The sequence below is a fragment of the Sander vitreus genome, chromosome 24, assembly GCF_031162955.1.
Source record: "Sander vitreus isolate 19-12246 chromosome 24, sanVit1, whole genome shotgun sequence".
Lineage (NCBI taxonomy): Eukaryota > Metazoa > Chordata > Actinopteri > Perciformes > Percidae > Sander > Sander vitreus.
This window is the reverse complement of record NC_135878.1, coordinates 6316332-6460510: the sequence shown is the minus strand read 5'-3', so window position 1 is coordinate 6460510 and position 144179 is coordinate 6316332. Positions and strand designations below refer to the sequence as shown.

The window sequence follows — 144179 nt, the reverse complement described above, 5'->3', positions numbered from 1 at the left end:
CAGCATTAAGAAAAAAAATGAAATAATAAACTAATATATAAATATATATATATATATATATATATATACATATATATATATATACACATATATATATATATACATATATACACATATATATATATATACATATATACACATATATATATATATATATATATATATATATATATATATATATATATATATATATATATATATATATATATATATATATATATATATATACATACACACACAAAAAGTGTACAAGTGCACAAGCAATAGGGATAACTGCACCCTGGAGAGGATGGTGAAACAAAACCCATTAAAAAATGTGGGGGAGATTCACAAAGAGTGGACTGCAGCTGGAGTCAGTGCTTCAAGAACCACCACGCACAGACGTATGCAAGACATGGGTTTCAGCTGTCGCATTCCTTCTGTCAAGCCACTCCTGAACAAGACACGGCGTCAGAAGCGTCTCGCCTGGGCTAAAGACAAAAAAGGACTGGACTGCTGCTGAGTGGTCCAAAGTTATGTTGTCTGATGAAAGTAAATTTTGCATTTCCTTTGGAAATCAAGGTCCCAGAGTCTGGAGGAAGAGAGGAGAGGCACAGAATCCACGTTGCTTGAAGTCCAGTGTAAAGTTTCCACAGTCAGTGATGGTTTGGGGTGCCATGTCATCTGCTGGTGTTGATCCACTGTGTTTTCTGAGGTCCAGGGTCAACGCAGCCGTCTACCAGGAAGTTTTAGAGCACTTCATGCTTCCTGCTGCTGACCAACTTTATGGAGATGCAGATTTCATTTTCCAACAGGACTTGGCACCTGCACACAGTGCCAAAGCTACCAGTACCTGGTTTAAGGACCATGGTATCCCTGTTCTTAATTGGCCAGCAAACTCGCCTGACCTTAACCCTATAGAAAATCTATGGGGTATTGTGAAGAGGAAGATGTGGTACGCCAGCCCCAACAATGCAGAAGAGCTGAAGGCCACTATCAGAGCAACCTGGGCTCTCATAACACCTGAGCAGTGCCACAGGCTGATCGACTCCATGCCACGCCGCATTGCTGCAGTAATTCAGGCCCCAATGAGCCCCAACTAAGTATTGAGTGCTGTACATGCTCATACTTTTCATGTTCATACTTTTCAGTTGGCCAACATTCCTAAAAATCCTTTTTTTTTTGTATTGGTCTTAAGAAATATTCTAATTTTCTGAAATACTGAATTTGGGGTTTTCATTAGTTGTCAGTTCTAATCATCAAAAGTAAAAGAAATAAACACTTGAAATATATCAGTCTGTGTGGAATGAATGTATACATTATACAAGTTTCGCTTTTTGAATGGAATTGCTGAAATCAACTTTTTCATGATATTCTAATTATATGACCAGCACCTGTGTATATATATATGGGCTGTCAGCATTAATGCTTGCAATTTATTTTATTTTTTTTAAAATCGTATTAATCGCATGCCGCCATTATAATTTATTTTCACTTTACTCGGCTTCGCGTCATGCCTAACGGGCTACTATTTTGACGTACTTCCTCGTAACACATCCTGCTGCTGCAGGAATAGCAACGTGGATTTTGATGCCACTGATATGCCTGCACTTCTCTCTGATGCTCTGAAACAGACGTTGTAGGCAACAGAAACATTGCTGCACGTGATGCTACACTATACTTGACAGCCGCTAACGTTAGCCTACCGCTAGCTAGTAGCTGGTTAAAAAAAACGGTGAAAATGCTGACAGCTAACGCTAAACGGTGTAAAGTTTGTCTGTATTTCACTGTAGAGGATTCCGACACCGGAATGTAACAGTCTGCAACTGCTATTGTTGGAAAAACACAGACGGTGCGTTCAATGAAACTGGTAATTTACAGCCTCGCAGTGCATTCAAAGTTGTTGTTAAATGCCCTTTTCCCATCTGGTGGTTGTTTGTCATTCAACAGCTATTTACTAGTGAAATAAGTTATTGTTATAGTGATTACATTATTATTAAACCTTTAATTTGGACGATATGGCTTTAGCAATAAACAAGCCATTCTTTAATGTCGCCAACTGTTTAGTACCCTTCTTTTTTTTTTTTTTTACTTTCTTAAAAAGTATCGGTTCAGGCACCGGTACGGTTTTAAAAGTACCGCTTTAGCACCAGTATCCAAACCAAACAATACGCAACCCTAATATTGACTCTAGATTCAAATGTGTGACTAGATTAAATATATAATAAACAAATACAAATCTTAAAATCAACTTCATAAAGTCATTTTCTTTGCATTCATTTGATTCCCAATCAAGACACACTGGTAAGAATTGCTTTCCATTGTTAATATGTACTTAAAAACAGTTCTGAAATGCAAAATAATATAATTTTATTCATGTGATAAAACATGCGATTAATCGCGATTAACTATAGAAATTCAACGATTAATCGCAATTAAGAAAATGTAATTGACAGCCCTAATATATAACCTATATAAAAATTATTGTGGCTTCTTATAATGCTCAACTAAGATTTGTAAATAACATAAATCCTCAAGGTAATCCTAAATTAGAGACTCATGCAGACACAATAAGTAAGGAACTGGTTGCATTTTTCTGGTCCAGAAGGTGACAGTTATGTAAATGCAGCATCCTAATCTGTCAGTAGCACTTCTCCAGGATTGATACTTTGACAGCATGACGGACTTGAGCCTTCTATTTTTGGAAGATAGCTTCAACTGTCAGACACACTGACTAAAGTGTCTTTCATCAGAAGAGAGATTATGTTTTAGGGCATATTCTTATTTAAGCATTTTTGTTCTTGTTAGACTAAAAGAATATACTTTCATCCATTGGTTTAGGGCTGCACCTAACAATTATTTCTATTAGCCGTTGATTGTTTAAAGTAATCAATTAAAGTGAAAAAGGATGGCTGAATTGTAAAAACGCCCATCACCTGTTCCCAGATACCAAGGTTACATCTTCAAATGGATTGTTTTGTCTGATCAACAGTTCAAAACCTATTCCATTCACAATGCTATAAAACTGGAAATCCTTACTTTCCTAGTTGTCAATCGATTAACTGCATTATTGTTTCAGCACTACATTGGTTATTGATATACACTTTGTGTTTAAGATTTAAATAAAGCAATTCACTAAATATATTTTGCATGTTTTCATTAGCATGTAACTTAAATAGAGGCATCATACAAGTACGGTTTCTGTATCAGCACGAGAGATCCTAAGTGTACAGTGTATGTACAGTACAATGTACAGTAGCATTACTTCCAGCAGTGCAGTAATTTTCAGCCAGTTTTATGTTGTTGTTTTTTCTCAAAAGTAAGATGACAGGTAATACAAATGGCCTCATTTCCAAGTGCACAACACCCCCTGCAAGTTTAACAATTAATGCAGTGCTTTTGACAAACTACCCTCTCAATGAACCTCTGGCAGAGGTGGGCTTTGCACAAAATGGCAATTGAATACCTTGTGTGCACTGTCAGAGGCAACTTGAAGAATCATTCTGCAAAATGGATATGATCATGTGGATATGATCTCGTATTAATCAATATCCTCAGTATGAAAGGATTCTACACTACACTGGATGAAAGACATTTACTCATCACTACTCTACATACTTACATACATATATGTTGAACTTAGCATTCACATGTGCTGCGACTGGCTAAATGTTCCCGGAGGCGGCAGGCATCTGACCCAATGATGGCCCTTATTCTCCCTAGCAGATGCAGAGAGTGCAATTACTGCTCACACAATTACTCCTCCTCACAGTGCACAGCAGGCCGCCGGGTTCAGATTCTGTCTAACATGTCTCTCAAAAAAAAATATCTCCAGAGCTCTGCTGAAATAAAAGGAATCCTCTTAGTGGGCATTTCAAGCCATCATATCGGAATATTTTCTGTATGAACTTTGAACGCAGAAGAGGAGACATGGAGATTATAATATATGATTGACAGCGGGGTATATGTAGCCAGGTTATGGATAATGCAGTATTATATAATATAAATAAGTATTTGCGGGATTTAGGGCATTTATGACATTTCTCAGGTGCAAAATGCTCTGGACGAATGAGGCTTTTCTCCTCCTATTATTAATCAAACCAACAACGCATCCAAAGAAGCCACTGGCACAGAATGTACTTTTTTGCCCCTGAACGACACTCTGCTGACCAATTTCCTATCACTTGCTCTGACTCACCCCATTTTGAAGAAGCAGCACAATGACTTTATTACCGCGGCACAGGCAGACAGGGACTCATAAAGCTGACGGGTGTGATAACTCGTCCCCTACCTTGTCATGACTTGGAGAGGAGGATGGAACAAAGGTGTGATGGAGAAGGGCATGAAGCCATCGCCCCGCAGTGTGCTCAATGGGTTTTCCCAGTGACACCCTGTCGCTCCAGATTTAAAGACTGAGGGTAAGGCCCAGACAGTGATGGGTGATGGAGTGCCGGAGATGCACGCAGAGCTGATGTACCTTGGTGTTTATGTCTCGCCGTGCACATCTCCGAAGAGCAGTTTGTTCTCTTGACTGAAGCACTTTTAAGGGCTGCGAGGGGTGAGAAGGGCATTGATGCCATCTGTCTTTCTTTTAAGCCTTTTTTTCTTCTAAAGATAGATCGATAAGGTGCATACCTTTTCAGCCTTGAAAGAAGTCCATTTATTTTTTATATTAATATTGAATCAGGTCATAATTTCATCATTATTTAATGTGTGCACCTGTCTACGCCTGCTGAGTTGGATAAACAGAACATACTCTCCACCTTCAGCTGGAAAAACCTTTACATATGTAAGGACTGTGCACAACAACAACTAGTACTAATGCAAAGTAAAATATTTAAAATGTTTTAAATTTAAAATTGACTGCAATATCACGGATTCCAGCAGCCAGACGTAGAAATGATTCTTACAACTACTTAATACACTGTTTCCCATACATAAATTAATAAAAGAAAATGTGGTGAGAACAAGCGCACCAAATGCAAATGCATACATCAGACCGAGTACAAACTGTTTTCTAGATCCGAGTTTGATATAGTGAAGCAGAAATAGGAAAATGAGGTGAGAGGGCGCATCTAATCTGCAGCCTTATTCTTTTAGGCTGGTTCAACTACTGACTGTGTGATTCTCTCTGATCTTTTCAGTCTACAAACCTCGAAAATGACCCACATACTGTAAGCTTTTTCAGATCTACCACTGCTATGGTTAAGAATAGGAAACGATCATAGTTATACAAGAAAGCAACGTTATTTGTTTGCAGGACACCGTGTGTGAATAATCTAAATGACAGCTGATTACGTTTCGATGCTTGATGCCGATTTAGATACAGCATCGCTGCTGATAGTTTACATCATTTACACACACATTGAATGAATGCAGGAATGTGTAATCACTGTGCAGAAAGATGGCTGTCTGACACGGTTGAAGGACCTCACCAATGTTATTCTATATAGTGCCACTTTTTCTTTGGCACTTTTTACTGACGGACTGGAGCAGCAGACAGCTGTTTGGTCCATTGAGGACATGTCTATGAACATATATGGCTGTGAAAGTGGTAATCAGGCCTGTGCATGTGCACACGTTAGTGAGTGAGATTTATAAAATCGTGCATTTGCAGTTTTAATAATCTGGTGACAAAAGCATCTATCCATACTGCTGCATTTCGATTCAGACTATTCATTTTGATCCTGACAATTATTTTTCCATCAAGATAAATACAAAACTCGTGCAATGTTTGTGCTTTTGGTAAAAGCTTTGACTTACTGGTCAGAGTATGTAGAACAGCTGAACAGTTCAAGAGGTCATCACTGGTGGGAGGCATCATCTCCATTTCACAGCTCTGGAAGTTTGCTCGGGGGTACAGTCGACCTCTACGTTGACACAAACTTATTGCTCTTGTAAATCACACTACACACACCACTCCTGCCCTTTTGCAATGAATATTTAAACAAGTATACATACATACATACATACCACGCTTCCTTACATTGTCTAGAATATTATTGCTTGCCTGGAGTTACACTTGAATTGCGCCTTTGTCAAAGGAAGTGCAACTTTGGACACTATCGTTTATATCTTCTCTATATGCAGACACATTCTTCACATTCTCATGGTATAGTAGATGAGAAAATATCCAAAAAGTAATACCTGCTTCATGCACTTGATGTTGTTTTCTATGTGAGGTTACTGGGTACACAGAAGTGACAGGGTGTATCCACACTAATGCATCTCTGCTCACAGACAGATGACACACCTCCAGACCTATCTGTTCATTTACCTCCACAATCAAGATTCACGGCTCTATTTTCCACTGCCCTGTTTGCCAGAGGTGCTCCGTTTTCTTCAGTGTTAAATGAATTAAATGGGCGGACTGCCAAAAAGCACTGCTCATTCCACATACCAGATATAGCAGCGTGTCTGTGTCTCGGGTATGTATAGACAATTTGGAGTGCGTTCACACGTTGCCTGCGGGCTGATTCAAACTGATGAATTGTGCTTTCAGAGCTCTGCACCGTAACCTCTATTTTTACAGGTCAAGCTGTGTTAACGTCATGATAATAAGAAAAGAAATATTAATTATTAAGTATTAATTATAATACCGGCTTTAAGTCATAACGACCAAAAGCATCACATTTAAATGCCTGCTCAGATTCCACACTTCCGCACAAAAGAAGTTGCTAAAGAATGTAACGGTGATGAGCACAGTTGCTCTTCTAAATGAGCTGCAATAAGCCTTGTGTCGGAGAAACAGCGAGCGGCAGAACCTCCGCTCTGCATGACTGGCTCTATCAATGGCAGCATACGGAGGTCTGGCGCTGGCCAGGTGGCTCTTACATCTGGCCCATTAGCTCTCAACCACTGCAATGACTCTCCACACCACTGAGAGCCTGTTGAAATAATATCATCAGGATCTGTAAGTGCTGAAGGCTGCCTTGCCCATTGCCTGCTCACAACAGTGAGTCACGCCCACACTCTGAATCTGACCTGTCTGCTCTGAGTCCAGGTCCATCCCTGAATGGAACATCTTGCAAAACAAAAGGGCTCTGCAGTTTAATGCGGTGTTACAGTATGGATTTGATCAAATTAGGAGTGCTGGATTTGATCAAATTAATGTAGCTCTGGACAGATTAGTCCACACAAAATGTATTTCATTTGGTGATTGATTTTCAAGTACGGAAATCAAAAAAAGCAATTCTAATAGGTCACCTTGGGTTCTGGGAAGTTTTGTTGACCTTTGATGGATTAAAATACTAGTCAATCAATCTAAAACAAAAAAAGCAGCAGCTGAGTTTTAATAATATATACGTTTGTGTCTTGGACTTCCGCTGACATAATCTAGACACACATCTGTCTCTTGTGAATTTTGTGTCCCTGTCAGGTAATGGTAGTTAAGGCGAACAAAGCAGGCAGGTCTTTGGCCTTTACTTTCCAGTCTCCAGTCCCCTGACGCTCAGGGACAAACTCCAACCTCCAAAAGCATGCCTCTTGCCCTGAGCACTGCACCAAGTGACACATTCTATCCATCAACTGCTGCACTGCAACATACGAAGCAAAAAAGTGCAGGGATGGCAAATTTTTCATGCATATGATATTCGGGGTACAGCACATCCACCTACGTTAAACCAGGAGAGGGTGGTGGACTTTGAAGATGGATTACCAGATCACGTCACGAGAAAAAAGGCTGCTATGAGCAAGCAGCAATTTCAGGAGATGGCACTCAGAGCAAGTAGAGTGTGTGGGGAGAGGAATACAGATGCTCATTTGGTACGAGCAGTTTATTTTCATGTCAACAGAAGAATACTTTGTGTTAGTGCTGTCAAAAATCCACTCTTTCTGATATAAATGATAATAAACATAGATGTCATGGCCTTAAATTTGAAAATATATAGCCACTGACAGTCATAGAAAAGTCATGATAACACACACACACACATTTTTGCTTTCTTCCATTTGGTTTTAGCAATCAATTTTCTTACAGCCAGGCTACATTTGGCATGTTAAAAATCTTCACTTCAGCGCTGTGTTTTATGAGTGCAATTCTATTGAGTGAAAAATGAAATGCATAATTCAGGGTTAAACAGGCTGCCCAATTCATTTTAAAAAAAGGGGGCACAAGCCAAAGAAAAAGAAAATGGCAAGCTGTGGGTTGTTGCTTAATTTATCATCATGATACAGCAGTGACGAAGAAGGTAGACTTGAAATGTTGCTCTATTTTTCTCCTGCTGGCAACTAGTCTGTAAAAAAAAAAAAAAACAACAACAAAAAAATACCCTGCTTTTTTGTTCTTAAATGACAAGAGTTTCCTGATGAAGTTGCTCCTAAATAAAGAAAGACCAGCATAATGAATGCCTTGGTCTTTCTCTTGCCAAAAATGGCATTACAGTGCTTCTAATGGTCTTCCTTGTCTGAATCACACTATATGTGGACGTGCTCCCAGCAAGAGTGAATTAAACCCCCAGAGATGAATTGTGGGAGGGAACTGGGGAGTACGAGGGTGGGTAATAAAGGCCCAGCAGATACATGACCCCCATTATCATAAGCTCTCTGAAATGAACAGCAATCCATCACAACCAAGGTTAGCAGCTCTCACTCAGCAATGCTTTTTCATCTCAAGGAAAGCACGTGGGAAAATGTACGAAGACGGCTGTAACAGCAGTATGATTACACAACTCTATAACTTCAACGGGAACGTCATGTCTTTCAAACTGCCTAAATTAACAACATAGATTAGTCATGGCTATATGCATTCCCAGTGTTAATTCTGGCCATGGGACAAAACTCACAATGTTTCCTAAAAACAAATTTCATGCTGTGGGAATAATGAAAAGAGTGCTTGCTTTCCTCAAATGAAAGGATTATGTATCAACTGTTGAAAAAGCTTCAGTTAAGGGGTTATTTTCTGACATGGGACTTATCCTTCTACTATTTACAATCCCACTATGGATGGTGCTATAAAAAATCCTCACAAGCTTGATGTTGCTCAAATTAGAGGTAGCACCCTTATCTAATACACACACAGACGGGCCCAAACGTTGAAGCCAGAAAGCAATGAACTAGTGATGTAATGATACACTCAACTCATGATTCGATAAGATTTACGATTTTAAGTTCACAATACACTTTTCTCACAATTTTTTTTCTAACAGAATGAAATGAACTGTGCAAAACAGCAGATGTGTCCTCTAATCAAAAGTGCAACTGAAATAGTATTTTATCTCAACAAAAAATAAATAAAAAATTAAAGACTAAAGGCAGGCTTGTTTATTGCTAAGGCCATATGGTTAAATTGAAATGATTTATTTAAAGTGTAATAACAATAACTTTTTTCACCAGTCATTTGCAGTTAAACGACAAAAAGAAGAAACATTAGAATTCTATTGTCATTTGGAAAATAGTCTGACCAAAACAACAAAGTCAATAAAGTCTTTTCTGGGCATCCAAAATAGGAGTTCTGGCAGCTCCGGTCACAAAGTCAAACCCACAACACAAACAATAAGCAAACAAACCTTGTAATTCATGCTGTGACTTGGGTAGCATCTCCCATTAATAGGCTGTCCATTTTTAAAAGATTTAAGTTAGCACCCCAGCAAAACAACAGGTGTCACCAACACCACATCAACCTGCAACTGACCTTTTCAACCACGTGGTGTTGTTATACGGTATTTTAAGTGTGCAAAAACACCAGTATGGTCCGTGGACATTGTAAGAACAAAGAAAACCGAGAAGAGAACAATGAATTAACTGTTGTCCAATTCCTGAGTATTGTTTAGCTCTTCAAACAAGGACTTAAGGCCAGGTTACACACAGTTTCTTAGTTTACTTTCATGCAGGACTTGAGCTGTGCAAAGGAAAGAAGAGTTTAAATGTGTGGGCACATTTTACATTGGATGATGTAGAAGATTTTAAATAACCTTGTCTGGCCTTGCTGTCGCTGTCTTTCCCTCTGGCACTTTGTCCTTAAAAATAATGCTTCTCAGTACTTTTCTATTGTGTGATAACTGTTATTTTTAAAAGAAATCCATGGATGGAGACTGGATATGTGCCCCACACTTCAGTGGCACTGGCTTATTAAAGTTAAACGTCAATACATCTTGTGGCTTAATTTGTTTAGGAGGAATTTGAGTTAGGTCACCGTGTCTTCGGTGTCCGTCTGAGAGAGAAGCCCAGCACTGAGAAACATCAACAGTGTTTTTATACTACCAAAGATGACATGACACTGGGCAAGCTGGCTAACCAGATGAGTAAAAGTAATTGGTGGAAGATTACGATGCATTCAGAAGCCGTCTCTGCCAGATCCCTGTGGTTTGTCATTTGAGTCAGAGAACTACTGCTAGCTCAGCAAGTCAAACCCCTGCAGCTCATTACAGCACACTAGGACACTTTAGTTTGTCCAGTGAGTCAGACTCCTGTAGCTCATCCTTTCAGGTTGGCCCATTGTTTAAAAGTGCCACCTCAAAATACACTTGAGCACTCCTGAGCTGCTACAGTAATGCAAAGAATTGAATAAGCCTTTGCTTTGGGTTCATATTCTGAGCCCTTTGGGAGATGGATCACTCCTACTCCATCTCCCACATACTGTGTCTATTTAATTAGGTTCTCTCTACATATACAGTCTTACTTTGATACAGCCCCATGGGAGCATCAAGCAAGTTTGGGACTCACCAAATGCATGTAGCTTCTGCCGGTCAAGTGCTGAAACAGCATAGCGAGAGAGTTCTGCTTCCTTGCCTGCAACATCATCATTTTTATTCCCTGTGATGGACAACAGTATAATTTCTTACGTCTTGTGACAATGTCTTTTTCTTCTAAAACTTTAACAAATATCAAAATCTCCAAAGTTATTTACCTTCCATACGGACACATTTGAAAGTCCCTCAACTGGAGTCCAATGTGGAAGGTCTCACTTGCTGTACACTGGACAGCTGAAGTGTCCTTGAGCTCTGTGGGAAAACATTTACCCAAATGTATAACCATCAACATACACATGCACATAATTTGATCTTACAGAGCCTTATGGTAACATCAAAATCTGGTAAAGGAGGACTGCACAGGGCGGGCTGGCTCTGTCCCAACGGACCGACGGCAGATGTTGGTTGCAGATTTTATTTTTGTTCTCCCCTTTCTCCAAGGCTGTGTGTGTGCAACTTGTAATGTGCTGGACAGTGTACTGTTTGTCTACAAAAACACCAAACTGCTATTTGTTACACTCAAGCTGCATTTATTAGAATATTTTATAGGAGGTTTTCCAAACAGAAATAATTTTGTGAATTGTGCATGGCTCAAGTTTGAGATTGAGAGCTGGCGGGCAATTCAACTCAATTTTATTTATATAGCCCAATGTCACAAATCACAAATTTGCCTCAAGGGGCTTTATAATCTGTACATAATATGAGGCCCTCTGTCCTTGCTTAAGATATGGAAAAACTCCCCAACACTTAAACAGGTAGGCTCGATATAGTGGTATTGTAGGGGCTGGACGTGTGCTGAAGAAAATCCTGCAGATGTGGCCAGCTGTGGTGCAGAGAGCAGCAGATGGTGTGGTATTTCAAATGTGGCACAAGTCTATTGCTACTTACTTTGTGAAAAATAATACATCTATTTCTCACATGAGCTCCAATTTCAACACATCCACGGAATTCATTAAAAATATGTTCTCTTTAAAAATAAGTTTTATTACCAAGTTCTACAGCTCGGTAAAGGTCAACCTATTTAAATTTAAATTTAAAACAGCCGTAAACACTGAAAAATCCTTTAAAAAACATTATTGCTTTTTACACTTTTCAAATCTCCCTAACCAGGCATTTTCCTTGAAAAAGAAACTAAGTAAGAAACCCGACATGCATTACTCAGAAGGTCAAGCACATTCTGTGATATAATACAATTCATCTGAGGTAAGAGAACACTTTAAATATTTATATTTAAGGTTAATGTTGCTATGGCAACACAATAATATGGCACACAGAAGTAGGAATTCCATGGCCACAAATATTACAAAGCAAATTCACCGATGTTCAGCCCAACAAGAAAGCAAATGGAAAGTGTGTCTTCTCTGACGCAGTATCAATACACCTGCCAGAACTGTATTTCGCTCTGTGTACTGTGGCCTACTGGTGGTGGGAGCTAGGTTAACAACCTATTTGGACACGCAACGTAACATGTGCGCACCAACAGCTAGCTAGCTAGCTGTAACAGTAAAATATAACTAACAAAATATATTATTGCTGCCATGTCACAATTAATTCTGAAAACACTCACCTGTTGCTGAGCTTTTGCTGAGCCGGTTTGTTTTGTATCTAGTTTTGCTTTTATGAAGCTCTTTGTAAGTTTCTTTGTAAGTGAAAGAAATTCACCAAACATACGTGTTTCGCCCATAGACTGTATATTATTAATATTAACAGTCTATGGTTTCGCCTGTACTAGCTATTCCGATACTTTGCAGGAGTCACCTTCTTCTGTCAACACTTTTCATGACAGTAGCAGCTCGCCAGTGGAAGCTGCACGTGCGTCGCCCCACCTGCAAAAAAGCTTGATTAAGAGTCAGCGAGTTTTGAAATTGGGAATGAGCAAATCAATTAGGTACTTACTTTTAATGGGTAATAAATAAGTTGTAACAAGTTATAAATAACAAAATATTAACTAAGGTCTACTATTAGGGTGAATACGAGGAAGAGTTTGAGCTTTTCCCTGTTTACATCGAGCCGTAGTATGGTAGCCTTTGTAGGACTAAATACATAACCGTTGCCAGCTCCACTGCTCCAGTCCAGCAGATGGCGACAAAGCGACAAAAATATAGCAAGATGTGTTTTTTTTTGTTTTGTTTTTTTTTTAATTGTTTTTTTATAATTGTTTATTTATACAGAATATAGAAATACAAACAAACAAGGCACGATCACAAATCCATCTAAAAAAACAGAGCTATTGCCTCGGGTCGAGCATATAACAGTCCCTGCAGAATTTCGCGATGTCGTGATCGCGCCAATTCACGCGAATTCAACCAATCACCGCGAATTTGGTGCGACTCGCAATTTTGACCAATCACCGCAACTTTTCCGCACATTTGACCAATAACCTGAAGTTTCTCGCAACTTCAACCAATCACAGCAGTCCCACGTGCACTCTGAGAGCCAATGACCAATCGGGAGTGAGAACGGGTTGGTAATTTCCTTCCAACACACACACGGTGTTTATTTTGAAAGAACTATACAAAAGAAATTGCAACTTTTTTGCAACTTTCACTGTCTCCCGCAACTTGATTGCAACAAACATACAAAAGACATCGCAACTTTTATCGCAATTTTTTACAAAAGCTCCCGCGAAATCAGGCATTTTGGGCCGCAACAATCTCAAAAAAAGGCCGCGAAATCCTGGAGGGACTGATATAAAACGAAACGTAGGAGCTTATACCTTACAAAACAACGTAAAGAATGATATAAAAGAAAATAAATAAAAAATAAATAAAGAAAGAGAAGGGGCTATTTACCGGATAAGTGGACAAAGATGGATGGATGGAAGGGGCTATCTCAAATTATATTAAGAGTTTCAAGTAACTAAATCAAATCAAGGGCTTTAACCAGTTTCAATGACTTGCACAAAAGATTGAACTCATTCTTCCAATGGTTCAGGGAGGGTTTGGTCTTAAAATATCTACATTCATGTATAAAATGTTTTCCTAAAAGCACCAAGTTGTTGAGAACAAAATCTACCTTCTTATCTTCAACAAAAACACCAAACGTTATATTCTTCACTGTCAGAGGTGATATCTCAATTTCCCTGGTTTGTAACCAGCTCTGCAGATCTCTCCAGAAGGATTGCACCGACTCACACAGAAAAAAAAAACATGTTTTTCACAAAAAACACAGTTATTAGTATCAAAATTGAATCTCAGTCTTAAAAATTCGTTTGTTGGGTAGATTTCATTTAAAATTTTAAAGTTGACCTCTTTTACCTTCGGGAGAAGAGGAAATGAGAGATAACTTTTCCTTATTTTCTTAACCTCTCCATCCCCAAATTCTTTCATCATATATTGTCTTTTAACTGGATTGGGATAATATTCCTTCAATAGAATATTTCTAATAACTTTGTTGGTACATTTATAGTCACAGAAATCAATTCCTTGGATGCAGAGCTGCCTCAGACCAGGAGAAACTTTGGAGTACCTGATGTCTTCTCTCACCATGGATTTCAGAGACATTGGTAATAACTTTCAACCATCTGTCATCTTGCATAACGCTTGACATTGCATTGAAGTTGATATTTCTCACAAACCTCCTCGTGCTGTAACAAAAGTCCATTACTGTCCATAAAATGAGCAATTGCCCAGATTCCCTTGGATTTCCATTCCTCCATGTACACAGATTTTCTGCTTATCAATATGTATCTATTATTCCAAACTGGAGTATTATGAGGTGTGACATTATGTTTGTAGATGAACTTCCAATAGAGAAGGACCTGCTGATGGAAATCAGAAAGTTTGACTGGAAATGAATTGCATTCAAAATCACACCGCAGTAGAAAGTCTATTCCACCCATTTTTGAAAATATTAAATTGGGGACAGTAAACCAAAAGGACTGCCTGTTATTTACAAAAGACTGTAACCATTTCAATTTCAAGACACCATTCATTATATCAAAATCAATCACATTTGCACCTCCATCTTCATAGTTTTTAACCATGTCAATTTTCTCTATGTACTGACATTTGTTTCTCCATATGTTTATGGCTTTGATCATGTTTGTAGAGATGGGTAAGGAGAAAGCCGGGTAGATAAGTCTGGATAAGCTGTCCATTTTGGATAATAAAACTCTCCCAAAAATTGTGACGTCTCTCTGCAGCCACCTATTTAGGATTAATTTACACTTTTCTATATTGTTCCATACATTCATATAACAAGATGGTATGGTAGGCCAAACTGTAGATTTCGTATTCTGAACATCTGACTTTACCGTTGGACACGCCCAGGCATGAGACGGGATGGCATGAGACGGGAGGTCTCCAGGCTGCAGCCATACACTCTTGGAAACTGTAGGCTGTTGCCACTTTTTATATGCATGCACTAATATGTATTTAAATATTGCTGCTATATTATATATAGCTATAAGCAGGCCGTTTTATAATGTTTATGAAAAAAGTAATGCATGTATGTAGGCCCTGACCCTACTTGTGAAATCTAAATGTAAAATGATGTTCTTTTCCCCAAGTCCAAGGTCTGTTTTTGCCTGCTTTTCTACTTCATGTTTCATTCAAGCAACAACAGTCTTCATTTTGGAGGCGAAGCTTAATGCACCAAGCCAGACAACATTATTGCTTGTGTGTTAGTGAAAGCCCTCAGTGCCTGTAGCCCCACCCAAATAAATAATCACCAGCCACTACTGCTGTCATTCATCTTCTATTTGGACCCTTGTGAAGCAAACTGTGCCAAACATGTTATATAATGTGCTGGAACCAAAGGGAGGGGCATACATACTTGATGTTAATGAAAATATAATTAATCCGATAGAACATGAGGGGTTATTCATTTGTAATGAATATGCAGAAGACAATTGGGATTTACATTTTTGCCTCGGCTGGATGATGCACCAGATTACCAAGGTTTGAGAGTATTCATGCATCAAACTTTCACTTAATGAAGACTTTTAATAATGTATGATTTTAATTAAGGTTAAAGTGTACTTTATTGTTCAGGAGCACTTTGATGTCATGCAATTTCCTGTGATCTCGTGTCAGATACCCCAAAAAAGCAGCTTGAAGCTTGTAAATCTCACTCCCAATAGAACGTATCCAATCAAGTTTGCTCTGTCTGTTTCTACATTGTTTTGCCAAAATAACAGAGCAGCAGGGTGTAGTGGTGATTAAGGAGACCGCCCTTCAACTGGAGGATGCTATGCTCAGGCCCCCATGTTGGCAAGCATCTGTCCGATTGTTGTGTCTCTGAGCAACACAGTGAACCCCCTGCCCGCTCAAGGGAGGTCTGTTCTCAATGCCACCTGGGGAGGACTTCCAGTGTCACAAACTTTGGAGAGATGAGAACCTACGAAGTGTAGATTATATGTGGTTCTGCACACACTTGGTACACACTATACATCAGGAAAATAAACTTTTGACTAGATTAAAATTATATGTATTCCACCCACAGCTCTCCCAAACAGTCGGGAAACAGGGTTGTAGCACATAAAAAGTGACATCAACAAAATTCTCTAGTACACAACATTTGGTGGCCTAATCAGCCCGAATTTAGGGTGACATTTTTGTGAGAATTGAACTCTACCTCCTTCTATACCCACACTGAGAATTTTCAAAGGGATAATCTAAGTAACACATTTTTCTAATTGAAAAATCCTGGATCGCTACAGCAACTGTATCAGCATAGTCATCATGCCAAACTGTCGACCTGAGACAGCTTTGCCTACATAATTAGAAGTGCTCTTCTAATGCTGAAATCATAAAAAAAGGATGAAAAATCAAGCTGATCTGACAGGAAAAAATAAGTAATGGTGGCTTGTTAATTCATAATCACCCTGAATTAATGATTGAGTGAGACTGAGAGGCACAGGGCATATGGAAAAGAGAGGGCTGCAGATGCTCCCCAGCGCCTGGGGGGCTTCTAGGAATGAGAGCAACTCAGTGCCTTGTCACACACAAACATGCCTGTATGCATGCCCATAAGCTTCAACACACACACACACACACACACACACACACACACACACACACACACACACACACACACACACACACACACACACACACACACATAAACTATCCCAATATAAAAACATGTCTGAGAAGGAAATTGTTTCAGTTTTTCTTCAGCATTCAAACCACATCAGACAATATTTTTTTAAATTTAGATTAGTGGTTTGGATGCTGATAGCCCAAGGGAACTTAAATAATGAAAAATAGATATTTATTTACTCATCCCTGGACAGTCAATTGCAGAAGGGAATGCTTGAAATAAGGTAATTTCCTTTCTTTTCCTTTCAATTAATTTAATCCATTCGATCCATCCGTATCAATTCAATAATCAAAATAAGAAAGTTTATCCTTGAATCCTGAAGTGCTTTCTACAAGAGCTACTGAGCCATTCACTCCATATCTCCAAACTCGATCAGAGCATGGTAAACAGGCGGCGGTTTTGTAGGCCGCAATTGAAATGAAAACTCTCTTCAGAGAATCCCCACCCCCTCCACCCCCCGACGCCTCAAGCGAAAGCAGAGGGTTTTCTTTTTCTTTGACCAAAAGGATTATCTGGACAAGCCACAAAGAAATTCCTGTGGATTCATTTCTTGGTCTAAGAATATTGCACATCCTATCTTCTGACATACAATACAGCCAAGGGAGGCTGGAATAAGTGTCCAGACTGTTGCACTGTTTGTTTGTTTGTTTGTGTTTGTTTGTGTGTGTGTGTGTGTGTGTGTGTGTGTGTGTGTGTGTGTGTGTGTGTGTGTGTGTGTGTGTGTGTGTGCGTGTGTGCGTGCGTGTGTGTGCGTGTGTGTGTGTGTGCTATCAATATCTACAGCTGGCAAAAAAAGGAGAAAACCCTTTATCCCATGACAATAATGCTGGGAATGGATGCCTTGCTGGTATTTTGTGAAACCTAACAAACTGCAAACATTCTTTTTTTTTTTTTTTATATTTATGCTCATAGAATCAGGTACGGATTGGGATTCAGGTATGACTGCTGGCTATTTTTTTGCTTAAAACTTGTTCTCCAGCATCAAAGCATGGACGTATCATTAGTGTATCGCAAAAAAAGTTAAAAATATCTAGTATACATAGCTACTGTCGTGAAAGAAGTGCTTGAGTGAAATTATAGTGCCTACAACAGATTACTAAAATTGTCAACTGATGTGTATTTTACAGACCTATGCTACTACTTAGCAACCTAGCAGCTAGGTTGCTAAGTGGTCTGGAGGTATTGTTCCCCTTCAAGTTTTCCTCACCAGTAGACAGTAATTGGGTGCATGTTAAAACACAAAGATCTCACCCAGTTGAGAAGAGACTAACTGATTCACTCCTCCTCTGATACAACATTAAATGTTTTAATATAAAGCGTGATCACAACCACTCATGTCTGATCCTACACCTCGGAATCAACTTCAGCCTACAGCTCTAATCTCTAGCTGTCCAACTGTGGTTTGTGGGAAGAACATTCTGCTTGAGGCAGCATGAACTGATGAGAGGGCACAGATTTTTGAATGAGGCAATCTTCCTGATTGAACTCGTGCTAAGCTTCGTTTAGCTACTATTGAGACAGAACAATAGAGACTCAACAGTGTGAATTCATGCTTAAACATAAAGTCTGAGCCCATAGGTATTGAGGGCTAATTCAGTTTTAGCAACACATGCTTTTGACCACTTAAACCTAAATTCATTTTGGCTTGACTAATGATAAACACTATCCTAGAGCCACAACAGTAGCAAAACGGATATGAGCATTTATTAGAGTCAACATGCGACTCAGCAAACAGCCTTATAACTGTACCCACAGTGTTATAGTGCATACAAAGAACCCCTGTCGGGAACTCATTCGGCACAGGAAGTAGGTCTGATTAGGAGTGGCTTCTTATATGTATTTGTGCCTAATGTCAAAACCCTGAATAAGGTAGCAGTGGGTAAGTGTTTCTCAGGATGCACCTTCACAACTGGTTGGTTGAACTCAGCAGTCAGCAACACAGAGGGGAACACGCTTAGACTTAGATGCTGTCTCAGCTGCAGGGCCCCATGATTGGTCATCTAGGTTTAGCTGTCAGGTGCTCTCCTGAATGTTTTTTAGGTTGCTATAGAAAGAGTCCAGTCCTTCATGAATTCCAGTGTATGCTCTTCTGCCTGTTAATTAGTCCTTATTCTTTTCACAGTGGTGGAATGTAACTAAGTACATTTACTCAATACTGTACTTAAGTACAACATTGAGGTACTCGTACTTTACTTGAGGATTTTCTTTTCATGCCACTTTCTACTTCTACTCCACTACATTTCAGATATACATTTTCCACTACATTACATTACAAATTTTTTTTGCACACAAAACACGTTTACTATAAATTAAACTACCCAACAATATATAGACCTACAAGTACAGCTGAAATGATTAGACCATTAAATACTTAGTTGATTGACAGAAAAGTTTGGATAATTTCAAGTTTCTAAAATGTGAGGATTTTTCTGCATTGCGTACTTTTACTTTTAATACTTTAAGTACATTTTCCTGACAATACTTACATACTTTCACTTAAGTAACATTTTCAATGCAGGACTTTTACTTGTAACAAGAATATTTTTTAAGTAAAGGATCTGCATACTTCTTCCACCACTGTCTATTCAAAGCTATGATATGCAATGATATATAAATTCCCTAATAATGACCCATTGCATTATAATGATCCCTAGTTTTTTTTTTTTTACTACAGATTTGGTTTTGTGATTTTCAATGTTTGTTTTCTGTCTGGATTTTACAGGACCTTTTCGATCTTCCATTATGTTGACTTGGAGTCATTATTCCAAGATGTTTACCCCCACTGTTAGCCTAGCAGTCACACCAGCCAGCTAGACATTTAACCTAAATTTGGTATTTTGGAAGATATTATAGGAATTACAAGTAGAGGATTGATGAAGATGTTTTTTCTTATTCAGTTGCTTGTGATTGCGTTTGATATGGTATGTCACCACTGTGGAGGCAGTTACTTGCCCTGAATATTAAGCAGTTACTTTCTTAAGTTGTACGTAAGTAACTCAGTGAAGTGAAAATGCATGAGAGGATCAACAACAATTACACACCCACAGGAAGAGTTTCCTGGTAGAGATGGTTTACAGCTGATAGCCAGCAGTCTGTTGGGCTATAAGTAGCTTGATAACATGATTAATTGATAAATCAAGCTTTTATCCTAACTGACTCTCTTATTTATGTGCTTTTACCTGGAACGAAGACGAGATTTGATGATGTACAAATGGAAGCACACGCATGTCCATCATGGTCAGCAAGTCATATTGAGAGTAGTAGAAAAATACATAAAGACAAGTACGAAAAGAAGGCAATAAAACATAGTAAAGCTAAAAAGCAGAGTCAGTACCTTCAGTTATGTCTCTCTTTAAGTCCACATTTGCTCTATGTGTTATTTTGTGTATTGTCCGCCATAAAATAATCAATACAATTTATATTGAATTTTACACGGTATACAAAAAATGCCTTTTCTTTATTACCATTGTTTAGTTCTATATGAAGTGACCCCAATACATGTTTGGTAAATACTGAGCAAAAAAGGTTATGACAAAAAAACTAACAAATATTGACTTGTAATTTGTGTGTAAGTAACAGCTTTGGGTATTTCTTTTATCATATTGTCTCTTTCATGCTTATCTTCAGGAAGGCAATAACACTTTAAGGTCCCTTTATCGCATGCAGCAACAATAGATGGCTCTATAATTCACTCTATATTACAAACAGACACTCACATACACACCATCTTTCAAAAGCCAACTTCATGCAGCTTGGACTTAGATGGAAAAGCCACTTAACCCAAAACAGGCTGTGGGAATAACAGATATGGCTCTGTCAATCTGGGAGCTATTTGCATTTGGATTCATTTAAAGATCCCTTTGTATTACTGAAGAGATATTATTACCTTTTCTTAAGGACACATTTTATACACAGTGCATATTGAGTGGGGGGCAACAGTGAGTCTCTGCTGAACACATACATATCACACACTGTCGCCTGCACTGCAGTAGGTGGACTTCACATCATGTTAAAATGTTAGGCAATAAAAACACATCATCCTAAAGCTTTAAAAGTATGAGGATCGCGAGAGTGTGCGTACGTGAATTATGTATTTGCATGACAGCAAAAGGTGAGGAAAACCTAGGTCGTGTTAAGCGTTTGAATAAAAACTTTTCAATCGTTTGTCTCCCCTCATCTAGAATGCCTGCCTCTGGCTTATACACTGGCCAAAGGTTAGCAAATGCAGGATGTGCATCCATGAGTGAATGGCCACAGTTTGTGACTGGCAGCCCATGGCAGCAGATCATCAGTCTGATGTAGTCTCTCAGATTTTAGCATTCTGGTCACATGTCTGCCAATCTTCACTTCACTCATACATAATAGTTAGAGTCATTAGTTTTACAGGACATTTCAGTCAATCATGCAATTTGCTTGTTTTTCATTTTTTACTACATCTGCTACATTGGTCTCCATTTCTGAAGGAGCAGATTGATGCCACTCATCCCAGTGTATTATTACAGAAGAGCATGTTGCCCCTTCCTCTGTAAAAAGGAGAAATATCAAAATGAACTTAAGTGTTCCATCGGAGAGGTAAACCCACAAGAGGTATGGGACCAAAGCCGCACCTCAGTGTTTGTTTGGCTTGTTCTCTCTCTGCTATCCCTGCTTGCCTCTGAACACAGATGGAGATTCATCTGTTGCCTGTCCCCTCTTGACTCGTTTTGCTTTTCTATCTACCCCTCCCCCCTCTCTCCCTCCCCCCCCTCTCTGAAGAGCCTGTCTGCCAGCAGACGCCCTGTACCTCACCGTGCGCTTATCAGACAGTTTATCCTTTTCCTGTGGGCGCCGTCCTCCATCTGTGGCTGTGAGGGTCCATTCCAAGCCGTGATTTAGACACCCAGCCTTGCCAGCACTGCTCTATCAACCCCCCCACTTTCCCCTCTCTCGTGAATTCTTTCACACGTGAGGTCCGTTCATTCTGCTGTTCCCTTATGCACACAAAGTTTAACACATGCACGAAAACAAACACAATAATTAAACCTTTCCAACACTCATACTGTAGGTAGTCACAATATCTACGTCAACAACATTCTGTACCAGACAGGGGAAGTGCATATACTGTATTGAATCCAAAGTGGACGAATAATAGGAAGGGACTAATAAATAGGCCTTCCTAGTGCTTAGGCTCTCCTCCTTAATAGCCGGGCTATACTAGTATCACTCAGCACTTGCAAACATCCTCAAGAGGTATCTTCGTTTAATATTTTACTCAGTAGAGATAGTAAATAACAAGCAAAGCACTTCCAGAGAACAAGAGCAAACAGAACATAGCGAGAGAGAGGAAGGAAGAGGCTGAAGAGAGGACAGCTGTCTCTAGGGTGTCAGCCACAATTGCTTTCTCATTTTTAACTTGTCAAGTCGGCTTTATCTGTTTTATCACCAATGGAACTCCAAACACACCAAAGGCTAAGGCAGCTCCACAAAGCAAATATGGCTATTTCAAATTTCGATGGGGCAGCAAAAGCGGATTGAAGAAAAATGCCCATCGTGCATCAGCTCTTTTTCCTGCTCCTAAAAAGAGAATACAAAACAGAAGATAAACAAAGGAAAAGTTCTCATCCAAGCTACATCGGTTTCTTGGAAACCATGCTAAATGTTGTTTGTTCAGCAAGGCATCAGGAAATAAAAGGTAGTGAAAAACATCCCGTTGCAAATGCACAACCAACTTCAGACAGAATTTAAAGTGTCTGCTCCCTGTGACAAACAAATAGAAATAAATAAATAAAGTAAAAATCGAGCCAAGGTTGAAGTGCATCTCCCATCCCAGCACAGCAGGTGAGTGAGAGATAAACATTTGTGCAAAGTCGGCCGGGTCTAGTCAAGCGGCTGCTACTCCTGGTTCATTTGCAGTTGCCAGCGATGTGTTAAATGGCCATCTGTGATGGGGTGAGAGCCCCTGTAATGACTTCCTGTCTGGGAAGGAAGACTGGCGTGCAGGGAGGGCTGAAACACACAATCCGTTTGAAAACACGAAAGGTGTAGCTGGGAGCGGAAAAACAGTGAGATGTTCATGCTTTTTTATGTGATAAAAGTTTGTGTGGCCTCTCTGAAGTAATAGTTGAGATGAATTCTCAAAGTGAGTTTAAAAAAAGTTCTAAAGAGAGGATGCTGATCAAAGAAATAATTCTTCTCCATAACATCCCATCCAAAAATATCTGTAATAGCAAGACAGATAGGTTTAAAATGATATTCCTATGGGAAAATGCCATTCATACCTATTTTTTTTTTTTATAACCGCTGGTACTGAAAAAAAGGTTTCATTGTTAAGTTTTAGTTGCTTTTTTTCAGTGTTTTTGTTTTGATCTGCCCATACTAAAAATAGAATCAAACCTTCTGTCTGTTATGTATGACTTTAAATATGACTCTAAATGCCTGTAATATGCTTAAATAATAAATAATATATAGTTATTAATTCCTACCAGTACAGTCAGTTGCTGTTTCTGATAATATCAAATCAAAATATTTAGGAATGGCAGCTATAAAAACAAACACTTAACCTTAATTATAGCACATTTCATATAAGATCAAAGTACTGTTCTGCAAAGTACACCTTGTCCAAATTTCATACGCATGCCTCTCATGCAAGTCTATAATTCTTGGGAAATGATATAAACCACCCACAAATGAGCGTGAGTGATACTGTGCACTACAAAGCAATATGTTAACACAGCAAAATATCTGCAACAACCTCAATCAAAAGCATGGATGTGGTGGTCTTTAAGGAGATTATGGTATGATTGAAGTTAAGTTGTTTTATGTCTTAGTTTAACGGGTGGCCAGTTCCAAGTTTCTCGTGTTTCTTGTGGATATGATTAAAGTCACTTTGAATATTTTGGCTTAGCATCCAAGAAGAAAGTAAAGTTGAGGAGATATTTCAAAGATGCTCTATAAATGTTGGAATGGTGATCTAACATGTGGTCTGGATGACAACAAGAAAAAAAAAAAGAATGCTAAGTGTTTACCAGTGATGGAAAAAGGATTTGAATCCTAAATAAAAGTAGCACCGCCTTAAAAATATTCCATTACCAGAAAAAGGTACTACATCTAAGATGTTACACACTGTGAATTCAACATTTATCAATTTATTTCAATTGTTTTATTATATTTTATTTTAAACTCTCATCTTTAATTACATACATACTTTTACTTGGTTCTTTTACATCTTTATTTTGCTGTACAGACAAACCCTAAGTATTATATTATTATACATTCTATTATTCCATTTCCACAACATGTTAACAATAGCTTAACATTGTAGCTGAGATTTTAAACTTAAACTTAATTTGAACTGTTTTATACTGTTTATTGTTGGGTAGCTTATGCTATAACAATGCATCATATTTCGTGGCATCAATTTCGTTGAGATGTAGTGGAGCACGGTAAAATTGAAATGTTACATACAAGTAGTGTACTGAGTACTTGAGTAACTAGTTACATTCCATCAATGGCGTTTAGGAAAGTCAAACCTTTGACTAAAAGCACAGAGGAGATTATTGTTGAGCAGTGAGAGGATTATGATGCCAATCATGCAGTGGTGAGTTAGCTCTAAATGATACACAATCTATTGTTTTAATTATACAGAAGAACCATTCACATGTAATTGTATTCATGTGAGATATGACAGTTGTCATTAACAAACACAGCAGATGCTCCTCTGTATTGCTATTTGTGTGTCCATTCCAGCCAACCTCTGAAATGCAGAAGGTCTCCACTTAGAGGGCATTTGCTGCTGCATAATTGCCCATAATCATCTTTTCACCCAGCTTGCTGTGCAATTGTATAACTTGACAGCTCTCTACTTTTGTGTTCTGCTTTCAGCACTGTCAGCACTTTTGCGTTCAGGTTCTGTGGCAGTAATTTAGCTTTCACTCCAGATCTTTCACGCCTATCAGTGTGACTCACAATCTAAATTTAAATAGGACCGTCGCCATGACTGAGAAAGATGGACAGCAAATGCATAACTCCATCTCTAACTGTGTTGTTTGCAGACTGTATTTGCAAACCTAGTTCATTTGCCTTTGTATCACTTTGTACTTGACAATAATTGACTGGACAGATTTTAGTTCATTCACACAGCTGATATAGCTGTGCTAAAACCTGCTAAAATGTGTTAAATGAACTCTAACAGAAGCTAGTTCATGTAAACACTGATTATCTGTATGCTCCCAATCAAATGAACACTCATATAACACAATATAAACTTTATCAAAATAAAGTGAATGGATCTTCCCAAGCATCTGGCTGTGTAGCCGAGTGAGTGGGAGGAATCTTCTGCCTGCATGATGCTGCCTGGATGGAGCTTATTCCCTTGGAAAGAGGCAAAGTGAAGACAGTATTTATTTTTTTTATTTTTTTATTTATTTATTTATTCACAATACCACTTCAAACATTACAATAATACAGTTAGGGTACAAGAAGGGTAGAGTGAATGGGTCCCCCAATGAAGCTATAAAAGCTTATAGGTGGGGGCCCATGATTCATGAAAGGGTAGTGGTACAGACTATAGAATACACAGTTACCACCTGTATCTAGATGATGATGAATAAATGCACGCAAAAAGCGCACCAGTACATACATAACATTACATACCCATACAATCATACGCATACATCCCGGTAGTCCATGAAAGAACAGTTTTATATTAGATATAGGTTAATAAGAAATGTTTTTTTAGTTGTCTTTTGAAGTTGGAGATAGAGGGCAACACCTTGAGGCCATCATCAATCCCGTTCCAGATCTGCGGCCCCCTACAGACAACACTCATACTGGCGCGCACATGTCGGCGACACTTTCCTGATACAAGTGGTTTGATTCTCGTTTGGTATGTATGCTGGGGGCTGGAGATGGGAACAAGACTACTCAATCTAGAGTTCAGCCGGTTGACAATTTGGAACATAAGGCAGGCATTATGATATTCATTTAGCTCAGTCAGTCTTAGTAACTCAAAACGGTGGAATAGAGGTTGGGTGGGGGAATTTACCTCTGACCAGGACAGAGCCTGTATGACTTTCTTTTGCAAGGATATAAGTTTTTTGAGATGGCTGATGAAAGTGTTACACCATATCACATTACAATAGTTAAGGTGTTGTTCAAGGAGAGTTTTATACAACGTGAGAAGGGCAGACAGAGGAAGGAAATGTCTGATCTTATAGAACAAGCCAACATACTTGGACAGTTTGTTTACAAGATAGTCGATATGACATTTAAAGTTGAGTGAGTCGTCAATGAGGACCCCCAGGAATTTAGTGGAATGCACTCTTTTTATCTCCTGCCCATTCATTTTAATCATGCAGTGATCATTGTTTTTAAATTTTTTACACGATTTAAATAAAATGAAATTTGTTTTGCTGACATTTAATGACTTTTATTACATTTAAACCAGGAGTCCACTTTGGTTAACTCTGAGTTTACTATATCTTGTAGAATAAGTGGGTTCCTGTGTGATGTAAACAAATTCGTGTCTGCAAAAATAATTTTATGAAATATTTTAGAGGAATTTATGAAATCATTTATATATAGAATGAATAAGAGTGGCCCTAAAATGGAACCCTGGGGGACCCTAAAGATCATGGGCTGACAAGTAGAGTTGTGATCATTGACATGGACATACTGTTCCCTCTCATATAAATAACTTCTGAACCATTTAAGTGCTAGACCTCTGATACCATAGTGATGCAATTTGTACAATAAAATATCAAAGTCAATGGTATCAAAGGCTTTTGATAGGTCCAAGAAAATACTAACACCACATTTTCCCTCTTCAATGCAGTCATTTATTTGTTCTATTAGGTCGAGTATTGCCATACAGGTTGTACTCTTTTTTCTAAAACCGTATTGAGAGGGAACGAGAATATCTAGTTTATGAAGATAGCCACTGAGTCTAGTGTATACTACGTTCTCCATTACTTTAGAGAAAGTTGGTAGAATTGATATGGGCTGATAATTGCTCATATCATTTCTGTAGTAGCTGGCCGTGAGTGCTTTCCACTCAGCCATGAAAACAGCATCGCTGTCCCCGCTGCTCAGCTGTTTCGGAGTCTGCCACCAAATCAGACTGTGATATTGACACATGACCCTGGAATGCTGCCCCTCGGGGCTGGTCAGCGGTTCGCCTGTCATTTTAAGACCCCACTATCCACCATTATACTGTCCATCTCTGTTGCCTTTTCACTCACACACAACCCCGCCCCTTTTGAGCACATGGGAACCCAAGAAGGCATTCACCTGTCCAGCTTCTACTATTAAAGCATTGTTTTGGGTAATATACTGCAATTGAGTGGTAGATGGCAGTAGGAATTCTGATGCGTTTTTTATGTGTTCTCTCGTATTGTTCTTTATTCTTGCCCACTGTTTGTCTGAGAAAAACATTTTGTGATAAAGCTTTTCTCATTCAAAACACTAAACTCGACAATTTATCGCCAACCTCTGCGGCTGAATTCTAAAAGCCAAGTCTAGTAATTTCCTCTGAAGCATTGAAGTCAATGGCAACACCAACCAACTTCACCGTTGTAGTACAAAATCAATAAGATAAGTTCTGAGCGGTTCCAACATGCGTCTTTGTGGCAATTAAATGTTTATTAAATGATGTATTAAGTTATGCACAAAGTCAGCTTCAGCCAGGCTCCAGCTTATTTCCCAAAATTTGGATTTCATTCTCTCTCTCTCTAATCAGGATAATCAGGGTATTTTCCACTCAACCATAGCGCCAAATAACCATCACATATTGTACTTGAAAGGGCCAGCCACCAGCTGCTGAGTTTTCTAGCACTTCAACCCCACTCTCCTCCCTCCTCTTTAAACAGTCAGATGCCAGATGATTTACAGCAGTGCCACCAGAGAACAAACAAAGTCACATTTGCTCCCAAGCCAAAACCTGCACAACACAGTATTATTATCCTGCATTCCGACATATTATGTCTTTATATCTTACTGTACCTGGCATTACATTACATCCAAAACCATAGGAACAAGTATAAGATGTGCAAGATGTGCATCCCTTCCAAGCAAATGTAATTTCTGTTCTAATTATACTTGCTATTAACCAATTATATTTACATTTACAACATGCACTGCCACCACAATTATTCAATGTTACTATGTTACTACAGCCGCAACTAAAGAATGATTGATGTATGCTTAAGACTAAAATCCACATGGTTCAGGTGACCTCTGCTACCCCGCCTAATGCTGCACTACATTGGAACTGAACACTGCCATTGCCCATTTTCCAAGTTAGTGCAATATAAACATTTGCGGCCAGCATTGTGTTTACCACGAAATGTAATTTCTTGTGCAAAAGAAAAGGATGCATTTTGAATGTAGTTTGTAGAAGATTGGGTTGCAGAGGAAAGGGCAGAAACTTTACTAAATGTCTTTGCTACTTGTTTGTGAGATAAAGGTCAACAGAAAACTAACAATCCTTTAATTCATTTATGTGACTGCCATGGTGCATTTGCATTCTCATCTTATTATTTGGGCTCCGGGCACAAAACATATTCTACTTGCTGACTAGCACTGGATAAAATATAAATAAACAAATACAATTAAAAAAAATAATTGTATGGGCCAAAAAAAAAGAAGCTTTGAAACTTGTTGTCACTGTTTTGCATTGGGACATTACCCCCCCTCCACGGCCACCTTGGACGAGAGAAGGTGAGGGAGAAAGACAGCGAGCGAAGACAAGCAAAAGAAGAAATGTATTGACAGCCGTGCCCCGACTAGCAAAGCCAAAATACAGAAGCACCTTGTAAAAATATCAGGCTTGTAATTAATAACTTCACGCATATTTAACATGTTCTTTATTCATGAGCACCTGCTTTCAATGACCTGAGGGACACGCAGAATCAACTCGCATTTTTAAACATTTGCAGTTGAGAGATTTGGGAGCCAAACATTTTATAGGTCATCCAAAACCGCTTGACGTAATTACTTTTGACAGTGCCGTGGCGTGGTCATTTATCCCCTCAGAAACACATCCCGCTGAATGATGCTCACTCGTTGTCAGTGGTCAAAGACATTTAATGTGCTTAGTGTCCACGTCACATAAATATCTGAGTCCCTGAGCATGTAAAGTTCATCCAATTTAGATATCAGCCAAGTTACCGCAGAGCCTCGATTTTTATGAGGTAGGTGGAAGAGAGAGAGAGAAACATGATGACCCGTTTTGGGCTAAAAACAACTTACTTAATTTATATTGAGCAGAAGAGGAATATTGCTCCCTGGATAATAGTGCAGACCATAGGTTCAAATACGACTTGTGACCTTTGTTACATGTAATTCCTCATCTCTTCTCTACCATCTTGTCTGCTTATCTCCACTGTGCAGTGTCTTAAAACAAAAGATATACCAGAAAAACTATTTAAAACACAGCTGCAGATGTATTTGTAAAAACTACACATCCCTGTGTATAGAGATTCAAACTGGACTAGTTTTCAGGATTTGATAGAGCTCAATCATTTCTCTTGAACTTTTGCCACCGAACAAATTGCCTTGCTCTTCTGTAGCTGAAAAAAACCAAACTGCTCTTAACCAAAAATACTGGGCTCACTCACTGGACATATCCACAAAACGAGTATAAATGGAAGGTTGTATCTATGCTAAAAAGTATTTTGAGACCAAAGACTCAAACCACAATGAAATAAAAAATGACATATTGGTAAAAGAAAAGGAGCGGATAAAGTGTCCAACTGTGAGAGATTTGAAGTGCAGCTGACAAAGAGGCCTCTGATTACATTTGCATAGGAATTTTCCAATTTGAAATGCACAATGCAATCCCAGGAGAAATCTGAAAATGATTATTTGAATGTGAAGTAGAAAGTCAAGATAATTTAGATTGATGATTAGGTAACTGTGACTTGATTAACAGAATCATTTGACATTTGGAGAAAAACGCTCATTCGCTTCCCTGCCATAAGTTACATTAAAAGATTGATACCACTATCATGTCTGCGCGTTCATTATTTAATAATGCAGCTGGAGCTAGCTGCTGATTAGCTTAACTTAGCACAAAGACTGGGAACAGAGGGGGTACAGCTAGCCCGGCTAGCATCTCTTATGCTCACTAATTAACATGTCACAGAGTATCTTGTTTTGTTTTTTATCTATACAAAAACTGGCAAAGAAATAGTCCTATACACCGTTACCACAAATTGTTTTTTTTAATTTCTCAAAATATCAAACTATTCCTTTAACCATTGACAACCCAAGCATTGCATTACTGGTTCCAAACTCTGGCTTTCAGTAGAGTACTGCTGGTTCACATAGCTATATCCCAGTACACACTACATATTATTTCTAAACCGGTTTTGAACTGTAGCTACTGTGTTCACACTGAAAAAGTAGCAAAAGTCTGAATGCATGTGACTTTTCTCGATGACATGTCAAAATGTCTGATATGAACAAGGTCTTTTAACTAATTTCGATTTAGAATGCACAATAAATGCAAATGAATGCTTGAGGGGACCATTATTCAGAATTAAATTTCAACCATTTATTTTTGTTGTACTTCCAAAACAATCCCTTGTGAATTCCATTGCCCGGCTGATTTAATCCTTTTCAGACAGTGAATGAACATTCACCAATCAAATTGAACACTCTAAAAGATTTCAATGTACTTCTGACAATCAGTGGCATTTTCTTCCAAAGTGATAACTGTTTTGGGGGGCTATTAGGCCACAAATGGAAAAGCTATGACCACTTATAGTAAATGCAGTGTATCTAAGTGATCATTTGGGAAATACAATAACAGGCATAACTGGCCCACAGCTCTCTTAATTAGAACCAACGCACTGGTTACTCAGTGGAAGGAGCCTACTGTTGTAAGACACTATTAAACTTTAAGAAAATAAGACTGTAAAGGTCATCTCCAGTACTGTGACAGCAATTTTGCCCGTGCTGTTCTTATCAGTGTCCTTGGTACCTGCGTAGGACTTTGGATTTATCATTGTAATTCTGGTTACATGGCATCAAAATGCTCTTTCACTTTCTTTCAGCTGTTTGCCCAAGCTGCAGCGACAGATGTTTGAATGTCAGTACAGATGTCTATGAGAGGAATTTAGCTATGTAAGACTATTCAAGTCATGTACAAACACTGTCATGTACAGTCACTGTGTTCACTCTCTCTCAGTCGCTTCTGTGACTCCTCGGGACTCAGTAGTGCTGGGTTTCTATCATCCCAGCTAGTTAATTACCGTTAATTACACTCACCTGGCATCCCAGGTGTAAATCAGCCCCTTAGATTAGATGGCTGGAGATGAAATAAGAAGCACCAATGTACTGTAAGCCTCACAATCTACCAAGAGGGAATTAGTCATTCTACAGGAACACACTCTATCTGTGATGTCCAGGGCATTGCAGGAGCTATTTTGGGATGAGTTGGAAGTGTTGTTACTTACTTTTACTTTCATTTTTTTTTCACCCTGCCTCATCTATTTCTGCAGTTTGTGATTTTTCAGCTCTTTTAGAACACACTTGAACTCCCTCGTGTTCCAGTTCAGGTGCTGCCACTGTCAAAGTCCACATTTTATGAATGAAAACTGCATATATAAATATTATGAAATAATGGGTGGAAAAATGTTTTCTTTTCTTTTGGAGCCCACAGTATCTTCTGTTCAAACTGTATGTCAGTCAATTATCTTAATAGTGCATCCAGGTAGTTCTTGTCAACTTGTTAAGTCAGGAGGTACTATGTGACTTGTCATATTTACGTTTTAACTGAAATCTGGGAACCACTGGTCAGTGGACCGTTACAAACTCAACAAATCCTCCAAATTAAAAGAGAAAAAGATGTAGTAAGTAAATGTCCTCCATCACACAGCGTTTTCTTATCTGACACCCCTAGCGGCAGGACGACATCATTTGTCAGTGCCTTCCAAAACTGTTACGTATCACCATTGCCAAAATGAAACAGTTCCCTGATCTTACACAGCTCTAGTGAAGGGTAGGTTAGGTTAAAGCACAAAAACGACATGATGAAAAAGCCCCGACAATCCAAGCCTCGCATAAGCTCCACAGTTTATTGTTAGCTGCGTAGATATATTGTTCATTATAACATTAATACAGAAGTGCAACACTATCTATGAGCAAATTAAATTACATTCTTACATTCACTCATGGGCTAGCCTCTAGTGAGAGAATGTATTGCGAACATAAACTATTGCTGATTTTGGATAAGGTGAATGGAGCACTGTTTGGGGTATTTATAGTGTAGATGTGAACTACAGAATTTACTGCTCTATGAAATGGCAACAGCTATGCAGAGAGGCAATCAAACAGGGAGATCTGCCTCTGTAGCTGGTAACTCTCTGATCACGGGACTGTAGTGAAGGCAACCTTAAAAAAAAACTTCCAGGGCACAGGAGAGCAGTAATGCTTTGATTGTTGTTTTTTTTATTATCTTTGCAGCCATGTCATAATAATAGCATTTTAACTTCTACACTACTTCAGTGTGCCTTGGACCTCTTTGAAGGGTTGTTTCATCTACAGTGCCAAGATCAGTAAGCTAAAGTGCTTACTACTAAACACTCCTCGTTGTACATTAGATTCTGATTTTTGCTAAGGATGTCTTGGTAGCCTCTAAACTAGCCCAGAGAATCTTTGAAAAACATTTTCTTAGAGGTGTAATCTCAGGTGGAAACCAGGCCATGTGTTTACGCCATATGTGAAATACTGTAGCTTCTAGTTCTGCTACTAAACAATTGACCTTTTTTTTTTAAAGTGGTAATTGTCAACATGTTTCTATGATGAGTTGAAAAACATACTTGCGGTTGTGCTTCAACAATGGAGATTTTTGGTGAAGCGCTAAACCCAAACTCCAATAGGCATTTTCCAAAAGGTGAAGGAAAGGTAGCAAATCACAGGTTCCCAAGTTAAGGAGGACAATATATACTCTCATTTAACTTGTTTAATTAGGCTCACTAAGGCATTTGAAAAGTTTTTTTCAAATGCTCAAATACTACCTTGTCTTCACATGCACATTTCTATGATATTGCTACAATGTTTTCTCTATGAGCAAGCCATGATAATAGCTAATTTGTTGTGATGACATTGACAAACACAATGTAGTACTATCCGCCACTGCACAATTATTATGTTCTGTAATTAGAGGCAAAAAAAAACAGTTTCTCCTGTCTCAAGAAAAAAGTATTGTGGGAGTCTGAACCACCACCAGCCCAACCAAATTAATCTTCAACTTACACATTACAAATTAACACTACACATTTATGTAAGTGGGTTGGCCACATTTATATATATTTAGTTGTCATGGCTGTAACAGTACTATGTTCCACTCTCTCTGCAATACCTTGGAGACAAATAGTTGTATTAATCCTGATTTTTTAACAACACAACCAAATAAAGGTACATTGTATTCCTATACAAAAATTGTAGATATCATAGAAGATCAAAATCCCCAAAGGACAACAATGTCACTATAGATATCCCTTAATGCGTAATAAAGTAATATTACAGCTAATTCTTTATTCCTGACATAGAAATCGCACAGCAAGAAGTCTGCATGTTAGCCAACAGCTTTTCACCCTTTCAGCCCCCAATTCATTATCTTGAACCCTAAATAGCATTTAAACTCTACATAGTGCCATGGCAACAGCTGTTTGAGTAGTATTAACATTGCTTTTCAATTGAAGTCACAAGCCAGACTGATGACAGTGACACTGGATGTTGGAAAATGGTGCAACGTGAGCTCCACCTAGTGGTGTACAATGGTAACTTAAGCAGCAGGAGTCTCACACTGCCAGAGTGGACAAATGATTGATCCATTAATCCTATTATCTACTAAATGACCCATCTTTAAGAGGCAGCAGGATCCAATCAGGGTGCTTTAATGCCACAGTCTACAAATCAGCTATCCCAGCCTACTAATCAAGGTACACAGCCTACAAATGAATTTCAGATGAACACTAGCCTAACTACAAAACTATACTGTGAGCATACAGATTTGTAATGTTGAGGGGGGGGAAAAGAAGCATGGCTTTTTAATTGTAATTCTACTACAACCCCCCTCCAAAAAAAACAGCTTTAATTCCCACTTATCGGACGAAAACAAAATATAAAGCAGCACATCTTGTCACATCAGCATGTTTCGGTGCAGATTACATATTTGGTAAAACTGTAGTTTCTCTGGTAACTGCATGGTCGCCGCTTCAATCTTAGCAGCTACCGTTTAACAAAAAGAAACCACGCAGCACCAACAACATTATAGCAACGCATTTATGTATTGTTATTGAGGCCAGAACACTAAAGATGAACAAGCTTTTCAATAGTACATAGTAATGACTTTATTGTAATTAGGAAAATCTATTTTATCAAAACATTTTCAAGTTTTCAGGACAAATGACACCAGTGCAATCAGTGACACCAACAATTCTCTATAAACAAGACATACATATAATACATAACTACGGTCAAAGACCAGAGTTTCAAGTATTGTCAACAGCAACAAGGACATAAATACACACACTATTATAGCAACAAGGCCATTTCATACTTTTAACATTTCAATGGTCAATTCAAGTCATTCCATACAAAGTTCTAAAAATATACAAACATTTTTATGATCTTGCTGCCAGCACCAACCAAACGCAACATTTCTCAGAATGTGAATGTTCCTCTAAAAAAAGAAAACATGTTTTTTGTCACGGTTAGTTAACATATGGACATAACGTTACATTAACCAATACATGTCTGCCATGCAACTAATGTTACATTCCTAACAATACTTTCCAATTGATATAAAAATGCAATGTGATTAAATAAGAGGTTTTATTGCATTTTTAACCATTTAGGAGGTAGTTTATTACATTTTCAAACCTGCATTATCTGGCAGATTTTAAGTTGCTACCATGCCCTTTGGAAGAATACTGTAGTGGTTTTTCCAAACAAACACTACCATGTAAAATGTTTTTGGTCCTGTACCACATATACATAATTTAGGTCATCTATTAAGCACACTTTTTACTGGGGTGTAGCCAGCTGGTCAGATAGTGTTTCTTGTGTCCATGGAGGAGTCATCAGCACATCCCATAATCCTCTGCAACTCCTGTATACATGGCCCAATTGACTGGCTGTGCAACTGAGCCATATTCAACCTAGAAACAGAAAAGCCATCCGTTAGTAGAGCTGGGTGATATGGACCAAAAATCATATCTCGGTATTTTTAGGCTGAATGGCGAGATACACATTATATGAATACCAATTTTCTACGAAGTGGGCCAAGTGTTCAGATGTATATCAAAGCCACATATGAGATGTTATAAGCACTTTAATTAAAACCGACTGTGATCAAATACAATGCAGAGTTTCCTACCCCGTTTGAAAATATACAGCTGCAAAACATGTAAATGAAAAAAAATAAAATTCTCTTAAATAAATAGGCCTGTTATCAAATATTAAATAAAAACCATCTCTCTCTGAGGATGCTCCCTCAGGTGTTTTCTATAACAATAACTGACAATTACAGGTGTTCCTCTCCTGCTTAACAGTGAAACCTACACTGTACATTTATTTACAATGTACACTTTACCATCATATCCTCTCTCTCTCTCTCTCTCAACACACAGTAGGCTACACAGTGAGCAATTCCCCAAAGGAGCTACGTTACTTTTATAACAAGTCATCATTCTCAATCCAGGTATGTTTTTCTCAAAAAAAAAGCAATGGATGTCATTCTGCGTTTCAACTCGTAGGTTGTTTTAGGATTGAGCGCCATTTCATCTATGAAGTAAACAAGCCCGCCTCTGCTCTGTCAGTCGCGGAGAGGCCGCTGTACTGGAAAACACTGTACGTTATGGTCGTACTGCATGGTGACGTAGCCCTCATTTGCTGACCCTGACGTTGATGAGGAAAGGGGATTGCGAGACAAATGAGGTGGCTGATGATCTTTAGTTTTATAAGTTGTACCTGTAGTTTTTTTTTTTTTTTTAAAATGCATTTTCACCAGAGCATGTGAGCAGAGTAGTGAGAATTTCTGCTTGTTGCTCATAGAGCTTTTCTTTCCAACTCTACGCACATTGCTCACTCCAAATAAAAAAAACAAAAAAAAAAACGCAGTGCCCAGAGCTCTGCCAGCAAGAGGTCCACTGGACAAGGCGCACTTGGGAGAGCGGGCGCAGTTCATCTGCATCTAGGCTACTGCTTGTGCTGCAGTAACGCAGAGACGGACTAGGGAATGCTTCGAACTCGTGGTGTGAGTGGGACCGGAGCGAAACTGAAGATAAGGGGACGTTTCAACTTTTAAGAAAGCTGCTCTGCGCTTCATCCAAAATCCTCCCAGCTCACGCATCACCTTAAATGGTTTAGGGCCAAAACACATTTCTGATCAGTTAATGCACTACGAACCTCCCAGACATCCAAGATCATCTGGGACAGGTCTGCTCTCTGTCCCCAGAGTGAAAACTAAGCAAGGGGAAATCAGCCTTCAATTTTTATGCTCCACACATCTGGAACAACCTTCCAGAAAGCTGCAGGTCCGCCGCAACTCTATTCTTTCAAATCAAGGCTGAAGACCTTTTTGATGTTGCCTCTTTAATTTCTCATACTGCACTACAAATTTTATTCTCGTATTTTATCCGATTCAACTTTAGTTTTTTTATTATTTGTTTTTAATTGCTTTTAATGTTTTATGTAAAGCACTTTAATTGCCCTGTTGCTGAAAATGTGCTATATAAATAAAATTGCCTTGCCTCCCGCTCTGCCTAAATGTTTTGACAAAGCCAGATGGCCGCAGCACCCCAGTTGAGAAAGGCTGGGTTAAGCAACCAAACTGAGCTGTTAACATGATAATTTCCTTGTTGAGTTTTCCCTTAATCCGATTATAAAAGGATATATCATTAGTGTGAATATTGGCACACTATCAACGTATGTACTGTTTAAGATCCGTATGTGGACTGTTCATAAGCCTCTACAAACTAAAGTGTTACCTTCTGAACAGCTCGCGTCCTCTGTCTGGTCCAGGGTGGTAGTGCTGGAGAGCAGTGAGGCTGTGAGCTGCCAAAATGCTGTAACACTGTTCTCGGAGAGCATTATGGTTTGCTGTATCCCACTGTGGCAACTCGTTGGTGTAACGCCATGCCATCAATGTGTGCTCCAACACAGCGTCCCACTCTTTGTTCCTCAGAAGAACTTGGCCCCACTCCTGACACGAAACCTGAGGGGGAGGATAAGTAGATAACGGCTTAGAATGACACAATGAAACACCCAGCTTACAGAGCCAGGTAACATATGGAGTTGCAGTTTTTAATATATCAGTGACCAAAAATTCACTTTATGAAGACTAATAGCTCAATGAGAAAAGAATAGCAGCGATGTGCTTAAAGATGAAGATGATGAAGAGCCAATGACTATAAATCTAAAATAAAATGCATTACTTTCCTGCACATGAGAATTGGACAGTATACAAGTAAAATTAAATCTGCAGGTTTCCCTAAGTCATCACTTACACAAACATGGCTTAACACTAATGATACTCACTTTGAAGGCCACCAGGTGAGGATATGCCTTTCTGTAGCAGTGAGCATCCCTGTTGGAGCCAAGCCGTGAATAGGGTATGGACCTGTAAACATTTGCTTTCTTCAGCTGCAGGTCTTCCTGGAGATACTTCAAGTCAGATGCTAGGATCCTGGGCTCTTGGCTCTAGGATGCAAGGCAATACATTATTTTTCAGATTACATTGCATTACATTTTACTTTACATCTTGGCTGCTAAAATTCTGCTTTGGTTGAAAACTCTCTTATGAATACAGTGAAGCAAAATGGCCAGGGTGGATACCTGTTCAACTAAGATGAGGGATCTGATTAGCTGTACAAGCTGCTGTTTGGAGAGAGGGGTATGGTGCTCGTCCATCTTCTCACACTGCTGCTGCTGCTGCTGCTCCTCTATCCTCCCAGTCCACACCCCACCAATGGATAAGTCCACTGCAAAACAAAGGGATACAATTAAGACAATAATAAACCAGAGCGAACAAGGGCTGTGGCAAACAATCAATCACTGGGTGAGTTGCATTTTCAGTAATTAACGTAATTGGGACTAGTCTTCAGTTGGCAAGTAGTGGAATTTACTTCCGAAATGTTTTTAATGGTCAGATAAAAGCAGAACAGCTTTACGGTCTGAACAGTATTTTAATTTCATTGCTAGATGTCAGAATCCCCAACGTTGAATAGCAAGGAAAACTTAAAAAAACACTGAAAACCCACCAGTCTTTACACTTCACACTAAACACAATTTCCGTTATAACGTTAACAAGTTATCTTTTTCCATTGTGCTTCATATAAAGTCAGCTCACAAACCAACCGCACATTCGTTTTGCAGGTAACGTTAGATAGAGAGTAGTTTTGATTCGTACTTACGTGAGTGCACACGTTTTGTGTTTGAAGTTGAGTTTCTCCATCTTGGAAATGGAGATGGAGCCAAACGTGCACTTAGAATTTCTAGATAGGACCTTCTCATTCGAGCTAGAAAAAACAAAAACGTAACGTTAAATTAAAACTGGGTGACAGAGGCTCGTGTTTTTAATTTGAAACGTTTTACCAGAATTGTTTAAAAGGTGACGCAGTGGTCCACGTTAAAATGATTGTTAACAACATGTTGGCGCGCGCTTGTGATAACATTAGCATGATAGCAAAGTAAAGTGGCGCGTCCTGCACAAAGAACTAAGTTTGCAGCCTAAATTAAAAACTGTCATATTTCAGACTTACCTGCAATTTTGGGCTGTGGAGCAGGTATTTCCACCAAGGCACGTCGTGGCTGGCAGACAGCTGCCATTGTGACCAAACTTATGTTACGATATGGAGCAAACTACCTGCAAGTGATGCTACTGTTAGCCAAACTTTAAACCCCACAGGGTGCCCAACACTATCTTTTCCACGGTAACCTTAGCTAGTAGTGTGACTTCAGCTGGTGACCTCGGCAGCTGCTTTAAAGGCGTCAATCCAGTTTTTGAGGACGCTAATATCCACTACAAAGGTAAACCTGCTTAAATGTAACTAAATACTACAAAAAAACCCGCGATTGTAAAGTCTGCTGTAAAAGGCAATGAGCGACTGACAACTTTTGTCTGCTCCAGGCGCGCGACACGAGCTGCCGCGCGGGCGTGGTTTGTTGCATGTGTCGTCCTGATTGGTGAACGTTGCAGCATGTGTAGAACACGCGCCCAATATGCAAATGAGGTAGCCCTGTCCTCCCAATGGTCCTCCCCCACTACTCTGCTGCTTGGGAAAAAGATCACGTGACACACACACACACACACACACACACACACACACACACACACACACACACACACACACACACACACACACACCATACAGTGTTAAACGTGTATTCAATTATTTATGTTTATGTCACTTAGCACTGATAGATTTTTTTCATAGACGATATGAAGCATATGAATTTGTTTGAATGGTGTCAGCTCATGACAACGATGACAGTGTTAGTTTTAGAGCTGTTGGTAAGCTGTCAGAGAAGAAGTGTGAGTGTGGTAGGCTTGGTGTTGCAGTGCTGTTGTTAGTTCTCATAAATCTCTGAGAACGTCTAGCTGGTTCCATCTTCTCCACTCAGATGGGTTTTGAATTTGACATTTTGTAGATAAAACAATGAAAATAATGCAGCCCAGGGTGAAAGCAGATTGTAGTTCTATCCGGTACTACTACCACAACCTTCATAATAATATAATAATAATTATAATAATATGATCTCCTCCCGCCCTCAGCTGCATGCATCCCTGAACACACACAGTGCATTTATTTAAATTGTGTAATTGCACAGAATCGTTTGTGAATGTTGACAAAACTTTCAGAACCATAGGCCTACCATTTTGCTGGTAATTTGTCAGCCAACCACAAAAATGTTTGGAATTGACCGGTGCAGATGACATAATTTGTGTGGTTTGGTCATCAAAAAATCAAATACAGGAACATTAAATCAAACACACCCTTCCAAGCACTGTGTATGTTTAGTAAGTAAAAAAGTGCGGTCGCCCACCATTATTATACCAGAGATACAGAAGTTGCATAGCTTGTTTGACCTGCTGTCCGTAGAGTTGGAATAAACTGAACATCACGAAACATTACAACTTATTTTGTCTGTCATGTCACTTGGGAGATTTTTGCCTGGCTAAAACCCACAGCACTTAATATCAGACAATCAGCTGTAGGAGAAGTTGAGCACACTGGCCTTCTTTCACCAAGGGTTGCAGCCCTAATATTAATATGTATCACGCATGTCATTTGTTACGTACTTTGTGTCAGCTGGATTGCAATGCAGCTGCATCCAGTGGACCTTAGGGCACAGTTTAGATACTAAATGATGTTAACAAAACACTGCCCGTCCTTTGCTTGTAAGCTACAGTTCTCAGCACAAATGGCTTTACCTTGTGTCTCAGTGTCTGTTATTGCTCCTTAAGAAAAAGAAATGGACACATATTTACTAAACCACAATAATCCAATAAACTCTCTCCCTCTTGTTGTCTCCCCAGACGAGTGCAGAGTTTCCGGACCACAACTGAGAAGTTCCTTCACACCATTCATGCTTTCTTCATACTGCACTCACAGTATACTCATAGTATTGTATATCATGATTTTTTTTATTATAAAAAAGTAAGTAATAGTAGTAGTATGTATTAGGCTATGTCAAGAAATCTATAAAAAGTCATACAAAATGTCGTAAGTGTTATTACTGTACGTTCTAACACTGTTATACACTGTACATGCCAGGTGGACGCTGTACGTTCTAACACTGTTATACACTGTACATGCCAGGTGGACGCTGTACGTTCTAACACTGTTATACACTGTACATGCCATAAAGGTGGACGTAAAACATTTACACTAAAAGTGTCCCGCGTGTCACGGAAATGTTCACTATTGATTTTCATCACAATCTTTTTTCCTAAACCTTAAAGAACTGTTGTAATGTACAGAGGGGATGGTGGAGGTGGTGGGTGAGTCATTGGATTTTAACCCTCAATCTCTCAATCTTTATGTTGCCAATTAAACTGAATTTTAAACTCATATAAAACAATATTTCCTTCCTTCCTTCCTTGTTGGGATAATACGTGTCTTCAGGTCAGGTGCAGCTCCAGCTACTGCATGCCACTTGCTGGGTATTCTTTTCTCATTCACATTTTAGTACGAGGGATGCTTGACAAGACAACACATACATTCTAGTATTTTAGGCAAACAAACACATTATGTAGGCTATCAGGATACAACAGCTATGTCAAATTACCCTTTATAATATATAATCTAAGGTTTCAAATTTAGTCACAATAGGTCACGGAGAGGCTTGAACTCCAGTAGTCCGGCCATCTGCAGTGCTTCAGTTGTCATGGACCCTTGAACTAGTCAAAAGAACATTAAAAGGTACCTTGAAACTAGCTCTACTGCATCCTTAATACACATAATAACCAAATATCTGGAGCTAGATAAAAATATGTTAAAACATGTTAAAATCTAATGTGCATTCAGTTTGAGACACCAGTGCTTATTGTATGTTACAGCGGACCATTCAAACCAAGAGACACAGAAATATCTGTAAAATGTTTTTTAATAGGATGGTGGATTATTGAAAAAAAACAAAAAAAACAGGAATTTTATTTCTTCTCAAGAGAGATAACTGCATCTTGATACATATTGTGGAATAATAATTCATTCAAGCACAGAACTCATTCCAAAACAGATGATAATAAAACACAAAAACTTAAAAAGTATTACCGGTAGATATAATTAACACAGTGGTCAATCGGACAAATTTCGTAATAAATTAAAATATTTTATAAATTGTTCATATTAACACATTATTTTATAGTTTCATATATTTTTTTTTTTTCAGGGGGATAGTTTATTATTTACTGTTTGTCATTCTTAGCTGAAAATAGTCTATGTGGTTAATTATGAAGCAGTGGTAAATAAATAGTATTCTTAACATTTCCAACAAATGTTCCTCTCATCTTGCAAAAAAACTGTATTGTAATGCAACAGGGCTGAAATCAGTTCACTTTTACATAGTCATTCAGAAATTCAACCTAAGATTAGGTTGAATCTTGTGAATAAAATGATGCAACAATTTTCTCACTGGACTGACAGTGACACATTTACTTATACTTCTACATGTACATTATAAATATCTGTAGTAAAACTGCACTTAATGAACTGATTGAACTGAACGTGAATTCACTCCAGCCCTGAACAATATTAGAGCAAATTAAGCTGAACACTCAATGGCTTCTTGGAACTGCTACGGCAAATAATATAATTATATTGTATGTATGTACATTATATACAGTTTTTAAAATAAGTTACATAATGCACAGGTAAAAGGGTATCTATTAGGTACATATCATATTACAAAGGTCTGTGACAGTATGGCGTTGTAAATATACATTACAATATTGTCATCAGAAAATGCAAGTGTAGTCAAATATGACTGCCTTTCAGCATCGTACTCATTTTTTTTCTTCTCGTTTTTTGTTACTTTAATGGCAACTGCAACAAGTCTTTGTTGATTTTGATATGGAGATGTCCAGACCTTATATGAAAAATATATGACTTTTCCAGCAGACCCAAAAATAGCAAGATGCTTAAAGACAGACTTCTACTGACTGCGTAGGCCACACAGTAGGCTCTATTTGCTAAGCAGCGTTTTAAGGGAGCGGGTGAGTGCGTTAGCAATGGCCGACATGGTACTGGAGTGGCGGACCAGGGCTTTCACGCTGTGCTCCCCTGGTGCTCCCACGGTGGCGGCCTCAGCAGCTTTGAGTAAACAGATATAGTTCATGACAACCTCGTCAACCTTTGCCACAACCTCTCTCTGTTGGTGTGAGGCTGAGGCTCCGAGCCCCCGAACTAGACACATACAAGCTTCGCAGAGACAGCATAGCACCTGGAAGCTACAAGTTACAGCCAGCAGCATCTCCTCAGGACTACTGTGGGCCTGTGCCATCCTCCGGCATGCCCGGCCTAATTCTTTTGACTCAACAGAGAGGAGCTGCTTGAACTGGGATACGTCCTGGAGAGGCATCTGGGGTCCACGATCGCAGCGACCTACGCTGGATCTCACCAGTGCAATGAGCTCACTGGCGTCACGGCGGACGTCAATGAAGCCAGAAGGGAAGCCATACATGCGGTCCTTGAGTGCATTGATTCGTGCGAGACGGTCGCTAAAGCTCATGTTATTGAGGACCTCCCCATAAAGCTGCTCCCCAGCTACATCCACTGCCGAGCCACAGGGCAATATGGCTGATGCAGCGGCACTGCCATTCTCAATATCGTTCTCACCACGGCTTTTTCTGGGCCTTTCCCACTCAATCTCATCCTCTTCTACCTCACTCCTACGTTTAAAGAAACAATAGCTAAAAGGCCCATTGCATCTCCAGGGACTGGTGTCCAGTTTTTGAGAGCCCTTCATGTGTTTAGCATCTTTCTGCAATGGAAATGCCACAGACGCCCTTCTACTGTCAATTGTACAGCCTGTTGACCAGCATGTGTGGGCAGAAACAGATCCTTGGGAGTAGCTCTTGGAGAGCCGCTTCCTTGTTGGCCTCCGCTGGACTTTGGTCTCACCTTGCTGGGGCACAGATGGTGACAAGGGCTGCTGGCTCCGGCTTCGAGTGGGCTTATCAAACAGAACCTCCACACTACCAGAACTGGCAGTCACGTTGCTGGAGCTGCGCTTGAGCTCCCGTCCCCGTTGCAGGCTATTGCAGAAGGGATCTGTCTGCTGTAGGGTTGGGTTAACAGCCTGAATGTGATTCTGCCGGGACTGGACTGAATGGATGGTATCCTGTGTGCATCCTGAGTTGCTGGAGCTAGAGTTGGCTTTCGAGGGAAGAGACAAAGGAGGTGGAGGAGGTGGTGGTGGTGGTGGTGGGGGAGGTGGTGGAGATTGTGGGTTGGGAGTTGGAGATGTGATGCAAGCCCTAGTGCCAGTAGATGTCTGCCTGACAAAAGCAGAAGGGTGGTCTCCCCTTCCTAGTGAGATGGTGTTGAGTTCTGCTCGTTGACCACTTACACTGGGGGCAGCAGAGAAACAAAGAGAATCATTAGGACGAGACTGAGGAGACTGACGAACTGCATGCTTTGCCCTCGGGTCTGATCTGAACCAGTCCTCAGTGCTGCTACTAGGTTGGCTTCTTGACCGAGGTGGGGGACGGTTAGTGTTACCCCCACCCTCACGGTTTCCACCTGTAATGAATGCCCCATCACGACTGATACAGCCCTCTCTCTTATACAGTGACAGGAAGTGCTCTGGGTCCATACCACTCCTCTCTAGTTCACTTTCCAAGCCAGAAAAAGAGCTTCTTCTCTCAGCAGTAGCTTGCCTGAAATCTAAACTCTCATTCATGTCATTCAGTCTCTGAGCATGCATGTCAGAACTTCTCTTGAGTTTGGCAGGAAGTGTGGCAGAATGGTATGACTGTGGATTTTTATTTGCCAGCTGCACGGTGGTCGCATTAGGGGTTACTACATTTGGGCTGAGGAATGGGGATGATATGGAGGAAGGCATACATGGGCAGCGAGCAATAGTGTTCCCCCTATTCTTAACCATTTCGACAAGCTGAGGGTTACTAGTGATAAAGCGCCTGGTGTCCTTTTTTACTGCCCCTCCCATGCCTGCACTATGCAGCTTCCCTCCCTGATGCATCTGGCTGACTGTTAGATAGTTAATTAGTTGTCTGTAGGCCTCACTGCCTTCCTTCTGGTTCAGGCCCTTAAAACAGGCCTGTTGTTTAGCATGCAGATCATTGTGGGGCCTCTTGCTCCCAGTACCTGTGGTCTCTTTATGCTTAGACGCTGTGGCTGAGGAGGGCCGGCCTGGTTCAGCCCCAGCAGCAGGAGGGTAAATGTTGGGCAGCATTTTCCGAAGGAGGGCAGGGTCTGCATGAGGGTGGAGATCCTTTCCCTGAGTGCTCTGGCTAGGGACGCCACGAGGAAGTCCAGGTTTGTTATCTTCATAGTTTAGCACCCTGAGTAATGAGGAGGAGGAACTAGAAAGTGGGTGCCTTTGCAAACGATGGCGTTTTGATTCAACCGCACCAGGGCCAAGTGGTGAGTCAGTCGGGGTGGCACAGGCACTACTGTTCGTGCTGCCACCAGCATCCAGTGATGAACACAGAGAACCCTGTAGTGAACTGTGGGCTTCTCCTTGCAAATTTGAAATCCGTTTTGCTAGATGGTACTCACACAACCGTGCAACACTCTGCTGTCTAGAAATTGGCGGATGATCATTTTGTATGTCCGATCCCTGGTCGGTCCCCTCTGATCTGGATTTTTTGGTTGGGGACAGCAATGATGCTACAACTAGATGTTCATCTTGCTCAACAGCTGCAGTGCCATTATCTGCACCACAGTCCCCCATGTTGGCAACATCTAACAGGCGATCAGAGGTAGTGGAGGGAGGGCGGGGGGTTCTGTGATGGTCATTGGGGAGATTGTTCATTGCAACGCCCTCAGCTACAGGATTTTCTGCCAAAAAAGAACTCTGTCTTGTTTGACTTTCCCCTCTCTCACAGAATGAAGTGCGCTGGTCCATTTCAAGATGGCAGTGGCTCCCACCACTCTCACCCTGATGCCCTTCCCTTGTGCTGAAGGTATTGTACTTCCCACTGGAGTCTGCAGACTTTTTGTGATGCTTGCCTCCTGGTGTGGTGGAACTTGGGCGCTGTAGAGTGCATGAGAGGTTAGTCTGGGACCTCACCACCAAGCTGTCCGGCCCTGATGATGCGGTGTCCAATAGGGGGCTTCGTCTTGGAGGAACTGCTGGAGGCTGAAGGTGTCGTGTTGGACTACGGGCTTTCTTCTGTATTGTTCCTGCTGTGCTGGGTGAGATGGGGAATTCTGTTTTTTCCTCAAGTAAAGGTTGGTACCCTTCCCTTGTGGCCACAAGAAGACGCATGTGGCTCTCATTGAGCCTGTGAGTAGCAGCCAGTTCCGAGATTTCAGTCATCTCTGAGGAGTTGGTCTCATTGCCAGAATCGGAGGACGACTCTTGGCTGGGGCCTCGAGACGTGTAAACACCTAGAAGACAAGAGATACAGAATTAAATATGGGTCATGAAGCTAACTAAGCTATCTGCTTTTTAAATGTGTACTGTAATACATATTGCACAGAACTATGACCATATTTGCAATTGATGAGAAGGCACATTGTACAAATAGTTTCTGCTCTGGTGTGACGAATGTGTTTTGGGAGTTTGCTAACTTAAAGAGGGCAAGAGAGAATTAAAGCTAAATGGCAAAAAAGAAAAGACAAAAAATAACTACAAAAAGAGCAAGTAGTTACAACCCAATAATGTTGAACTTTTCTGTGATAAAACGAACAATTAAAATCACATTTTTAGTGGTCTAATGACATCAAATGAGAGAGACTGAAGACCATAGACTGAGACACAGGATTTATTTGGGTTGAGTCACGGTGAGTAAAATCCAATGCTAAAACAAAGACATAAATGATGGTGATCAAACATTACTGTACTTGCATTAGAATTCAACAGACCTGGATTGTTCCTGTTGGGTGGCGGTGGCGGCGGAGGCCTCTGTTCAGAGACAGACAGAGCCTCCAGTGCCTGTAGAGTATTCATGACCGCATTGTCCAGCCTTCTCTCCCCTCCCCTGCTCCCTTCCCCCTCCCCACGTGTTGGAACAGCATCAATTAACGATACTGGGATATCATCATTGTCACGTGTGCTTAGCGGCCTTCCCTCCGGCGCCGCGTCCTCGTCTGAACTGTCCCGAAAGCCTGGTGGTGGAGCTGCGATTGCTAGGTTGAGTGTCTGCAGCAGTGTGTCGTCGTCATCCTCGTCAACGCTCTGGTCTCCCTCGGGAGGAGGCAGCGACGTCAGGTCGATGATGTCATCGGTAGAAGCGGAAAGCACGAGGAAGGAAGCTTTGCCGGCTGCAGTGGCTAACCCTCCTCCTTGGTTGCCACCGTTTTCATCCCCACCTCCTCTGTCGTCACCCACTGGTGTCCCGCCTGTGGAGTCTTCTTCGCAGGAAGCGTCGTCGTCATCCTCCGCATCGTCCGTTGTGTCACGATAAAACAGATCCCTTAGCAGTGGCTCCTCACCACCTTCCTCAGTTATAATGTTACTATAGACATGCGTCAGACCACTGAACTGAAACGGCACCCGGTCCTGTGGACGGCAGTCTGTGTTGTTGTGCAAGTATGGTGGTCTGTGCTCGGGTACCTCAGGGCTCTCCAACAGCCTTTCGTAGCCTATGTTCTTAGGTTGGTTCAAGGGTGGGTCCCCCCCAAAAATAAATGACACTTTGGCGCTCCGAGGCGAGTCTTGAGGTTTGTGTCTGGTAGAGGGGGGGAGAGGAGGGGGCAACGGACTTCTCCGTGTCCCAAGGTCTCTGTCAGGGTTTTGGGTTTCCTGGGAGTAAGGAGAGATGCTGTTTTCTCTCCGTCCATTGTCTGAATACTCAGAGTCCCTGTTGTAGACCTCTCCCTGGCTGGGTAATGGCTCCTCGTTGTCCCCCAAAGATGTGCTGTATGGCCATTCCAGGACACGATCCTGACCTGCAGAACGCAGCAATACAAGGTCTTGTTATTTTAGGTGTTATATATTTTATTTTGATTACATTTTAAAGTGGCTGCCTCTTCTTCACTAGACTTTTTGAATGCGCCACTATAATACTTTTGAGGTTTTATGCTGCATTGTAAAGCATACATTTTTAAGCCTTGAGTCTTTTTCTTCCCAGCTTGTTTGAATGGTTTATATGGAGTGTTCGGCCAGGACAAAGACCTTGCCAATTGTTTCTACAACTTTCACGACGAAAACTGTGCTGGGGAAAGGCACAATCTAAAAACTGACTGCAAACTTTGATGAATGACTTCTTGAAATTAAATTTTTGTATAAATGAGTAGCAAATCCAATCCGATTCTGACCACACACACACATTCATGCAGACACATTTAATAATAACTCACTATTGTCCTCCCCTCCTGTGCTATTGCAGTGGGGCATGCTGAAGATAGATCTCCTTGAATCCACTAGGAGGCGGTAGTAGCCTGCTGTTAGACAGGCAAGGTTCATTGCATCACTGGAGTCCATGATCAGTGTGATGGGCTGTGAAAAAAAAGAAGAAAAGGGAGGGTATAAGGAGGGAAGAAAGAACAACAACAGATGCTATCATTTGTGTAGGGCGGAATAACTGTGCTCACCCGGACATCCAGAACATGCAGCTCCAGTCGGACGTTGGTCTCATCCTCAGTGAGGATCTCTATGCGGTTGACATGGCTGAAGTCGGCCAACAGGGCCACTAGGTTGGTCCGGGTGTTGATGATATGACTGATGCCGTAACGTGGGCCCACTAACAGCGTCACCTCTGTCTGCTTCTCCCCTTGCTACAGAAAGTAGTGTGTATGCATACGACAGTTAAAGGTCATTCAAAAACAAATCAGCTACGACAAACTTTTATCCTAAAATATTTTAACATTGGCAGAGATGCAGTTCCAAAACAAACAATTACTTTCCAGAACTAATGGCCTTACCAAAAGTATTGATTTGAACTCCCTCCCTCCATAAAGTCGGAGTTCGCTGAGGTACCTCAGATAGTGCACCTTGGCCTGTAGCGCGGTCAGCTACACGGAGAGAAGTGTAATGCATTAGAAAGGATCCAAAACCAAATCACTTCAACCTGAACAGACATATTTGTCTTCTTATGTCAGAATGTAAAGCACTCTCGAGCCATTTTGATCTGGACCACAGATTTTCCATTATATTCCATCATGTTATTCAAATCTGATCAAAATCTGAAGAGCTGCTCTACTGCGGTACTCTTTATGGCTTGCTTGTGTGGATGTTTTCAGCCATTTACGGTCATGAGAATTTCAAAGTTCAAACTTGAGAGTACCAAAAGTGCATTTTTGTACTGATGCTTTCACTGCAATGAGACTTATCGACAACCTTGCATGTTTTATATATTTATTGTTAATTCTTCACTTCTATACAAAGCAGATTATGTGATTTTTATATACCTTTTTTCTATTCATAACTGGCATGTTGAGTGTCCTTGTATTTCAGCACCACACGCTCAGGGAAGGCAATACATTTGTAATGCAAAAGTTATAATAATAACAACAATAATAATAATAATAATAATACATTTTATTTATGGGTGCCTTTCTTGATACTCAAGGACACCTTACAATAAACAAATAGTAAAAGTTAAAATAAATACAAATTAAAAACAACACAGATCACACAGAATTACAAAGCAAAGAACAACAGACATGTGTTATGTGTATATGTGCCATATATCAAGCTGCCTTTATAACCACTTATAATACTCATCAGACTAATAGGGTACACTATATATATTGTACAGTCTCCTGATTTTGCACCTAAATTTAAGAATGCCATCAATCTCAGAAACAAACGGCTAACCGGACGTCTGACCTTGCCAGACATCAGTTCTTATGAAATTCTTGCTCAGCCTTAACCACTGCCTTCCCACAAAACTAGGTGAGCAGCCTCTTTTGGTAAGGACTGAGTGATAACCTCAAGGCTCTAATGAGAAAGCTAATTTGGAGCATTCATGTTTTTGAATTGCATGTCAGTTTGTTTGCTGGTGTTGCCTGGCTGTATTTCTCCCTAATGAACAGAGTGGATATCAACTGTCACTGTGAATGCAAATAGTTTGTCAGCTCATCATACTGCTCGAGGCTTGGAGGGAAGCGATCAATATTCCCTAAGTATGACTGACATTTTATAGACATTATACATAGACGTGTGTTTAATCAGTGTGTCAGTGTGTTTAATGTGAAATGCGTTCCTTCATCCACTACTTGAAGCTCTGTTGGGTAGATTAAGTCGGACATAGAGCAATGCTAATTTCTGCTGATGAGTGATGTTGCCCAATCATTCAGCTTCAGTGAACGCTTCATGGCTCGGAGACTATCTTGTAGATCATTTTTTTAGAATATATATATAATTTTTATTTTTATATCACTCACTTAAACATGTAAAACATTTAACCAATCACAGAGGAGCCTGACCACTATAAACACATTCTTTTCTGTGTTCTTCCAACACCTACCTTCTAAACATCTACTGGCTTGGGTTGAAAAGTAGCGCTATTACAGCGGCAAACACAAAAAGGACAAATGTGATTCATCCATATGGTGCATTAGGGTGTTGTGCAAACTCTGATGGGGTGGTAGAACTATTATTATATTCTGTATGTCCGCTATGAGATGTAAACATGTAGGACGACAATATTTAATTGTATCGACCCTTTATGTCTGATTTATTCATTTAGAAAACCGCGGGTTTCACACTGGATATGCATTGTATTTTATAGTAAAAATAGAGACACATAGAGAGCTTAGACACACTGACAGAATGTGGATGTCATATAATGATATGAAATATGGATATCGTGAAAGAAAATAGACTAGACTTGGAATTACCGAATTTAGAGTCACACCCAACCTGGATTGCCTAAAGATCTGACAACTTATTGTTATATTTTTCTTTTTGTAACAAATCCCATAAAAAGAGTACAACCAGCAGTGTATTTTCTCTCAGTACTTTCTTACTTCCCTGCCCAGTCTGTGGCACTCAGGGCCAAGCTCATTCATCACTACTAAAGATGTCCATCTTTAAAAATGGGTCAAAAGTATATAGTCATTTTAAAAGAAAAAAAGGCAAAGTAATTTCTGAAAAGAGCTGGGCTCTGTAGTTTTCTCTGTAGAATTATGAGCCATGACGTTTGGCTAGGATTAGTACATAGTTGGTGCTCTTGTGATGGCAGCATGATGGTGTATATGTGGGATAGACTCCAAATAAACTATGGGGCCCATAGCGAAGAAACATGTCACCAAGAGCAATGTTGTGGGTTTTTAATCAAAGTACAGTGCTTTTTTTTGCCTCATCCACAAGCATCTATAATTCAGTTTGGAAGCATTTGTGTCTTCTCTGAGACCAAAATAACACAATTGCATTCCAACTGTCTAACTGAGATTAACGTGCAGCTAACCTTATTTGCACGACAGCTGATAGTAAATCACTCGCTTAAGTTGACACTGTTGCATGGGTTAATTTAGTTTGGGCATGCTGCCGATTTGTAAGTGTCAAAGTAAAAATGGGTGTTACGGAATCAATGGCCGTATCATTAATACAGTTTTACAAAGAGCTAAAAAGTCAGCGGCCCCTGACTGGGACACATGCGGATATGAAAAACTTATTATGCACACAGTTTGACAATTAATTTTGCTTATTATTCACATTAGCATTCAAGGGCTGGCTTCATTGAGGGTCTTAGGTTGACAAGGGTGAGAACCTTTACAAGGTTGAGCATGACAGCGATGCTATTTTTAGGATATTGCATCTTAAAAACAGAGAGACTGCTGTTTGTGCGCATGTGTGTATGTGTCAGAAGTTTATTAACAAGGGCAAAGAAAGACAAGGAGAGCTGCTTACTTTTTTCCCTGGAGGCACAAGGTTCTGGTTGGTTTTTAGGATGTGTGTCAGAGCCTTCTTGATGTTTTTCTCCTTCATGCTGGACAGCACGACGGGAGGCAGAAACAGTGGCAGACCCCACTCCTTTCTGTTGAGAGGAGATTGTTTTCTGCATAAAGTCACTCTTGGAATAAAAGTATTTCTACCAGACCTTGGATAACGTTTAATCTCAGACAAACTGTCAGTTACAGAAAAGAACACTCAATTGAAGATGTCTCTAACCAAGGATGGAAATAGGACAATGATTCCCTGATAAACTTCTGTAAACCCATCAAAAAAATTTTTTGTTGTCTAAATCAGTCTATTATTTATAAATGATGGAGCAGCTCTAGGCTGTACAACAGTTTAGTAACATTACAGATTATGTTGCTAGTGTCAAAACACACAACGTCATTTGCACACAAACTTACTGGATGTATTTCAGGGAGACCTTCTGGCTTTGTCTGGTTGTCATGGTAAGGATGTACATCTGCAGAGCAGCCAATCGTAGCGCAGCATCGTACTTCAGCTCCGGGCCGAACCGTTCCAAGACCACATCGTTACAACTCTATGGCAAAGCAGGAAGCAAAGTTACATAAGAATCCCAAAGTCACGTTTTTGGGCTTGTGAAGTGCATTGCATCACTCCATCGAACAATTCCAGCAGCAGTGCATCCCTGCTGAGCTGAAATAAGTTGTTCTCAACCTTTGTGGTTTGAGATTCCTTCAAAAGGGATACAGTTTCCAGTCCCTGATGAAGGACTCGGAAGCACAAAAGGGTGAACTCTGGCAAGAAAAGATGATTAGCTTTCCTCCTCTCAGGGTATTTCACTTGACTAATTATCAAAGGAATCCTATGGGAAAGCTATTTATTATTTTAGAGACAAGTAGTTTATGCAAGAGTGGGTTTATTTGAGGACTTTATTTGCAAATGAGGATGTTGTCCTGACAGTATCCATTCTGTAACTTTGTCATCAAAAATCATTTCCAAACCACGCACTAGATCGTATCCCTCTCAAACTTGACAAAGTATTTTACTGAATCAGTTTTAGAACTTTACTGGTGAATTTGCTCACCTGTACATAGAGGTATTCAAATGCCACAGCGTCTCTTCGGAGCAGCTCCACAGGGTCCCTGGGCACAAAGCTGATCCTAAAGAAACATTTCATCTTGTCACAGCCAGGCCTCTGCGTCACCTGGGGTCACAGACAGGAAGGAGACAGAAAGAGAGAAAGAGCTAGATGGAGGGTCATCGATGAGCAGAAGAATTAACACATGCACGGACAAAGAAAAAGCAGCGAAAAAACCCATAGGTTTGTGCTACAGTGCAATCATTATTGGTGTAAAGGTGGTATGTGTAACATAACATCAATTTAATAAACATGTTAGTCTCTGCACCTAGTTTCAGTCCTGATACTGGGTGCAAGTCAAGAAAGAAGGGCAGGGATGGTTTAATGTACAAAGTAAGACCCAACAGAGTTGCATTGTGGGAACTGTAGGATCCAGTGTTATTGGCGCTTGACCCATACTAGGGACTGTCAGCCTAATTGCATCCATTTTTATATTTCTCCTAACTTTATAGAAGTGCAATACAAAATTGATTGAGCAATACTATGATGAAAAAATAATCCATTACCTGCATTCCAAATGACTTGCTCAAAGCTGTGGTACGCAATTTATTTTTGGCCACTGCAGCTTTAAGTTGAATGTATTATCAGCAACATATAATTAAGGATAAAAAGTATTCATTATGCAGCGGAATGGCTCCTGTCAGTGTTATGTTATCATATTTTATTTTATTGTGATTAATTATTACTAAAGCATCATATTCCATGAAATCATTATAGCTATGTACAATCTGCAGAGTAACTAGTAACAATAGCTGTCAAACAAATACAGTGGAGTAAAAAGTACAATATTTGCCTCAGAAATGTATTGTTGTAGAAGTGCAAACCAGCGTAAAATGGAAATACTAAAGTACAAGTACCTCAAAGTTACACTTTAGCATAGTTCTTCGGTAAATGTATTTAGTTACATTCCAACGCTGGTGACTGTAAAAGCAGTTGTAGCACTAGCAGCAGCATTAATAATCATGCCGCTATTCAAACCACTTTACAACGTAAACACATGGTTGTGTAATTCAGCAGCAGTAACCCTGAAAAAACAGACGTGCTTGCGGTAGTTGTCCGTGCATTTGATTCAATTTCTTATTCAAGAAAACCACAAGACCAGCGTCATCTTTTAAATGTTGATTACATGTTATAAACCATTTAATGAGCATGTGTATAGAGGGTGAGGGGGTTTATTTTCTATTTCAAGGACTACCAGCTTTCTCCCATACACCAAAATTGACACTCAGCTGTATTACAGTATAGTGTTATAGTGTATATGTTTTATCAAGCGTGTCACACTGCCAGTGTGTGTGTGCCATGTGCAGAACTTCACATCTGAACTGTGTGGTATGAATATTAAAAGTGTCCTCTTGTGATCCAGCAACCTCATTAGAATGTAGCGGGCACTGTGGATGAGTGTGTGTGTGTGTGTGTGTGTGTGTGGGAGGGTAGGTGTAATGTGAGCTGTCGCCCTTGCTGTGCCAGTGCTGATAAATGACACTAGGGTTCAAATGCTGCATGAATACTGAGCAGGAATGTGTGTGTGTGTGTGTGTGTGTGTGTGTGTGTGTGTGTGTGTGTGTGTGTGTGTGTGTGTGTGTGTGTGTGTGTGTGTGTGTGTGTGTGTGTGTGTGTGTGTGTGTGTGTGTGTGTGTATGTGTGTCAGACTCAAAGAAGACAAAGAAAATGATGGAAGAGGAAACATCTCGTACCTGAGTAAGCATCTCCCGTTCATGCAGGAGAAGCAGTTTGCTTCCAGAGCCTTCCGTCCTGTGCTCCAACACCAGGGAGAAGTGCTCGATGCATTTGATTGACAGCTTCTCTTGCAGGGTCAGGATCACATCCTGAAGTAAATACACCGCATAAACATTTAGTTAGAGTAGTTGCTTAATAGTTATGTATGCATGTATTATCATATTATGTTGATGTTTGCAGTTACTGTAGTATACAAGAAATCAATGTACTTTTTTGTTTTGTACTAACATGAAATGATGCAATATGTGCACCACTAGTATTCCTTATTTTGTCATTGTTCCAGTCTGAAAACACAGTTTAGTAAAAAGTGGGGGAAATTATTTGTAATACATAATGGCACTATGCATGTCCTATTTGCAAAGTTAATCTATCTAGATTTTGTGCTTGACATTTGCATTCTTCATGGACTAACAAAACATTAACTTTGAAAAGAAATCTCAAAAGATGAAAATGTGGAAATGTGAAAGACGGTGGGTGGAGTGGAGACAACCATTGAAACTCTGGACATGTCTTTTATTCAGACAATAATTTCTCAGCTGTAAAACATGATAGAACAAGGTCAAAATATGATGACGTAAGACTGTGTTTTTCTGCCAACAGGCCTGATCACTTATTTCATACGTTTTTAAAGCAGAGGTAGAATACATAGTAGAACATTTTCTTTTCTTAGTGTAACTGTTTAGAATTCCCGACAATTTTCCACAAGTGAGTAAAAAAAAAAAAATTAATTCCCTATGTCAATTTATCAGGATCCTTCTTCCTTATTAGTTACTTTTGTTAGGTATGCATTTACTGTGAACCACATCTTATCAGTCATTTGTATCTGCTACTATAGCCAAATTAGCTAGCTAACATTAGCTTACCAGCTCACATTGGATAACTATTGCAATAGCTAAGTAGCTGAGCTTGCTAGCTTAGTAGCATAACTAAAATAGCCTCTAATTCGCAAGTTCGATAATTTGACAATGACAATAAAAATAAACTTTAAATCCCACTGGTGTGGGATTCAAATGAACGTTATGAACAAAATGATGATGATAGCATATATTTAATATAAGCATTGCATTCTAATACAGGTCATTGTATGTCAGAGTAAAGGTTCTAATGACCTAAATAGATTTTGTAAATCAATATTAAACTAAAAGCCTTGTTAAGATAACAGCATTCACAGTGAAGCTGAGAAAAGGAGTGACTCAGCTCTTTTGCTTCAACTACACGCTGGGAGCCACAGTGGATCAAAACTGAATCTACAAGTCAAGAAATTTGAATATGCTCTTTGCCACCTTGCCTAAATAAATGAGATGCTCAAACAAATGGAACCCATACAGTGACTGAATTTAACGGTCTGTGTGTGTGCACCAAGACACACTAATTTGCACTCTAAATGAATTTCTCCCTTTAAAATTATACATGCTGCAGAGACTGCTAATTTTGCTTAAGGGCTGGAACACACACACACACACACACACACACACACACACACACACACACACACACACACACACACACACACACACACACACACACACACACCTTGATAGAGGTACTGCTGTCGAAGCGAAAAGACTTTGTCTGCCCGTTCTCCAGGTAGACCTTCAGGACATTTGGCATGAACAGAAGAGAGTTGTCCTTCACCGGGTTCTGCAAAGGAGGAATATTATCAGTCTTTTCATCCTTTGCATTTGAGGTCCCTTTAACAGAAGACAGGTGAGGTTTAATACGTGAACAGATTTCATAAAAGTGTCATGTCATAACACATTTTTGTGATTGTCTTATCTTATCTGGCATTCACTCAACTGTCCGTCTTATGTGTTAACCATCTGGCATTGCTTATATAGGTCAAACATAAGTGTGTGAGTACATATATGTGTGTGTGTGTGTGTGTGTGTGTGGTAGAACTGACTGGAACCTGGCCGTTTATAATGACCTCCTCTGCAAAGCGCACTTTGACCGGATTGGACTTGAGCATGGCTTTTTTGGCTGCACTGATGAACGCTGATTTAGGGGACTAAGAGGCAACCGTCCAAAGAGAGGGAGAGAGAGAGAGAGAGAGAGGAGGGAAAGAGGAAGAAAGAGACAGACAGATGGAGGGAGAGAGATAAAGAGAAGCATAAACACAAGCACAAATGAAGTGTGGAAAAAACTGGTTTCCAGCACATTAGCTATAACATTGGAAAAATGGATGAAACATCAACACAATAACCACTAATTTCTTGAAATTGGGAAAGTGCAAACATTTTCAACGTGCAATTTTACAAGAAACACAACCGTGGTGCAACACCACACAACCTTAAGGGAGGAGGATGAATGCATTTAGTTGGAGGAATACAAGATTATCATTTAATCCCCTTTAAAGCAACAGGCTCTTTTCATGGAATTTAGGGACAATATGAAAACTATAGAATATCACCACCCTTATCCTTTAAATGCAGGACAGAGTTTAACAGGCTTGGAAGGGAATCAAGGCCTGCCTAAACTTTGAGAAAGTTGCAGGTACAAGCCACAAATCTATACCTCCCAAAATAAGGGTGGACAATGAAATTCATGGAGTTGAACTTATTTTTTCCGAATACGGTTAAGAGAATTCAGAGAAATGCTGCAACATCCCTAGCACGGAATAAAGAATACAGAGTCATCATGATCATGGTTTTGTTTCTGATAATCATATAAAGGTATCATTATTGTGGCAAAAGTATCCATTTAAAAAAATGCAACCTGTAGTAACCTGTATAGTGAATGAATGTGTTAGGGAAAGTGGTTTATAAGCCTAGATAAAGAGAGCAAATATGGCAAATGGAAACAAAACATTGTATTCAGAGCAACAACACATACACATAATCCTTTTCTTGGATTTCATTTAAGCCCATTTTGATTAACGTATCTGATATATACAGTACAAACCCTGTGGTGCATTTTGCAAGAGCTGATCTACTCACGGGAAACGGTTGGACAACAGTCAACATGATGGATTCTTTGCAGCTCCTAAAGCGAGAAGACCGCAAATCACAGAGTCAACAAAATCATCACAAAACAACAATCACAGCGAACAACAATGGCAGATAAGCGAAAAGGAACTTGATTAGCTTGACTGAAATGGAATGAGACGCCTGTGGCAATCACCACTTCCACATAACTACACATGCACTCATTATTTTCCCATTTTAAAAATGTAACAGTATTTCTGGTGAATCAAAAAATAAGACTTCAGTCGTGCTAAACTGAGCGCATCGAAATAAAAACAAGCGCTTGCTTTCTTATTAATTCTGAATATTTATTTGTCTGAATGTTATGTGATGATGACTACGCTTGTGTGATGAGCAAATGAGTAGAGCATTACTAATACTTGGCAAGCACTTCATTAGAGTTTTTTGTGAAATTAAAGATGACATTTTCAAAACAAATTAATGATAATGACTTTGTTTCACTGTTACTGTTTTTGTGATATGACCAGTATTAGACCTGCCATTTTAAAGATCCCATATTGTTTTTTTTATTATAAAGCAGGTCGAGGTGCTACGTAAATACTCTGAAAGTATCAAAACGCTCAATCCACAGAGAAATGCACACAGCCCGTATTCAGAAACGGCGCCTTTGAACGAGCCGTCAGGATTTCCATAAGGTTGTGATGTCACAACTATTCTACATATAAATAGAAAGTGTTGTTTCAGTGCCGTTGTAGTCATTCCTCAGCTGCAATAACAGTGTAGATGGTGAAGACCCGTAAACCCTGACCAATCAGAGCAGACTGGGCTTTTTCGGGAAGGGGACTTAAAGAGACAGGCGCTAAAACGGAGCCATTCAGACAGAGCGTGAATAATGTGTTTTTTGAACATTAAGGCATGTAAACATGTTCTAGTAGAAACCCAAAATACAAATATAAACCTGAAATTGAGCATCATATGGGATCTTTAAATGTTTCAAACTGGTTTACATTATTTGTAATGACAAAATTCAATATTGCAGGATGTGGGTTGGAATATTAAGCAATTTATGTTTTAAAACTGTACATGTATGTGCATCAGGCATTGGATTTTATAGCTTTTGACAGATTTCAAAGAGTCATTTCCCCCAAATTATTCTCACTCTCATGCAGATAATGCGTTGTTTAGTGCTTTGAGCACCACAAATGAATTCCACTCACCAGAGAGAGGATATCTCAGAATTTGGACAGATAAAACTATGTGCATGGCTGAATACCACTAGAGCTAAGCAGAACAATGTCTTTTTCATAATACGAGTGAACTGGCCCTTTAAATTTAGGTTATCGATAACCTTAAGTACAGGGTTTGGGTTTACAAAATCCACCACCTGATTAACCTGAACTGAACACTGACACAGACCACAGTGTCCCCACGTTTTTTGTATTCACCTGACGAGGTCGATGACTCGCTCTCTAGGAGCTGAGCTGACGGGTTCATCGTTGATCATGATAATCTCATCGCCAGGCAACAGCCTACCCTCTGATGGACCACCTACACGCACACAAACACATGCAAACAAGCCATAGTTGACACACATTGTGCATATAAATGTGTCAGCTTACAAGTAATTTGAGTGTGTCCGTCTCCTGACACATGCAATAGGTGTTTGATAAACTGCTGTGTCCTCAAGCACACATATTCCTTTCCTTGGCAAACAACTCTAAATAGAATATTCATTAGTTCAACTGTCTGCTTGGAATTCAGCGCCGATTGATTATTGAGTTGCCTAATCACTGTGTGTGTCTGTGCAGCCACTGGAGCTGACAGCTGATAGGACTCTGTAAGCAGTGGTTTGGCAGTCATTTGGCAATCAGCCAATCAACCAAAATAAACAATACTTCCATTAAAAATAATAATTATTTTGTTTATTTTCTTTGATTTGTGGGGTCAATAGTACTTTCTTGTGCAATCATAGTCTGGAGAAGTCAACCGTCTGCATGGTTTCCTTTTAAACCGTGGGTCGGAGTATTTTCAATTGCTCTGTATGTCTGGCACATATTGCAGAATTGACTTGACTTAAGCAACCATTATAGCAACCATTTGCACAGATTCTGCAAACAGTAAGGAGGAACTAATGAAGTAGCTCAATGCAATATTTTAACATGCATACCTGGATGTATCAGGGCTTGTTTTCCTACTTTGTTTTGTTACAGTTTTTTTTATTTAATGTTTCAGTATTGCCGGTTCATTCTATTAAATATATGATTTAGAAGACCCAATGTGTTGGATTTGACCATTTCTGACTTTGGCGACTCCTTGTGGTAGAAAAGACCCTGTTATAGCCAGCAGAGCCTAACGCCTACCTGGTGTGACAGAGCGGACCACCACTGGTTTCTCACTGCCTGCCACAAAACCAAAGCCCAGGACTGGGTCCCGTCTCATCTCTACCAGGCGAGGGGCGGGGGGGACCCCGTCCAGGTGAACCTCCTCCAGGGAACTGCTCTGGGACACATGGCTGGAAAATAAAGGAGAGGAGGAACATGGTGACTGAGAGACATTCAACCAAAATCTTTATGTGGTAAAAGAAATAAAGGAAACATGACATCGTACAATTCACTTTGACTTTGATTCACTTACAGTTGGCCAGTTTGCTGACCCACTTATCCAGAGTGATGTAAAATGAGTCAGCAAATAAGTTTCTCTTCAAGAAGATGTGTAGCCGATAATGGGCTCAATAACTGTTACCCGGATCAAACCTGTCCTGCTTGTTAAAGGAGGGTCTCTTAGTGCACATTAAAATGCAATCAAATCATTCATTCCTACACTCGAAATTAGTTTTAGCTCTGCAAGAAAACATTAAACTTTGAATGAACGATTTGAGCCATCGGATCAGCTGTCAGAGCCTTGGCTCAGGTTTGGTCATTAGCACAACATTTTATGCTTAAGAGCCACTTATAAAAATAGAGCACAGTCCTGCATTCATAAAATGTCTCCGATCTGCAATCTGGAACCAATTTGCCTCGTATTATCCACTTACAAGTCTGCAGACTATTCCAAATAAAAGTGTACTGATCATTTAACCAAGTCACAAGTATTTATGTGTAAAGGTCCAAAATGTCTGCACAATATCATGTATGTAGCCATCAAGTGCATAATTACAACTTTGTTTCAACAATCATATACATATCTATGTGGTTGTGATTCACAAAGACCCGAGGCTCTTGGTTTTTCAGTTTTACGCTACGGTGGATAAAGTGATATTAATAATGATGCATGGCCAGATCAGGAACGTTTCCAGCTGAGCAAAAGTGACTGTGTTGCATTTTGCTCTTTAGAAATGACTATTTATTTATTTATTTTTCCCTGCAGCTTTTCATGTTGATTTTACCTGTATGTATGTTGAATGATGCGACATAGTGTGTCTAGAGAAAAGTCTTTGCTCTTTCGGAGAGACTAAACCAACATTTACTGCAACTTTAATGTGGGTTAACATTGGTGAAATATCACATTGTCCTTTTCTGTGACTCACTGCAAGTCACTCATGAGAGCACCACTTAAATGTAAATGTGCCATATTTAATTAAACCTCCCTGCTTGCTGAACCTCAGATGCCTGTCTCAACTGGGACACTGAGAATGCAGTTTGCCTGTTAATTAAGACATGATATATGCTTTCAGTGGTGTTCACTCATTTTCTCTCTCTATCTATTTCTACCTCCCTCCCTCTTTCACAGTTTAAAAAGCTCCCTTGGCAGCCATTGCTTCCTGCACATTAGGTTCCAGTACATGGTGTCCATTGTTACTCAGCCAACATCCATTCCATCTTTTGTCTGCCTTTACTGTCCATACAGCAGAGAGCATATCATCCATCCTAACCTTCACATCACATTTGTCACATGTTTTAATTGTTTGCAACTACACTAACTTTTTAGAATATAGGAAATATTGTTTTCACATTTTGCATGACCAATGTGGCTTTACCTATGGATATTTATCTAGTTATTACAATATATAAACCTGCTGCTTTGCCTAAATCTGCCCTTATGATGAAGCATGTTCCAACCATCCGGGATGCAACTTTATCTCCAATCCGGATCAGTTTTAATCTCCGCCACCTTCTTTCCCTCTTGCGCTTTGCATTGTACATACGGCGCAGAACTCTCAAACTAAATCTGTCTGTAATGAAGCATGTTCCAATCTGTGATGTGGCCTCATCTTCCCTGTCAGGGTCAGTGGGGTTTAATCCCACGGGAGGGCAGAGCTAGGATGTCAGGGGGGTCAGTGGAAAGCTAAAGACAAAAGGCCAAATCCTGGTGTTGCTGCTAGTCATGGAAGAATGGGAAAAGCATGCATAGCCATGCACTATATTTTAGTAGCCAGGTACTGACAAATATTAGTGGAATAATAATCAGTTAGAAAAAGTTGGGAATAACATTCTCACATTGCCAGACCTATCTCCACAGCGCTGTGGAGGAAGGTCTGGCCCATCCACACAACATTCTGGGACGGGAGAAAAACGTGCACAGGTTTATTGCCATTTATTTAAACCAATCACAATCACAATCGTCTTGGGCGGCGCTAAGCGCTGGATGCAGCAACGGTGCCTCATCAAAATAGCCTCAGGAAGGAACTTGTTTTGGTGGAACATGTGTACGTTCCAAAGTTGTTTTAGTCGTGCAACAGAAAACTCAGATTGGACAGATAGTCTAGCTAGCTGTCTGGATTTACCCTGCAGAGATCTGAGGAGCAGTTAACTATAGTCGTCAGAAATCGACAGGAGTTTAGAACGCCAACACAAAGAAAGCGGAAGGTAACGGACATCTGGCTGAAAATGAAGGACATCTGGCGGAACTTCCGGTGACACCGGAACTATCCCATAAATGAAACGTTGTCGATTTATACTAGGAATACCTATTATCAATATCAATTTTACAAGTAAGTTTCAAAGGACTTTAATGGACAACTACCATGAGTCAAAAAAGATGTAATACAGTCCAGGTCAAAGAGTAGCATGTCACAGTTACATAACAAGCTCAATTGACCTAGCTAACCTGGTCTTAGCCACCTGGCACCACATACTTTAACTGTGCGTATGAGAAGGGCTGGTTTGATATTAAGATATGTACAGTGAGACTATACTATTTTGGCCAGGTTTTTGTATTTTATTTCTACTGACAAACTGACTTTCTTTCTCTTACAAATTCATGATAAGAACTGATTCATGACAATGTTTTTTGATTTTTATATCAATGTGACTTTGATTTTTCAGGTACTTTACTTTGTTCAGGTTAGGCACTTAGGCAGAAGTATGCATCATTGTCAGGTATACATCTCAGAGCGGATGTCAAGAAACCACCTAAAGAACAACTTGTGGTCCTTCAGGGGAAGGGATGCAGTGGTGAAAACAACTGGAATTTGCGCCTTCCTCACTAAGGAACCACATTTTCATAGTATGAGTAGAGCTGGGTATCTTTCAAAAATGTTCGACACCACTACCAATACCAATACTGTGACTCCGATACTGGTTCCTGTATGATGACTTTTGTATTTATTTTTCAGCTCCTACTACGTGAGCCCCGTCTCTGTGCGTAACGTTGAGTTTTTCCTGCGTGCCTCTACGAGGAGTAACGTTAGACATCCAACCACCAGCATTATTAGTGTCGTGGGGCAGCTGTCCTTGGGGTGTTTGTGTCTGTTTCTCTCTCCCCTTTTCCCTCTCTGTCTGTTTTGCTGGAGCGGTGGAATGTAGGTCAAGGGGCGTGGCCGGGCGATCTACCTACCTGCACTGCTGCTGGCGGTTCTTCCATCTCATCTGCCCAGCTGTTGCTGATTCTCCTAATCACGGCTGCAGTATTTAGCCCGGTTGGAACCTGCATTCGGCGCCAGATCGTTACGATTACCAAAGTGGTAACTTGGCTCTCTGTTGTTGAACTACGTTGTGACTCCTTTAAGTTTTTTGCCTTCCTTTTTGTTCCTCGTGCTCCGCACTCATCTGTTTCTCCTCTCTTCATTCAGACCGACACTACTACACCTGTTTGCCGTTTGCCGCTGTTCTACCAGCTCCTCGCCTTTCTGCAGTGCCACCCTCAGCTGGGATCCCTGTGAATGTTTTGGACACACTACACTCTGCTTCGCCCGCTGCTATCCTGTCCCCACCACCAGCGCTGCAAGCTGTCCCTGCCTTCGTTGCTTTTTTTTTCTTGTGACCATTCATTAAAGACACTTAAATCTTCCTCTCGGTGTCCGTGTCGTGATCCTCTGTGTTCCGGGTCTTAGCCACAGCCTTAACAATTAGATCTTGGTAGAAGCATGCTGCATGCTTATTGGCTCACTGACGCTGATGAGATTTACTCAGGGATTTACTTAGGTATTTAGGTATTGAAATGTGGTATTGAATGACTAGGCATTTTTCGATACTCGATACAAAGGAGGCAATTTGGTCAGTGCATAAAAAGTATCAAATTCGCTACCCAGCCCTAAATATATATCATACTAAGCACTTAGTGCATCCTAAACAAGCACATACTTGTTTATTAAGATGATATATACTTAGTGTAGTAATGTGTTCCTTAGGAGGGTGAATGCACTTATTGAAAGTCACTTAGGATAAAAGCACCTGCTAAATGAATTTAATTTAATGTAAAAAAGATACTCCTGCCTGGTATTTTATCTATTGACAGTTGCTCAGTGGAAATTCTAGAAATGTACAATATCTTGAAATACGAACGTCATAATTTATGTTAGATCATTTTATCCATATTGCCCACCTGTACATCCATCTGAGGCAATGTAACACCAATGAAAAAGGGACCAATATTAGGTGTGAGTGGGGAATACTGCACCAGAGCAGTTGGCGGTGTTTATAAAGCATACACTCTGGTAAGCTTGCAACTATCTACGTTTGTGAGCATCCACAAAGGCAGGCATATGATTACACTGTGAAATCATTTATCCATTTAAATCTACTGCAAAACCTTTAAATTGTATACACTGCCTGTGCAAAAAATAAATACACTGACACTTGAGTGAAGAACCTGAAAAACCTGCTGGACCATGTTAGGTAAGGTTAGAGGAATTATCTGTCCAATATAGTTAAATCAACTATTGCCTTTCCTCACTCTCACTCCCTTTTCTCTTTCTTTCTCTGTCTCGCACAAATCCAATTGTGATACTTAATCTGCGTCACCTCTTCTAAAGCCAACAGCTTTTCTCTGGGAACAAAGCCACATAACCAGAGCTGTCTCCCCTGTCATATTTGACTCCCCCATCACGATGATGAGAAGGGGGAGAATTGAATGGGGGAGTGGCAGAAAGAGGAGAAAAGGGGCAGACAAGACGAGAGATAAAACGAAGAAAAAGGAAATGAAAGGAGGAGAGGAAATAAGATACAAATAGCGTATGTATAGAGAAAGGATCGGAGGATATGCAGTATCGTAAAAAAGGGCAGGAGAGAAAATGGAAAAAAGAACAGAAGATATTGGGAGGAGTATTGAAAATAATCGTAGTGTGTGTTGAATGTTTTACTTTATCAGTATTACATTTGTCCACTGAAGCCAGCGTTGGGAAAGCAAAGAGACCAAGGTAAGGGAATTGATGCCAAGGGGTCAAAGCGAAGAGGACAGAGGTAAAGGAAAGGTCAAAGGGAAAAAGGAGAACACAGGAGGAGGCCATATAGGGATAAAGAGAAGAGAATAGATAGAAAATAGATGAAGAGAGGAGATATAAAGAGGGATGAACATTTCAAAAAGATCAGAGGAAAAGGATCAGCGAGAAGTTGAAGTGCAAGACAAGATGGAGAAGAAAGAAAACAAGATAACAAGTGGCAAAGTGGAAAAGTAGAAGAGGAGGAAAGGTAACTAGTGGAAAAATGATGAGTATAAGTGGAGAAAGAAACCATCCACAGTCAATTCATTCCTAGTCTAGTTTTACCACCGCATAAAGCAATTTGTGCATCAAAAACATCATGTCAATGCAAGTTAATTGGATCGCAGCTTTTCAAAATCAGACACGTCTGCCTCACACTGAGCCTGCTCCACAGTGTTTACGTGTATTCTGGATTTATTGTGCAGAATGTTCTGTATGCCAAACCATCAATGTCGGCCCAACTTGAGGATTTGGCTGAAAGTTTCTTCCTGCATAACAAATTAACACAGACAACTGACACTGAACGCACACGTGGAATGCCAAATGACCTGAACAATGGCTACTTTTTGTGCATGTAAAGAGGAAGGGGAAGGTGAAACAACATCCATAACACTGGCTCATTAAAGTACATTCGTGATTAAACTAGAGTAATAATTTTGGGAATAGGCAGGTTTAACGAAAAATTCAAAACAATGCAACGTTAGTCAGCTAAAACAACTTTTGAACCCTGCACTACCACTGCTTCTCCAGTGGAACTTCATAATGCAATTATGCAACTGTGGGGACTCTATAATGATGATTGTGCATCATCCCTGCATGCTGGTGTTTATGATCATACTGGACATACTTGGTGAGGAAGTCCCGTCCCTCCCTGGTGCAGTTCATGCTGTCCCAGCTGTATGGAGGCCCCTGCAGTTCACCCCAGGAGCCTGGGCAAGGGGGCGGCCAGCCTGACATTTTGTTCTTATGGCTGAAACAAAAAGGACAAAAAGAACAGGGAAAATCAGCATTTGATCGTCATGTATCATGTTTTTGTCAGTGTGGTGTGGAAGATAATTAAAGTATGGGATTCTGTCTCAGTTTCAATCTCAAATACACTTTCTGAGCAGTGAAGTAAAACCGCTTCCTACTTAGTATTTGTTTTGTTTTAGAAAATATATAGACAAACAAAGACCAGTATCTTGAATCATAGCAGAGTGAACCTGGTGAGATGGTCATTTTTGAGAACACACAAAAGTACCTTACTCCAACATTTAACAACATTTAAATGAAACTTCCGGTTTCGACTTTAAATAGCTGCAATCTTTAGATTGATTAGAAGGCTTTTATGCAGCGAGATGATCCACAGAGAACAGAACTCATACATAAACATCACAGCACATGCATTTACTTATTTCAAGCGTGAAATCATTTAAGAGAAGCATCAAAAGGTGAATTTATAATGGAAATGGGCATACAGCTCTGGTTAGATCCCTCTCCGCCCAATTAATGTGACTTCTTGTGTCTCCGTGAGTGGCTTGTAGTGCGAGATAGCACTGCTTAGTGCAATCGACCGCAGTCAAATAAAGGCTCATCGGGTCCGTCGATAGGCGATCAATGGCTGCATGTACGGGCATGCACTGATGTATTTGCTCTGCAAAAGTATACGCACGCACTGATGTGACAGCTGATTCAGTTAACGCAGATTACTCAAATAATGTCACTGAGGGTTTCAGGAGATGGTGGAGAGACAGCGGGAGCTCCAATGTGGTGAAGAGATCCCATGGTGGTGCTATAATGAGAATTGAACAGACCACCCTCCTGAGTCACCGAGTTAAGCCCCACATGCTATAGTGTCTAATCATGCACAGATCGTAAAACTCTCCAATGAAATAATCACAAATGCAATAAAAGATCATCAATCCCGGAGAAATGCCACAGAATTCAAGCATCTACAGTATGCACTTCATACCCATATTTGATTTATTTTGGAGAACACTTCCTCCCACACAGCCATAAACCTCGAGGAGGAGTTTATTGTCCTGACCTCATATCCATGATAGCAAGCTGATGCATAGCTACAGTAACAATGAATAGATTGATGGCATTTCAGTGCCAAGATTCAGGCCGATATTCTCTTACGCAGCATATTCTCTACTGTGTGCTTTACAGCAGAGAGCCCTCACACGTCACAGTTTCAGCTCTGGGATATATCCCATTGAAAGCAAAGGCCCCAAATTGATCAGTCATATGCTCTGCAGTCAATACAAATTCTTAAAATAGAAGAAAATGCGTACTAGACAAGGACGTCATCACCGTAAGACTCCAGCTGATCGAGTCCCATATTGTGCTGTTGATGGGTTGAATACATCAGTCAGTCACGTCACAGCTTGCAGTGTGTGAAAAAGAAAATTGGCCTTAGATGAAAAGTTCCCTATCAGACCCTTTCAGTCATCCTGCTGATCAGCTGTCATGTAGAAGCTAAAAAGCTTACTAAATGATACATCAGTTGTCTCAAGAAATACACATATCTTCCTTTCTTCCATTAAAACCAAGTGCAAAAAAACCATTACAAAAACAGGCAATAGATCCACTTCAACACTCTAGGGCTTTTGAGTTGAACTCATCTCGATTCTGTTGCCGCTTGTGTTTCTGCTGATCTTCAGTCATCCGAAAGAAAAACAGATCCACCGCCACTTCAGAATCACAATCAGACGCTCTTGTGCTCAAAATATACAGAGGCCGTGGCGTTAACGGCTGTGCAGATCTCCAGTGTGTAGCCAGACATTTATCTGTGTTTGTCATTGTGCTGCTGCTGCTGCTGCTGCTGCTGAGAGCAGCTTTGGTCCAAACTGAACTAAACTGCTGTGGCCTCGCCTCCTTTATCCCATAATCCCTCTCATCACAGAGAAAACAAATCCAGCTGTGTGTATGTGTATGTGTGAGAGAGAGTATGAGTATTTGTGTGTGTGAGAGAGAGAGAGAGAGAGAGAGAGAGAGAGAGAGAAAATCAGAGGGTGTATATGTATATGTGTGTGTGTGTGTGTGTGTGTGTGTGTGTGTGTGTGTGTGTGTGTGTATGTGGGCGTGTGTATGTGGAGTAAGAGGCTTTTCAGAGAGCAACAACGTGTATGGAAACATCACTCCATCTCAGAGCTGGAGACACACAGCAGGGAGCGTTAAGAGGAAACTGACTCTTAAAGTCCACCTTGATGGCATTAATATTTCACTCTTCACTTTTGGTCTTCCTCCAGCGAGAAACAAGTCTTTTTTTAAGTCAGAATGAGACAGAGAAGGGCAAATGGTTCTGCCAGTAAATAGTTGAGTGATATTGCCATTCCTAGTGGCAGAAAATACACTTTAGGGCCCACTTGTAAATTAAATACGGCATATGGGATGGATATTTGACATTGTCAAGGTCCTTTGCCTCAAAGCTGCTCACTATCAGCATTACCTCCCTAACTTGCAGAAAGCAGAAAGTCGAGATTTTGGTGTGCATTCTCAAATTGCTCTGAATTAGAGCACAAAATCACATAATTGACACAAATTTTACAGCTGCATGTTTAAAGGGAAACCCTCCAAGTAGCATTGAAAACCGTATCCTCTATCCTTTAGCTGGGCTTCTTCCTGGCTTCTCTTTTTCTCCCTCAATATTTTTCTAAAAGTTCACAAGGTTACTGACTAAAGAATCTCTGTGCAGAGTTTTTGTCCAACTGATGTAGCACAAACTCGCTGTCTTGACATTAGGCCTTTTCCCCAGTTCCGCCCCCATTTGACGCATTTCCCGTCAACATACCAGGAATCCAAATATATATGCCTTCAAAAGAAGCGGTAGGGTGTTGTTCTTAGGGTTGCCTTTGCTGAAAAGGCCACTGTATTGATTTGAAAAAGTACCTTTCCAACTGATCAATTCATGTCCCTCTCTTTACCTCTAGGGATCAAATTCTCCCTGTCATCCACACTACTGCTCAAAAGCTAAACTTCATAAAACAAATTCACATCAATTTCTCTTTCCTTGACAAAAATGTACTGACAAAAACCATTTTTCAGTGAAAAGGTGGGGCACAATTTAAAGAAAATTGCTTTTTTTTTTTTTTAAATGTAGTAATACAAGATACATTATGGCAGCATTGGGGGGACATCTATGGACTTTACATATAAAAGCCTCATTTGAAAACAGAAGAAGAATCAATTAAAACTGTGGGATGTAATTGATAGATTTCATAGATTCTAGTTTTAATTGATTACTGGATATATTTTGACAGGTTGCTAGTTTATAGAGAGACTGCCTGTGCCAGTAGTGTCTCTGTTTGTAAGTAATCCACGGAGCAGTATATTTTGTTTTAGTTCAAGGGTTTTGACTAAATTAGAATCCTGATGTTCGTTTCACCCATAAAACCCCCGCTGCCTAATTGATTTGTCATGGCTTGTCCCTCATAGACTGCCATTACAGATATTGATCCTCTCTGTTTATTAGGTTGTTTAAAACTGTAAGGTATTGCAAGGCATAACCTCTGCAGCCACCGTGTGAGAGCAAAATAGTTTTAGTCAGTGGATCATCATTGCAACTTTCCACCCAAATTTATTTCGCCACATCACAAATAAATGCCCGTCCTTATTTAGTAGCAAGGATGGTGTTTACTGGAGTTAGTCAGGTTGGTTTTTGCTGCATCATATGTCAGACCTTCCTATCACAGAAAGCAGTGGAGCCAGCTGGCATAGCCCTCCCCTGCACAGCCACCACATGCTCCAGTCAGCAAGAACGCACAGCTCCAAACACGGAGCTCTGGGTGCATCTCAACAAAGGTTTTATTCCTCCTATACTGCAGCTCTGATTCAGATTGCTGCTGTCCAGTCAGGTAATCCATCACAGGGTTCAGCAAAGGCAATAGCTATAGTACCACATACACATTAGCCTAATACTGTATGTAATAGCCCATCAGAGTAGATTAAAATCCCCTTTTCTCTGACATTCATTATATTTCATCAGTAAATATCATTGTTGTGGCTTTCGTAGAGAATTCTGGAACTCAAGAGCCAGTAGAAATAGGTCTTTACGTCCAATGATAACTGTAGTCTTGTGGTCACAAATTAATAATTCATGTATGCGAATTAATGTCCAGTTACTGTAACATGCAGTAACAGATGGCAACTTTGGTCCATTTAGAAGGAGTGTTAGCAGCAGGTTAGAAACTGTGAATTGTGATTCCACATTGTTTCAGCAATACTAGCCAGATTTGGCTGCTATCTGTTCGGTGCACTGTGTATCCTAACACAGTGCAAAGCAAACAGTTACTGTTGCCATAGATAGTCTAATCTAAGTGATCCGCTTGTGTTTATTGCAATGCTGTTTTGATTTTAAATGGAGATATGTGGACATTGGTTGAGACAATTGTGGAGAGAAGAAGTAACGTGTCATCTAACAAATAAAATTTAAAAAAAAACCACTGTTGCTCAATTTATTGCACTCAGGTTTCCAGCTAGAGCCCTCCTCGGTCTGGTATAGCTCATGGTGGTTCATGCTAGGTGATGTTAGGACAGGTTAGGCTAAATATTACATATATATGGGGTTTAAACTGTTGGTCAGACAAAAACAAAACATTTGAAGACATTACCTTGACATCTGGGGGATTGTGATGGCCATTTTTAACAATTTTATTTTCCGTCTGAGACCAGGCTCTCTACTGTACTTCTTTGTTTGACCTGACTCATTTCTATTTTGTACTCTACTCTGCCACAGAACGTAGCATTAGTCAGCCTCTGTCTGACTGTCTCTTTAAATCAAAGTCAGGAGCAGAGAGTGATCTGATTCAATTGTACTTTAGACATTTTAAAGATCCAGGCTCAGGATATAGGCCATTTAAAGGACTGTGTCTGCCAATGGCCTGACGGCTCATTACCGCTGGGAGTAAAAATAATTTAGTTTGACCTTTCTTTTTTTAATAGACCCCCCCGCCCCCACCCACACACACACTCTCTTAATGTCTTGTTAAAACCCCTCAAGACTGATTGAATTTGCACAAAAAGCAAAGAGCTCTCCCAAGATGCTTTAGCTAGCCTACATTATGACAATGCTCACTAAAGCCAGTAGCATAAAACCTGCATCCCCCCCTGCCAATTCTCCCCACTTTACACTCTACAGAACAACTAGGGTAATTTAAGCTAGAACTTTTCCCCCCGTCTTTTAAAAAGCTCAGCTGCTGAGTGGCCTGCAAGCTGGTGGAGTTGAGGACCCCTCTCAGACATGTAGGTTAAGTGGTGGGTGGAACAGTGAAATATACATAATGAATGTACATCAGCGTTTGAGTCACCTCTTTTCTTCCTTTATTAATTTCAACATGTCAGCTGAGTCTGCAAGTGTTCATTCCCAGTCTTTCATTTATACACTGATATAATGGATTAAGAAGTGCTAAAAAAATCTATTCCAATCCAAGGTATTTCAGCTCTAGGGACTTGACATGAGATGCACAGAGACAACTTTCAACTTGCTGTGATTTCACACTACTGAACACGCAAATCTCAGAAAAACTTTCTATAAAACTTCCCAATTAGCCTGAAGTAACTCTTGCATATTTAAAGACTTTATCATCTTCAAACTTAGCTCAATTTAAAACACTGGTTCTGGTTTAAAGAGCCAAAAAGAAAATGGGAAAAAAAGGATTAAAAATGAATACAGGGTGTTTTTATCGGGTTGTGGTTTAAAGATACCATAAAACAAACACATGACGTACATGATGTAAGTGACATAAACCCCGTAAACACTGAGATAACAGTTTAGAGGTTAATTGCATGTCACACTGTGCAATAATAAAAATGTCAGCTGCAATCTGTGTCAAACAGGCAACATCATTTGGCATTGTGTGATTAATACTTGGTGAATCATAGCATTATGATGTTAATAGGTGAAGAAAAACTACAAGCAGAGACACATCATCAACTCGTATGGCAGCCATACTGTATGGGTGCTTAAAATGTCGGTGTGTGTATTCTGTCACATTTAATGTCGTTTTACAATTGGTTGCTTCCAGCTTCTCAAATGTGAGGATTTGCTTCTTTTCTTGGTCACATGTGATCGCAAACTGAATATCTTTGGGTTTCGGACTCTTGGTCGCACAACAGAAGCAATTCAAAGACGTAACCTTGGGCTCTGAGACATCATAATGAACACATTTTACTATTTTTCTGACATGAATAAACGATTAATTAATTAAACGAGAAAATCATCGTCAGATTAAGGAATAATCATCAGTTGCAGACCTATATCACAGTTACATCTAAAGCTGAATTAACTGGATTTGTGCTGTTGTCAGTAGGATTGTCCAATTTGGCATTAATTTGTCACTAATAATGTCCTAATTTGCTTGCTAATGGAGCTACTTCCCTCTTAGTCTTCCTCATTATGATCATTAATGTTCCAACTCAACACTCTCATAGCTCCTAGCAAGAAGACTCCAGCCATCGCCTGACCTTCTTCTTGTCCAATCCTCCTCCCATTCCATTTGTTGGCTTTTTCACTCTCTCTTACTCACGTCTTTCTCCCATGACGTTGCGCAGTTCATAAATGAAACATTGGTGCATGTTGTTAAAAAAGTTGCCCTGGAAGTGCTCTTACTTTATATTGCTTTACTATCTGAAGACAACATGCTCTCTGTATTTCACATACACACATATAGGCATGCACACAAAAAAAAGCATACACACACACACACTTTCTTTTTATGTAACCACTTAAACATTAAGCTCCATTCTGCATGCTCTCTGAACATCTTGCAGAGTGCAGATGTTTGCTAAACAAGCATAATGGAATAAAAAAAGCAGAGCGGAAAAAACTGCAAGAACTTCACAAATTTGTTCATCTGCAGCAGAGGCTTCGGGAAGCACTTTGGAAAACAACTATTCTCAAGATCAATCTCATTCACTGATAAACTGAAAGGAATAATGGATACATCTATTCAGATGATTCCTGTTTGCTTTTCCAACCATCCATCTGAAACCGAAAAGCTCTCCCATTTACCATTTAAAGACTACATTCAGATTTCCTTGAGTAGCACTAGGCCATCAAGACTTTGGACAGGAGCCATCATTCCTAAAGCTAAAGCATTCAAGCTCCTGATCGCAAGCCTGATAATCAGATTGAACTGCCATTTTGCTTCACTTCAGTCTGACTATGTGTTCGTTTTAGCCGAGTTCTGTTTGCGAGAAAGGTTATTTAGTTTTCTTAAGGCAAAATCCAGTAATTTCAATTTTGCACCATTGACCAATAGCAAGCCATTTTGACAGTGCTGCAGACCTTTGTGGAAACAGAGAGCTGTCCAAAAGTCCAAAATAGAGCTGCAAAGATGAATCGATTAGTTGTCAACTATTACCTTTATCGCCAACTATTTTGATAATTGATTAATTTTATAGACCAAACAACTAATCGATTAATCAAGAAAATAGTTGACAGACTGACAATGAAAATAATAATAGTTTCAGCCCTAGTCCAAAATGGAAGACGCTACCATAGCTTTTTTAGTTTGATTGCACCACACACTTTTATTTGACCTTCTCTGTAAGAGTAAAAACTACTCCACAAAAGAGGCAGTTATGAGTCAATGGCACAAATACATGTTTTAAATGAACTATGTGAACGAAATGTTCGATTAAGTTATTGTCCTTTTGTAGCTTGTTAACTGTCAATCAGCAGTTGGTAAGGTTGTTGGCAACTGAGCTTTTTTATACCTCTACCTTTAACTCTTTATTGAATGAAATGCAATTCTGAGAACAAAATGCCAGGGGAGTAATCCGCCCAGTACATAGAAATGTCACTCAAGCCTCTAGCACGCCTATTTCCTGAAGTCGTGAACATTTTTCTGCCACTATTCTTCATAAATGTATTTTCAGGCTCTGTCACAGGAAGATAATGTCTCCATTCTTAATCCATTAAAAGCTCTGATTTGGTTGGTTGTTCTCAGCTGATCTCAAAAGAAAACTTTGTTAAACCATGTTATTTATTGTAACCCTGTCCTCTCACATCTGGTTTAGGCTACAATACTACCATATGCAATCATATGTATCTCCCCGTCGGCCACCAGGTTGCTTAATCCATAGTCTATCAGCACTAACTGCAGAGGTAGTGAGTCACTGCTATTCTGCTATTTTATGGTTGCGGGTAAATGTTGAATTTGTCATGATGATCTGTGCTGCACTATGCACTATAAAGTCTTTCCTCTACAAATTAACGACCCTCTGAAATCATAATAAAGACTGAACTGTACTTGAGCTGATTAGTGGGATTTGGATCTTTATATCCTCTAGAGATGAAACCACTCCTTACAAACACTGGCTGGTCTTACTGATGTGGAAACATGCCAACGGCGTGTGATGATGGAATCAATTAAAAGCTTACATAAAAGCTTTTCCTCACAAAGACATAAAAATAGGTGAGGGAGCTGCTACGTTGAGGCTTTCATTCAGCTTTCATTTCAGGACCACGGACAGCTCCCTTTCTATTATACAGCACTGTTCAGGATGGGAATACTGATTTTCACATCAATGCAGTGCAAAAAATAATGCATGATCTTGCTACACTCATTGGCCACTTTATTAGGTATACCTTGCTAGTACCGTGTTGGACCTCCTTTTGCTAGCAGTACTGCCTTAATAATTTGTGGCATGGATTCAACAACATGCTGGGAACCTTCCTTAGACATTTTGGTCCATATTGACATGATAACATCAGGCAATTGTGGCACATTTGTCGGCTGCACAACCATGATGCAAAGTTTCCGTTCCACCACATGTCAAAGGTGCTCTATTGGTTTGAGATCTGGTGACTGTGGAGGCCATTTGTGTACAGTGATCATTGTCATGTTCAAGAAACCTGTTTGAGAGGCATTGAGGTGCTGCCACGTGATTGGCTGATTAGACATCTGTGTTAACGCACAGTTAAACAGGTGTACTTGATAAAGTGGTCGGTGAGAATTTCCTGACACACAAACACACACACACTTTATACATGTCAGGGTTAGGTCAATAAGTACACAGTCAGCTGTATCAATCACAGCTGTCCGGCATGGTTAAACCTCCAACCACTGTGTCATAATTTCCCAATGAAGCTCCCATCCCTTCAAAACACACATTATATGAGAGCAAATGTAAACTCTCCATCTGGAAAAGACATGTAAGGGCTTCAGCTCTATTTGTTCATGTATCCATTACCATTTCTCCCTCTTGACTTTTCCTCTCCTTGTTTGTTTATCTCTCTCTCTCTCTCTCTCTCTCTCTCTCTCGCTGTGCAGACACACATGTACACACGCGCACTCACGTCGCATTCCTCTTCAGAATGAACGTTTTCTGCAGGGGGAGAGCAGCATTTGGTTAGAGGACAGCAGGTGCAGCTACAAGTGTGTTCATTAATAAGATAAGATCATATCAGATGAGACCTCTAGATTCTAGCGCAGAAAATTATAAATATGGGATCTGGCAGAGGATAGCACACGAAAACAGAATATAAATACACAAGAAATGATAAAAAAAAGTAAATCGATAAAACAGATGTTTAAAGATTTACCTGTATAAATGCTGCCGAATAGGTCGACATTGCAGATAAGATGGGGCAGAGTGTGTTACATGTAACAACTTACTTGCTATTACTTCACTTGATTCGTTGATGAAAAAAACTGATTTTATGGATAAATACAAGTAACCCTAAGTATATGCATTTAACATTTATTCTGACGATTTAGACATGAATGTAAAAAGTCTGTGCTGCCCTTTGGGAGGCATGTAAGTCAAAGCTTTGTGATGAAAATGGTGAAGCTGAAACAAGGATCAATAACTAGCATGACCCTTACAATGCAAATGGAGGTAAGGTTTATTTAGCTAGGAGTATTGCTTTAGATGATATATTACTTTGGTCTTCAGGATAAACTTACCTTTACACAGTAATGAATCTGAATGAATGGGGTAACAAGGGCAGGTCACAAAAAGGAAAACTACATGAGGTGTTTAACAAGAAAAATGCCTTCAGTTTTATCAGGAAAGGGTGAAAATTATTAAATATATTTTACTAAAGGTATAGGTTATCTTGCTTGTAGATCAGTTATGTCACCGTGCCACTGTATTTGTATCAGCAGCAGACCTAAAACACTTTAGACTTTACAGTGTTGGATTTCATCCTTTGCAGCACAGCATTACGTCTCTGTTGGACAACACAGTCCACTGCACAACACCCCATTGATTTTTTTGTAAATGTCACATAAGGCCCAGTGGAACCAGGGGGCAGAAAACACAAAGGGCACCAGAGCAGAGTTTTAAATTATGTTTTTAAAAGAATTCTGATGATCGTCGTTTTGAATTATGTTGTTTGGATTTGCCCAAAAGCTCGACAGAAACAGCACTTACATTAACTGTTGAGTTTCAGCCATGAAATTAATGTAAGTCACAGAATTTTCATTTGCAGCTTGCACCTTTGGGCTGTCGATTAATGGATCCAAGTTCTGAGATGCGACGTAAGGACCGGAATCAAACAGATGGATCCCCCAGAGACAAGTAAAGACAATTACTCTCCAGTCACCTTACTTTCACAGTCTGTCATGAAGAAAACAATTGAAAAGTCAGGGCTTGGATTTTCCCTTTAAACACTATTTTGTAAAGTATACGTGCTGATCCAGTGGTTTCAGTAAAAAGCATAATAATAAGTCAGGTGGGGCTTTTGCAGTCTTACATAAGAAATCTTGTTTAAAAGAATAAAGTCTCAAGTTGTGTACAAGAAATTTTAAAATCAGTTTTATTCATCACGTAATATTATTTGTTCTAGATCTCTTAAAAATTAATTTAGCTTTCTGTGTCAAAGCCCTTTTAATCTTGTTCATATTTTCGACATGCGAGTAGAACTTTCACTGAGGTCATGCCTACGGGGAGTTTCACTACCAGTTGGTTTCTGGTTGGTTGACTGTACTCGCGTGATGTAATGACGGCCAAGCATTGACTATCTCAGACTATTTGGTTCAAGTCAATTTCAAATGTTAAAGAAAGAGCACAGTGGGTGTGCATGCATATCTGCTCGCAGTGTGTAAAAGAATCCAGTGTGTGAATACACGCTAAATGCACTCGAGTTCACTTCATTTGTCACTGGGTACATTCGGTCCATGTCAAAACGCATACAGGCTGAAAATATTAGAGCCGGCTCGAACATCTGCACCAAACGCCGAAGCATAATTCCACAGGCTAAAAATACCACAGCAGAACAAGCGTCGCTGAACGCTCCATAAATAAGATTACACAAGAGGTTGGTGATCATTGTGATGAATAAGAAACGCTTGTCACTCATGTCTTGTTTCTTGAATCATGTCGGAATGAAAATCCTCCAGTGAAAAACAAAAAAAAAGAGAGTTCAGTAGGGCGCACTGTTGAATGTTCTATGAAGCACTTTGAGAAATGATGCACTTACAATTGTGGGGAAGTAATAGCGCTGCTCAGTCAGTGCAGGACTTACATATACATACATGCCAGGGTTAAACATGCATCACTAGAGCAAGTGCATGCATGTGTAAGTATGCATACTGTACTGTATTTTGGTTTACAGTGCATTGTGTGTGTGTGTGTGTGTGTGTGTGTGAGACAGCGTGGCTCTGAATACACAGTGGCACTTAAGTATTATGTGATAGTATTTGGAGCAGAACTAATCACTCTACTAGCCTCTTTAGTAAACAGATGTATCAGACAACAGACAACTGGCTGAAGTCAGTGTGAGCTCATCCAGCATGTGCCTTGTCACATCTTTTTAACTGTATTTAGTTAGATCATACTTATTAATCGCCTGAATTCCAGAAAAATGTAGGGCTATACTGCACACTTTGCTTTTTGCATTTACAAATGCACACTGCTGGCAACTCTATCAGAAAGCTGGACAGAAGGAGTTTGTTAAAAGTTCAAAGTCTACTTTACTATAACTGACAACTTACGCAACACTCAGATGTGGGAAATCCCAACTGATATGAAATCCCATTACTTGATACAAAAGCGAACTAATACAATTTCACAATTTAAACAGCCATTTAAGATAAATGACAAGGATTAATTCCACAGTTTTTCTGTCATGTCTGATTTATTTGTTCCACAGTACTGTCTTTTTCCCAGTTACAAACCACATCCAGCTTACCATCATGTATGTATGTGTGTGTGTGTGTGTGTGTGTGTGTGTGTGTGTGTGTGTGTGTGTGTGTGTGTGAGTGTGTGAGTGTGAGAGAGAGAGAGAGAGAGAGAGAGAGAGAGAATATGAAATGCAAGATAGTGCAAGTTATTTTTAACTTTCCTTCGGTCCTACACGGACAGAATTGCTCACTTCATGTTGTAAAACCGAGCTAAATTAATCAATTATTGAGTACACTCTTAGAGGCATGTACAGTATGACTGCATTTGTGAAACATCCTCATCCACTTATCACGTCATTCTACTTGACAGTTTGTGAGTGGTCAAATCTGTGGAGACTTGTATGTATTTTAAGCTTACTGATCACTTAAAGAAATGCATAGTTTTTCAAATAACATACTTGTTACATAATGAAACACAGATGCCAAATTCACCCATGTGTCCTGGGCGTTTTATGGTAACACTTTAGCATACACATAAATGCATCACTGAGCAGCATGTATCTGAAACAGCAGCTGTAAGGGTAAATGGTACGGAAAGTGGATACAGTACATTGAGACATGCACTTCATGCTGTAATAATGTAACATGTAATGTTAAAAAAGGGTTTGTTTTTTTGTCTGTAAATGCTTTCCTGGGAATTTGGGGAGCTATGGACTGGATTATTTCTAGGCTTGGCTGGTTGCATTCTCACATTGATGACAAGACTCCTATGTTGTCTTCTTTACCAGGTGAAATGCAAAGGGAACAAATGAGAGCCAAGACTGAAATATGGTGGCAGCAGAATTCTGCATTTCCTATCTAAAACCAAAAGCATGCATGTTAGGTTAGTGCTCCTGTCAGTGCCCCCTGACCAAAAGGCACTGGCAAAAAGAACTGGAGTTGGTCCCTGGGCGCCTGCGACTGACACATTTTGCTTCTCTTTGTATGCTAAAAAATGACAATGAAGGCACCTTTAAGCTTTAAACAGTGATGAAATTCATGAGAGGATTAACAGGGGTGGTAGTGAGATGCATAGACTGTATAAGGTTGGCAATCAAGCTACAGTATGTCACTCAGAGGACAGATTCAAATAGGTTTTATATTCCCTTCATTTTCAACGATTACTCACAGTAGGGCTCCCGCTGTGCTGAGGGAGAAACAAGGGCTTTGAATTTACCTTATCACATGAGCGCTGTGAGACCAGCACTAATCCTGTCATGTTTGAACAAAGTCAATATGGACATTGCCATAATGCAGACCTACAGATGGCCAGTATGTACCCTGAAGTAGTTCTAAAAATTAACCTGAACACATCAGCTACAGAATATTTTAATAAAAGATGTGTTTTTGTAGCCAGCTGCTTACTCGACATAAAGTACCCTGTAGTGTTAGAATGAAGTTAAAACTTCAGAAAGATCAGTCGCTTGAGTGAGTCATCTTGGGACACATGGGTGGTTTTGATGCCTTTGTTCTCAGGAATTGCTATGGGGTTCAACATAAGGGCAAAACACCATGACATGCCTTGTTATGGGCGTTAGGTAAAGGAGAAGGTTGTCTAAGCAAACAGAAAAGCTTCCAATTGGACTTCCGCAGTCACACTTGGGTCACAACAAGGCAGTTATCCATTTATAAAGCAAAAGTCTGTGCTCCAATGTATCATTAAATAATGCACTAAGCAGGTCCCATGCAGAACACATGAGACATAAAAGTGACGACAGAGAAACATGCTGTATGTCGAATTCTCTTAATGTTTACAGAATATGTGACAAACTCCTGTGGGCATAACCTCAATAAGAGCGTCCCTTTTTGCATCACCAATAAGCTGGTACATTGTGTCTGAATGTCACCGCACTCGCTGTTTGAGAATTAAAGCGTTCTTGGGAGATGCTGCTTGTTGTAGAAGTTATTTGTTTATGCGAAGCAGAGACGAGGGAAGGAAGTTTCGGATCTGAACGGAGCAAGAAACAAAATGGGCTTTGCTTCATTTGCATAATTGATCGCATTTGGTCTCGCGTCAGAGGCGAGCGGAAGCACGAAGCGCATCGCTCCAGTCTTTCAGTGTTATCTGGTGTGAGAGATGACTGGAATTATGGGAAGTAAAATGTGGTAATCATAACATAACAGAATATTAGTGTTCACCAGGAAATGAATCCCTGCAGAAGACATGTGTAAGAGTAAGAAGGAAGGACTGATTAAAGTATTCCATTACAGAGCTGGTATCTTTTATCGAATAAGCACTGTGAGATAACAAATGTGTTGTTATTCTGATGGGCTTAAAATCAAACTTGCTACTGTGGCTTAACACCTAAAAGAAAAAGAAAATTCCACATTTTTTGACACATGTATAAACAAAAAAATGCCTTAAATTATATTTCAGCATCCTGGCACAATCAAAAACCATATCAGTCCTAATTTAAAAAAGGGTGAATCACATCTATGAAGCAGACTGTACCTGGTTTAAATTACAGGCAGCGATAGAAACACAGGGAAGTAGATGGATGTGCTGCCATATAAAGGAGACAGATAGATAAGGGAGAGAGGGAGATATGCGGGATGAGTGATATAATTTTATATACTGAATGAAACAGCCAACAGTGTGTTCACCCTGCCAGCCCCTCCTGCAGTGATCACCGACCAAATCCCTTAGGAGGATTATCCAGACTCAAATCAAGAAAATCATGCAACTTTAAGGGTTACGGGTAGAGAGTGAGAAAGGGAGAAATGGAGTGGGGGGGTGGTTGCGCTGTAGCCTTGTTATTCTTTCTCCTCTCCAGCCTCTGATTTGTGTGTTTTGACAAGTGCTCTGCAGCGAAACTTCCACCTACACCAAATAACTGAACAACTAAATGTCTGCTCGTATGTGCATTGAAAGAGTTATTGGTCGCAATAAAGGGAATGTCTGACAAAAAAAACCCTAAACATTTGAAGATACAGCTCAAACTGCTCGTCTCATATTAGCTTCGGCTAAACTTCAAAGATTGATACCACTCTCATGTCTCAGGTCTCAGACCAGAAGCAGGGGGAAACAGCTAACCTAGGTTTGTCCAAAGGTAAAGAGATATAATGTGTTAATTAGTGAGCATTAGAGGTGCCGGTAGGCTGTTTTTTTTAACCTTTGAAGAGAGCGAGGCTAGCTGTTTCCCCCTGATTCTAGTCTTTATGCTAAGCTAAGCTAAGCTAACTGTGTCCTGGGTGCAGCTTCATATTTAGCGTACAGACATGAGAGTGGTATCGATCTTCACATCTAACTCTCGGCAACAAAGTGAATAACCCTATTTCCCATATAATTTCATATCTGTAGTCCCCCCCGCGGTCTTATAGAAAGGTTGATCTTGTGGCCCAAACATATGAGTTAAACCGCTTCCACACATTACCGGTACACTATTATTATTACAACTGAGGCAGAAATGACACATAACATTTATTTTTTTACATGTCTGAAGTATGACATTATTACAGGTTATTTTAAGCAATGATTGCCCTCATTTGCTCAAAATTGAAAATGACTCGGAATATTCTTTAGGAGGCCACAGCATGTCAGATGGCTCTCGGTACAATGGAAATTTGCCCTCTGAAGTAGCAGCATGCATTGGCATAAAGCAGAAGGCAATTTGGCATGCATTACTGTAATCTGATATTCAGAACACAAACAAGCCATGCTGGATAGTTTCACTGCCAAATTCCAACACACTAAAGCCAAGATTTTCCCACACTTCAAAACGCTGATACAGGTCCTGTCTTTGTCCTTAGGATGCATGGATAAGAGAGATTAGGTTAATGTTCCCGGAATAAAGCCAGATGTGTGATGACAAAACTCTCATTGGTCCATAGTCATGATAAAAACAAGAAGGAACATAGATCCCTCTCACCTGCTGCAGCTGTTTTCATTCCCATCTTACAATGAGTGATTTATTACGAGCATTAAAATGTGATAAATGAGCCACAACTTCTCATTAAAGTTTATGAAGCAAACTTGGCTTGTACTCCATTTGCAAACAGAAGGCTCCAAAACTGTATTATGACAGCTCATGGATACACAACGGCCATCTGGGTACAGGCAAAGTGCAGCTAACTTGCCAGTGATGCAAACACTCTCTTGGTGCCTGTTAGCGTTGCGCCATTATTCATTTTTGCCATTTTGCAGTCTGTCAACAACGGATGGAGCCAAATGTGTATAAGTGTGTGTGGCGAACATTATGACTGGCTACGAGAAATGGTAAAGCATAAGGACAAGTGCAAGTGGTTCCCTGGAGGGTAAAGCTCTTGGAGAACAAGGGGAGGGGAAGCACTTCTTATGATAAATGGAACTTATTTATTCAAATCCGAAGTCAAATAAAGATAAAAAATGTGATGACATGCACACTTTGGGCATTTGCCTCTGTGTTGCGTTACTCATTCATCTACATTAATGTGACAGAATATGAATGTTCTCAATTTTATGTGTTTTTTTTTTTAAATATTCTATTAAAATGAAGTCCAGGAAAATAACATTTAAAAACTGTTTATATGTCTCCTGGATGTTAACACTGTGCTTCACAGGCATTAAAAGCACTGGAGAACACAGTGTGTTGCTTTGGTTTCCTTATACATTTCCTTAATTTTGTAATAGAAGAGCCTGGCTTTTTTTGTTTATAAGAAAAATATTGCTTCTTTAACACACAGCAAAGCGAAATAATGACAGGATGGAGTGATATCTTACCAAACCACAGATTCATGACAACACTATGAGCAATAGCTAACTAGTCCTCCAAATTAAACCACAAAATATGTTCACATCAACAACATCATTTGTCTGTGCCTTTTAACACTGTTACAAATCACTGTTGAAAAAGAAACCCATGTCATAATGTGACCATGCTAAGGTTAAGGTTTAGTTCTGAAAGAAACATTGGCCTGAACGTTAGTCGTGCATTGCCATACCTTCCTCCACAGTGCTGCTGAGGAGGGTCTGGCTGGACAACACAGCATCAGCATTGCGGGATGGGAGAAAAACATGCTCTGGTTTATTGGCATTTCTTTAAACCAATCACAATCATCTTGGGCGGCACTAAGCCCCAGACACAATGACGGTGCCTCTGCAAAATAGCCTCTGGAAGGAACTTGTTTTGGTGGAACATGTGTACGTTCAAAAGTTGTTTTAGTTGTGCAAGAAAAACTGAAAACTGTTGTGCAGAAAACTCAGATTGGACAGATAGTCTAGCTAGCTGTCTTTATTTACCCTGCAGAGATCATAAATCGACTGGAGTTTAGAATGCCAACACAAAGAAAGCTGAAGGTGAGGGACATTCGGCCTAAAAAGAGGGACATCTGGCAGAATTTCCCGCGGCACCTGAACAATCCCGGAAGTGGACCATTATCGATATAGACTACTTGAACACAAACATATGTTGTTTTGGGGCACTTGCTGAAAGGACTGATGCTGTTATTCTTCTTTGGAGGAAAGTCTTTTTCCTCATATTCTGGGGCGCCAAGTATTAATATGCTTAAGAAAAACATGAACTTCAGTTCAGACATGATGGGGCCAAATACAGAGTTTGGAGCAGGTCATTCAGACTTTGGAAATAATATTCAAGTTCAAAAACACAACTGCAAACGTCCAGAACATAATGTTCAAAAGTTTGTTTCGAATATTTATGCTCACTAATTTCAAATGTACGTCAACGCTTTCGAATTGTCGGTTAAAATCACACCTCATTACCATTTAATCTGAAAAATAACAGTTCAGTTGGTGGTTTATCTTAAGGTCTAATTTGCTCCATTAAACCATGGTCAAACTTAGGTGTATGAATATCTTTATAAAAATATATAGAAATATTGTGTAGAAACAGCCATAGCGCTGTTAAGTCTGAACCACTACAGAGACTTGACTTCATTCTCTCTTTCTTTCCTTAGAAGAGTAGAGGATGCCCTCCAGATGCTACCCTCGGAGTGTTTCAGTTTAAGAGATTTGTCACAAGCCATGTTTAGTGGGCTTAGAGCTGTGATACATGAGTCACGGATCATGCAAACATGTATTAACGCACATGTGCCCACGCTTTGTATTGTGTAGTTTGTATGTGGCATATGAAAGCACAGTGAGTGGGGATTGTTATGTGCTGAGCTCTTTGTTATCGCTGCAGCTCCGACTTATAGTCTCCTCTGTCTTAAGACTGCTTAGCGTGTCTTGGTTTGTTCAATTCAACTTGTCTGGTAATGTTTATTTGAATCAATTAATCTTGAATGAAGCATTTGATTACATCGTTTGACCCTATTGTATAATTACAATAAGTAGACATGGTTGTGCATCATCAGGACTGGAGAGGGTTGCTCAGGGTAAACCTCCTTTTCTGGAACAGAATATTAAACGTCTGTCTTTTGAAGCACTTAGTAGTCTTGTTACAACTCTTCCTTTGGCTCACTGCTCTCCACTGACTCGCTTTGTGTTCCCATCCTTTTCAGTAACCATTGTCCGTCCTCTCTTGTTTCTCTCTCTCTCCCTTAAACATTCAGACTATCTGGTTGCTCCTTGGACTCTGTGATTCAACTCTGCCTTTCATTTCCAACATTTGCTGAGCCTCTGTTGTTGCTGTTGACATTATGCATACCTTAGTATGAGTTGCATCTCATAGATCCCGACATTTCTTAGTCACTAAAATCACGAGACAACAACACATGCAGGCCTCTACCTGCTCACATAGATGGGGCAGAATACATCACTTACAACCCCAAACATACACCCATCAATTATTGCCTCTGATATTAAGGCACCACAGGCAGTGGTGGATGTAGATAAGTACATTTACTCAAGCACTTAAGTAAAATGTTGAGGCACTTGTCCTTTACTAGAGTATTTAGGCTACTTTATACATCTACTCTGCTACATTTCAGAGGGAAATATTGTAGTTTTTACTTGACTACATTCATTTTATAGCAGTAGTTACGAGTTACTTTGATTTTTACAAATAAAACATATGATTAACTTATTAAATATGATGCATTGTTATAAAGGCCCAAATCCCTGGGAGTGTGTGAAGTTCCCCCAAAAATATTTTCTTATTCTTGAAGCACACGATAATAGCTCATTATCTTGTGAGCATAAGATCGGGACATTGAAGGCTCCACAATTAAACACTCGGAAAAGGGCTGTTTTTGCATAGTGATTACTTTTACCTTTTACTTTAAGTACATTTTGCTGATGATACTTTTATTCTTTTACTCAAGGACAATTTTGAAGGCAGGACTTTTACTTGTAACCGAGTATATTTACATTGTGGTATTTTTATTTTTACTTAAGAAAAGGTTCTTAACACTTACCTGCACCACTAACGACAGGTCACATATCCATCTGTTTGGTGCAACATATATACCTGATGCAGCTTCCTATTTTGCTTTTGCTTCATCAAACATTCTGTGTAGCCTTGTAACCAAAGTCTCTTAATTAAAATGCTTTCATTTCATTTATTGTAAGAGAACTTTTAGGGTGAAACACACCCAAGTGGAAAAAGTGACTGTAGCTATTGGATATTCCAATCAGAAACTTGTTGAGGCATGACTTGTATACTCTGCAAACACTGATTAGGCTAACAATACATATTCACTGTCCAGACAACTTCACCTGGAAATATTGTTTTCAAGGAACTGGCATTTGTCAAGAAATTGGAATAAAAGTTAAAAAAAAAAAAGATTTGTAGTGCCCTCAGAGGACAGCAGTAGAAGAACACACAGACACACTCACCCAGACAGCTTTGGCATCTTGGAGAAACCAAACATGTCCATGTGGTCCTGCTAGAGTGAGCTACGTGCCAGAGCTTAGGTGCTCCACATCAGCATTCTAATCCACATCCCAGACAATCCAGTTTCAACCCGGATCCATATGAAGAGTCAACAAAAGCCTTTCGAACACAGAATTTCTCACAGTTTAGGAAAATACACTCAGATGACAGCAAGTATCACCCTTGCTGAATGCCCCATCCGGTGCGCAGACAGTCCAATTCCTTGCCTTTCCACAATGTTGCGTTCTTAAGTGATGACATAGACAGTGAGGGTCACCCCCCCCTTCTCTCTGCTCTCTCTGGGACGAGTCAGCCCTTTCTGCTGCTCCCCACCGGGCTTAGTTGAGCTGCAATAAACCCACTGTGTGTGCTCTCCATCTCAGCGCATGGTGTAGTGCAGTGATCCTAGCCGCGGCAAGCAGTGTAGAAGAAAGGAGGAGGGAGGGAGAGTGAATGGAAGAGGGACTGGATACAGAAGGAGGGAGGGAGAGGGGGGGGGTGGGGGTGGGGGGGGAGACACAAAGCGAATGGATGATGGATGCTCTGGCTCCAGCTTTGCCCTCTGTTCATGAGGGCTGGGCAGGGCAGAGGAGAGGAGGCAGAAGAAAGAGGGCTGTAAGAGTAGAAAATCAAGATGAAAGATGAAGGAGGGACAAGTAAAAGTGCATTGGTTGTAAAGAGAAAGCAACTGAGGGACAGAGAAGGGGGGCGGGGGAGGTGATGGGCAGAGGAAAGCTGACTCGGCAGAATGGGCCGCTGATGGGAGCAAGACCCTGTCTCTTAGGTTTTTTTTCCCCTCTGCTTGGTTTTACTAAGTGAGCTTGTATGCATGCACAGTCTCATGTTTGAATCATCATCATGATGATGCAAGCATGCATTAGTCTTATAGACCACAGATGGCTTCCTTATTCATTCTCATCCAGAAGTGGCATTTGGCTTTGGATCATTTTTCAGTCCTCTTCTCTAATGAATGGAAGAAATAAAAATGTCCTGATAAACATAATGTAATCTTAGGCAAATTAAACACTGTAATTCCTCTGTTTCCAAAGCACAAACTACATTTTGAGAAATTTCTGTACCTAACATCTTTATCCGTTACTTTTAAAACCTTATTTGGACCGATAACCAACGTGTTTTAATAGACTTAATAGAAAATGTACTTAAAACTGTCTACCTTTTGTTTCTGATAAGAACATTAAAGGACTCTTATTTTTTTGTTCTGCATGTGCACACATACACACACATTCCGTCATAGAGCCCGTCATCGAACCCCAACAAGTCAGAGCCTCTAGTGTGTGTTTGTGTGTGTGCACATGCACAGATGGCTCAGCCTTCGGGAGATGCTGTTCCTGCTAGCCCCGTGCCACAAGGAGCCAAGGACAAACTGCAAACGAACCTCAGTGGTGATGATAAACTTTAATTGAACGCAAAAAAGCAGAAAGTATGTTTAGCGTCCCATGTAATCCAACTCAACTCAACTGGGTGTGTAATGAAAGAAAGTGCATATTTTTCACTTATCTTATGACTGAAAGGAATACATTTTTCTTACTTATTAGTTTTGTGTTATTGGTTGCTACAGGCCTGTAACAGCACAAGGTAATGGGAATCGGGATCAAAACAGCTCGTCGGTTATTTTATTTACCTGGTGTCCCCGATATCAACAGACAGTTGTGACGGGATAAGAATTAGTAGTTTGGATTCAGGCATTTTCTTAAATTTGTAAATACACAGCTGTGAGATCAGGACAGCAGAGGAGAGACATAATGTCAAGCGACACATGAAGTGAGAGAAATGGAAGCAGATCTTCTAAAGTTGAATGCCACAAGATTTACGAATTAATAAAAGTTATTCTGATGGTTGGGGACAGTCTAATCACTATTTATGAGCATGAACATTTCTCTCCGGGGAGCAATGCCAGACTGCATACTTGATCACATTAAAAGTTTGAGACTTTTTTCTTTAATAGAAAAGTTTTTAAGAATATTGCTCAGACTGTCCCAGAACACAGAGACATAACATCATTTTCCGTCTTCAATAATGACACTTTAAATTACTGTCAATCATTTTCTAAAGCATGCTATGGTGTCACAGATTTTTGTCTATCTGCAAAGAATGTCTGTTGCAAAGAATGGTGAGGTTCTCTAACAAAACTAAGACAACTAAGGCTAGCTGCTTTTTAAAGCTATACTGTACAGTATATGCACAGCAGTTCCTTATGCTTAATGCTAATTCAAACCTCTACTGTAAAGGAACTCGCAAAACCTAGGCCAATGGCATCATTAATGCCGATACAAAATAGCCTAAAACCTACAACACACTTTTGATGACAACTTCCACTTTCGCAATTACTTTTAATTTGGCCCTATGGAAATGTACTGTATGTTTAGTGTTTGTCTTTAAATGTAAATAAAAGGCACAATGTCGGTCTCCTGCTCTGAGTGCAAAGCAGTGACGGCAGAAAGCATCAGGTTTACGTCTGGCAGCTTTAAGGCAAAGACTCTTTGATGACCCTAGCCTTCCCTTAATTCATCCCCACACTTCATTAATCTTTCAATAAAGAAAAAGAACACACGAAAGCACATGCACTGACATACATCAAATGCACTTTGTGGGTGGCAATATATAAAAGGCCCTTGTGGCCCTCTCATAATTCCATTCCGGTTTGGTTACATCCCATCTCAGAACGAGACAATTTAATGAAGAGCCCTTTTATCTGTTAGTACACAAAATTTCCGGCCAGAATGTATTACAGATCTAGTGTTGTGCATCACTGGGAGCTTTTGGATAACAGTTGATAGAAATCAAATCTCATTCTTGAGCTTTGAAATTAGGCTACTTTTTTTTTTCTTCTTTTTAATAAATCATGTTTGTGTCAGACTGGTGCTCTCCATATGGGAGATTCTTAGATGAGTGGAGATCTTTAAGTCAGGGGAAAGCAGAAGTTAACCAAAATAAATAATAATGAGCCAACTCTGCAGCAACTGCCCCAACCAGATTTCAAATGTATTTATCCTCCATCATTATATTTGACTTGACACATTGGCAGAAGAGCAAAGAACAACAAGCATCTTGTTGCATGCATTAGTTCTGCATCTTGCAATGATGATAAAGCAGTCTGACTGCTGCTATGGTACTAGCTTTCTGCTAGCTGACACAGATCCTGTACTAAATACATGGTCTTAGTATTCCCATGGCTGTGTTTTAGTGGAGAACCTCCCACAGATAGATTTGTATAAGTATACAATCTAAACATACAGATACATATGTGTTTACTTGTCATTTAAAAAAGAAAGCCTCAGAGCACAATGAAGAATTGTTGATAAAATGTAGTTGGGGGCTGGAGGTTGGCATCAGCATCAGACGCTGGAGGCAGTGTCCTACAGGAGGAGCTGATTGGATTGGCGAACGAAACAGTGACTAATGATTGGTTCCAGTGTGGGTAAGTGAGAGGAGTGGTACCTTTAGGTTTATGAGATTGGATAAAGTGATTGAGGAAGGAGTTGCCTAATTTGAAATTGATGGGATAATAATAATCTAAAGGGAAGCAGGGATCTATGAGAATGGATCGGGGCCAGGAGGCATAAGGGCTGAGAGGGAGGAGTGAATGAAGAAGTGAGGGAGAGTGAATTAAGTTTTGCCAGGGTCCACAAATTCCCATTTTATTATTATTATTATTATTATTATTATTATTATTATTATTATGACTTATTTCATAAAGGGATGCAAAGGACAGGACAAAGAATGAGATGATAACCCATGATGTTTTCCACTCACTCCCTTGAACTAAACGTGATTCAGATTTTTATATGTGTGGTCCTTCTTCAAAAGTAGGAAAGACAGCAATTCATGTCAGTAAAACTCACACACTAAAGCAGAAATGAATAATAAATATGCACAAAAGCGAGAAAAAAAAAAAGAAAAAAAAAAGATGGTTAATTCAACTGGTTTCTTAACTTTTTGAATGGGGTGTGTGAAGGACATGAAGGGCTTTTTACTTCTAAGCTGGTAATTTACTTCCACACCTCACTGATTCCACCTCCAGTGACTTGCCCACTCATTCAACCATCGAAACGTCTCTGAAAATGTTATGAACCGTGTTCCATCTCAGAGGGACTCAAACAGTGCCGACTTTTAAAATTGCAATATGAAACATAAGCACTCATACATACATACATACAAGCAAAAGAAAGTTGCAAGTCGACTTTAACACCAACGACCTGTGACTTCACTATGATTTTTAGCCTTCGGATTTGGAATGACTTGATATTCTTCCCAAGCCCCAGAAGTTGTTATAAGTGTGCAGAGAAGCAACTCTTAATTTTCCTGTCAACTGATTGAACTGAATCAATCCAACGCATGTGCCGTAAGCAAAATGGAAAGGTGCATTTGGCAGACCAGCACACAGGCAGACAGATGGTACCTCAGTTTGTTACATTCAGATGCAAAGACTCTGCTGCGGTCGAGCAGAAAACAATCAACAGTCAAATCAATTGGATCAGAAACAACAAATGATTGTAATTGTGACACAGGAAAGATGTACCAAGGCACACGTGATCATATTGTTTTTAAATGTTCTATAAATACAAAAGCATTCATTATTTCTGTAAATCTGCTATACTAACTTTTCCTTTGTTATGAATGTTAAGATGGCAATAACGTTGGTGAAGGGGCACAAAATGACTTGTTCATAAAAATGAAAATCAGTAATTACAATAAACAAAAAATTACATAATTGGTATTCTGTTCACCAGCATCATCATCATGGATTCTCTTAAAAGCAATTATTATTATTATTATTATTCTATAAGCATGTTTTGGCATGACAACTTATTTATTTCTGTCACTCCAACAGCTGCCTCACGGTCCGTCAGGTCCTTTTGACCACCTCTTATATTAGTCTTCAGACTTCATGACAAAACCAGTACAGTACAGTCATGCTTTGATGACACGCCATTAGCAAAATAATCTGTGGGTGTTATCACTGGATGTAGGAGGGATTAGGATGTCGGGAGATTTTCAAACAACAAATCCACAAATGGTATTTGAAAAACAAAAATACATAATAACGCAGCTCACTGATTATTATCCTAACTAAAATACTGTTTTCAAATTGCCAGTCGGCTAATTATTCTGCCTGCCAGTCAATTCTCTCTATATGTGAGATATAAAGTCAGCCTATCCACAGCTTTCCTTTACCAAATATTTTGGGGAAAAAAATCCTATAAAGTAATAATCTTTTCAGTCCACGAAGGTGATAAGCACCTAACGGACAAAATAGCAGGACCTCTCTTTTATCTTTTAAGGCTGCTGTCTGATCTCTCCACTCTGCCAATTTAAAGCAGCGATTCTTATTACAGTGAGGATAGATAGGAATGCTACGAGCATCCCACTGCTGGTTTGTGTCCCATAGAGATAAGAAGAGAGAAGGCAGCCTGCCTGCCTCTGTCCACTAATGAATAACAATATAGCCCAAGGTCACCATTCAAGTGTGAGTGACTGAGAGAGAGAGAGAACTAAGAAAGACAAAGCATGTGTGCTGCATTATTACACACCAAATTGGCATTCAGCACTCCTTCGCCTTGCGGTCTATGGGTGACACACACGTACAGTTAATCATTAACCTGCCTGTGTGTGCGTGGTGTATCTGGAGCTAGACATCTCTTCTGTCTCCTTCAAAAGAGCAGTGTGTAGCATGTCCAATAAAAATAACCGTCATAATAGTATCCTGTAATGACATTTTCACTAGAGGCTGCTTCATGAACAATATTGTTCCTCATGCCGTTAAACATGTGGCTGATCAGGCTGATTACACTGTAAGTAACGAAGTGATAAGCTTTGTTTGTTTTTGGAGAATTTACACCTTGATGACTTTGACATTCCCTTGAGTCTGAGTGGTGGTGTTTGTGCATAGATCACTGTCACCTCTGCAACAGCCACTTGCATCTCACTACTTGTTCTGTATTCTGCAGAACGCTGACAAATCTATACAGAGCACTATCTGCTATGAAAAAATATGGTTGTGTACAACCTTTGCAAATTATGGTTTGATGGAAATGCTATTGCTACCTGGATTGCGTTCACTGGCAACGCTTTGTTTCAATTCATGAAGAGTGACATTTTTATAGTGTCACAGGGAGGAGGTCAGTGTGGATGGTGTGGCAAAGAAAACACAAGACTCCGTAGACCGAGGTCCTGCATCCCTCATATGGTTAGGTTAGGGCATCTAAAATACTCAGTTGGAAAAAGTCAACGTGTCTCATTTCATGCCTTAAGTTAGCATTACATTTTTCATTTAACCACGACCTTTCCGGACCCTTAACCAGCTGCCTTGAGTATCCAAAAAATATTAATCATACTTTAATTACCACAAGTGAATTACTTTTACTTAAAAGTCCCATATTATGCCAATTTTTTAGGTTCATACTTGTATTTTGGGTTTTGTACTGGACTTTAATGTTAAAAAAACACATTATTTTTCTCATACTGTCTGTCTGAATATACTGGTATTCAGCCTCTGTCCATGTTAGCGCCTGTCTCTTTAAGTCCTGCTTCTGAAAAAGCCCAGTCTGCTCTGATTTGTCAGTGTTTCCGCATCTGCGCTCTCAGCGTTTGTCCATTTTACCTATATATAGTATAGTTTTGACATCATAACCGTACTTAAGTACTGACGGCTCGTTTAAAGGCACCGTTTCTGAATACAAGCTTTGTGCCTTTCTCTGTTGATTGAATGTTTTAATTACGGCTGAAACGATTCCTCGAATAACAAATAATTCGATTACAAAAAATCCTCGATGCAAAATGATTTGCCTCGAAGCTTCGTTAAATCAATGTTACCAACGTTGTGTCGCTGACGGACGGTGTTTCCACACGGATCATTATTACTGTCGCACACCAGACGCTGCTCAGTCTGCTGGCGACACATGCCAGAGCGTAAATAGTGCGGGGCTAAGAGAAGAGACGGGCTGGAGAAAACAACAGAAAGTGTCCAAAGTTTGGAATCAGTTCAAACGTAGTTAAAAACGAGAACTCTGTACAGTGTGTCTACTGAAAAACCGAACTAGCTTACCACAATAATAGCACGACGTCAACGCTTCAGCATCTCAACAGAAAACGTTTCTCATCCATTCCACGAAGCGGACCCGACTAAAGTAAATCACGGAGTTGTATGGACGATGAAACTACACCAAACACAACAACTACCAAAAAAAAGACAAGAAAATACGTAGCAGTGACCACAATCTGATCTAAAGAGCTGACTTGTTGACTATCCCGTCGGAGAAACAGCTGATTGTTGCGCACCATTTTCTCTCACTCTCTCTTCACGGAGAAACAGCTGTCTTTCAATCTACTAGCATAAGTGTAACAGAGCTCAATCTATTTTAATTTATATATTTGATTACAATGCTAATATTTACATATATTTACATATAGGCCTATATACAGATCAGTCTCAGCATGAAACTTGTAGTTCTGAAAGTTAAGTTGCACAACTTAAGGTAATATGTATGTTTAATGTATGCCTTAGTGTGAGGTTGATGTCATTTCAAAATATTTTCTTTAAAAATTGTTTTAAAATAGGTTTAGTTTTTTGAGAGATATTGTAAGCAATGTAGGGAACAAAAATGTAGCTTTTTCCAAAAATGTAACCAAACTATTGTTTATTATTGCTCTTCAATAAAACAAAAGTATTTCTTATCCGATTACTCGATTAATCGATGGAGTAATCGGTGGAATCCTCGATTACTAAAATAATCGATAGCTGCAGCCCTAGTTTTAATACTGACCTTTCAAGGCGCAACAAATTCCAGAACGTTCCTGCGCTGCGCTTTGCGTTTCTGCTCTGAGCCCACGGATCATGTATAGCTTGGCACCTGCTGGAATTCACCACCGAAGTTCAAATTACTTCAACTTTGACCTCGTTGCCACTGACCTTTCAAAGAGCAACCGATGTGATAAGGAGGTAGCCATAAGCGATGAGGACATATATCCGTGGTGCGCTTTGCCCTACTGTACGATCTGCGCCCTACCTCGCGGTTTTACCACTGATCACATGGAAGCGGCTTAAGTCATTAGACATACGTTTTGTAAATAAGCATTTACTAAATCAGCCCATACTATACAACAAAAACAAGTTACAGGACAAAAACTGTTTCTGTCCACAATAATATATTTAATTTAAAGCTTCCCTATAAAGTTTAAACCACTAGTGGTGCTGTAGAGCAACGTTTTGATGAGCGGGCCCCTGCACTGATTGGGTCTTGTGATCACATGCATCCCACAAGCACAAGGGGGCAGTGATACAAGTTGATCTTGCCCATGCATCGTAAAAGCAATGCAATAAGTATAATAGGACAAGACTGCAAACCGTGCAAGGGATGCAACTTTAAAAACATTTAAATAGTTTTGCGAATGGTTCATGATGAAGGAATATAAGTTATCTTTCTTTTCATTTTTACAGGTGGTGTCGTTTCAAATAAATGAATAAATCATGTCATGTTTAACTGTGTCACAGCAATGCGTGAGGCATTCAATCATAATATTACCTCATCCTATAAATTCATTATTTTTTGAATGTATACCTGATTGCTCTGTAACATCCAGTCTCTGTAGCCCAATCCATCATCATAGACTAATTTAATATGCTGTCCACTTCACACTACATCATAATGATATATGAATACAATAAACGTGCAAATCAGACATTCATTAAACTCTCTCTCTGTCACCACACCAAAGACACATGCATGATTTCCCAGCATGCAACAGAGGGGGGGGCCAGGCGTTCCTAGCCAACTCCCTGTCATTACAGGGGATAAAGCGGACGGCACCCTTCGCATGCGCACACACACACACACACACACACACACACACACACACACACACACACACACACACACACACACAGCAACTTTATGTGACTCGTCTAAACAAAGAGATCATAGAAATTCATTCCCGTCCCCCTTTAATCCAGCCGGCAAGCTCTCTCTTTCTCTCTTTTCCTTATGACACAGGCCTAATCTGATAGGGCAGACAACACTAAAGCAAGGGAGGGGAGGCATAGATGGAGGGAGGGTGTGAGAAAGAGGAGAAATGGACTAGATTGATACAACAAGGGGGAACAAGGGAGGTGTATGTCGGGAGAGATGATGAGGGTTTGAGGGGGGAGAGGGAAAAAGGACAGGAAGGATAAATAGATGGACGGAGAGATGGATATTCGAAAGTGGGGGGCTGTAAAATGAAGTTGTGATGTGGTAGATAATGATGGATTGGGAGAGGAGAGTGAAGGATGGAATGAATGACAGAGATGGGAAAAGGGCAAGGGGAAGGGATTATATGACAAGAGGAGGGGACGAGAGAAAAGAGGAGAGGAGGAAAAGAGAAGTGAGAAGGCTTATACTTTATCCATACAACATAATGCTATTTGAGTTTGAATAAATCTGATAATCATATATTGTCCAATAGTCTTTCTTACACTATTTTTGATACGGATGTCTTAAATGTGTTTAATAATTTGTAAGAATTATGAGCGCGGTCGGTCGGTCGGTCGCTCTCTCTCAATAAATAAATAAATAAATAAAGGCAGCCGAGGCAGATCATACCTAATCCATTGTACCAGCCGTGGATCGAGTGGGACTGCCACTTGTTTTGAATCATTAAATGCACACAGGTTGGAAGTTTTACACTCTAAATAATACCATGCATGCTAACAGGGGCATACACTGTCAAGCCAGCATTTAAAAGTTCAGTTCAGTTTAGTTTCATTGACAGTAAGTTCATCTCTAGACAAAGAACAAAACATGTTGTAAACTTTTAAACTAAGCGCAAGGACTTCTCAATTACTTTCAGATCACTGATGTATTTTGGTGCTATAGTGTGATTAAAACACACTTTCTATCCATGTATTCATTTTTAATAATTTACAAAAACTAAACTTTTAAGACCTACTTGGTGTTCCTAAGGATAATATCCTGTAAAATGTTTCCACAGGTCCATGAGAACTGTGTTTTTATATTGAAACTAATGTTCTCCCAGAGCAGCTGAGTTTTTATCTGCCTGGCATACCTGCTGTACTTGGCAGCAACACAGATTGTTTCTGACGCATTAAACCTGTTGAGTGCTCCATGTGGGTTTAAACAAATAATACATTTAGCTCAGCTTTTTGTTTCTTCCTCTTTGTCTCTTCCTCTTTCATCATGCCTCCCACTGTCAGCCTACTAAACTATTCAATAACGGAGCTTGTCGGAGACACTTAGGAGATAAGGAAGAGTAGGAAACGATGGGAGCTATTTGTCACCTAACTGCATATTAATAAGCTGCTGGCTGCCCCAGAACCCTGAGCTTTTTGTGGGCTCCAACGGAGGCGTGCATGAGATGGAAACGCACACATTCCATGCAAACATGTTTTTTTTCCTCTACATTTACTCAATAGCTACATGCCATGCACATATTCTCATCATGCCTGGTGTACCGTGCACACACATCAAGATGCAGAAATGGAGACTTGCGTGCAGAGTGCAGACTGAACAAATTGATCAAATGCTATTAGCTATTCTTCAAGCCCAGTGTGACATTTAATTACGCATACATGCACACACTGACTAAGCTTGAATACTGACGAGAGATGTTTGTTTTTTTCTCTCGAGGCGACCAAAGCCAAAGGTCTGACTGCCAAATACACTCGCACACACACAAACAAGCATGCAATTACACGTGTGCCAGTCTGTCCCAGTATAGTAAACAGGTATAGTAATAATAATTAATATGTGGCAGTAAATAAAAACACATGACAGTATAAGGCTAAATCAAATCGAAATGAGAAAATATAGAATTTTAACAACCGATATCAGACATTTCGACTAAAAAGAAATAAAACTCAATTTGTGAAAAACTACTGCTCACTGAATGTACAGACTTAAGTGGGATTACCAGGCTAAGGACCAATAACGTGTGATGACAAAGAGGCCGAAGGGGCTCTGGCTTGGGCAACAGTCCCAGTGTTGCTGGACATAACTGGGCAGAGCTCCCAGTGATGAGAGAAACAAAGTGAGAGTCAAAGTAATGGTGGAAGTGTTCTGGGCAAGAGTGGAAGTAATAAATAACTATAAATAATTATTTTTTCCTGGAACATAAGCTGAGAGGCCATATTGTGATGTTTTCAGTGTTGCACTTTTAAAGCAATTCTACATGCTGATGTGTGTTTGGACTGGAGTGTTACGTTGTGACAGTATAAATAGTGGAAACTTTCCTTAAGGATTTCATCAGAAACTGGCAAACTGTAAAAGAATGCAGCATCAGACATGTCCAAGCATTCAGAGGTTGTGATAACAAACTGTAAATATTTACATCATCCAAATTGAGGGTGAAGGGAATAGGAGCGTATTTGAGCAAGATATGTACAGGTCAGCAGATGGATATGTACACCTCTTGTTGAAAGCTTAAATAGCTTTATACAACCAGTTGCTGGGCAACTAGAATATCTAATTCACCTGAGGTTCAAAAAGGAAGACCACCTTAAAGGACAAATTGTTTGTTAATGCAAATCTCATCCATCTGTTGTAGTCATTTAATATGAAAGGAAACACAGCTCAGGACATTTGCAACTAAGTGGCATATGGGTTTTAAATCTCACCGTTCCTGTAGACATGGACAGAGAAACATCATGTGAAAACCTTGTAAACGTTTTTTAACTGCCGGGGCTGCTGCCATATCTGCATTTAGTCATTAAAGGATTGTGGTTTTACACACTAGCTCATCTGACAATTATGAAAGATCTCTCAGTGTTTGGAAACAGGGGACGGATTTGCACAAATCCCCACTTAGTGCAACACCCGGTTACATGTCTAGTCCACACATCCACATACACACACTAACTCAGACTATGGCTATTGTGCTTGTGTGATAAAATGGTATTCCCAGTGAGATTATATTCATCTGCTTCCATTAGCTTCCATAAGCATGAACAACAATGAGGCAAAAATAAATAGACATATCCAACATTGAGCGGATGCCTCGTCAATACCCGCCAGCATAGCTGCTCACAGTGTGTTCGGGTGGTTATGTGGTATTGATGGTACAGCCTTGTTGGTCAATGATGTGGTCAGCTGATTTGGTAACAGTGTATCTTGTTAAAAGTCTTTATCTTTTTTTTTTTACAGGACACCAGGATACACGTCAGCACAAATGCAGAAGTGTTAGCAGTAAATCAAATACAGTGTGGTGCATAGCAGGAATTTGCTTTTAATTCTGATAATGTGTCATACTGTGTCAGGGAGGGAAATAGAGAATGCATTGCAATATTGTCATCTTATGTAAAGTTTATTGAAATATATGGGATTTTAAATAATGACTTTATATTCTATATATAAATATGTGTACAAGCCCAGGAATAAGCTAAATCAAATCAAACTGACTTGACTTTGGCAAGTTGTCACCAATTTCCTAAGCATTTACAAACGCAGAAAGTTTAACAGAGTCAGCCACATACTGTATGGATGCAAACAGCAACACGTAGTTTAGTAGACATTTACAAAATGTATAAAAAGTCAAAGGCTATTTTGAATGTTTAAAACCTTGCTATTGTGTGCATTTCCTTCCAGAGATGCTGGATGTTCAAAATCTGAACTGGAAGAGCCGAGTAGGGGATTGTAACTGTGGTGTTTTTCATGATGCATTCCAAATCACTCCTGTTTGATTTCTGCGGCCAACAGGAATTTATATGAATTTACATCTGACAGGCGAAAAGAGAAGAGGAGGAGGAAGAGGACTAGATTTTGAGCACCTGCCAGCAAACTAATCGGCCTATGACCGATTTGGCCTCAAGGCCCTTCTAGACTGACCCAACCCGAATCCGAGCACAAACATCCTGCAGTGCACAGGGGCACAGCATTGGAACAGCAGCAGATTATAATCAAAGGAAGAGCACGTTCAATAGACACACAAATTCTCAAAGTTTTGGAGAGTGAGAGAATTGGATTTGGTCTCCAACAAAGCAGCCAAGGTGTATTATCTCGCTCACATAGAAGAAAAAAAAAAGCTACTGTCTACAGGAAACACACTGAATTTCATCACATTCAATTTGTACTTGAATTTTAATATAAAGTTTGCCATACCTCGGAATGTGAGGTATGAGAAATGATGACCCTTGTTATGTACATGTGCAATACGAAATAAATTGGAAAAGAGAGGGCAGATGAAGGTTCACTTTCAACCTAAGATAAATAATCAGTCAAGAAATGATCAAAAAGACATATTCCAAACATAGATCAAACACCTCCCTTTGAATAATGAAACGCCTCGAGTCCCAGTCACTAAAACATTAGTTCTATTTTATCTACAGTAATAGCATATATTTTTTTTGTGTGAATTTGGTTTATGTGATGCACTTATTTGGTAGGTTTTTGGACACTCTTATTTTCCAGAATACAGAACAGAGTTGCAGATTTTAGTTTTGTTGCGAGCATTCTGTAGTACAATACCAATGAGAAAAGCAGCACAGCAGGTTCACTTGATTTCACTTATATCCCTTTGTGTGTCACTCCTTCTGCAGCTGCTGAGTCAACATTTAAATATTTGGTATATCAGTGGTTTGAAAACCGCAAACAGCAGGAGGAGAGATTGAAAAAAAGAATCAGTCCATGCCTGCCTGTCTCCCTGACACAGCAGAGCAGAGTCTGAATCAAATTTCATTTGTCTGCTTTCTGGGCTACATGTTTCCTGGCCAATGACCTATCACCTCGTTGCTGTAATCCTTCGACAATGATGCTGCGACCTGGCGCTTCCTCAATCCCACAGTCCACTGCTGACCAGCAGCTGCATGGGTCTATGTTCAGGTGGGGGGGGCTCACTTTTTTCCTACTTTTCTTTCTAACTTGCTGTAGTTAGAAAAGATACCATAAAGTTATGTTTGATTATGCTTTCATAATTTAATCTGTAGCCACAAAACAAAATTGGGATTTTTAGGATTAAAACACATTTGGGTTGTGTTATTAGTTGATGCATCTGAAGAACTAGAAGACATATCTTAGTAGGCTCTAAATGTGACCCTTTATGTTAGTGTTAAAACCATCCATCATAGGCTATATGGGATGTCTTATTACAACTAGTGTCAACAATAAATTAGTTTAGCTAAGAAGTCCATCAATCATATGATTGAAATGTGTGTGTGTGTGTGTGTGTGTGTGTGTGTGTGTGTGTGTGTGTGTGTTTATATGTGGATTATCACTCCAAGTGGCAATCAGTAAACACACCATCCGGTTGCTGAGGGACGATATGAAAACAATTAATTCCCCTCCTGTTCCTCAGTTACTCAGTATGTTAAATGAAAACTCCTGAAGCTTACAGCCTGCAACACACATGCACTATACATTCCTTAACATACTGAATATGCACAGTGTAGGAAGCCACATGCATACAAATATATGGGCAAAATTATAACATTTGATGAGACCACACCTCACACACACAGCCATATTTCCCAGCAGCCAGCTAGCTAAACCCCCTCAATCCATGATGTAATCTCTAAGTGTGTTCAGTAATTACAAGGTTCTGGATTTCTCTGCCGCTTGGAGCCACCTCAGCCTTATGTAACGGACGACTCACGTGCATTCAATTCACTGAGCAAGATTACAATATGGCTGCTTTAAAGCCTGCAGCAAGACAGTCGCCATTAAATCCAGCAACTTGCTCAGATCAGATACGATAGTCGATGAATGTGAATGAATGAGTCGAAGAAACGATGACGAAAAAAGAGGTGGTGATGTTTTTAACCTCAACAAGATGACTAGCAATAACGCTAACGGTCAGTCAGTCAGTCAGGTATTTAACACATCAACAATCCTCATTAAAAATATTAAAGATCTTCACAGAGAGCTCTTTCAATATGCCATTTTGCATCCCATTCACTTTAATAGGATCGGGTATACAAAATTGTACAGTTGAGCACCCTGTAACACAATATGCATTCATAACAATGGTTCAAAAACACACAGTATTAGCAGAAAGAGACAAACACTCCAGAAAAAAAGTAGTTCTGTAATGTAAATTACAAGAGAGAGCAATTTTCTACAGTAATCTCATGTATTATGTTTGTGCAATTATAACCAGTGGTGGAAAGTAAGTGTGTGCATTCTCAAATAGTGCACTTAAGTACAATTACTTGTATTTCCATTTTATGCTAGGTAACACTTTATAATAACCATCATTAATAATTGGCAAATTGCTAGTTAATTAAACTTTAGATAAGTTCTTTTACTGTTAAACAATGAAATTATGATTTACAATATTTACTAATTATCAGTAAAGTTACCATTTATTTATATATAAATAATATATAATATATATATTATGTTATATCATTAGTTTAGTGTAATACAAAATAGTTAGTTTATACTTTTAGACATTTCAATGTTGAATAAGTGTTTGTAAACTATCTATAAACATTCTTTGGATGCTATTATAAAGTTGCAACTAATGCTTATAATAATTAGTTTGTGATTAATAAGAGGTTTATAAAGCATCAAGTAACATTACTTTGGCCCCATTAAATCATTTTTGGCGATCTATAGAAGAGATGATAATTTGATTATTTGTGCACTGATAATTGCTATCTAAATAATGTTTGTAGATGCTTTACAAAGTTTCTATTAACCACTAACAAGGTATTATAATCATCAGTTGCAACTTACATAATACAAGCCATCCAAATAATGTTTATTGATGGTTTATAAAGGTTTACAAATCATTTGGTAATCATTAGTCATCATCATTTCATCATTTGTTAACAATAAAATAACTATTAACTTATAGTTAACTATGAATTGACCATTTATTAGGTGATGGTTATTAAGTGTTACCTGCCTACTTTTTACTTCTACTTCACTACATTTCAGGGGGAAATACTCTTTGTACTCCACTACATTTATTTGATAGTGTAGTTACCAGTTACTTTTCAGATTTCAGATGTAACGTACATAATAATAATACATAATCCATTTATAAAATGTGATGCATTGTTATAGATTAAACTTTCCAACTGAATAGGAGTAGTTACAATTACACCTGACCAACTACATCAAAGTACTGCTTACAAATTAATACATCAATAATAATAATAATCCAATAATATAATACAGTATAAGACAGACCAGGGGCCATTTCTCATAATGCACTAATACTTATACTTTCAATGCTTTTAGGTATATGTTGTTGCTAACACTTCGATACAATTTTGAATGTAGTATTTGGATTATTTTTGGTGCGCTATTGCTACTTTTACTTAAGTAAATGATTTGAACTGATTATAACGACCCGATCTGATTTCTGCTTGGTCACGTGTTTCAGATTTGTAGAGTGTTTCAACTTCTTCAAATATTTTAAATTACATCTGGTTTATGACACGCTCAAATTGACATAATTAGACACAATGCAGAGCTGACTTTGGCTAACAAGAACAGGAAAAAACGCATTAACCTAATCCGCAAAAGACTGAATTCATGTACACTACATGTTTAAGATGAATTAAAAACAGCAAAAGGGAAGGCATCAAAAGACCAATTACCTAAAATTTGCCTGAAACAGCACATCTATTCATAAAGAATCTGTGACCCTGAGCCATAAGCCCATAACAGGCTCCAACAACCAGCAGCAACCTCCATATAAACCTCCCATGGAGCTTAATCAATGAAGCCCTCGCTAAAGAGCTTTAACGCTCTGATTAGTTAAGTGCTGAAAGCGGTAAGGCAAAGGCTGAAAATGTATCTTCAACTCAAAGGAATTCTACTTTGCATATAAGTCCAACATGGCCATGGCCATCACCACAGCAAGCAAACAACAAGAAGTGTCAAGGGACACCAGAACATACTGGAAAGCGGTTAACATCCCAGGTTCGTCATCGTCGTCGCACGGCTCCATCCTGTCAGCCGGACCGGACAGATGAAGGAATAAACGGGTGGACAGAGTGGGATCGACGCCGGGGCCCCACCACCACCAAAACTCTCAGAGCGTCGGAGAAAAGAGCTCCTGTCCCTGAGTCCAACTCCTCCACTAAAAAAATCCACTTCCTCTGAATCTCCGTATAGAAAAAATCCCCCAAACTCAATTTTCTGTGTGTGCGTGTGCATATGTGTATTTTTGAGTGTGTTCCTGTTTTTTGTGTATGTGGTTGTTTTTTTTCATTCCTAGCTTGGTGCCAAATGTTCCAGCTTAGCACCGCTGTGCAGCACCACTGGTGATGGATTTAGCCGGGGCATCTGGGCCAGCGGGGATAAACTCCATTTACTCACACACATAAATGCACGGACACCGGCACGCACACGCACGCACACACATACACACACACACACACACACACACAGAGGGTGTGTGAGATCACAGGGGACAATAACAGGAAAACCTCCCCCACATGGCAGAGACAGAGATGTCAAGATGTGTGATATACAGTGTGTCCAGCACACTCACACACACACACTCCCTGTTCCCATACACAGAGCGGGTGGATCAATGCATGAACAGATGTGTGCCAACTTTAGAGCTGCTACTAAGCACAGAAGTCAGCAGCTGTACTTACAGCGAGCATGTGTGTGAGACACAAAGATGTCTGATGCCTCTCAACCCCGATTTCTTGTACAGTATATATATAGAGATAGATAGATATATAGAGGTGTGTATACATATGGGAATGGATTAGAATCAATGATTGTGAAGGGATTCTCTCCGGTCAGAGCAGGCAGAGGTCAGCTGTGCCCCTGGGCATAGAGCAGACAGCGAGAGATTAACACAACAATAATGTGTATACAATATGAGAAGGACACAACATAATAGTGCAGTCGTCCTTGCTGACTCAGAGGAGATAAACAAGGACTGGTGACAATAAAATCTGATTGTGTATAAAGCAAGAAAGAAAAAATGTAATTACAACCCATCACATAAACTACTTCATCCCTCCCTTTTCTCTCTCGGCCTCTGTATGAAGAAGGGGATGAGCACAAACTATATGAAATGACTTAAACACTGAAAATCAACACTGTCTGGTCTATATGGGGGTGTAAGGCACTGGGCCTATAACAGAGGCAGAGAAGGAGGGTCATTTCTAACAATCTTCACTCTTTTTGCATTTAGCTGTAGACAAGAATTCAAGGGCATAGCTTGAACAGACTTCTAAAGAAATTCACAAGTTAAAATGTGATTAAAGAAAGGGCAGGAAAAAGGGCTGTAGCCAGGATTTTTGAAATGGCACACACTGATCTATGCTACACACTGCCTGTGTGTGTTTGACTATGCTCTGCATTCCACCTTGCAGTAAAAAGCCTCCCACAGTACCAGAGAACCTGCATCTCGGTAAAATCAGACCAGAATTAATCCAGAAAATGGATCACAGCCTGTAAGTAAAGGGCTCAAATTGCTCGCTTGCAGGTACAGAATGCAGATCGCAGAGAAAATAGACAAAGAAAGACACTAAACGTCAACGAGGCACTCTGAAAGTAAAGCCAAGAAATAGTGAGAAAGCCAAGATCTCTGCTTTACAGCCCAGTAGTGTACTGTACAGGCTTGACCAAAAGTGAGCAGCACCTATTTATTGCACAGGATGCAGAAGAATGCTCTGGAGGAAGTTACAAAGGAGAAAGCGTCATGTTTTATCCACTTAGAAAAGATCTTCGATTTTTGATTTTTTTGTTGTTGCTAATAGCATGGCTGCTAAAATACAGTACTTATTTATTTATTTGAAATACTGTGTTGGCTTCCTACAAATATATTTCTAAAGTGTTTAAAGCATTGCATGTGTGTCAAGATCCATAGGAAGTTTAGAAATGTTTGAGTCATGATAGCAACTAAAAGGAGGTGACTCCAGAAATCCCTGTCCTGCTTGTTGGAGGTGTTGTTGGCCTAATTTCATAAAACATCTGCGATAGCAAGCACTATTTTGATAACCCAAGTGATATACAGTACCGAATCTCAAACACTCAACTCTATAACATCTAGCCGGCTGGTGAAAAGTGCTGCCTGTCTGATTATTGATCATCCTCAGATTTATGACCGTGTGGTCTGATGTCCTCTCCCGTCACCCTCTCTGGGCGAGTACATCATTCTTTTGACAGCTGAATTTGGCTTCTGTATATATGAGTGTGTTTGTATTACAAAATGCAAATGGTCGTTCCACACAATTTTACAATGACATAATGATATAATGCCAGCCCTGCACATTTCAGTTCAGTAGAGGCCAGCTCTGTTTGCTACCTCTGAGATGCCACCTGGTAACTGAGTCTTGGCCAAGCAGCTATCTATAGCCATGTCTACAGGGACTACTGATTTGTACATGACCCCTGTGTGACCAATTTTATATATGGCACGATAACAAAAATTCACCTTGGCCAGAAATATCTGCTGATACAATATATTGTGTCAATATTAAATGTCCAATATCAACAGCTGGTGTTTTCAACTGCAGATATAGAGGCTTCTCCCTGACCACAGCTACATGAAACAGTCTGCAAATAAATCATATTTCTTTCCTAATTAAACTCACTTATTTAGTCATGTGTCTTACAACTTAATTCTACATTAGAAAAGCAGAATTACATATTTTCACGAACATAAATAAATGGGTTAGCTCGCCCTGCCTCGAAGGTTAGGATTTAAAAATTAAAGTAAGGTGGAGGTTACTATTAAAGTGAATGCTAGGTAGTGGCAAAGGGGAGAATGTAGGGAACACATATGGGGTTAAGGAATAAGAATAAGCTCCTAAAACACACACACACACACACACACACACACACACACACACACGTTATGCTGGAAATGACTCCTGGCCAAATGACTGCACCTCCGTCGTGTCCATCTGGTGGGTTTGTAGACTTTACATTATTTATTATATACGTTTACTGGGAAAAGCAAGCAAAATAGTCTCCTAAGTAAAGGTAATATATTTGTCTTATCCACTTAATACCACAAGCTCTATTTTATGTAATATTATTTGGATTGTCGTCGGGAAGCAGAGGATGGGAGGAAGATAGAGTGGGTAGAGTGGGAGAGAGGTCACAAGGAATGTAGGAGAGAAAAGGTAACTAAACAAAAAAAAAGCTAAAAGTCTCATCTGATGGATTTGATGGAACAGACGACTCACTCCAGAGTGCCAAAGGTCCTTAATGTTTCTTTAAGTGAATAGAGATTCAATCTCTTTCTCCTATCAGTCATAATACAGCATGAATTAACTGACAGTCACCAGCTGACCAGTTCAGAAAATCAGTTGCTTCTGCCTCCTGTGCATCACTTTTCTATAATGTTGATTGATTGCTCCAATACAGATGCTCAATTAACTGTAAGCTCAACGTTTCTCCACATCTAATTACCGCTTAAAGACAAATTGTGGCATCTCAGATAGTGCTGCTCTAGTATTGGAGGAATCTTGATGGCTAATTTGCTCATTGATAGCTCGGAACTTTTGGAGTCTTTTATCTCTCTCTCTCTCTCTCTCTCTCTGTGGGATTTTTAGATATTTTCTGCTGAAAACAGCTGCGGCTAGAAACAAGGTTGAGAGCAGTAGGACTGAGCTAAAACAGTAAAGTTGCGGGCCGTAAAAACCAAAATGAGCTGAAAAGCCACTGACTGCAGAGTGATAATTCTCTGTGGGTTCATCACTACATGCAACACTATTCATGATGGGGTAGAAAACAATTCAACATCACATTTGTAAGCCTTAAATTAAATATGAACTAGTGTTAATAGTGTTTACTTCTATCAGTCTAGGCGGGGAAATAGCAGTGTATGTGGGTTTAGGCAGCGGCCATCCTACAGACTGCACTGCCTCACACTAAAGCCTCACTTGAAATCCTCTCAAATTTGATGTCAAAACCACAGAGCTTGAAAGAAGTAGAAAATGCAGTTCTACAGAAAGATAAGTGGGTCTGTCTGCCACACACTGCACTTGCCTGGCGAGATAGACACAACTTCCTCTAAAATTCTCCAGAAGACCGAACCATTTGCAGCCTCTGCTCAGCTGAAATGAGCTGCACAGCGATATTTGATTTTCTGTGCTGTACCATGGGGAGATAAACTGAATAACATGAGAAAATAAAAAGTAACTACACAAATTTAAAACTCAAAACGAAGCCAATTTGCATGTATGTACTCACTCCACGGAGACATACTAACACCCCCCAGTACCTTCACTACACTCCTCCATAGGTAGTGTATAGCAGTACACTCATCCCCACAGCTCATCATTACATTGTGTAGACACAGAGGATGTGATGTGAGTAAATGCTACATCTTACGACTATACCTCATGACTCAGTGTGCCGTCATGCTGCGCGCCTCTCTGCCCGACTGTATCCTAATCTTCAGGCTGCCACCAGCAGAGGGGCAGGCTCCAACAACAACAACAACAATAACCACAACTGCAGCAAAATGACTAAGTTGGGTCAGTGGGGGTGGGGTGAGAAATTGAGAAAGAAAAATTGTAGTTGTGAAGCAGTTGAGATAACGGAGAGTGGAGGAGAAAAACAAAATGAGAAGAAAGAGAACGAATGGATAGAAGGCAGAGGGTCCAAATAAGTAGTGATGGGGTCATCCAGCAGCAGAGCTACTATCCCTTTATCTGCTGTTATTCCCCTTTTCTTTACATGTCTGTAGCTCCCTCTTTGGTATGATCCTCAGGGCTGCCTCTCTATTTTTTCCTCTCTCTCTCTCCCCATCTGGGGATGTTTGTTTTTTAGTTTTGTTCAGAAAAGTTTGGCACAGCAAGGGCAAAAACAGCAACATTAATCTATGTCCCGGAACGGTCATTATATTGTCATCTTTATTATTCTTCTCACGTGAAGCATCCCATCTTGTTCCAGATGGTCCAATCATCGCTAAGCTTCCCTAAATGCACCAGCCAATAGGGTTTAAGCGCACTGACCACTGTAAGCTTTTTAGACTTTAAATACTGCCCAAGAACATTAACTGTTTCCCTGCACATTACTGAGTCAGAGATGAGCACGAGGAGGACAGAAACCGAAAATGGGAAATATGAGGACACCAGGAAGAGGCGGAGAAAATGTGGAGGGCCGTTAGCAATGTTTCTATCCAACTATGAAGAAAACCTTTGAAATGTCTTAAAATTTAAATATGAACTTGCTATGTTTACATTAACTGGAGTAAGATGAATAAATGGGGTTTCTTAAAATAGTTTGACATTTTAGTTGATACACATACGCTTTTTTGCCAAGAGTTAGATAAGATTAGCTTAGTTTAGCCAAAAGCCTGGAAGAAGGGGGAAGTCACTGCCAATAACTTGTAAAACTACAAATGACTCTTTTTACCTTTCTGTTAGTGTGCTGTTTAAAACAAGTTTATTAATGACTTTTAGAGGTATTTGGTACTTATTAATTATTAATTTTTGAACATTGTAGAGAGACTCCTACTTCCAGTCTTTATGCTAAGCTAAATACCTCCTGGCTCCAGGCTGCTTTGAGCACACACACAGGAATGTGGTATCAATCTTCTCAAGAAAGCATACAATGTGTGTATTTCTCAAGAAATCCGACTATTCATTTAATATAATAAGTTTACATTACAAATAAAACTAACAAATTACTAAGAAATGCATTTTGTAAATATTGTATACTGTGTGTGTATATATATTTTATGCACAACATAATCATGTATGTATCAACTTATGCCCAAGAACAGTTCTTTGCAAAATGTTAGTATTGTCAGCAAGACACCTGAATGTGAAAATGTTTAACAATACAAAAAGCCAAGCTGACATTTGCCACTTCTATTAAGACATTCCATTTTAAAGATGGAAACCCAGCGACTGACAAAGACAAATAAAAAGAGCAAAAAATGCATTTATATACCTCAGCTGGCTCTGAAATATTCCTCCACCAAAGTTTAATCAGTCTTCGTGAAAGATACCGAACGCTCCACGAGGAGTTAGGGGTGGTTTAAAGACATGGTGAGAGTGTCAGCCAGTGAGTGTGCTCAGACTTTTGTCTGTCTGTGGAAGGGTAATTATATGTATCAGGGCATGCTCGAGTGATGGAGAGTGGTAGGAAAGAAAGCACAAAAGGGGAAAAAGAAAGGCTTGATGAACACCCTGGGTTTTCCCACTAGTCGGAGCCTGAGAATCTCTGAAGAATTCAAGGAGAGGTGATTTATGCTCTCTATCTAAACTAATGCAGGACTTGTTTTATCCACTCTCACAGTCCTGCGACTGGGAAACAGACTTCCATTACGGAAACACTTGTGATTAAAACCTGATGAGACAGATGATAATCGCCACTGTGGGCTGAAAGCAAAGTCTCAGTGAGAGCACTTGCATTCATGTACTGTTGGTAGAGATCTGTAATTCTCTTCTCCCATCGTTTCTAGGTTAGTGTTGTTGCCCTTACTACTGAACTCTCAACCAGAAGGGAGAAAGAACAAACTAGGCCAATATATCGATATTATATCGATATCGTGATATGAGACTAGATATCGTCTTAGATTTTGGCTATCGTAATATGGCATAAGTGTTGTCTTTTCCTTTTTTTAAAGGCTACATTACAGTAAAGTGATGTCATTTTCGGAACTTACCAGACTGTTGTAACTGTTCTATTATTTGCCTTTACCCACTTAGTCATTATATCCACATTACTGATGATTATTTATCAAAAATCTAGTCAACACTATAATATCGTTGCGGTATCGATATCGAGGGATGTGATATTTGATTTGATTTTCTCCATATCGCCCAGTCCTAGAACAAACCTTGCCTTCATCAAATTAAACTTCTTTTGAATGACTCAGACAATCAGACGCCTTCATCTAAATGTCAATGGAACGCAATGGCGAGTTCAAAAAGCATGCGGAATTACACATTGAGGGGCTTAATAAAAACGTATTGATCAGACCTTGTGTTTGAATCAAGGGACTCACTATATTACATAGAAGTTTACATCAGTGTGACATAAATGATATTTAAGAACAGATTCAATCCACTAACTGATTTGATGTAAATGTGGTAAATTATGTATCTGTGTGATTGCAGGTCAAACCAAGATGGCGTATTTAAAATGGAATGCATCATGGAGAATAGCATGTTTACTGTTGCCATGATTACATTTGAATCTCATACACACAATCATGCATGTACTTTACCACGGGAGTCATGACAGTGACATGAATGCTGTGTCTTGTTTAAGGACACTTTGACATGCAGCCATGTTGACTTTTTTTTAAAGGCATGCTAGCGTTGTGACTCTGCAGATGGTGATATCTGTCCATTGTTCTATATTATATGCAATATATATAGGAAACGCGTACTTTCACCTTGTCCCTGATAAATGCTCGAGTTATTACGATAATGTGCTTACTCCTCATTTCCGAGAAAAGACGTCTCCCTCCATGCAGCCTCCCTGGTTCGTGCTTCAGAAAAGAACTTGACTGAAGAAGACTTCTTTAGGTGCAGGTCCTCCAATGGATTGCAGCCACTAGGAGCTGCCAAGGGAGTCAAGACTTGGTCAGAGCTGACTGATGTGAGTTCAGTGCTATGGTCAAATGATGTCCAAGAAGAGTCAAAGGAGGCAGAAGGGCTGGTGTCCACCTTCTCCTCTTGCAATCCATCTCCTAGGTCCATGGTTCAAGAATAAAAATGGAGAAAACGGCACGATGGGGGGCTGGAGAATGAAGATGAGTTAGAAAGAGAAAATCTGACTTGAATGAAGATGGGTCAGGAGATAAATGTGTCAAAAGCTTGGAGTGGATGAAAAGACGGGAAGCAAAAAACTCTTCAAAATGATGGAAAGAGATGTCTGCATGTGCCTAATATACAAAGGCTTTTTTACGAAAGTAAGGAGAGGAACAGCAAGACAAAAGACCAATCAGAGGAAACGCTAGACAAAAGAGATGGTGATATGGATGTGAGGGCAGAAAAAGAAAACCACTCAGGGACTGAAGAGGAAGCCAGACACAGAGACCAGACAGTGGGATGGAAAGATAGGACCCAGCCGCTGCAGATGGAAGGAGGTGAACACAAACAAAAGAAGAGGCAGAATCAGGTGAAAAGGTGCGGGCAGCAGCACTTACGAGGTGATAGCTCACATCTCATTACATGCCATTTTCCCCCCAACAATTGAATCATGTGGTAAGTTGATAGAGACGGAGCAGGACGGGAAATCGATTGGAGATGCATGGAGAGGGTGAACTGGTGGTTTCTGTGGCTACATGATAGCAGCAGGCAAGAGAGTGCCGTCTTGGGTTGCAGTGATAAGCAGTTCATTATAAGAAGTCTGACGCAGTTCAAATACAATTCTCACCACTAAAACCCATTAGGACCCTGATATGCGGAAGCCAGGTTAGCCAGCCTCCCATAGGTACACTGGCAATAGACTAAGAGCATTGTTCTGCATACAGTAAAGATACAGTATGCAGGTATAGAAGAGACTTGCACACCTTTTCAGGGTATTCTGACTTAACTATCTTTAGATGAGAAGATTGATGCCACTCCCATTAGCTATGAAGCTAGAGCCATATGTTGATTAGCTTAGCTTAGCATGACGACTGGTAGCAGGGGGAAAAGCGCTCCCATGGTGCACTCCAAAACTTAAAAAGCAGCACCTCTAAAGCTAATTAACACATACTGTAGCTCATTTGTTTAATGCGTACACAAACAGAAATGTAAAAACAGTAATTTTCTGTTTTACAAAGAGTCATGTGCTGGAACTCATTAATTAATGTTAACTAATTTATAGTGAGCCATAAAAAAATAAAAAATAAAGTTCTGGCAGGTTTATTTTTGAACTTTTGGACAGAGCCATGTTAGCCGTTTCCCCTTGCCTACAGTCTTAATGCTAATCCAAAATAATGGACTCCCGTGAAATGAGAGTAGTGTGATCTTCAGAAATGTCAAACAAATGTCAAACAATTTCTCCAAGAGAGCTGTGACAGAGCTCTAACAGTTACACTGGCAGATATAAAATACTTTGCTTTTAAGGTAAGGTTATGATTTCATAACATACCTCCCATAGTTAATTGTGTTTAGCATTATAGTTTTTTTTTTATTTTGTATTTGTCTGACACTTAAGAATAGCACAAAGGGCCTGAACCCCATCAGCATGCTTGAAATTAACTTTTCCATTTTCTTACTATTCTTCACCGACATTTTCAGGGCATAAGTATTTTTACTTGGCCGCACAAGGATCGGCCTTTAAGTACCTCACTTCCTCACGCATCTAGCTTTTGATTGACACAACACCGGCTGCTGCAGGAGGGACTAATGAGTTATTGGATGGTGACCTCAAACCCTTTAACTCCACTGAATAGTTACAAATTAAGTATGGCAACACTTTAGATTCAGCTGTGACCACATCTGACAAATGTTATGTACTGTAACTCTGCCCACTAGGTCTCTCAAATTCCCTCAACACTGTGGTGTTTCAGGACAACCAGTTCAAAAAGTACCCGATACAGAAGATATCAAACTTCCATCTGTCAAATACATGTCCCCCTCTGCTTAGCAGTATACGACTCCCATCCATCTTCAGCAGACAAGAGTGCATTGATTATATCAAAATTCCAACTTGTTCGTTTAAACCAGGGGAACCGTAGCAGTATCATACCACATCAATAACAGATTTGTCTTGCCACTTTTCCTTCTTTTTAAATCCCCTTTTATTTAAATAGTGTCATAGTTCAAATAAGCACCGCTAGATTTGATAAGGTTTGCTTGCCAGTAGCAGGACAAAGAGAAGAGCTGTGTTAACAAGGACAGCAGGTTCAAAATGTCAAGCTGCAGCAAAAACATTTTCAGGGTCTACGTTTAAACTCCACTATAACGCGGGGACATGGAAAAACATTGCATGGCAGCTGGATTCTCACGATATCACAAGAAAATCCATTTTGTCAGGCTTCAAGTAATGCGTTGGTGTCTGAACGCCAGCGGACTGAAACAATCTGTGTCCTTGGAGCTACGAGCGTGGTTTGTTCAAAACAACAACAACTGTGGACATGATAGACAGATGGCTCTTCCAATCTCCTGCCAGGTATTTCTATTTTTAAAGTGTCTGCCCTTTTCCAAACAGTTTTCAATGTTTGCTTCTCAGATGGTTCTGTGTGACAAACCATTTGGCTTGTCAGGTTAGGAAGATCAACGTAGCTGATAAAACTATCCGACTACATTCTAACTTTTAATAGAAGGGTGCTTTGTGAGATTGTCGGCGATTCAAATCATCATCAAATCAATGTGCATGCTCCCAGCTGATTCATCTCATCAAGTTTTTATTTAAACTATGAAGAAAAAAAAAAAAAAAAAAACAGACATTATTGAAAATAAACACAAAAGTCTTAACAGGCTATGCAAATCGTAGATGTATTTGCTCAAGAAACAGCTGAGACAAACTAACTGTATTACCTGGTCTGAAATTAGCCTCGTCAAGTATTGTATAACCAATTCAACAAGCAGATTAACAGGGTGATAAGAAAAATAAATAACATACTCATATCTACATTTTTACAATGTCATGACAGGTAACCATAACAATTACTTTTGTTGCATTCACAAGTAATTCCTAGCATGTGTTTAACTGACTATTTCTTATTAAATGTTTAGCAAATGGCATCAGTCGTTAGGCTGCAAATATCAAATGTATGCCTTTGACATATTCAAGTGATTAATCTTTTTGGGACTATATGAACTGAGCTCATCTTAACATTTGCAAATAGGAACAGCCTCAGGTCTTTAACTGTATATTAAGATTACAGGTTGATAAAGAGATTACCTTTAAAACAAGATATAACAACATTGCTCCATGTACGGAAATAAGGGAGCAACACATGGAAAATGAATATAAAAAGCAGCTACACATTTATCAGACATGCACAGGAAAAAATCAGAAGCATAACAAAGCAAGAAGTCCTACTGTAGCTTAAAAGGAATCATATCCAGAAGAGGATCAGTGGTGGCGTTGCATGGAAAGCACTTAAAAAAAGTCACTACATAAAGAGGGGCCAAGCTACCAAACAGGCAAACCAGCAATACCCTAAACAGTATCCAAAGGTTTATAGGGGAAGAAGAAGAAGAACACAGGGCTTTTTGATCTGTGTGCATTTCCCCAGGCCACAAAAATTCCAACCCTGTAGCTATGAAGAGCGGCAAAGTCAGAGCGGTAGAAAAAGGGGGGTTTGCCAAGCAGTGCCGTTTGTGTCTGCTTCCAGAGCTGAGTGATTAAAAGATCTTTTGTTTTGGCCAGCATCTAATATCTGAGAGGCTAGAGAACTTTCCAGCTATAGGCCTGGTAACAAAGAAGAAGAACAGGCTTGGAAGGGGGACTCAGCAGTAGCCGTCTCCTGTGAATTAAATCTTATAGGATGCCTACAAAAAGGTAGCGCATGCCAACACACAGCACTCGACATGCCTTGGAGCAGTACATTGAAGCAAAGCAGAGCAGGCTGGCTCGACATAAAGCACAGTCCCACAAACAGAGCATGGGTGCGGGTTAGTGGCATGGTAGAAGCAAGTAGTTCCACAAGGCAACAGCAGGAAATGTAATGTTAGGCCAGAGGTGAAGAATGGTTGGTCCAGGAAAACACAAAAACAGCTGAATTCCAGAGACAGCTGCTATTTATTCCTCTGTACACAAGCCCAGACAGGTCAGTCGTGACAAGCTATAGGGTAGGTCAGGGTAGAGACAAGCAAGGGAAGGAAACACAATGGCTGACGTCTCCTTCAATAAATTGGCCTCGGTTGTTTCATGCTGTAGTGGGCCTCTGATGCTGACACGTATGCGGACTCAGGGAAAAAATCCTCCTGGAACTCTGCCAGAAACCTAAGAGAGAGGGCGGGAAAAGGAAGTACAAGAGAGTGAAATCTGGTGAGATATTTTGTCCAACAACTCCAACAATGTTTAGAAGCCCTTTCTGTTCACATCAAATATTTCAACATAAGCTGTTTTGTCATCGGATACGACAGGCTTACAGGAAGCAAAAAGCAATGACAGGAACGCATCTCAAATGTCACGTCCCAGTTCACTTCCACTTCTGGTTTTCCTAGATATCCCTGGCTCATTCCACATAAATCCTAGACCCCTTGCCCTTTGCCCGGGGGTATACATGTCAGACACAAAGCCCCCCGCATCCATCCCTATACCACCACCAGAGAACCAATCGCTATGACTGAAAGACCGAGAACATGAGACTGACCGACGGTCAGAGAGGGAAGAGTGAAACCCCCCCCCCCTCCCATCTAATCAGTAGCAGGGAAAACTAATCCAGAATCTTCTTAGTATCCTCTACTCGGCCAAATCCTCTAAATCTTGCCATCTCATCTTAGCTCCACCGGCCTTCCTAATCTCAATGCAAACAAAATTATCCTCATCAGAAAACTTAAGAACACTTTGACAACGAATAAACAAGACAACCTAATGGGACAATAAAGGGGAATATGCGAGTACCCCACAATCAACGCTAAGAAAGACTTGGTTTCAAGAAATTAGTGTAATTTAAACCTAATTCTTCACTGCAAATAAAAAAACATGACTCACAGAAATTCATTGAAAAGCATTGAATGGGTTTTAATGCATATTTATTAATCAGAAAATAGTTTTTGGCTCTTTGGTGACAAAAATCCAGGCTCGTGCTAATCTTTATTGCTATTAGATCAGTAATAACACAAGGCAAGCTGCTTTAGGCATACACATTGTAAATCAGCATAACTTGTGCGTACACATGTGCACACACACCCGCACTTAATCATAATCATTCTTGCGGAGAAAGGGAGAGTGAGAGATCAACTGTGGCCAAATCCCAGAATGCACTGCACTTCAGTCTCTGCGACATCAATCAGTTTTTGCCCGCTCTGCACAATCTGCCATGAGGCTGATTTCAGAGTAAAAGGCACGAAAGCTTTCCCAAAAGACATTATTTTAGTTTGTGTCCAGTGTCCTGCAGAGTCTCCAACACCGTAAAAAAATATTAATTACCAAGAAAAAATGTTAGTGTTCAGTGCAGAAAACCCTATCAATCCTCTCTTAGTGACTTATAGTTCATCACAGAGCGGCAGAGGAGATTTAAACTGCAAAAGTAATTTACTCTGAAGCACTTCACTCCTCTTTGTAAGTTATTGTCTGTGCCATTTTGTAGAATAATATTCTATGAAAAGTGATGCACCAGTGATTTGCAGTCCGGTGCCACTGGAGTGTATTAAAAGACTTTCTGCCCATGTTCCCACTAGTACAACTAGTAAGGACACTGCACAGTGTGCTTTGCCAAGAGGAACTCCTAATGCTGCTGAAAAGAGTGAGGTATTAGGATTTTGTGTGCGGAGTGTTACAGTCCTGTGTTGACAATTAAGAGCCTTTCTGTCCCTCGCTGAGAAAAAAATCTGTGCATCACATATTGGATGCTGTTCTCATACTGCACACCACTCTCTTCCTACAAACTGACATGAATGCCAGCTCTAGCTTTTTTTAAAAGACCACCTCGGGATTTTGTGGCACCGAGTACAGTTTATTTATATACTTTGTTTGGTTGAGTAGTGGAATCAAGGTAATTTTGGCTCTCAGACTCGGGTTTGTCCCTGTGCCCATTCCATGAGTTTAGGCATTGCTCCACAGCACTGCTTGGTGGCAGAAGACGGTACCGTGTGCGTTTGATTAGAAAATGAGAGGACCTAAATCCCCCAGGTTTGGGACTGGGCCGGCTGAACTGGAGATCACTAGGGAGGATTTAAAGATTAGACTCCCGCGCTTGTGTAACGCCCACTCATCTCCCTCCCTCTAACACATGCTCTCTCACCCCTCCCCACCATCCCATGTTCTCATTTACTTACTATTCCTTGCCTTTTTGTTTTGGTGTTTCTGGGTTTTAATTTCTTACTTTTACTATGCTACTGTGAGGCAGGCTACCAAACATTACATTAGAGTATTGTGCATAAGGCATAAAATGTATTAGTCAAGGATGTTCTTGAGACTGATTCCTTCCAGGTTCTGCCCCTCTCTTCTTGTGAAATGAGAACTTTCTTGCAGCTCAGGTCCGGCTGTTACTATGGAGCTTTAACGCTTAGCTAGATTAAACCTTGGTTAATGTGCCTTGCAGGTTATTAGCAAGGTGCATTTTTAAGTGCTTCCTATTTCATGTCCTGTTAATTGAATGCAGCACTTTGTCTTTTTAACAATTTATCCACCTTGGCAATCAAACATGATTTCACACTGTTTGTCCAGCTGACGGCACAATCCATTTTTCAAGAAGGGGGTGAGATATTATGCCTGAATGTTTTAGTGAAGAAACTGTAAGCCTTTAGGCCCGGGTGAACCAACGATTGGTCCTTCCCTGTGTTAAGAAACTTGAAACCTGCACTTATTCTCTTTAGTCTATTTTAATTAAATAGTTTCTGTCCCTCTCTTGCATCGTTAATCACTTACCTCTGAGACTTCTTATACGTAATCATAAAAATACTGATTTCAACACAATAATCACCTGAGAAAGAGCTCCAAATGCTTGACAAGGGCTCGAAGATTCCTCTCAGGGATCTGCATTTTTCCCAGGATCTCAGGAAGCTTCACTGGAAGGAAAGCAAGACAGTGAGCATGGGAATAGAAGGAAGTTGCACAACAAACTGACGAGAATGTGTTCAAACTCACAAAATAAGAGGGAAGCGTTTGTCCCTCCACCACCATGAAACTACTGAAAGCACATATATGACAAGAGAACCAGTGAGAGTAAAATGATCAGAGACACCAACCAAAAAGACGCAAGAGGTGCTGTGATCCGTACAGGTAGGAGGGTGGGGGAGGCTGGTCATGCAGAGGGTAGTTATCAGGAGTCAGCTTCCAGCTTAGGACCTGGTTGACAGAGTAAAGGACAAATAATTTAACAGAAACGTTGAGGTTTCACATAATTACATTGAAATGCCATTCACAATTCTGAACTGACTACATGAAAGGTGACATTAATGTTACTGACTGGTCAATGTGAACTTGGCAATAGCAAAGGCCTGTATGAATACATTATCAAAACACAGACAAGGACCAAACAGTATAGGGTATTTTGCTCGGTCTGACAATTTCCATTCATCCAGGTTATGTAACTATCCAAGTGTCCTTGAGCAAGACATTGTTTCCCTTGCAGTTAATAGCACGTTCATCACCTCATTAAGCTCATTGTTTCTCCGGCTCTCAAGGCCATAGAAAGCACCACTTCGCTCTTTGCTTGGCGTCAAGGGCAACGGGGAAGATGAGCCACTGTGCACTGGGGTTTCTGGGTAAAGAGAAAGAAAGGAGAATGACACGTTTACAGATACACTCAGAGCTGTGTTGCTCATCACTGCTGAAATATGGCTAAAAAAATAAACCAATGACAGGAAGAATGTTTTCAATTTTATTTATTCAAAAAATAAATTTACTCAAAAATTCCCCCCAAGAGCAAGCATTGCAAGCGACAAGGTTTTGAGAGCGCAAAGTTCTTCTTATTAAAGGGGTGACATAATGATTATGTAGGGTATTTCACACTGTTCTTTAAGGTCTCCTAATAGGGTATGTAACATTGGTTGGGCTGAAAATTGCTTGAATGCTATTTTATTAGGCCCTTAACTACCCTGTGAATATGGCTCTATTTGGAACAAGAGCTTGTCTTCCAATATGGTATGCTCATGAATATTTAGATGAGCTGTGCGCTGATTGGTTTGAGCGACCCACATACACATCCATTGGAGACTAGACAGCAGGTCTCATATTTCAGACACTGCAAATTTTTAGAAAACGGCAACCTCCATACCCAGTGAAAGTCACCGTTTCTCGGTTACTGGACTACCGGAGCTCGGGGCCAGCTGCCGGCATACCTAGAGTAGAATTACGTCACGCCACTTATATAACATCTATCCCAATGTCTTATAAAGCCAACAATGGTGTTCGATTTCAATTTAATGCATTTTTGTAAACATTAGGGATTTTGTTAGCTGCTACTGTCCCTTCAATCCTATGGCTCAAGATCGCAGCTAGCTGCAGGCCCTGGAGCTCCGTCAGGGCCTCGGCATTTTGTAGTCCAGCTAGCTCACAGCGAGCCGGAGCCTATGAAGTAGGACACGCCGGGCGGCGAGGAAGCACCGGTCACTGTCACGTTAGCCTGCTGAGCTCCTGCTGAACTGCGACACACAGTCGAACAAAATTTGCAATTAGCCATCAATTTTCGTAAAACGGCCCATATTTGACCTCTACATAGTTGATTTCTGGCATAAAAAAGTCTCAGAAGTGAATTTAGTCATTCAATAGTGGACCTCTGGAGATCTGCATGACCTAGCTAGATTCAGAAGACTAAGCTGACCTCAGGTCAGTGGTGTAGCCTATGCAAATGTTGGGGTTTTAGCTTTGAGATTTGCCCGTTTTTAGCGGCTGTTTCAAAATGTGAGATTTGCATAGTAAAGGGGTATCAATGTGATTTTGAGCTTCTATGTATGTCCCATTTACCCACCGAACTGTCGTTATTCAACTATGACAAGGTAAAATCGGTTTTGCATTCTATCACCCCTTTAAACACTTGAGGGGATGAACGTGTGAGGAGAGAAGAAGGATAACACCATCTACTGGGCAAAACTGGTAATTACAAATACAAAAACTTGTCACTACACTGAATAGAGTTATACTGAATGTTTCACGCGATGCATTATATTGACATCCGTCCGACTGTGTGCATCTTTATTTATTTTTAAGATTATTTTTTGGGCATGTTAGGCCTTTATTTTTAAAATGACAGCTAAAGACATGAAAGGGGAGAGAGAGGGGGAATGACATGCAGCAAAGGACCACAGGTTGGAGTCGAACCAGCGGCCGCTGCGTCAAGGAGTAAACATCTATCTATCTATCTATCTATCTATATATATATATATATATATATATATATATATATATATATATATATATATATATATATATATATATATATATACATACAAACTCTACCAGGTGAGCTACCCAGGAACCCCGACTGGAACAGAGCCATTGTTTACATTATTAATTGCACCTGTGCTTTTCCTGCTATGACAAGTCAAATGTAAACAATGTAAACATTAACAATGTAAACATTAACGGTCATTAGGGATGAGCTTTATAGACCGTAAGAAGGAATAAACATGGAACCATTCTATGAACAACACTTGTAAAAGCTTGACTGGAATACTGTCTTATTTGGCTAAGAATACCGCAGGCCATGAAAACAGTCATTGATTTTTCTGATACCAATCATCCTGACCAGAATGAAAGTCCACCTAATTCACAATTTTAAGGGCCAAGAAAATTGCAACTGGTGGTAGAAAACTCCACAAGGTCAGGTTGAATATTACAGTTAAGAGTTACATTACAATGAGCTTTTATTTATAATGTAATAATATTTTGTAGTAATATTTTTTTAATAGCGTGTCACCTTACTTCTGTCAAGATTGAGGAAGAACTTGGGCTGGGATGAGGTGTCGACCAAACGGCGTTTGAGCTGCGGGGACGCTGTGGCACTGCCTCCACCTGGATCATTACATACAATGTATATACATTTAAACACAAGTGTAATCATTGTTACATTATGCCTCAAAGATCACACATATTACTAATAAAACATAGATAAGGTCCCTTTATATAAAATGCATTGTTGGAACATTTACAAAATTAGCAGCAAATCCAGTAAAAACTGATTACCTCCACTGCTCCCTTCAGCTGGCCGGTCACCTCCAGATGTGTTCCTGGTGGAGCGTCTGAGTGACTGGGACTGGAATGAGATACAGTCCATGTCAGGGTGACGCCGGCGCTTCGGGGTGGGGGCTGAGGCGGTCGGCGTGGTGGCAGAAATGTCGCTCAGTGCAGGTTGACTGTCTGTGGACTGGGGGGTGGGTGGGTTGTGCCCCAACGGGCTAGGGCTGCGCTCTCGTTGGGCACTTCAAGGACAACGACAGAGAAAAGGGCTGATAGCTTAATGGTAGAGCACAATGTTCAAATGCAGTGTATCACAGCCAAGCAGTGGTTTCTGAAACAACACATTAGTCTTGATTAATCATGGCACACTTACTTGCTGGAGCAAGGGGAGCTTTCATTGACAGCCAGGAAAAGCCTGGAGGAGCTGACCTTTTTGAACTGAGCTTGTTCAGAGGGGTAGAGAAGGATCATGGGTAAGGTGAAGTCGAACGTGATCCTCAGGCCGTCGACCATCTCCTTACACAACTCTTCACTTAAAACAAAAGGAAATTTAAAGGTTTAGTTAAAGTTCATAATAATGCTTGCAGTCTCAGCTGGGCCAGCTATAGAAATTAACTTTTAAAAAACATGATAAAATTTTAGTAAATTTAGGTAGACATGCAACTGTGAACCATAATATAAATATAAGAAATATCACAAAAATGAATATGGGGAGAAACGATGACAAACATTTAATTGTTGCCTGAACAGATGATGTATATTGGACGAAGCCAAGATTTCCATCGCACACTTTTTTTCTTCTGTTCAAAGCGTGTTTAGACTCACCTCTTCTCTGGAGGGACTGGCTGTGGGCTGCTGTTCTGTGTGGTGTTCTGCTGACGCCGGTACCTCTCGTTGGCCATGAATGCTTTGTTGATGGCAAAGTGCTTGACGTAGGACTCGAGGATGTACACGACATTCATCTGACAGGGAACCATCACCAGCTAGGAGAGAAAAACATGGCTAATTATGGACAAGCTTCAAGTCAATTCAATTAAAGCAGGTTTCCATGTCTTACCATGCCTTCCAGAAGTACCAGTATCTAAACAAAATGTGTACCACTGCTTAAGATTATGCTGCATGTACCTTCTTCCTCTTGTTGATGTAAAAGCAGTCATCCTCCAGTTTCTTCTTCAGAATTTCGGGGATGTTGATGTCAACATGGACGATCTTCTCCTCACATTCCCTTTTAACATTAATGTCTGGCTCAACTCTCTGAAACAATCAAGACATGAACATTCAGGTGCATCAGAGTAAGGACCTAGAACATGTTTAACTTGCAAGGCCACCGGTTATGCTATTAGATTACTATAAATGGACATTACAAGGGAATGAAGGAAAACAAGGTCATTTTCTGGTGCCACTTACTGCAAGTTGGTCCAGATAACAGCATCAGCTAAAGGCCTAAAGTGTAAATGTTGATCTCTCTATCGATATCTATCTATCTATCTATCCATCCATCCATCCGGGCTGTAGCGATACACTAATCTCATGATACTATATATCACGATATTTAGCCAACGGACGATTCGATACACTTACATTATTTTCTGAAAGATTTAAAGGCGACAGTGATTTTGGTGACATCTTGTGAGTGTTCCATTTACTTGGATTTAATTAACTGAACTGAAAACATCAATTACACAATATATGTCTCTGACTGGACAGAGAGTCTACAGCTTGCAAATGCTGGACAAATTGAATCAAAGATGTGTTGAGAAAATTAGTTCCATTTATTGAAAGCTTACAAGCCTTTGAAAAGTAAATAAAGTGCAGTATTGCAATTAACAATGGAGAGTTAAAAAGTGCAGCAAGTGGCCTGTTCTGAACAGTTTCTTTGACAGCTTTTTTAGCTTGACACTGAACATATGAGGTAGCCAGTCTAGCCACCAGGTAAGTAAACATAGTACCATGGCTTCTCCTCAGAACACACCGAAGAAACGCCGACTTGAGCATACGCTCTGCACGTGCGCGAAACGTAATACGTCTCCATAGCAGCAGGCGGCGCTGCTCTGTATCGTTTCCATTAACAGTCTGATTGTTTCCCAGAAAATGAAAACCGGCAGCTGATTGGACAAACACGTCACGTGGTTCTTTTTTCTCCGGAAATTCACAGCCAGACTGTCATGGTAGGCTTGTTCAGAATACGATCTCATATTGTACTAAAATAGTTCACCGAAACGTGTTTCTGAAAACATTTTAAGCGAGAAATAGGCCGCGCAGTTGCTGAATCTGTCTTCATTTCAGATCGACAAAGGTCAGTTTAAAAGATTTGTCAGATTTTGAGAGGCTCATCCGCTCGCCATTTCCGGGTGAGTCCCGACTGCCCTCCAACGCGAACGGGGGTAAACACGGGGGATTTGAATGGGACTTATGTATCGATACTCGCGGCTTAAAAATCGATACTTTCTTGGGAAAAAAATATCGATTTATATCGCAGAATCGATTAAATTGCTCAGCCTTAAACACACACACACACACACACACACACACCATTTTGTTGAGATCATCAGAGAAGGTGCTGTCCCCACTGTTTGAAGAGTCAGGGTCAGAGTCGTCCCCGTCACTGCTCTCTGAAGTTGAGATCAAACCTGGAGACAGAAAAATACAGAAGGATTAATTTGATTGCTAAGGGAGACTGGGAGAAAAAAACAAAGACAGGAGGAAGATTTCTCACATGCGTCATCACTGTCATCCTCCTTAGGGAGAGTCTTCAGAGAGGATTTAGTACCAGACTGACGTCGCCGCCTCTTTGCCCATCCCTTTCTCTTCCTACCACCAGGAAAGAAAACAAAAACATACACACTCTCTATATCAGTCTCGTCTAAAAATAAAACAAACTAATAAAAGGGTCAAATCCAAAACATGTGGACACAGACATGCAGTGCACTGGACTTGTGGTTTGAGTTATGTGTCATTTACAGTATGTACACTGACAGCATCATGCCTGTCTGAAATCAACAATACAACTTTTCTACTGCCTGATAATCAAGTAACACAAGGCATTTAATGATTCTACTCTCTACTAAGAGAGGCCTTAGTTATATATATATAAAAAATACATATACTCAATGGTTAATCATTGTGATGGTATTTACCTCCATGAGTGTGAGTGACTTAATGAATGAACATAACATGAACTTACATGCGACCTAGTGCTTTGCGAGCCAGTTTATGTTGCAATTTACGGTTTTCCTCAGTGTCCCTTAGGACATGATCCTCTGCAGCCCAACGATCCCAGCTAACCAAAAACACACAAACATTTAAAAAATAAAAATTCACAGACCTGCATGGTTACACAAGTTGATGAACATGAGATTTTGCAAAGATAAACACTACAATGAGTATGATATATTTAAGTAGGTAGGTAGCAGTAATAACTACGTGTTCATCTTATGTTAATCAAAGCAAGCCATTTAATGTTACCTTCTGTTCCAACCGTTGAAGTGAATCAGGTACTTTGGGATTCTTCTTCCATGTTCGTCTGTACCAATCAAGACATCAATGACCTGTAATGTGAAGAAGAACCAATAAAAACAGTCTTATTGAGTCTTGCTCAAGGCTCCCTTAAACAAACAAACAGTCAGTTAATTCAGCATAGGTGGAATGTGCATTTACTCAAGCCTGTTCAGGCTCTCTGAGTAATCCATGTTTTTACACTTTATACATTCAGTTACTTGGAAACAAATGGCAATTCAGTCATTATCAGAGCCAAATAATTATGATAACCTCATGAAACATGACGTAAGCTAACGTTACAGTTTAGCGTTGAACTGGAAGTCTAAGCTTTCCTCATACTGCAAGGGACTAGGGATTCCTAAATGTAGCTTGTCCAACTAGAATTAGATACACAACATTGTGCCATTTATTGAACTTCCAACCAACTTTAACACTAAAATGATGCTTACATATTTAGATATGAATAATAGAACGGAGCATTACTCATCTTGCTTTTGATACTGTAACTATTTATTTATTTATATATATATATATATACACACACACACACATATACACACAGTTACGTGTTGCTGCAAAAATGTTGAATGAAGGACTTATACTTGTAATTCGGTGTTTTACATTGTTGTCGTTAGTATGCTACTTAAATAATATAGGTATGTAAAGCTATTTATTCACCACTGCAACTCACAAACATGCAGTTACGTTACAACACCTAGCTAATGCCAAATGCTAATCTAGGTCCAGACTGGAATGTTTTGATGTAGCTAGCTAGCTAAACAAACCCTCTAGTGAAAACGACATTGCGCACTTACCCAGCAATAAAAAAGTAACGTTACTCAAACTCTGCTGAAGCATTTTTGAAACACATTAACATTATATTCTTCGCTATCATGATATGGCGTTAAAATAACAAGACAGTAGCTAAGTTGATAGCTGAGCTAACGTTACATTTCAATGGTCAGTGTTACCCAAGTTAGTGGTGCGTTTGTTTATTAACGTTAGCTAGCTAGCTAGGTGTTGGCGTTAAACTACTTTTGGGTGATAGCCACCCAGCTATAACGTTAACTATCGCTACTTTACTGCTCTATGAAAGATGTCTAACGTTAATTTAAATAACGTTATCACATGCCTTGGTGGTAGTTTTGTAAGAGATGCTTCATCAAGCAGCCTCCTTTGAAATGAACTACAAAATATCATAGTTGTCGTTACTAACGCTAACGTTGCTAAGCTAAATAATGCGCGTCAAATAGAAACGTGCAACCAAACGTATCCGGAAATCATGCAAGAAATATTAACAGTTAACGTTGTTTTTCTCAGGCCGAAGTGGTCGTCATGGTCGATTCATACAACGTTACCACACACTTAGCTAACATAAACAACCCTTATTTTCTAATATAAAGTATTCGTTTGGACAAAGTCGAAATACCGAAGAGCTAAATTGCTTGCACAAAACATTAATGTTACCTTTGCGTCATACAACACTTTAGCCTTGGTCGGGTCTGGTTCAAAGCACAGGACTCTTTCTCCTTTGTGAAATGGATATTTAATTCCCCGCGAATTCATTTGTTCATGGCGACGTGTGGAAGAGGGGCATCGATTTGGACCTATAAACTCCTTAACCCTGTCGTTGCCAAACACTGTTGTGAGGTGTCTTCTTCGTCTTGTAGGATTCCGGTTCTGACGTTGCTAAGCGTATTACTGCCCTCCACACGTCAAAGTTTGAACTACATTCTTACATACATACATTACAACATACCTGCATCATGCATCATAATGAAGAACTGCCTTGGGTATCACATTAAGGAATGAGGTGGAAAAGGCATTGAAAATTAAAGAGCTCAGAAAGGCCATAACCCGTAAATGGTTGAAGCAACAGGCTCCTTTGATCGATGACTGGATAGACATAGTTTATGACATATACAAAATGGACAGATTGACATATTATTTCAAACTTCGGCAAGAAGATTTTGCCAACTTATGGTCTACGTGGACCGTATTGCTCCCAGAAGAGTAGACTTTATATAATGTATACTATATGCATTTAATTCAAGTACACACATTCCCCCCAGTTCTATAATGTATATAGTTCTGTTTGTGGTACCAGACAGACCTTTTATTGAAGATTATGCACAAGTTATCAAAAGACAGGCCAGTGTTTTGTTTGTTTGTCTTTTATTTTTATTATCTATATGTGAAATCCATGAGAAATGTGACGGGTAATAACCTGGAGGTTGGCCAGATGTTTTTTGTTCTTACTGATGTGGATTTTATTGCTTGTCTCTGTCTATTTTTGTGAATATGTCCTTGAATTGTGTATTTGTTGCCTACTTTTGAGAGGGTAGGTGTGCTGGGAAGGATGCAAGATGTATTTAATGGTTAATGTTTTTCTGTAATGCTGTAATACAAAAAAAAGAAAAAGAAAAAGAAAATGAAAGAGCTGATGACAATAGTGTATTTTGGCATATGATACCATGTGGAGGGAAGGACTGCTTATTAAACTAAGTAGTATGGGTATTGGAGAAGGGTTGTATAATTGGATTATGGACTTTTTAACAGGTAGGAAAATTAGAGTTAAGGTTGGATCAGAGGTGTCTATGGATTTAGATGTAGGCAATGGTATTCCCCAGGGGAGTGCAATTAGCCCTGTACTCTTCAACATCATGATAAATGATATTTTCTTAAACTTAGATGGATACATCAAATCGGCACTATCTGCGGACGTTGGGGCCGTTTGGATGAGAGGAAGGAATGTGTCATATGTATTAGAAAACATGAGGAAAGCAATAAGGAAAGTAGAGAAGTGGTCATATGAGTGGGGGTTCAAGATATCAACAAGCAAAATGATGTTCACAAAGAAGCGCAAATGCCATGCTGAAAATAAAACATTATATGAGCAGCCAATGGAGAAAGTAAATGAATTGAAGTACCTGGGTCTATGTTTTGATAGTAAGTATACATGGAAAACACACATAAAGCACTTGGAAACTAAATGCAAAAAAGTTATAAACCTTCTGAGAGCTGTGGCTGGATGTGACTGGGGTGCAGATAAACAGTCATTAAGTTAAAGAAAATGCTGAACATGTCATATTGTACTGCACACTGAATCAGGTGGAAAGACGGGGGTTTAAAGAGAGGGTTTAGGAGCGGGAGTGGAATCTGACGGACTACTGAGATCAGAAGGAGAGGGAGAGGAGATAAGAATCACCAAGGCATCAAGAAGGCACTAATTCCATTTTTAAAAGACACAGAAGAAGAACCAGAACCAGAACCAGAACCAGAACCTTGTTCGGATGTTTTCCTGATGTTTTCGCTCCTTTCGTTTTTATTTATTTATTTATTTATTATTGAGTCAAACATCTTACCAGGTAAGCACATGCACCTGAACTTGAAACGTTATTACCCTAATAACACAACATCTTCTCTGGCCTGTTACATTTACTTGAACTTGTGAAACTTTTGACATGCTGAAAGTAGCCTGTAGCGTGTTTACCACGTTAAAAGACGCGCTTCTCTAATTATGCCACGTGGAGACGTAGTGACGTAGTTTGCGTAGCCTAGTTACAGCTGTAACGGTAAATAAACTGCGGTTATATGTGCTGACTAAATCGGTTTTAACCTTCCTTTTAAGGTTCAGCTGGTTAGCAGTGGTTTAATATATTTTACAGTCACCTTACATATAATAATAGTAATATAACGTTTAAACAGTTGAATTGAAAATCATTCCGAGTTATAATATTGACTATAATAATAATAATAATAATAATGAGCTGAGTTAATGTGTCCCTCCCTGTTATCAGTTCATCAGTTATACGAAACGTGTTTGTGTTATGCACTAATGTTACCAGCAGAGGTCATTATGTCTATGTTGAGACCTATTGGTGGGGGGGATTGTCTCGCGAGAAGGGGGGGGGCTCTCTCTTCGGTTGTTGTCGGTTGTTGTGCGACTGAATGTACGGCGGAGTTAAGCTGTGTTGTCTAAATGAATGCACAGAAGTTGCAAGCCAGTCATCGCCTCCTTATTCAACGCTGCAGCACTGGGGTGAGCGTTACAATATCTAAATGTAGGCAGACGTTTTTATTGTTCAATTAAGACCCACTATTAATTAGTTTAGCCTAGTTAATCTAGGTTGTTTAATCTTCGTGTTGTCTTCCATTCGACCATTTACTTGTCCTGAGAATCAACACTTTTCCTGACGTTTTCTTCTCTTTTATCGACACTTTTTTTTTTTTTTTTTCAATGTTTTTGGCCCCTTTTTTGACGTTTAACGCATATTTTCACTACCATGTATACACCAACTTATTACCAGTTTTACATTTTTGGAATTCATGGTCAATAGACCTCATGTATAGGAAATTATACCTAATTCTTGAGTTAAAAAAGCAGAAATTATTAATCATTTAGACTCATAGGATAATTACAGAAGGGTATATCAATGTTCAGTCTGGTTTTTTAAAATGCTAATTCTTTTTTGATAAAACACCCAAAAGTCTATATATATATATATATATTGATGCAATATTATTGAATTTTAAATGTGACCAAAAGGAAAAAGTGTGAATGTGTTTACAAAATTGTCTCACCATGGTGTCACTAAACTGTGCATATTAACACTTTGAAATAGTTTAACGCCCTATAGGGGATCTGTTCTTGTTGCACTTTGTATAAATCGCTGAACTTACTGATGTTCTCATCTTCTGTTTACTAATGTTTGCACTTCCTTTTGCATTTCATCTTCTGGATTTAGGGGAGAAAACACACGGCACTCTTTCTTTGTAATATTTGGCTTGTGTTTTTAAATGGCCGTCACTACGGCACATTTCACAAAATCCTGACCCTTTTGTTACTGTGATGAGCTGACTGAGTGAAACATTTTAATAAAACACATTGAATTAAATGTGACTTTTTTCCTCAGTACTTTTATGTTGAATTTAAACTTGCAACTTGTAACTAAATAGTAAACAAGTTTAAATATCTTCTACAGAGGTAAGAGAGCGACTCAATGCACAGTAGCATTGTTAAATACCCCCATGGGTTGTCAAGAGTGTTGTAATGGTATCCAACTGTGACTATGGCTGACAATAGTTATGATTAATCGTTTAACATAATAAATAATATATAGTTGTGTTCAGAATAATAGCAGTGTGTTTAAAAAAGTGAATAATGCTCAAAATCCACATTCACATTCAATTCCAAATCAAAACATGAACTACATTCCACAATTCCTCTGCATTACTGGGTTTTGCCTCAGAAACAGCATTTTTTTCTATGGGATTGAGGTCTGGGGATTGGGCTGGCCACTCCATAACATCAATCTTTGCTCGCTTACTGGTGTGTTTTGGGTCATTGTCTTGTTGAAAGACCCATTTCAAAGGCATTTCCTCTTCAGCATAAGGCAACATGACCTCTTCAAGTATTTTGATGTATTGAAACTGATCCATGATCCCTGGTATGTGATAAATAGGCCCAACACCACAGTATGAGAAACATCCCCATAACATGATTTTTGCACCACCATGCTTTACTGTCTTCACAGTGTACTGTGGCTTGAATCCAGTGCATGGGGGTCGTCGGACAAACTGTCTGCGGCCCCTAGACCCAAAAAGAAGAATTTTGCTCTTATCAGTTCACAGAATGTTGCCCCATTTGTCCTTTGGCCAGTCAATGTGTCCTTTGGCAAATTTCAACCTATTCAGTACATGTCTTTTTTTCAGCAATGGGACTTTGCAGGGGCTTCTAGCTGATAGCTTTGCTTCACATAGCCTTCTTCTGATCGTAACAGTACTCACAGGTAACTTTAAGTCTTCTTTGATTTTCCTGGAGCTGATCATTGGTTGAGCCTTTGCCATTTTGGCTATTCTTCGATCCATTCGAATGGTAGTTGACCGTTTTTCCCCACGTCGTTCAGGCTTTGGATGCCATTTCAAGGCATTTGAAATCATTTTGGCTGAGCAGCCTATCATTTTCTGCACTTCTTTATATGTTTTCCCCTCTCCAATTAACTTTTTAATCAAAGTCCGCTGTTCTTCAGACCAATGTCTGGATACATGCATTTCTCTTTTCTCCTTAAACCAGATTCCTATGGGGCTTTGGGAAGCTCTGATGTCGTCATTCTGCTCCATGGCTTCCCCACCTCCAGCTTCGACTGGAACAAGGTACCCGCTGCACACGCTCAGTAGCTAATCGATACACCTAGGTACCCACTGCACACGCTCTGTAGCTAAACACCATTGGAAAAATGTAGGGCCTTTATGTGAACAAGGCAGAGACCAAATGTTGTGTGTATTTTTCCATACAGATCTGGTAGCCACTCACTCAGCGCTTCCATCAAGTCATTGTGCTGGACTTCCTGGGCTTTGGCTTCAGTGACAAGTGAGTAAAATCTTGTGTCAGTTTAAGTGTCTTTATTTTATAGATTAATTTAGTAAAATCATGTTTCTGAGGTTTCCTGCTTGGTGCTCTGTTATTTCACTTACCCATAACTCATTTTCTCCTGTGCCTGACCATCCCAGTGACCCCTTAGGTACATGTGCCAGTGTATTTATGTAAATTGTCAAAAACAGAGTAAAATGATGAATTGCAGACTGCCCTTCCCTGTCTGTTATTAATTTGTACTCATCATGCACCCAAACCAGGACTGACCAAAAGCACAGGACACCTCATCATTAACAGCCTGTGTCTTTCTAATGGAGGTACAGTGCAGTCGGCTGTCTTTGGTCATGTTGTAGATAGCCAATTTTCAGCACCAACAGCAGGTATTTAACTCTAGCCCATATCCACAACTTCTATTTTACTATTATCCTCCTATTTTAAACCAAGCCACCCTCCTTAAAGAAAATTTAAGGGAATCTTGTTTGTTTAGCCGGACTACTCAAGTTGCTCGATACCATCTTTCGGGAGTTTTACTTATGGGAATCTCGTTCGTGTCTTTCTTGCTCCACTGACTTAGCTCACTTTTTGCCACCTTTTGGGGTTTTCACGCATTGGATTCTCGTTCCTATCGTTCAGTCGTGAACTCGCAACTTTGCCGTTCGGAGGCCCTCGTCGTTCCACTGCACCATCTTTCCGATTTAGGAGAGACCGGGTTAGTTCCACTTTGATTGTGCAGTAGCAAGCATTCATTAGGACAAACTGAAAAAAAGGTGGTCTTTGCTGGATTTGAACCAACAACATGTGGTACAGCACACCACTGACATTTCCACTACACCACAGTGACAATAATGCAGCAGATTCAGTTTGTTAACATGAATCCAGCAGTAGGTGTTCAAGGACAGATTTAAAAGAACAGGTCGTCACTGGATTCAAACCAGGAACCTTTGGTACCATGTACCAATGACACTGCTACAACACCACAGTAGAAATACCCAAGAAGCTTTAGTTTGTTGTTATGAATGCAGCAGTAGGTGTTAAAGAGGAAACGTTTAAAAAAGGATCATAGCTGGAGTCAAACCAGGAACCTTTAAAGCTATGTGCCTTTAACATTACCTCTACACCACCATGAAAATATTATAATTGGGGTTGATTTTTTTCCCAAAGAATAATCACTAGTCAGAAATGTTGAATATTTGGTTTAAATTGGGTTTTCTACTTATTGTTTGAGTGAAAATAATGCCACATTACACAACTGTGTGCCAAAGAAAGTTTTCCTTCAGTTTATAAACAAATGAAAAGTTCATAACTGGATTCAAACCAGGAACCTTTGGAGCCATGCACCATTGACACTTCCACTACACCACAGTAAATATGCCCATAGTGCTTTAGTTTGTTGTTATGAATACAGCAGTAAACATTCAAGATGACAAACTGAAAAAATAGCCCAAAGCCAGATTCAAACCAATAACCTTTACAATCACCTACCAATAACATTGCCTCTACACCACCATCGAAACACTGCACCCAGAGTCCATTTTTGTCCCGAAGGATAATCACTAGACTAGAAATGTTGAATATTTGGTTTAAATCGGGTTTTCTACTTATTGTTTGAGTGATAATAATGCCACATTACATGAGTGCGTGCCAAAGAAAGTTTTACTTCAGTTTATAAGAAAACAAAAAAAAACAGTTTATAGCTGGATTCAAACCAAGAACCTTTGCTATCTTGCACCAATAACATTGCCTCTGCATCACCATTGAAAGGCTGTGGTCTGAACTTATCTTTGTCCCAAAGTATTTACTGCATCCACAGTATTGCACAGCTATCTGTGAAGTTGGGAATGTTTGGGTTGGAGGTTGTATTTATTTTAGCAAGGGTAGATGCTTGATGCTAAACCACTTCTCTCTCTGCTTAGGCTCCCCTGTCTGGATAAACAATATTGGAATGTCCAATATCAGTCAAGTCTAATACTAAATTGGGATTGGTAGGGGATGATATATCTCAGGTTGATAGAACACTGGTTAGAAGACACACAGGTCATGGGTTCAATCATCCTGACAGACAATTTAATTAGAGGTTTAACAGCCAGAATGACAAAGTCAATTAAACCAAGAGAACTGAATTTGAGAGTTTAACCTTCACCTTAGCTTGCTGAGCTGTATGCAAAGCTTGTAAAGGATCTGGTTGGAAGTTATATTTGTTGTTCACATTTCAGAAGACAGAAGTTGAAAATTGTCACAACAAACAAGGGATTTGATCCTTCAACCTCAGATGGGTGAGTTAGTGTCTCATCTCAGTGAGCTAATCTTGAAGGTGATGCTGCAAGCTTTCTTTCTATTATTTGTTGTTCATACTTTGTACTATAAACCTCTAAATAAATTGTCTGTCAGGAGGATTGAACCCATGCCCTGCATGTTCTCGAACCAGTGTTCCATCACGCCGAGCTATCTGATCAACCGCACTGTACTAATGTTACGAGTATTTGACTTTTCCCTTCCAGTTTTTGATTTTGAAAAAGGACAACACCTTGGAGGAACTAAACTCTCAACCTGCAATTTTCTTGAGACTTTAACCTCCACCTTATCTTGCTGAGCTATGTGCAAAGCTTGTAAAGGCTCTGGTTGGAAGTTATATTTATCGTTCACATTTCAGAGGACAGAAGTTGAAAGACTGTCAAGACAAATGTGGGATTTGATCCTTCAACCTTAGATTGTTGACTCAGTAGCTTATCTCTGTGAGCAATTCCTGAAGCTGACATTTCAAATTTTTGTTCTGTTATTTGTTGTTCACACTTTATATTGCAAACCTCTAAATACATTGTCAAGAGGATTAAACCCATGACCTGCATGTCCTCAAACCAGCACTCCAACATGCTGAGCTGTCTGATCTATTGCACTATAGTACTGTTTCGAGTATTTGACTTTTTCCGGGACTATAATTGCACACTCTCCCCACCACCCAACCAACCTCCCAGCACGAAATTACGGAAAAGGCTTTTAGTATTGGAGGAGATAGCTCAGTGTGATAGAATGCTAGTTTGTTTTCATCCCCAAAAAAATGTACATCCACTTTTATGGAATGCAGTTTAACTGTGTAACAACACTTTTAGACATTTTGTATGACTTTTAGATAGATTGTTTTTGACATAACACATACTACTACTACTACTAACTTTTTTATAGGTACATACTATACTATGACTTTTTTATCACTTTTTTCGACATACAATACTATGACTTTTTTATCAATTTTTTCGACATACTATGTTTTTTTTTGACATACTATACTATGACTTTTTTATCACTTTTTTCAACATACTATACTATGACTTTTTGTATCACTTTTTTTTGACATACTATGGCTTTTTAATCCCTTTTTCGACATACTATACTTTGACTTTTTATCAATGTTTTCGACATACTATACGATGGCTTTTTATCCCTTGTTTCAACATACTATACTATGACTGTCGAATTTTTTCGACATATTATACGATCACTTTTTTCAACATGCTATACTATGACTTTTCATCACTTTTCAACATACTATAAAATGGCTTTTTCATCACTTTTTTCAACATACTATACTATGACTCTTTTTAAATTTTTTTGACATACTATCTATGACTTTTTATCACTTTTTTCAACATACTATACTATGACTCTTTCAATTTTTTCGACATACTATACTATGACTTTTTATCACAATTAACAATTAGAAATTGAATTTAAAACAAATATATTTCTTTTCAATTTTTTATTGAAATTTTTATGGATTGGGAAATATATTTTAAGTGCATTATGATGGCAGGTACAGTTTAATGACTGTGTAACAACACTATTATAACTAGTAGGACTTGTATGACAAAGAAGTGGGTGAAGTGAAGAAACTCCTCAGTTGTGGTCCGGAAACTCTGCACTCATCTGGGCGAAACGTCAAGAAGAACGTCAGTTTATTGGATCATTCTGGTTCAATAACTTTGTGTCCATTTATTTTTCTTAAGAATGAATAAAAGTCACAGAGACATAAGGTAAAAACTGAATTGGTTGTCTTTTGGGTTAGCACTCCAGATACCCAAATGGATGTGCACAAGCACAGAACGTTTTTTTTATGATTCCTATGTCCCTTTGAGAAAAACCTCACTGTTTTCTCTTTTTACATAATACATTTTGATTTTTAAAAACAATTTCCTAGGTAGAAAATAAAGATTGTTGTGCTCAGAAGGGTTTATGTTAGTACAGGAACTTATTGGGTGTTGTAGTTCTGTATGTTTTCAGTTGTATAATAATGTGGCACCAATGTGCTTAACATTCATATTGCAGGGGAATGTGGATTGAGCCACTGTTTAAGCACATGTTACTCTGCACAGAAAAGTGCTACACACATAAAGCTCTTGTAAATATAATATGCTACAATAAACATACACATTCTGAATGCATGACTACTTTTACTTTAGATGCTTCCGGTACATTTAGCAGCATATAAAAACATCTTAAAAAGCAGTCGAATAAAATGTTTATTCATGAAGATTGCACTGATGTGAATCCTGCAGCAGCACAGTGCACAGCAAAGACAGCTCCCTGTAACAATATTTCACTGCAGCCTGGCAACACATCACTGGTGATGCAAGGTTTTAAATGTTATAGTTTGTTTTCCTTTCCTTCCTTTTTTTTAGGCGTGTCTCCTGCCCATGCAATTATGTGCAACAATGCTACCTGTAATCAAACAAAAATATTAAATTGGATAAATCTACACACTATCATTGACGTGTATAAACATAAAATAAGGCACTAACAGTTTTGTAAGGATTATTCAGCCATTTAAAAGCATTTTTTTCCAAGGCATCAGTATACTGAGCAGCAAATAACATAAGATAAATATGAAGCATAGAAATGAAATAGTGATTTATTTCAACAATGTGCGTATATTTGGCTCAGCCATTCACGGCCCCACTGAGCCTCTTCAGATCCTGTCTCCTCGGCAGCTGGAGTGGATGAGGTCCTTCTATCAGACCCTGTGTGCTGTCAGAGGCTGGAGGGGCGCAGTACGAGCCCAGGCACTCAAGTCTTGTGGCAAAGTAGTGAGTCAGAGCCTCGCTGAGCTCACAGAGCTGTCTCAAAGATAACCAAGTTACCGTCTGCTGTTACTGCATGTCCGTTGGCTATGCTAGGATGGCTTCTGCTGTTGTAAACCTGAAAAATTATTTTTTGCAAAGTTAAGAGTCACTTAAGATAACTAACATTTTAAAAGGCATCTAAAGAAAATAAGAGGGTACAACTCGCCTGTTTAGCTGCCTCTAGTAGAGCTGCTGCCTCCTGCTTGCCAGTCTGCTGCACCATTTTATAAAAGATGCCATCTGGATCTTGAAGCATGGTTTAAGGCTCATCATAGGCATGGAATTTCCATGCATCTAGAACCTAGAGACACAAATATTTTTCAGCAATTATAAAAAATCGGTTTGTGTGAGAATTTCCCCCCTGCTTCTAGTCTTTATGCTAAACTCAGTGACTCGCGGCTCTAGGTCCATATATATATAATGTATGGCCATGAGAGGTATCAATCTTGCAGCAGCTATTTGTATACTTTGCTTGTATTTATTTCTGTTGCAACAATGGAATTTCTACACTAGGGATCAACACGTCTATCCTGATCTTAATTCTTGTGTGTTTTCGGCACACGCTTCTCAAAATGGTGTCTATAGGAAAGTAACGTTATGCAGCAGTTGCAAACATCTTGAGTGTAAACCCCATGCTTTAAAAAGTACTCTTCTAGAATCTATAAGACGACTCACCAGTATTCTGTCGCTGTCTATGATGGTGTTGAGACGATGAGCGATGGTGAGTATGGTGCATTCTCTGAACTTGTCCCGTATGGTTTTCTGGATCAGTTCATCTGTCCTGCAGATATACGGCACATGCATTAAAGATAGGGATGCATTTTTTGACTATAGCATGACTTTTAAAAACTTTTATTTTCAACAAACTATACTATGATTTTTTTAATCACTTTTTTTGACATACTATACTATGCCTTTTTTTGTCCACCTCAGCCTGCTAGTATAGCAGCAATGCTCTCCTTAATGACAGCTGGGCACTACACCACTCTGATCTGACACCCGGGTTAGCAAAATACACAGATTCACTAAACGCAGACAATATCTCAGGACCTTTCATATTGGATCAATAATACACAAGCTTAAGATGTCAGATTAAATAGCAGCTGTTATTTCAATGTGTCAACATTTTTTTATTCAACATAGGTAAATCTAAGTATTGGACTTGGTATCGGCGGTACCCGGTATTTAAGGACTCGGATTAGGGCCAAAACAACTTCATCCTTAACAGATATAGCATTGTTTTGAATTGTATTATATTATTTAAATTACATTGTAACAAGACATAACAAGACTTTCTGCTTGTTTGGGTGATTTTCTGCTGCTGAACTAAGCAAACAAAACTGCCATTTTGATCCTTTCCACACAGACGGCTCTTTGTTCCGTTTTTGAGTCCACATATTCAAACTCCCAGAAACTTCCACTTGTCAGTCATACACTGCTTTTTTTCCTCTGCTATCCTCCTGGGCTACAATAATAACTGTCAATTTCATACAATGATCTAAAACTGGCCATGTGTTAGTCTGTTGTCTGGTTAAAGTACTCTCTGCATGTGCCAGTTTTAACACACAATAGAAGGTCAGCTCATGTCATGCATTACCTGAGGAATGATGGACATCTTCTTGTGCAGGTCGTGGAGGCCGATCTCAGAGGCCAGAACACCATCAATGTAGATCTTCCCCTGAGGCTCAGCCAGGAGGTAGAGAGCCCAGCACCTGTTCTACCCGCATTACCAACCTGACACAAAGAAAAGCAGAATCCGGTTTAATATATAAACTTAGGTTTAACATGATAAATGAAAGATGTCTGACCTTCTCTTTGGGTTGGAACAATGCTTTCAGGTTCTGCAGCACTAGCGGTCCTTCAGTGCCGCAGGAGAAGCTGACCTGGTCAAAGGTCACCAGGCCTTTGCTGGGCCAATCAGGAGGAGGACGCTTCTGGGTTTCCCAGGGTGCCTCACTCTCCAGTTCAGTGTACTCCACCACTCTCTCGACCGACCGACGTCACCTGAAGACAGAGATTGGGGCTGAATGAACGATTAATCAAACACAAACCAACATATCAATGTAATATAATAGAACACAATTTTAAAATCAGTTCTACTGCTTTCTGTATTCTGCTAAAATACAACAAATTGCTTGTTGAATTTTAAAACAACATAAAAACCCATCTCCGCCATTATTTTATTGAACAAATTAAACACTGAATTGAATATAAAAAGCACCATTGAAAAAGAACGAGTTACATTTTAAAGTGTAGTTTTCTGCTGGTACGCTCAGCTATTACAACAAATCTCAGTGTCTTTCGAGATATGTCACAGCCTTTTTTCGCTAAGTGTTTATTGTGCCAGTTGATCTTGCGATAACGATACCGAAACGATATCGGCTGATCGGAGCAGAGAGGTAATGGTAGTAAAATGAACAGCGTAGGTTTTGGTTTGACCGTGAATAAATGCTGCAGCTCATCAAGACCCAAGTAAAGTTCCCATTCCAAGGGCAGTTGGCTAGACTGAGCCAGAGAAAGACACTAATGCACATCTATCTGTCCATCTTCATATTTGTTGCTTCGTTGGATCATTTATGTATGTACATCTTCTTTCCCAACATTTCACAGAACACTGAAGGCGGCAATTCAATAAGTTGAAATGGTCTCTCAAGGACACCTTACTAGTAGTGCAATTTCAAACATTTGCCAGCAGATGTCAGTATACGAACACAAAAAACTCAGAGGTGCCCAAATTCTTTCATATAAAGGGCCAAAATGTATCTACATGAAAGGCCAAAGGGCAAAAATAAATGTTGATTACAGTAATTATTGTAGAGTTTCAGAGGTTAATCATTTAAGACACCTGATTATTTATTTGTTGGGAGTAATACATCTGGAATATTACTGTTCCTTTGTCTTTCCACCACAAATGTCTTAAACAGATAAAAATAGACCCTGTATTACTGGTTTATTGTTTCCTATTTCGTATATAGTTCTATAATTTGATTTAGTTTGTTTCCTGACCTTTTCATTCATATCTGTCTAACAGGCTTGGATAATGAGATCTTCCCGGCACAGGAAACCATGTCTCTACAGCTGTAGCTGAATCTAAGCTCATTCTGCTTAAAATGGTTCAGTAAGTGCTGCTCTACTATTGTATACCAAATATGGACGGACAGCGCTTATGGAACGTGACTGACCTGTAGCCCTGTTGATTTATTCTCCTTCCCCTCGACCCTCACCGAGTCTGATATATTTTGACAGTCATGTCAAATGATCACTGTTTCACATTAACTGTTGTCCATGGTTACGCATATACAGTCCTGCAATGTCCAGATTATGATGAAGAGCTTGAAGGCAGCAAATTGAAGTCAAGAATGCTGCAAGGCTCTATCCTTTCTAAATCTTTGGTATGGGAACATGTCTGTATAATGTCTTTGCAATTATGCACTATTGTTGTATGACTGTTGTTTTGGGCTTTTCCCCCCAAATGGAGGAGGACACGGTTCAGAGCAATAATGCCTCGAGTGCTGTCTTCTTTCCATTAACTTTTTATGAACTAATGCAAAACACCATGTTTTCTTTCTATAATAACCTGCTTCTGTGTTTTCACCAGTCTGTGGTTTCATTCTTTCTCCCCGCAGACTGTTTTTAGAAGGGTCAAATCTATCTCAGCTGTTATCAGTGTCATGTCATGCTGTGTTGTGTGTATGTTTGTGAGTGTGTCATACAGAGCAGCTTCATAAGCTCCTTTATCAGCCGTCCGGCACCCTCCTCTCCAGACTCCTGCTGTCTCTTTTTATTTTCCCATACTTTCACACACACAGTCTCTCTCTCTCTCTCTCTCTCTCTCTCTCTCTCTCTCTCTCTCTCTCTTTTAAACACACACTCACACAGCCATCTTAGCACACTGAAATGACTGAGCATCTGTGTAAACAAATGTTGAGAATATAGCCACAGGTGTATAAAGAAAGGAATTGACTATTAATCCTATGGCTCACTTATTGTGCAGCTAATAATAGCACACTGATGGCCTATTATTGCCAGACAGCGAAGTGGATTAATGGGAGACAAGGATTAATACGCCCATTTTCATCCCTGGCTAAATCATGTCTGTCTGTCTGTCTGTGTGCATCACATTCTGCCCGTCTGATTATGGTGGCTGTCTAGCCTAATAATTAGCTTTTTGAAAATGAGCTTATTAATTACAGAAACTCATCTCACCCATTTTAATTGCAAAGGCAAAGTTGTGTAAATTGTTTCAGGCAAATACGGATAAAATGATGCTTTTTCTTAATGGATTTTGGTGGATGAGATTAGTGAACACCCACTGACGATCATCTGGAGGTCATTTACATTTTATCACCAAAGATAAAGATGTGCCATCGTGGTCTAAAAGTTGACTTTTCAAATGTAAACTGAGCTGGAGAGTTGAAAAATAAAACCCAAGTGCTTAATAACGTCTTCTAACCCCCACCCTCCCACTCTCTCACACACACACACACACACACACACACACACACACACACACACACACACACACTTTTCTCACTCCACTCTAGCTTGGGAATGACCAACGTGCAGGGAACTCACTCTTTCTTCACTTTGCGCAGCGATGCAACACATTCCAGCGCCACAACAGCTTCTACTTGGACCTTCTTTTTGATGGGGAAACACTAAACTTGTCTTATAGCTGTAGGGGAGCTTTAGAGGGACGCGTTGAGCAGCGCTCATATGAGATCCAAAATAAGGAGACATGTCTGCCAATCAAGGACTTCTCAACAGCGTCTTCTTCTGCTCTTCTCCTGCCTCCAAAGCCATAACTAAACGGAGGCTACGCCAAACCCGGAGCCTGGACCCCGCTATTATAAGACACGACACCGAGACCGAGGGAGTGAGTGGCGCACCGTTTTCGGGAGCGGCGGCTGCGGACGCAGGTGTGTCTCCGGAGCGCTTGGCTGTGAAACCGGCTTTACGCACCAAGATCCCGAAACTAAAGGAGCCCATAACCCCGTCCCTCTCCTCTCCTTCCATACCTTTGGATGTTTCTCCATCCTCCAACTTCCACTTTGACTATGATATAGAGAAACGTGCCAAAAGGAATACCGCCGGGGATTTACCGTTCCTGGTGAGGGGGCCCGGTGTAGCGCCGTCCGGGAGCACCGGCACTCTGTTCTCTCCGCGGAGGTGGCTTCAGAAGAAAGTGCAGCCGTCCAGCTCTCACGCTTACGTTGTGTGGAAATCAGAGGTACATTTGATTTTTTTTTATTTATTTATTTTTTAACTTTGATTCCAGTGCAGTGCATACGTTTCTTCTTCTGTGGTTTTAAATTCAATCATGCTGCAGGTAATTTGTATTCAGTGCAATGCTGAACATATAGACATCAGGCAACCAACAAGGCAAAGATCCTCGGTATTATGGACACATACTAAAATGTATGCTGTATGCAGGGGCGGTTCTACATTGAATTACACCCAGGGCGAGACCCCGTTCAACAACACAAGTGAAAGAGAAAATTATATTTCTCAATTGCACAAATCCTTCATTAGAGGATTTGAAAAACACACTTAAGAGAATCCAGTTATTTAACTATAGCAATTACAACAGGAAACACACTTTTTAAGGTGAACAATCTCCACAATTCTGCACAAAATATGACAGGCGTCCCCCCCATGACTCATGATAAATTCCGCCCCGGGCGGCTGCCCGGGTCGCCAGTGCCAAAAACCGCCCCTGGCTGTATGTCAGTATAATTGAGGTCCAACTCCATCCATTGATTTGAACCAGCAAGTCTACTGTATGACAGTTTCTTGAACAATTAGAAAAAGCAATCAGCAGACTGTTTATTTCTGCTAGAAGCATGGCATCCCCATTGCATGACAGAAGACACATCAGTTTAAAATCTCTTTTCAGCACAGCTGAGGATCTCTGGAAAATGCATGTTTTATCCTTGAACCTAGAAAGTTGCCTGGAATTTTACTGGGCCTTGAATCAGACATCATGACTTGAGGAGGTGTGTGTGTGTGTGTGTGTGTGTGTGTGTGTGTGTGTGTGTGTGTGTGTGTGTGCGTGTGTGTTTGGTGTGTGGAGATGGTGGAGCCTTATGGGTTTTTGAAGAGAATGTTGACCCTGCACTGACATCTGCACCTGGAAGCTGTCCAGTATCAAACCACTACAACTGGAGCAGTTGTCTTGGTCTTGCCCAAGGGCACATGGGTAAATAACAGGGGGAAGGAGGAGCACTGACTCACTTCTACCTGGATTTGTTTTTTGTGTTTTCAGTCTTTGCAAGAGTCACACTTTAAGTACTTCTGGGAAAGTTTAAAAAAAAAAAAAAAAACTCTTATGGAGATCGAAGGATAAAATAAATCCAACTAAAGTTTTTCCCTCAAAATCTTCTTTTTTTTTTCTCCTACTGTGCCGTCACTGGGCTGGTTCAGCTTTTGTCTTCATACAGGCTTCAAATTGAGTGTGACACACCAACCCTGACACACCAACGGCCGACCGTTGGCAGAAAAGGCAGTTAGACTGATCATGGTCCAAAAAGTGCCTCGGAACACACCGAAGTGACGCCGACTTGAGTGTCTGTTCTGCGCGTGCGTGAGACGTAATACGTCTCCATAACAGCAGGCGGCCCAAAAAATGAAAACTGGCAGCTGATTGGACGAAAGCGTCACGTGGGTCTGGCTGCTCCCGGATTTTTCAACCGGGCATAATGGTGGCTTCGTTCGGAATACGATAACATTTTTTACGAAGATAGTTCACCGAAACGTGTTACTGAAAACATTTTAAGCGAGAAATAGGCCGTGCAGTTGCTGAATCTGTCTTCATTTCAGATCGACAAAGGTCAGTTTAAAAGATTTTCGTCAGATTTTGAGAGGCTCTAGTCACGCTCAGCCCGCTCGTCATTTCCAGGTTAGCACTCCACCAATCAGATTGGTCATTGAGTCCGACTGCCCGCCCACCGACCCAGCAAGTCAGGTTGGCCAAAATGAAGGGCGACAGCTCCTCGGACGGATGACTGCACGGAACACCCCGAACAGACTCGAGTCACCGACCTCGCCAGACTGTCCGACGGCCAATTATCGGGTTGGTGTGTCAGGGCCTTTAGGGGAAGGCAGTGTATGAAATCCTTACCAAAACATACTTAGGCAACTTACTTTTAGCGGGGGGGGGGGGGGGGCTTTATAGGCTGCATTTTTGGCACAATCCACATGCACTGGTGAGAAGGTAATAATAATTTCCCTAGTTTCTTGTGTGGACTCTTTTTCTGCCAATATGTATTTTGCTTGTGCAGCAGGGCCTGTGTGTGCTGATGTGAGGGACTTAAGGACACATGGCCCGGGACTCGGTTCTCACGACTGCGAGTGGTCACAGGGTCAAAACCATGTGGCCCTCAAACAGCTCTCCCATCATTTCCTATCTCAAAGAGCGGCTCCAGCTTCACTCTCTGCACGTTCTTGCATTGTGCCTCTCTTTCTCTCCAACACACACATCTACAGTCTCTCTCCTCCCTCTCGGAGATGTCAAGAAGCTCTCACTGAGCAGTTTCCCACCGCTGCAACTCTGTTTTCCATGCTGATTCCCCCCCCTGCTACAGCCCACCGAGGATAACATGAGGCCATCAGTTTGGAGTCATTAGTACAATCTGGACCATGAAGTTATTGCACCTCAGAGTGTTTAAAAAAATAGTGAGCCAAGAAGTGTTGCTGGTCTGCTGGGCCGTAAAGTAAAATCCTGAAATGAAGTGTAAACAAAGACTTTATGTTTGGAATATACTGGACAATGTGCTTTTTTTCAAATGCAAACTTATCAAGCACCTAACATAATAAACAACAGTTTTATTTAGATATCTTAATGAAGGAAAGGTTTTACATAGATGTACATGATCTTTTCCCACAGCACAGGTCGATCAGGTGAAACTAACTACTTTTAAAGGTTATCAGAGGGACTTTGGTCCAGAGGAAATCTTTTCAATTTACACATTGCCTACACACTGGGAGAGTGTTGTTTCATGTTAAAATAGCATTACTTAATTTCCATGCAGCAAGCAATTTAATGGCCTACTTCACAAAATACCCAAACAAGCATGATTATATTACATTTTTATTTACATGTAGGCATACTCCCATATACAGTAAAAGTCCTTTAACACATTTCTACCCACTTATGAAAATCCTGAAGGCCGACAGACTCCAGGGACCTTGGGCACATGCCCAGTTTATCCTCGTCTTTGTTGATTTTTCAAATTGTCTGTTTTGTGTAATGTATTTGCTCACTGTCTGGCTATCAAAATGGTTCCAGCTTTCAGCTCTATTACCACGTGATGATGAAATACCTCAAAAGATGGTGGCGGTGAAATGATGAATCAACTTTCTGCAAGTTAATTTCCATAGCGGGCTAACATAAATTGCAGCAAATAGCTGCATGATGGCCGAATCACGATATATAAAATCCTTTATATATGTAATTTTTTACATTTTCTGGAAATGCAATACTGAAACCACCAATTTTTCACAGACTTAAGCAGCTTTTGAAATAGTTTTGAACCATTACCAGAATACAGTTAGGTCTCAATTCATAGGAAGGGATAAAAAATACAGCATTAGACAACTAAAGACATTGTCTGAAGTTTATCAATACAGAAAGACAGTGTGTGTGTGTGTGTGTGTGTGTGTGTGCACGTGTGTGTAGGGCAACCTGTGCTGATAAGTCTCGTACTATGCCTTTTTAAGGAGGGAGACATGGACGGAGAGGCAGAGAGAGAGAGAGAGAGAGAGAGAGAGAGAGAGAGAGAGAGAGAGAAAGAGTGGAAGGAAGAAGAGGCAGAAACAAAGTGGAGGTGTAATGGTTTACACAAAAAGCAATGTTTGACAGTTATATTGGCCATGAAAAAAAAAAAAGAATCTTCTGAAAGTACCCTCTGTGTTGTTACAGCAGGAGGGTCAGTGACTGGAAATGGTTCTTCTTGTGGAGTGGTTGATTTTGGAGTTGGGTGTCAAACCCACCTGCTCTTGCAAAACAGCACAAGTATAAAAACATTGTAGGTTTTTTTCACAGGAACACACAGGAATTTGTAACTTCGGCGTGTGATACATACACT

At 39.9% G+C, this 144179-nt stretch overlaps 3 protein-coding genes across 3 annotated transcripts; all 3 read right to left on the bottom strand.

The window, feature by feature from the left end:
• Window positions 1–34023: 34023 nt before the first annotated feature.
• Window positions 34024–38820, bottom strand: LOC144512711 (uncharacterized). The gene is made up of 6 exons (XM_078243589.1): window positions 38462–38820; window positions 38114–38218; window positions 37536–37681; window positions 37239–37400; window positions 36689–36915; window positions 34024–34858 (listed from the first exon to the last, which is right to left on the bottom strand). The coding sequence occupies exons 1-6, from the start codon at window positions 38526–38528 to the stop codon at window positions 34747–34749; spliced, it is 819 nt and encodes a 272-aa protein (XP_078099715.1). The 5' UTR covers window positions 38529–38820; the 3' UTR covers window positions 34024–34746.
• A 3566-nt stretch (window positions 38821–42386) lies between these two features.
• Window positions 42387–110075, bottom strand: LOC144513080 (FERM and PDZ domain-containing protein 4-like). The gene is made up of 16 exons (XM_078244155.1): window positions 109813–110075; window positions 65483–65605; window positions 59357–59508; window positions 58442–58544; window positions 57009–57054; window positions 55976–56080; window positions 55606–55713; window positions 54030–54161; window positions 52282–52401; window positions 51638–51774; window positions 51189–51315; window positions 48257–48346; window positions 47927–48109; window positions 47693–47831; window positions 46256–47281; window positions 42387–45778 (listed from the first exon to the last, which is right to left on the bottom strand). The coding sequence occupies exons 1-16, from the start codon at window positions 110073–110075 to the stop codon at window positions 42387–42389; spliced, it is 6246 nt and encodes a 2081-aa protein (XP_078100281.1).
• Window positions 110076–112697: 2622 nt separating this feature from the next.
• Window positions 112698–125256, bottom strand: LOC144512845 (MSL complex subunit 3-like). The gene is made up of 14 exons (XM_078243798.1): window positions 125071–125256; window positions 123571–123653; window positions 123290–123385; window positions 122822–122916; window positions 122638–122735; window positions 121231–121359; window positions 120931–121088; window positions 120479–120637; window positions 120112–120347; window positions 119851–119940; window positions 117579–117688; window positions 117174–117273; window positions 116909–116993; window positions 112698–114261 (listed from the first exon to the last, which is right to left on the bottom strand). Exons 1-14 carry the CDS (start codon window positions 125167–125169, stop codon window positions 114162–114164), a joined length of 1638 nt encoding a protein of 545 aa, XP_078099924.1. The 5' UTR covers window positions 125170–125256; the 3' UTR covers window positions 112698–114161.
• Between the last annotated feature and the right edge of the window lie 18923 nt (window positions 125257–144179).

Coding starts and splice junctions, on each gene's coding strand:
- LOC144512711 (XM_078243589.1), bottom strand. CDS start 38,528: ATGGCAGCTGTCTGCCAGCCACGACGTGCCTTGGTGGAAATACCTGCT. Junction 38,219..38,461: donor TCCACAGCCCAAAATTGCAG/GTAAGTCTGAAA, acceptor TGTTTTTTCTAG/CTCGAATGAGAAGGTCCTAT. Junction 37,682..38,113: donor CACAAAACGTGTGCACTCAC/GTAAGTACGAAT, acceptor TTTGTTTTGCAG/TGGACTTATCCATTGGTGGG.
- LOC144513080 (XM_078244155.1), bottom strand. CDS start 110,075: ATGGACCTAGGAGATGGATTGCAAGAGGAGAAGGTGGACACCAGCCCT. Junction 65,606..109,812: donor TCTTTTCTCGGAAATGAGGA/GTAAGCACATTA, acceptor TTTTTGTTTCAG/CCATAAGAACAAAATGTCAG. Junction 52,402..54,029: donor AACGGGAGATGCTTACTCAG/GTACGAGATGTT, acceptor CTGTGACCCCAG/GTGACGCAGAGGCCTGGCTG.
- LOC144512845 (XM_078243798.1), bottom strand. CDS start 125,169: ATGAATTCGCGGGGAATTAAATATCCATTTCACAAAGGAGAAAGAGTC. Junction 122,736..122,821: donor GGATGACAGTGATGACGCAT/GTGAGAAATCTT, acceptor TTCTGTCTCCAG/GTTTGATCTCAACTTCAGAG. Junction 120,638..120,930: donor CCAGTCCCTCCAGAGAAGAG/GTGAGTCTAAAC, acceptor TTTTGTTTTAAG/TGAAGAGTTGTGTAAGGAGA.